The following is a 109,680-nucleotide window of genomic DNA, read 5'->3' on the forward strand; positions in this document are numbered from 1 at the left end:
TGCATAAATGACCCATCTTCTTCACTCCCATAATCCTCTCGAGCTTTTCTACTCACACCTATTCTTACAGATGGTTCCCCACTCATCCCCTTGACCCCTTGTTTCAACCGCTTCCAACCCTTCTTCGATCCTTTTACCACCAGCTCTTCCACTCGTTCCTTTTCCCCCATCCCCTGAGATTCGCTTTCCACTGCATCATTATGGGTAGGTACAGTAAAGCTTGCCGTTTGTGGTTCACTATGATAGTCAACCATATTATGTTGCATTACATCAAAATTTTCAGCATGGGACCCCTCTCTCTCCAGCATATTCTCCTCCAACCTACAAAAATTCAGCTTCCCCATCACCTCCGTAACTTGTTTGGCCACCTCCTTGTCTTCACTGACCTTCGGTTTCACAGTAAATAATCGCCTAGCACAGGATCCCTTTTCTTTTTCTTCCGTTCTATCATCCATACTATTCAGTTTTCGCCAGGGCGACGCCTTAATCCAAGCTCCATAGGCAAGAGGGGGGTTATCCATATCAAGGCAATCCACACAATCCTTAACACCATGGCCAAACTTGCCACAAAAATAACACACCAGGGGAGGACGTTCATATTTGACGTCGAAAAAATCCTCTACTCCACCACGCATCTTGACTTTTATCTTTGTGATCAAGGCTTTTCGGACGTCTATTTTTACCCTCATTCGGATTGACTTATCAATCCCCACTGACCCCGAGTTATCAAGACGTAGGAAAGTGCCTACTTTTTTCCCCACAGCCTCCAAATTTGATTTATTTAAGCGACCCTTAAAGGGAAGATTATAAACCCTAATCCAAACAGGTAATTCAAAAAGCTCTATGTTGAGAGGGTTACCTTTGCCTTTAATGTCATCAAGCAAGATAGCATGATTGTCGAAATGCCACGGTTGGCCCTCCATAACACGGTGTTTGTCCCGCCAATGATAAAATTGAAACACATAGGTATTCGTTCCAATATTACTAATGTCAAGACCCTGCGTGGGATTCCACACCGCTTTGATTGTCGCCATAAAAGCTTTGATATTTATGGTTCTATTGGTCCAGATTTTCCCTACAACTCCAAGCTCCACCCTCGCCTCTCCGTCCTCTTCACCATCATCAACCCATTCAATTCCTTCATCCTCACCATCGACCGCCTTCTCTGCCACTTCCTTCCCATGTAAACTCTTCCCCTCGCTTCTACTTTTTTCACAAATAATGTTATCATAATCACCCTCCTCTCCTACAGGACGAGAAGAGGAAGCCATCGCTACCAAAATCTCGATAAAAACCGAGATTTTACCCCTAAAAGAGGAAGAAACTAGCAAACCCTAGAACCACCCTCCCAAGGAAAAAAACCTAGAGGGAACTTTTTATTGGACTTTTGGTAGTTGGAACTTGCGGTTTTGGCCGTTGGGTACTTGGGTGTAGTTGAAAATGTAAGCTCAAGACTTGGCTCGAGTTCGAGTGTACACATCTTTGTATGATAAGTAAAGTCGAGTAATTTTAAATTTAGATATATTTGGCTTGTTAATGCATTTATGTAGAGTTGTAAAAATTGCATGTTTGAAAGACTTATTTTTACTGTAAATATTATGTTAGTTATGCTCTTAATCAAAAAGATTGAAAATAAATACCTTGTTATAAAGAAATTCCTTTAAACTAGTCTAAGAAATTGGAAAATTCTACATAATGCCATTTTATTTATGTCATTTGCATTTGATATGCAATTATTAAATATTGTACAACTAGATTGCATGGGAGCGAATACGGACACGAATATGATATGAGCACGTAAAGAGGCAATCTTGAAAATTTAGAACATGAACACGACAAAGAATAATATTAGAAAACTATATAGATTTTTTATTAAATTATCGAAAAACAAAGGTAACAACTAACACTTACTTCCTAGTATTTATCACATTTCTATTTTGTTATTACTACGAAATTTATTTTATATGAAAACAAAATATGCCAGGGACGGATCCAGGACATTAATCCTAATAATCAACCCACTAATATACAAGAATTTAAAAAAATACAAAAATGCATGATATTACTCACAAAAAATTATTTTATATAAATCACAGCCTAATTTTTTTGAAAAAATAAATTATTATAATTGTTATGGTCGGCTTGATTTGGAGTAGAGGAATCTGCATATTCTTTGTTTATTCTTTTTGAAAAGCAACTCATAATATCCATTTGATTTGTTATCATTCTAAATTTTATTTTAAAATTTCAATTAGATCATAGTTTTATCAACCATTTCTTATAATCTAATAAGAAGGTAATCTAATTTAGAATTCCTATTAATTGGTACTATAACTCATGATCAAATAAACATCTTGTGTAAAACAATATCAATTTAAGCAATAAAAATGTTAATAATAAGAAAGCAACAAAAAATTGCACCAAAAATCTAAAAACAATTAAGCAAATAGAAAAAATTGCAAAAGGTGAAAACTGAAAACATTGAATATAAAAATTAAATTAACTGACTTGAGTACAATAAAGATTCTTACCTTTTTGAGTTATTCTATGTAGGGGTGTTCAATGTCGGATATCGGATCGGATCCGATCCGAAAATCCGGATATCCGAAAATTTCCGATTGGGGAAATTGCGATCCGAATCCGATCCGAACTTTTCGGATCGGATCACCGGGTTTTCGGATCGGGTCCCTTGAAATTTTTGAAAAATCCCGACCCGTATCCGATCCGAAAACCCGAAATTTTTTCTGGATACCCGATCCGAAATCTTAAAATCGGATCGGATATCCGAAATTTCGGATCGGATCGGCGGATTTTCGGATCGGATATTTTTGCACACCCCTAATTCTATGTTAAGCAATCAATTATACAAAAAATTTGATGGGTAAAAGAGTAAAGTAACTGCAAACTAGTGTGATCACATTTATGGCTCTTTGAATTACTCTATGTTAGACAGTCGATTAGCCAAAAGTTTGAGGGGTTAAAAGGTAAAAGAAATGACTAAATAGTGTGAGCACATTTACTCCAACATAACACTAATGAGAAATTTAATTCATAAATTATACTACCTCTGTTTTTTTAGTTGCAACATTTGCTTTTTCACATTTGCCGAGACGATTCTTTGAACATTAATATCTCTTATTGGGTGTAAGTAAAAATTATAAAAATTTAATATTTGGAGTTGTCGCATTGAGACGAATCTAACAAGACCCCACTTGACTATGTTTTTTCTCATATAATAATGCAAGATAGTTCATCAAAGTTGGTTGATGAATAGTGCCACAAACCAAATGTTGCAACTAAAAAAATACGGAGGTAGTATTGTTTAGAGAAAGATTCAAAATAGGAACAAGATATTGAAATTTTCCAAAGGGAAATATATGAACAACAAAAGAGAACGGAAAGAGTAATAGACTAACGGTTGTAAATTGGTGATGACGAGTAAGAGTATGTTCAATGGTTAGACCCTTTAAGGGGTTTATCAAATACTATATTAATTTATCTCTCCTCCACATCCCTCATACCCAATCTACTCAAAAACCTCTATTTTCTTACTCCCCATGGTTAGATCAACTTTTGGGGTCATTAAATTCTCTCTCCTACTATTTACCCTACCTCACTATATTTTCTCTCTCCTTATTAATTTGATTCATCTCAATTTTTTACCATATTTATCATTTTGGAGTAATTAAGATACATTAATGATGAACTGTTATAATATTTATAATTTTTTTTATTTGTATCATAACTAATTATTTATGTTAATCGAAGTTATTCTAAAACCTTCTTCAAATTATATGAATGAAAAATTAAGTACAAGAGGATTATTTTGGGGTTGTGGAGTGTTTTTCGATTTTTGTTAGTTTTATTTCCTCCCATTTTTTGGATCCTTATCTTAAATAAGTGTTTAATGAAAAAGAGTTGTATGAAAAATGTATGGAAATACCTCAATATTTGGGCTCTATTTATAGAGAAGAGAAAAATAGAGTTGTTGGTAAAGTTTTCTTTTATTTATTTAATTTTTAATTATTAAATATGACCATTATTTTAAAAAGGGTAAAAAAAGCATGAACAATTTATTCACAATCTCAATTGTTCACCACAATCAATTACCAGCCATTAGATCCAAAGAAACAATTCCCATGAACCAATAATACTTTGCCACTTGTCACACCCAAGTGATACTTTTCAGTTTTTTTTTTTGTAAACGGTCCATCTCCATAAACTGGACAAACCTCTCCCTCCTTCCTTTTTTTCTCTCTCTTCATTATTCATTATTTTTTTAGCCTTCTCTCTCCTCCTGAATTGTCAATGGACTAACCACCGGTAATACTCTAACTGTCTAACATGTTGTTGCTTTCAAGTTTCACACTTTTCCTCTCTCTCCACCTGTCACTTCCCCTTTTCGGCCTTTTCTTTGTTCTTAGGTTTGGGATTTAAGAATTGGATTGTTATTTACGCGATTTCGCCCTCTTCTATGCACTACTTTTTATTTTTCTAACGTTTTTTTTTATAAAACTAAGTTTTTTAGAAAAAAAAATATTTGGGTTGGCACGTGCCACCGAAGATCTCCCGTGGATCTGCCCCTAAATATAGTTGTATAAAACTCCCTCTCTTTTTTTTTATCATTGTTACTTTATTGTGCACGTCTCTCAATGCATGTCTTTGAATTTAAATATATTTCATTATATGAGTAAAAATCATCATGATTGAATATTAATAAAGTATTAATTGAAACGAATCAAACAAGCCCCTCACATGACTATATTTTTTCTTATAAATTAAGAAAATTGAAAAAATTATCTCAAAATTTAAATAGTATCAAAATTACAAGTGAGAAAGATAAAAAAAAAAAGAGTATAGGAAAATATTAATATCTATTTTGAAGGAAAAAAATATTAATATCTTTACTTTTTAAAAGTTAGAGGTATTTAATCACACTCAATGACTTTTTTTTACAGGGGCACTTGTGACTTTTTTTTCACTCATTTGACTAGTTATATCAAAGCTGTGCATTTTTAGAAAATGACCTTGATTAAAAAAATATATATAATCAAGTGTTTAAAAGTATTCCAAGATCGCGTCTATAAAATATTTTGAAAAGCACATGTTACATGAAATGTTCGGGATGTATCATCGTATATCATATTTTGAAAAGCACATGTTACATGAAATGTTCGGGATGTATCATCGTATATCAAGCTTGCACCCTCTTGTTAGTATCATATACGAGACATTTTTGTTATTAGGAAAGATAACTAGTTCGAAAATCAATCCCTACTAAACTACTAGCCTACAGGGCACACTAGCTCAGAGGTTGGGTACAAAAGCAATGCGCTGAATTTCGAAATTATACTCCACTAAGCTACCACCTCTCCCTCATATACAAGATATGTTATTTAAATGCTTTTTTTATCCAAACAAGTTGAAAAGTGGTAATGGAAAATGAAAAAGGAAAGAGGATATTTGTTTTTCTAATCCTTCTAGCTTACTATAATTTAGTTTATTCTAGGACTCAGGAATCAGCCCGAACCCATTTTGAGCAAATTTGGCAAGTTTTTCCTTCTGAATTTTTCTTTTTTTGGCTTTCAACCCTCCGAGCTCGATTTTGCAAGTTTGGGCAGAAATCCAACTGGAAATAGGCCAGACATTTCGGCCTTGGCTCTAATTGGTTCATGATGAACTCTACTCCAAAAGGGAAGGAAATTTGATCCCTCACATTTCTTTCCTTCCCTTTGCCAACCTAACATCCAAACAAGGGGATTGCCTTTAATAGTCTGTGAATAACATTTGAACTCAATTAAACCATCACACCCGTTGACTAGAAGACACAGTCAACTTGTTTCAAAAATTGCAGCAGCAAGCCTCATGGCCTCCTATTACCAAGTAACAACTTGCCACTAAAGGCGTGTCCGGGAAGTAACAACAATACCTGGTTACAAGTCATAAAAAAGACATTTTTTGCGGGGCGAGGGGAGGAAGGTGCTAAAAATATATTTCAAGCAGTATGACAATATATACTTCTCATATAGCTAGAGTCTGCCTCAATCACAGAAAGGTTCTGTTGCTGTCACTAGATGCAGCTGCTTAAAACTCGGCTTCTTCAGTTGACTAAAGATGTGATGCGCACAACAATAGTTCTATAAGCTCCAAATTTCTCGGCTGCTACACAAAACCCAAGAAGCTTCCATGTATTTCAGAGATAGTCTGCCAAATCATGGCTTCCTAAATCCCAGATAACCACTTTACCATCAAGTCCTAGAAATAGAAGTACAAAATATATGAGTCAGCTTCATCTACCTCAAACTTTTGTATAGAGACGGAAATCTCAAGATGGCAAAACTTGCGTACCTGAAGTACTGAAGCGTGTCACTTTTGTATCTCTTCCCTTTCTCAATGGCACGATGCAACTAAATTTTAAGTCAACTGTATTAGCTAATATACATATAACTTGAGCAAATCACACTAGAAGCTAGTATAAATGAATTGCAGAGCTGTGACATACGTAATGCACTTTTCGTGAGCACGTCCACTGGAATTAGAGTCATTGGAGTTATCATTGGCGTTGTTGAATTGCGTAATGTACCTTGATTGACCATATAGTTTTCCAAATGCTCCTGAAATCTGGAAAAGAGATTGTTTTTGCATCAGTTTAGTGCTTAAAGAACTATCATCAGCAATTTGAGCTGTATAAATATTGGGACAATTGCTAGTTTGCTACTCTTTAATTTCAGATGTTAACAGGAATACACAATTACCATGTTAAAAAGAATCGACTAAAAGAAATATAAACCGAACCATGTGGGTTCAGGAAAATGCTACTCAGTGTGCCAAAATGACCCACATGACAAAATCTATCCCTACAGCCTATAGGTCTCCCCTCTTTTCCTTGGTTGATTCAAGAAAGATTTCCATTCATTTAATGAGAACCCATGACTTGTCAATATAATAGCAATTATGTTTTTCTGAGCTGAAAATATGATTTGAGATGATTAGAAGGATTCTCAGAATTAACCACCTTCCATCTGTCATGTGGGCACCTCATACCTTGTGCCTAAGATTCAAAACCCTTGGTGTTTCAATGCTCCTTGTGATTTTTCAACATAAGTAGGCCAATCACTACGACTCAGTTCGAGATAAAATATGAGCTTTCTTCCATGTAACCTCAAAGGGGGAATGTTGTCTAGGAACCATAATTGTAAAGCAAACACTGCTTATTCATGCTCAACAGCCAACAATCAGCAGTCTCACCATAAAGCATAGATTTTTCCTAATCCATTCTCTTGAGATTTGATTTCCTGGAACAGGTAATGTAGACACCAACCAGGTGGGCAAGGCTTGGTAGCATGCTCAACAAAACCTACCATCTGGAAAGACGTCCATATTTTTTCCCACAAGGGTCTGTTCTCTTCAATTTACTTTTACTTAATTCCAGAAGAGGTCAGACAAAAAAGAGAGTAGAAGTTCACAGAAAACAGAGAGTAGTTTTGAGAAGTCCAGAAATAATAAAAAAAGTTCAGAAAGTCCAAAAAATTATGAAAAGTTCAGAAAAAATAAGATAAATTCAGGAAAAATAAGTTGAAGAAAAGAGTTACTGTGGAATGTGGCATATGCAAGATATCTCTTGCCAAACTATATAATTCATCAATAGTCAAGAATCTAAAACTTGAACTGTGTAGAAATTAGAAACTGTGCAGCTAATTTCTAGCACATACAGACTCTGGACATTAATCTGCTCTTAGTACATAAGGACTCTGTTTCGCAACAAGAAAAGATCACCCCAAACTCTGAATCACCCATTCTGGAAATACTTGTACTGCAACCCATGGTATCGCTTTCTAATAGATAGTGAACTGCTAATTCAGTTCTATGACTAGCCAGACTTATATTCACCCTCTAAGCTGGGACCTACTTTAAATTTCGTCATCCTTATAGCACATTGCTGGGTTTAATTGCCGTTTATGTACAGCTGCGCACACCAAATTGGCTATACAGTAATTTCATAATATAAATCAGAACTTGATAGTGAGCGAGGACTTTGGAAGGCCAAAATCCTCCTGTTTGACATACTTGAGTAATGTCTCAACTCCTACCTCTCCTCCCCCATACAATGTGAGAAAAGGAGGCAGAACCCAGTTAGAGCAAAATCTTGCAACATGTTAGCAACTTAACATGCCAAGTGACTAAGTATCGCACTAGTATATACCTGAGAACCAGCCCTTGCATTTGTTGGAGTTGTCTGGCTTTGACCAAGAAATTTAATAAAGGTCCTGCAAGAGAGAAAATTACGAAAATTTCCTCAATAGAACTCTACGAAAGCAAGAACGAAAATTATCCCTAAGTGACCTTGTAAATAAAAAACAGACTAAAATTTCTAACCCACTCATGAATCAGAAACTTAAAGGGCCTACGACAGATTCTGCTTACGACAAAGAATTTATGTACGCAGTACGCTGATGCAAGACAATCCATAACACGAACTAAGCACTTGTATTCTCTAGACTGGGACATAATCCTAACACATCTGATGAATTTTGTCACAACAGAAAAGTAGGCAATTTTTATTACCACAATCCACTTTCATCTGCCGCAAATACCATGGGATTGCAGTCATATCCCACACCTATGACCATCTTCTCAGACACGAAAAAGACCTGCAAGATAATTGCACATAAAGTTAGCTATGCATTTGAAGATAAAGAATCAAAGCAGCAATTTCCAAGTGAATTAGATGAGAGAGGATGCTGACCCACATCACGGAGGGGCAAATCGCGGAATGCGACACTTTGTGCCAAAGGTGATGGACCAACGTCATCAACAAAATATATCATCGAGTTATGACCTGAAGATCGACAGAATTACAGTTTTCAGAGTAAAGAATTCCAAACAATTAGGGTTCAAGAGATTTAACATAAACAGAGGACCAAGTCGTAAAAATTGTGGCTAGAATGAACACAAATTGTCACAATCAAAAAAATATTCTGACCTACATAAGCCAAGGTGTTGCCACTAGGAGACCAATTTACACCAAATGCCCATGAATATGAGAGATCAAGCTGTATAATTTGCTGCAAGGACATATGGAAGATCGGTCGTCAGCACTATCGTAGAAACTCAAAACTTCTTTTCGAAATTCAAAAAAGATGACAATCACAGTCTAAAAACAACCAAGCAAGAGGAAGCAAAAAGGTTCTGGCTCAAACTCGAAGGAACAAAGTTCTGGCAAGATGATATTATTCGAAAGCAAAGTCGCTAATATAATAGCTTCAAGGTATTTGAACTAAAAAGTTCAGATTCCAATGGTCGATGGAGGAAAGGGCAAGTCAAAACTCTGAGGAAATACAGGTACAAACTGCTTAGCTGCATCTCATCCCTAGTTGACTAGATTGGAGCATTATTCTCAAATAGTTTTTGCAAGCACCTTCAGAAAAAACTTATGCAGTACATCCTTCAACTCAAAATCTTTTGAAACTAGGCTAGAACACTTCAATATCGTCTTTCAACCTTCAAAATGATCCTTTCCACTCACTTTTAATTTCTTGTGGCTTGGAAAAGAGAGGGGATTGTCACAAACAAGAAAAACCTCAAAATTGAAACTAGGTTAGCTACTTCCACTTCTAATTAAAGGAAGGCTACAAGTACACAATTCGGAGGTCCCTCACCATATTATATTACTCCCTGCGTTTCAGCCAATGAGTTATAGTTGACTTTTTGCAGTCACTGATGCATCGCAGCCAATAAGTTCTTTCCAAAAATATGATTATAATAAAGTTCAAAAGTATATTTAATACTTGGATGGAGTCACAAATTCTATTAGTTTATAGTTTCTCATATTTCATATAGAAATTATGTCAAAGACTTGAAAATTTAACCCTAAAAGTCAGACTATGACAATTTCTCTGCAAGAGAAGGGGGAGTGCGAGAAAAGAGACAGTCTACTGGTATAATAATATTCAAAAGTCTTTTTTTTCCGGTCCCAAACTTATTCTTTTTCCTTTTTTTTTTTCTTTTCTGGTGTTCCTCGGCCTAAAAATGGGTCTAAATGCCACCTGTGTTTCAGTATTCCTCATAAATTTGAGCTCACAAGTTTCCCGAATCTCAAGATGTTCCCAACTCGGGCTGGCGTCTTGGCTTCCCTACATTCCCATTTCCATGCACCAAGCTTTCCCCCCCTGCTTAAGCAAAAAGAAATGCAAATCCATGACTATCAATTATCATGCTTATGTTATCCTGAAGGAATTTCCTTTCATGACGACCAATACCAGAATCCAGAGTCAACAAGAAATTTCTTTGATTGCAGACGGAACTAGCAGAGCTTTGAAAGAAATAAATAAAGCATAAAAGGAAATGCTAAAAGAAATACAGATCATGAACCTCTCCAAATTTTGCATCAGATGAAGAGCCAGCTTCAGAATCCCTGACCACAATGCAGCAAGAAATAAGGGAAGGTACAGGCAGATAGAAATACAAGACAGCCAGTCAGAAAAAGTGACGAAATCCCCTGTGCTTTGGGGATGCTTTTCAAAAGTCTAGAAGCTCTAAAGGTGATACCTTGTGTCAACTCCCTTTATAAAAGTGGAAAAAACTCTGCATTTTCCATCTGTTGACGTAGTTGCCAAAAGAATCTAATAAAAAAAAAAGAGAGAAAAACACATTTTAAAAGAGTACAAACAGTAAATGAATCTAATAAATTTAACAAACTACATGATTAACATGAAATCCAACAATTCAGTTACCAATGATCAGAATAAAGGATGAAGAAATATAAGGTCCAACTTCAGAAAAATTGAAGAAAATCCTCATATTTCACCTTTCTGTAGTATAATGACTGCAAGGCTAAGGTAATATTTAGCTTCATATTCTATAAAGAACTATATTAAAAAGAACCGTGTTGCCCTTGCCCCTACTTTAAGGATCTTGTCTATCATTTCCCCCCTCCAATACTGCCAACTTTTTTCTTATTTCCTTTAGATCCTCTAATTCCGCCAAGTCTCTTTTTGCTCTATGTTCCGCTGCCTTTTAGTACAAAAACAGCATTTTTCCTGTTGTCACCACGCATCTCCATCACCAAATCCATTGAGAAGGCAGTAATCATTCATGAAAGTAAATATGAAGCTCTGCAGCTCTAAAAATTCTAAATTAGTCAAGGGAAGAACTAGGCTAACTTGCACGCAGACTAATAGAATAAGAAATGCTCATATAGAAAATCGGAGAGATGGCGGCAGTAGATAATCAGTAGACGAGTTTGGCTATAAGCTACAGCTCGGGATGTTATATAGAACTTGGCACTGTTCTCATATTGAGACAGGGAGTTCGGATATGGCATTTCCTAAATCACTTCTGTCAATCAATGACAACAAAAATAATAAATTTTTTTAAATTACTTCATGATATACCAGAACACTAAATCACATATCTCATGCAGAAGTCGAGTAGGTGAGTTTCAACTTTCAAGCACATCATGATCAAGTCAGTTTGCTTACTGCAGTAAAATTTAGGAAAGTGCAATAAAAGATGCAGTAATAGTCACTAACATACACATGAAGCATAATAAACTTGGTGAATGCCTCACATTGTTGGGATGCCAGGCAACACTTGTCACAGAGGAGTTGTGCTTTTTCCTTATAAGTTTACTGACCCACCTGAAGTAATATCATAGACAACACTGATCATTAACAGACCCAGCAAAGGTCACACAAAAGATCAAATTACTAGCATTCAACAGATAGACCAAGTATCTAATCATTCAAATCCTTACCATCATAAAAGATCTCAATAATTTGGACAGAATAGGATTTGGTGACCAACTATTCTTGAATATTGTCAAAATGAGAAAACTAAGCAGCTCTCCTTGTTTGGCAAGCAAAATCTTTAAGGAAACATGATCAGTGTTACTCCGACACCTTCATTTACCTCAAAAACGGTGTGTCGTGTCGTGTCCAACACGACACTTTACTGAGATACTTCATTTTTAAACTAAAAACTTGAGTTTTTTCTACAAAATAGCCGAGTCGGACACTTGGATACCCGTATCCGAGTAGACACTCAATTTGTGTCTGAGTAACATAGAACATGATTAATCCCTACCACCCCCACGATTAAAGGGGTTACGCAAAAAAAAAAAAAGAACCTTCCACACATTATCAAGTTCTATCAAATGCCATTCTATTTCAGATACAATTATAGAGTAACATTTGAAGAAGCAAAAATACCAAAAAGGAGTACCAATTTAACAATCATGTAAAAGAATAATAGAAAAGGCCAAAATTTTAAAGGTTATCATGTTCTGCAGGTTAATTTAGTTAATCGAATTTAACATTAGTATAATACTATCTACTACTATCTTCCAATACTATATTCCTACTCTTGTTATAGTTTTTTATCTTTATCTTTATCTCTTCAACACATGGGCTTAGAATGACGAACTTGTTATGCTATTGTTTCACTTAAAATATTATTAAATTTTCCTAAATTGTACGATTAAATTGAAAATGAATCCTATTAAAAATGAATCTTATTTCAAAGGATATATTGAGTGATTTTCAATTATATAGCAAAATTTATACTCAATTCACAAATTCTACTAAAAATGAGATTGGCTGCTTCCTTTGCCTCCAAGCTCTTCTATCAAGTACTATGTATTCTTCCGTCAAAAAAAAAAAAAAAAGTACTATGTATTCTTGGAAACCTAATTTGCTCATATTGTTTCTAATTCCTTTTTCCAAGTCATCCTCAACCTCTCCTTTGACTTCTCTTAAAATCTCCCATATCCCAACCTGCCACTAGGTGCATCCTTTAGCAGGAGGCTTCAAAAGCCCAAACCCCCATGACCAGTTCTTATCTTACCCTCAATGTCAGCAACTCCAAGCCTCATTCGAATATCCTCGTTCCCAATTCTAATTCCTAATGCATCCCCATAAATTATCTCAACATGCGCGCATTTGTGCTACCCATATCTTCTTAATATGATCTTTCCTAAAAGCCCAACACTCATACCCATTTATAATAAAGTTGGTACACTTATTTTGCAAAATATTGCAAAATATAACAAATTTCAAAAAAAAAAAAAAAATTCTTTATCCAGCATCTATTAAGCCAAATATTGCCATAAACACTTAATTTCATAAACCCCTTTCTTTTATAACTCCAACTAAGGCCAATCTACATTACCGATGACTATAATTATAAGAAACTTCTAAGGCAAGAAATCAAGAGATAAAGACATCTAACAGGAGAACCAGGCTCATCAGCCATCACATCCACAAAGGAATTAAGAGTAAAAGTTCAACGAGGTGGTAATGAATATCAAAGGGCAGCTTATTTACCAGTTGTTTTCTTGTTCATAGTAGCATATACAAACCGTCTTAGCTCCACTACCAACGGCGAACTTGTTTTCTGAAACAAGATTAGGTGAATGAATCAGAAAAAAGAGTTGGTCAAAAACACAAACCAAGGAGGCAAGAATACTACAGACAGAAAAAATTGGGGAGAAGCCCATCGCATGCAACTATATGATAAAAGGTCATTCAAATAGATGCTAACTTGTTTCCTTGTTCTACTCATTGAGATACATGTTCTGATGTCTATCTGTTCAAAGAAATATAGGAATTTGACAAATTACCCACAAAGCCAACTAATGGTGCTATGTTCATCTTATTGTTACTTAGTAAAATGTTAAGAAAAAGTCTCAAATTTGGAAAAGTCAAGACGAGTTCAAAAAAGCTGTCTTTTTACTTTTAAAAAAAAGATAAAAAACCAGGACAAGTTACGATAAATTCAAAAAGGTTCAATTAAGAATAAGCATATATCTAGATGATGTGAATAGACTCTTAGAACTTTAGAAGGGATTGAAGAGCAAACTTCTTGTCTAAGATAGCAGTAATGAAAATTTTTGCTTCTATCCAAGGAATGATAACTAATTTCAAATGGATGAAGAAATTAGAAAACAAATCAATAGCGAAAGCAGTAAAAGGATAGCTTGAAATATACAAGTTATAGTGCGTTACTTCCTCTGTCCCTAGAGGCAATTATTCTAAATTGGTTCATCCATCATGCCAAAAATATAAACTACTTTCTCAATTTAGTAACTTAAACACAGCTATCCATGACCCTCAATGATATCTATAACAAAGATTCTAATAAATGACTTTGGTAGGCTGGACATGTAAAAGTTTGTATAGGAAGGATACTTATGGTACTTTAATCAATTCCTTAAAAAAAAACTTAATCAAATTTAGTTTATAATTCAGAGTAGAGGGAGCTAATTTGCAAACAAGAGATAAGGTGCTTAAATCACTTACCTTTTGGACTCCATTGTACACAGAGGGCAGCACGGTTTAGTCTAAGAATTACTAGTGTTGGCACCCATTCTCCTCCTTCTCGGTTCCAAACATACCTAAAATGATGGGAAATTAACATAAATAAGCCAAATGTATCAACTATTCCATCAGAGCACTCAGAAAACTAAACAATAGAAAATTACGTTATAGACCAAAAAGCTACTCACGAATTTCGATCATGAGAAACGGTAACTATCTTGTTAGTCTTTGAGCTCCAGTCTATACCACATACAATTTGATCATGCTGCAGTCAAAGAGAACATGACAAAATCAAGATTATGTCAGAAAAAACACTACAAGCAATTTAGAGAAGAGCAAGAAATACAGAAATATATGAGTCATTTGTAAGATCATCAGCCATATCAATGAATGACATGCAATAAAATTTCCAGGCTCATTTCAGTTGTACATTTATAAATTTTATTCCATTCTCAAAGGACAACGTAACAATTTCTTTCCTGTATCATCCACCATTTTCAGCAAAATTAAAGAGGAATAACTTCTAGATTATTCTTCAATATTTCAGTGCGACTAAAGGATTATCAAAGAAGCATCAGCTCACACTAAAAGAGAAAGGAACGAAATCATAGACAAAAATAGCCATCAATCAATAAGAAAACTATATATGAAGTCCTCAAAATCCACACGAAAACATTATTGGTAATGGTTTCATATATATTTTGCCTGTCCCCAATCAAAATCTTAACAAACAAGTAGAAAGTATGATCCCCACTAAACCTATTAATGCTGCAAGACAGAATATAACATAATATGAGACTGAAATTTTTTCAAGGAACACTACAAACTTCTACATCATCATACCTTTTGAAGAACATGTACTTTTTCCCACTTCTCTGACAATAACTGATATATGTGGACTTCTTCAGTATTTGGGCATACAGCAACCACTAAGAGAAAACAGCAAGTCATGCTCAGAAGCTTGAGTTGTATGAAAGATTATATAGTAGTAGGAGACAGCAACAATATTGAACCAAAATGCAATAAGGAATTCTACGGAATAATAAACAATGCACAAGCCTATGTGGTTGTATCCATTCTGTTCCTAAAATTAATGTTAAGCTCTCACTCCCAAGACATTCAAATGTGAAGGTCACATTCACATACACAAATACTGTAAGAAGTAAACTTACTACACTAATCCACTGTTCTTATTGATATTATTAATAAACCAAAAAAAAAAAAATTCAAATGTCAAGTACAGTCAAAAACTTTCTGCGAGATGATTGCGTAGAATATTCACTCTTCCTATAAAGTTCATAACCCTAGTAATCTGCTTAGAAGAAGGAGAAAATGACTGATTTTCTTCATGCAACTTCTGTTTCCTTTGAAACCTTCCTAATTCCTGAAACAATTATTCAAGGAGCTAAATGACAGTATTTGTAAGGAAGGATTTTTTGTCTACACGAAGACCTAAGACCCCATTACACGTCTAAGCTAAAGTACCACAGCAAAAGCATCGATTGCAGCCATCAGTGAAACAAGGATGAAATGTTCTTAAACTCTAAAACAAATGATTTAACATAATATAATGCTTGATTGATTGATTGATTGATTGATTGATTAATAGGACACAAAATCCATACAATCACAAGGTTGTTTGGGCTTTCCAAGCTGAACCTAACTCTCCTAATTAGAGAGGCCTATGCTAAACAGGAACCCAAGAGTTCGGAGAAAACAGCTTACCAGCTCAAATTTCTACTTCGCACTAAGAATTCCCAACAACACAACAAAAAAAATCAGTCCTAATGGCTTTAATTCAATATACATAGTATTTGACTAGCTAGCAAATTCCTCGATAAGAAGTGCAAAAGACCCTTACTGCAGCTGTCTATCCAATATGCTATTATACTATCATAACGATAAGCAATAACAAACTACAATGATGGACCTTCCTCTTTTTAATATCATAAGCCGTAGAATTACCGGTGGAAGAATTGCTCGAGCAATCAATGGAACTCTCAAGAGTAATCACAAGCAAAACAGCTCAGGACAAAACATATATAATTAATGTTATTCGGCTAAAACCTTTCATCAACCGTGTTGGACAATTATCTCCAGAAATCCAGGTAACGCGGCCACTTTCATAAAGGACCCTCTACCCGAAAAATTTAGAACAAATGTAACAAATCTCTACTGTGCCATCCAACGTTTCAGTCTCTCTAGTCTCTAGAACAGTCTGAAAACTTGTACCTCGGGATGAAATTAAGCGTGTCAAACATTTTGATTCCCTTTTTTAGGGACATTATAAATGTTTCGTTCAATCTCATCAACACAATGTGATCTCTTATGTAAATGTAATTACTCATTCAAATTATATGGTCACGCAATATTATCAAATTTAATACAGTACCTAACTAAATTGCAAGAATTCCAAGGTAACAATGAATCTTAACAAACAAATTAATCACAGCACGATCTATAATCAATGAAAACTGTTACAATATCGATAACATTGGAAATTAAAAACCCAGAAAAGAGAGAGAGATAGAGAGTACTTGAATGATCGGGGCTCCAAGCATGGCAAGTGATGCACTGCGCAAATTTATGAGCTGAAACAAACGTCATTCTTACGGTGTTATTTGGAAGAAATGGGATCTTGGATTTTTCAAGTGTAAAAGAAATGAAATCGAGAAGATCCGAGGGAATATGTGATTTAGGGTGTACTAGCTCCAACCAAATTTGATTGCTTCCCAACAAAGAGAAAGGAGAAATTGGAACTAGGAGTCTAGGACAGGTGGTGTACTTTAATTTTTGGTGCAAACTGCAAATAGGTGGTGTACTTTCTTTGTGCAAATTCTAGGTAAAAAAATCGTCGGTTGTACCAGCTACTATAGTGAAAACGAAAAATAGGTTTGGTTCTTGCTAAGAAATTTCTGAAATTTTATAATTTTGAGGTAAAAAGGTAAAAAGAAAAATACTAAATATGTATAAAAATACGGATGGTATTTAGTAAATAAGGAAAGTAAATAGCAAGATTCATGATTTAGGTTAAAAAATAGGTAAGATGAACTACCCTACCAGATTAGGACTTCGCACAAGTCAACCCTAATCAAGTTAGCGGGCTAGACAAGCAAGGGGAAAAGATAAGGGAAATTTCTACCTTAAAAGTATCCTTGATGGGGATTTAACCCCCAATCTCAAGGTTGGAAGGTATAATCCCAACTAATAGAGGGTCTAACCCTACTAGATCATAATATTGCACAGGTCAACCCGACCCAGGTTGGCGGGCTAGACAAGCAAGGGGGAAGGGTAAGAAAATCTTTACCCTAAAAGTTCCCCTAGTGGGGATTAAACCGGCAACCTCAAGGTTGGAAGGTACAGTCCCAACTATTAGAGGGTAGTAAATCCATAAAAGCCTAAAAGAAATGAGATTTAGCTCTAGACTAATGAACATATCAGACTTAAAAATGAAAAAACATTAGTATGATGTATGAGTATGTCAGGGCGTATATTAGTTTTTGTAGATAATTTAAGTGTCGAAGGAGTATTAGCTAATAATTCCTCCATCTATTTTTTGTTCTACATTTCTTTAGGACTTTTGAATTATTTACTGTCAGAAATATTTCTAGATTCGCCCTAAATGCTAGGAGGTCCCATAACATATTCCATGAATACATGGCGGGATTTAGTCGTTTACTCTTAACTGTTTTTTCACTAGCATATGAGAGAGTATAATGATGTTAGATTTGTATCAATGATTGTTTTCAAGATATTAACAATTTCTAAGTTTTGATAAAAGAAAAAAATAACTAAAATAATTCCAACTATTAGTGATCCGCTTTCAATATTTTCAACTATAAATTATTTCAAAATAATCTCAAATATTGAGTCATACTTTCAAAAATGTATCTGTGACTAGTGAAGTAATTTATTGTTGTTAAAACTAGGGGTGTTCAACAAAAACCATAAACGTAAAACTGTAACATGGAAACAAAAGAATGGAACTAAAATTAGGTAACCGATCGCAAACATTAAACAAAAATGATTTGGTCCAAATCGATAAAACTCGAAAAACTACCGGTTTAAAATTTTGAAACTTTTAAGGCAAAATGATATAATTTTTTTTAGGAAAAATTCATAAGAGAGAGCTCAACTATTACCCATTTTCTTTTATAACTCCCAACTATGGATTATTCCCTACAGGTCCCAAGTTTACTATCTTGTTATTTTCATAGGTCCTGAATTACTTATAATCGGTTTAAAAGGTAAGATTTTTAAATGTTTACCATCTTCGAACACTTTCAGCAAATGACAAAGTTTTATAAAACGGGGCGAACATTTAAAAATATTACCTTTAAAACCGTTTATAATTAATTCAGGACCTATAAAAATCACAATATGGTAAACTTGGGACCTGTAAAGAATATTCATAGTTGGGACCTATAAAAGAAAATGGGTAATAGTTGGACCTTCTATTGTGAATTTCTCCTTTTTTTAATATATAAATGTTCTTAATTTGCAACGTGGGAGATAAGGATAACTTAATGACATACTGAGTTACCGTAAATCTCCCAAATTTTTTTAGGTAGGTTAAAAGGCCTCTCCGAGACTTGAACCTCTTATAGGTCAACCCGACACAGGTTAACGGGCTAGACACGTTAGGAATGAAGAGAAAGCGTAAGAAGTTCCCCTCTTCCAAAAGCATCTAATAGAGATTGAACCCTTAACTTTGAAATTAGGAGGATTCCTTCTTTCTAATAGGCCAAACTTAACTTGATCCGTCGGTCTACGATTCCCTTCCATTATAATTCACTAGATACTATAGTAGGCTAATGCTGTTGTTGGCTCATAGCTGGGGAGTTTGGACTGTGGATTAATAATTTAACCTCCCCAACTCTCCCCCCCCCCCCCCAAGAAGCAAGCATAAAGAAACTCAACTTCCATTTTCTAATTACAGTACCATCTTTGGATAACATATCAAGTTTTGTTTGAATCAGTAATTTAAGTTTATAGTGATGTAAACTTTTCTAACCTTTTGGTTGGTTTAATAGTTACCATTACCAACTTGCAGCTATAGTTGATGTGATTTGATTTTTTTTTCTTTTTACTTGCTTATTGATTCGATATTTGATGTATGTGCTTTTTTCTTTTCATACATACTTGACATAATTATTGTTTCACTTGTCATAACCACCCTTTCGTAACAACCCTTAGTTTCATGTTTAAATCCCTAATCCAATATCAACTTTAAACTGATCAATATTTAAAAATACAGAAACTTCATCATGTCAATAACTATGATGAGAATAATGCATTGTTGAATTTCCTCTCAAGTATTAGCTATATCATTCCTCCTTTTGCGTATGATCATTTTTTTGTACTCCAGGGTAAAGAAATGTATGGGACAAAAAGTGAAGTAATAAAGTACAAACCCAGAAAACCAGAGGACATATACAGAGCAAAGGTTAACATGTCCCTATACACGTCTAACAAACTCCGGTTACTGCTGTTATTCGCAGGCTGCAGCTCTATGCGCAGAGAACTGGATACACACAGTCGCTCTTTCTCCCAGGCCCACGACACCATTTCCAGTTAGAATAGCAGATGTCCAAAAAAAAGTATGCCAGCTCCAAATTCAATGTTTCTTCTTCGGGCTAAGGCTCACACACAACATACTTCATGATTATACATTAACTTGTCAGCATACAAACAGGGCATAATTGCCATAACTTAAGCAGCAATCTGTCTTTTGGAAGTTGCGAATGACCAGATATTACCAGTTACACAAAGTCACTTTTGGTTGATTCCATGGTTTTCAGCACCTGGAAGAGGAATCATAAAAACAAATTAAATTTGAGAATAGATTGGAAAAAGATACGAAACCAAGTAAATAATGCAATCTTACCTTCAATGTGAAATCCAGGTGGTGAATGCTACCAAGGGAAGCATAATCATCAATCCGTGATTCACAAAAGTTTCAATATCATCAATGCTATCGAGCGTCTTTTGCAGAGTACCCCATAAACGATGAACAGGGCAAACCTGATCCTGCAAAGTACCAATAATTTTCCTCAGCAAACTTGCAACTTTCAAAGGGTCATTTGAGTTCACTAAAAATCATTAAAATTGCTTTACCAAAGACTTAGAGGTATTTTCTAAACCACTATCAGCTAGCTCTCTATGTTTCTGCAAGTCAGCTGGCTGTTGCAGCGGCGTCCGGAGTATATCCTTCCTATAATCCTTGCTTGAGAACGCTTTATAAGCTGACTCAGTATGAATTGTTTCCATGACTGAACCAAAGAAGTTTGTTACAGGAACCTGAAGATGGCAGGAGAGTAAGTCAGTGAGCCGAGTGATAGTGGCACCAAGAAATGTACAGAGGTTCTCATTTCAACAAAATGTTCTGAACAGTAAAAAAAATTAAATCAAAACAACAAATTTTTTACTAGATGGGGAATTAAAGATCTACACTCTGTCTTCTCCTCCCCTCCCATAAGGAGAAGGGAAAATGGGAATCTTTAACTTGCAGTAGCCAGGATCTGAAGCTGAATCTTCCATGGCTAATAAGTCGTTGGTAAAAATGATCAAGCAAAGAGATCTTTTGTGCAGCGCCAATATGTGACTATAAGTATATAACCAAGTTCTGGCTAGAAGGTGGAAACCATGAGCATCTAATCAAACAAAACCTCAGGCAGAAAGTGGTATGTTCTACCACCACTATTGAGTATTTAAGTAAAATAAACCTCAGGGAGAAAGTGGTATGTCGTCCTACCGTTACTAGCTTCACAAGCATACCATAGAAAAAATATATCCAATAGGTGCAGATAGCATACCTCTTCTAACTTGCGCTTGTATAGATCAGTTCGGTAGTATGCAGTGGACATCAGCAAATTTGGGTTGTAAGAACCAAATAAACTGCCAAAGAAGAAATTGCATAATGTTATAATCAATAGTAAGTATATGTTAGCCCGTGCATTGTTAGTCGTGTAATATTTAGAACTTGTAAAGATATATTCATTAAGATAAAGTTCTTGCGTATTTGTTGTTGATGACATGACTTGCCATAAATCGACAAGAATACTGAATAGATAAAGTTGAAAACAAGAAGCAATGCTACTTAAAAAAAAGTTCAGGATCATGCATAGTTTGAACATCCAAACGGATCTTTTGATACGTGGGCTATTATTCAACCATTGAAGTTTTTATTTTTGGAAAATCTACACCAGCTTCTAAATTTTGTCCTTGTACAACAATTGATGTTCTTTTAGATGCCTCAATTCGGTTGAGGTTCTTAAGTGTTTTTATAATGAAGGGAATGCTGAAATGTGTACTTAAAATCGAGCAGGTTTTTAAAAAAAAATGAAAGCAGGAACCTATGAGAAATTTAATGAAGTAAACCCATAAATTTGAGTGTCCCTTGTGTTCATATTTTAATTTAAAAAGGATTCCGAAAGAGGGAGAAGAAAGCAAGCTAATGCTTAAAAAAAGGAGCAGATGGGGAAGAGGGGGAGGGATATAGGAAGAGATTATATGGGAGAGAGACTAAATATGTTAAACGTCATGCATTTGACAAGCAAACATCAGGCCAGGCTCTTGTGGCATCTTGGATGGAATATCTACCAGTCACTTGTTAGGCTACACTTAGTTAACCGCTAAACCTCATAAATAAAGGAACCCAATGAGAAAGAGCTTCATTTGAGTGAAAAACTAAAATGTCGATGCCGAACTAGGAGGTCAAAAGAAAAGTGACATGAAGGTTACAGCTTACAAACTTAAAATTATATAAACACATCCTTTCATTCTAGGCTATAACATATCACACCCTTATAGCTAGTTTTCTTCTTCATAGTTACAAATTAAACAAAAAGTTCAAAATCTACTCCTTCCATGTCTTTAGTTTTTCCACTTTGAATTTAGTTTGCACTATTCACATATGACATACGTCACTTTGACCATATTTTTTTTACAAATATATAAAAGTAAATGTATGTTCTTTTCTATTGCATTGCAGAGGATTTCATACTCGCCAATGCACCTTTGATGAAAAAAAATTGAATAGTTGATAACTTGAAAATGGATATACATTGAGATAAATCCCACATATTAAGTACTAAATACTAATATATTTTTATATACTTCCTACGTTTTTTTTTAAATTGTATCATTTGGAGTTCTACGCTTGTCAATGCACAACTTTGAGTCGTTGACCATTAATATCTCTGATGATATTTTACTAACAAAATATAATAAGTGGTACTTTGAAAGTACATGTCGAGCCGAATATAACAGACCAGCATGAGTACAATTTTCCTTGCGTTTAAATCACAAAACAAAGGAGAGTGTGTGAATTGTGTTAAAGTCCAAATGATGCAATAATAACAACACAGAGGGGTCCTTGGTTCCTATAGTATGGCTTTCTATCTTCCACATGTGAGACCAAGGTTCAAATCTTGGTGGAAACAAAAATTACAATATTGTTCTGGGCTAGGGGGGAGGGGGGGAGTTTGGGGCTCTGCGCGAGGACAGCCCAAAGGAAATTCATCTTACCACGGGGTCCCCGAAAGGGGGCCCTCCAAAAAAAAAAGCAATCAACAAGGAGGATAGCCAAACACTTCTAGTCAAAGCTCGTACGTTTATAATATAAAAGTCAAAAAGATGTAACAAGAATAAATAAATAATAACAGCGATAGTAATTCCTTTGTTTTTCTTTAGTAAGTGACGTTTTCCTTTCAGGGGAATGTCACAATAAGTGACACATAGCTCAAAGTAGTAAAAAATACTTCTCATTTATTACATCTTTGCCATCATTTTAATGTTTCACCTACTAATTTATCCAATACTCAAATTTGGTTGGTTAAATAAGTGGTCCCAACTTTCTCTCTCTAGGCTCCTTGACATTCCCCACTTTCTCTTTGTGTCACTTATTAAAGAACGGAGGAAGTATTATGTAAGATATAAAATTTGTCTCTTATGTATAGTTTTACAATCTTAACTTTTTCTTTTTTTTACTAATAGGTAACTAGCGGTTTTGTTTATTGGCAAGCATCATAGCTCATAAGTCAAAGTGGAACAGCTAAGCGAGGGTATATGTGGCTAGTTGTACAACAAAAAAGGAAGATACACCATAATATAAAAATACAGTCTATAGAAGATTACTTTCCACATACCTGTTCAAAGAGGCATTGTCATACATATTTAGCCTCTCGAAGAAAGAAAGCGTATAATATGTAAAGCGATCTACAACAGAAACACCAACCTGAAACAGAGGAATTGTTAGTAAATATGCATCTTTACATGCTCCCTTACAACTAAGCACGTAATCAAGGGTAAGTATACATTGCCGCAGCTCCATGTATAGTAAGCTTTGATAAATGCCAGAAACAGAAAGCAACATGAAATGCTCAAATTCTGCACTTACATCAGAATCCAAGTGGTGAGAATAAGAATTTTCCCCTTTCCTACTGCTGCCAATTGCCAAAACACCAGGTGACTGAAGCTGCAAGATGAAAAACTACGTTATGCTCCAAAAATGTGGAATGAGTCATCGAAGGTTTAATACACTTTCCATGAGCTCTTCCCCAACAATACAAAGGGAGGTGAGGAGGAACGGAATAAAAAGGAGAAGGGGGACAAGACACAATACAGAGAGAAAAATCAGATTCTGAACTTTTTATGTTCAATGTCTTTGTCATCTCGTAACTTCTTTTAATCAGGATACTAGTTTATTGATTCCTACTGTTGCAGATATTTTAGGGTAGAGAGTTTGTTTCCTTGAAAGATGTATAGTTCTATATAACAGTAGATTTAGAATACTCCTAGGTTAGGTAGTAGGATTACATAGCTCATATAAAGACGTCATGGATCATTGCTTTTTGTCACCAATGAGATCTGCCAAGGATTTGTGATTTGCAACACAAGGCAAGAATACAGAGACCAAAGTCAATGAGATGACATGCACAGACATAGACTAATTGCAAACCTGATTAAAAAGAGTGGCAGCTTGGCAAGTGTCAACCATTATCAAAAGCTCCTTGAATCTGCAAGAAATCAAAACCTGGTTACTTTAGAATCTTAAATTCCAAAATTCACATCTAATCATACTTACAAGAAACAGCATCTTCAGATCTAATAAGTTAATCTCAGCTTCAGAAATCATATTCCAAGTAAGAAACAGAGCTCAAAGCATTCACAATGTTTTCCAAGTCCATGTATGTCATCTAGATAATAGTCAAACATAGCATACAGTTCCTATGCCTAGTTTCACATAGTTTGTAGTATGTCCACTTCTCAAACATAGTTGGGGTACACAATACTTGCTTCATGGAGAATTTCCTGTAAGGGGTTACAGCTTTATAGGTCAACATTATACAACTCCCTCGGTCCCTCTAAAGCTGCACCCAGTTCCCTTTTTTGTTTGTCCTTTTGAGTTTGCCCATACCATATATACAATAAGGGACCACCACTTTACTCTCATATACACTACTTTTGGGTCCAGCAATTCTCTCCTTCCAATGGGTCAACCTTAAAGGAATAGAGGGAGAGGTTCCTAGGAAGTAATTTGCCTAGATATTAAACTATAAGTATTAAAATCATGTTATAACTAATGGGTTGGCAACAAGTTCAATACTCCCTCCAATTTCCTTTCGTTCTTTTTCATGGTTGGAATGTCTTGATCTTAGAGCCAAAAGTTTAACCATTCATTCTCACAAATGTATAAGGAAAAACATTAATCTTGTTAAATTTGTTTCAATGTGGTTTTTCAGAATATCAACAATTCCTAAATTTTACTAATACATAATTTAACGGTTATTTCACCAAATACCCCTGACAACAAAATTTGTTCACCAAATACCCCAGCTTTATTCAAAATTCACCAGATACCCCTAACTTTTAAAAAAATTCACCCGATACCCCAAATTTGTAAAAAAATGACAAATAATGCCCTTAATGGCTAACGGAGTTAACCGCCGTTAGTCATTAGTGTTAATTAACCCTAAAAACCCTAAAAAAACTCTAATTAACCTATAAAACCCTAAAAAAAACCTAACTAACCTAACCCCCTCTCTTTCTCTCTTAACCCACCACCCCCCCCCCCAAACAACCCCAGCCCCACCACCCAGCCCCCCCTCCCCTTCCCCGCCAATCGCACCGCCCCCGTCCCCTTCCCCGCCAGTCGCGCCGCTTCCCTCCCCTCCCCTCCCTTCGCCTCGCTCGCTCGCGCCTCCCCTTCCCCGTCCACGGACCACAGTCGCACCGCAGCTTGGGCTCGGGCTCGGCTCGAGACTTAAACGAGCCGAAAGCTCGGCTCGTAAAGCTCGTGAATAGCTCAATTATTATTTTATACTAAAAAAATATTTCATATTAAAAAAATATTTTATATTAAAAAATATTTCATATTAAAAAACTATTTTATATTAAAAAATATTTTATATTAAAAAATTATTTATATATTAAAAAATTATTTATATATATTAAAAATTATATTAAGTATTTCTTTTAAGATATTAACTAAAGTATATAATAGAGGAAAGATAAAAAGAAAAGGTAAAAACAACTAAAAAGAGCCTGAGCCTAATCGAGCTCACGAGCTGAGCCTAAACGAGCTCACAAGCCGAGCTCGAGCCGCAAATTCTAATCACGAGCTCGAGCCGAGCTGAGCCCATGAATAGTTAAACGAGCTCGAGCTGAGCCCAGTGCTACTCGGGCTAGCACTGGGCTCGGCTCGCTCGATAAGCACCCCTAGTCACATTCCACAAGATAAAGAGTTCAAAAAGGATTTCAAGTGATTGAAGTATTAAGCGCAGTACAATACACACAAAGAAAAATGCTAAAAGGAAATAATAATATAACTACCACTTGAACACAACAAAATTTGAAACCCTAGCTTTTGTCATCATAAAATAAAGCTTACACAGGAAACATCTATTTTCAGGAAGTATTATACAAATTTATTCTAGTGGAACAGCTGAACAGGTAAAAAGACAGAATCCAGATCATCTAATTTCATCAATTAGCATTTACACTGCTCCTTCATCAAACATGACAAGGGCCAAGACATGTTCTCTTTGCTAAATTTCTTTCCACTTCTTCCTCCATCACCAGACTTTAAACATGTTTCGGTTAAAATAGGTACTAGTATTGACTCTACATAACCAGCTTCATATATTTTGATCAATGGTATTTATAATCATAACACATGCATACTTGTAATTACTAACATCTAGATAAGTAAAAGTTATATAAGCAGATCATAATTTACCTACGCTTTTCTTTCATTTGTTTTACTGCATCTGCTAAATCATGGCTTTGAAGTTCCTCTGAATCCTGAAACTTTAAAAATTCATCGCCTCCATGACCAGTCATATACAAAAGTATGTGACTTCCTTCGTCACTTAACAGCCGCTTTGATCTTGGAACTGCATTTTCATGTCGTCCCGTTAAAACCCTCATGAAGTTTTCTACAGTCACCTCATACCCTCTATAATCAACCTGCAGATTAAACAGATTGTCTTTAATTTCTGATTAGTTAAAGGTGTACCTGTATCTTATTGATTATAGCATTCTCGTAACATTAAAAGTTCAGATGCAGTCAGAGACCATCGCATTCAAAGGCCTCAAAACCTTCAGAGAGCTTCTTGATATAGCAGAAAATACAGCCAGAATAGCCAATCGCTATGTCAGAAGGCTAAAAGCAAGATATTGATATGCATGCGAGGGCTGCAGAAGTTTTATAACAAAGCAAAATCTAGACATTGACCTGACCCTTGACCCCAAATAAAATAGGAAACAGCCAAAGAAAGAAATGCACACTTTATAATTGTACAAAATAACTATGTCAGCATTCAGCACGCATTATGATTATAAAAGGGTGATTATTATTTTTGGAAGAGTAAGTCTAAGTGATATGATGAGCTCTCCTAGTGTGTGATAGTCCTTGTGGGATTTACAACCTACACTAGAACAAGTATGCTGGCAGCAACAGATAGCAACTAAACAGTAGAACTTAACAAAGCATCAAAAGATGAATTAAAAAAAAAAAAAATGCACCTCAACATTGTCTCCATACAAGTTAAGTCGATGATTCTCATTGTTGAAAACTTGTGCAGGATACTTGTTTCTAGCATTGCAAGCCATATCATCAGCGAGCATAAGTATTATCCTTTCATCTGGTATCCCCAGTCTCTTCACAGTCCTAGATAAAGGGAGAACATAAACATTTCTCAAACAAATTGGGATTTGAGAGACACAACACAACAGAATAAAAAATAAGATGATTAATCTGCTGTAAATTTTACCTATACAAAGATAAAGTATTGGCCATGTGCCGATAGTTGAACCTACAGATAGAAAGAAACCAGTGATGTTTGCCCATAATCAAAGCATAAGAGGTTTCACATACAGGAAAACATGATAAATTAATTCTAATTTCAAAAATATAATATCACAACAAGAGAACAACGAGCACTTCTAAGATGAAGGTTCACGTTCTCTACATCTTTTCCCTCATATATCAACAATGACAAGTCATCTAGACATCTAGGTGATAAAAAGCACTCCATGGAGGTAGATACACCACCTATTGCAAGGCATGTAGACATATGGAGAGTAGAGAAACATGGAACCACACATATGCTCTACATTAATAATAAACATGACCGAAAACTAAAAGTGCCACATATCGATACATCAACCTCCTTTATAAGGCACCACTTCGTACCCAGTACAACATTTTACTCCATAAGCAATATTATCCGATTGAGGTAGGTTGCTTATATGGATGTTTAGCAAGATAAGTTCAACTAGAAAGCCTATCCCAGATTGAGAATGAAATTGACTTCCTCCCAACAAAATAAGGATAACATTTCTCCATAAATTGAAAACCTCATAGCTTAGCGCCTTAGCACCAGTACTTCAAAACACACCCTAGCCAGAAGATTGGCATTCCATTGCTGTTCTTTTATATATATATGGTTACAATTATTTACGTTCTCAATGTGCTTATGATGTAGCACCAGGCGGGCTCTTAGCTAGTGTGTATCATCTTACGAGAATTCGAGAATAGACTGCAATGTGGATCAACCGGAAGAGGTATGCATAAAAGTATTTGTTCCAAGGGGGAATCTCTCAACCTCAGAAGAACAATATTCCAAACTTTAAGCCGCTAAACAAAGTCCTCCTCCCTCATCAACAAACTCCCTCTAAAATCTTCGAACGGAATTGTTTTGATAATTATAAAATACATCCAAAAATGTAATTGTTCATAATAATTGCACCCCCACCCCCCCCCCCCCAAAAAAAGAAAGAAACCCCACTAATATTGAGCTTTCAAATACAAATATGATCTACAGAAAAGTAATACTTCCCTTTATTAATTGCAATGTTTCCTTTATTTGGAAAATTCATATTAATTGCAACATTTCTTATTTGATAATATTCTCTCTTATCACATGGGTTCTACCTTTTATTTGGTAATCCACATTCAATGAAAAAAGATTAGAAAATGCATTGTATAAGATTCGATCGACTTAAAGCTCATCTACTAACGTCTTAACTACTAAACCAAGTGATAGTGAGTGTCACTGTCATCACAAGTAAATTATTAATAAATAAAAAATATAACTAACTGAGGCATAGCACAGGCCTAACAACTAGTGACTTTCCTAAAAAATGTGCCAAAGGCTAATGTTGCAATAATAATAGAATGGAAGAAGTATAACAGCAAAAGATGGACCTTCTAAACAAGATAACACACACAAATTGACAAATTATACCAACAACTGTAATTAGTAATTCAACCAAATATTTAGGGTGATTTGGAGATCAACAGCACATAAACAGAACAAAAAAAAATCTAATTGGGTGACATCAAATGCAAATTCAAAGGAAAATAGAAATTGGGAAACATCAAATTGAAAAGAAATAAGATGAAATTTGAAGAATTTACCAAAAACGAGAGGTGCAGACTAAGACAGCCCAATTGTTGGTGTGCATTGTGGTGGAAGAGGAAGAGCTCGATTCAGCAGCAACATTATGATGGTACGTCGAAATTAATAATAAAAATAGAAGTGATAAAATGGGTATGAATTTAATCATCTTCATATTTGTAGCTTAGATTTTGCTCGGCCTTAAATTTGCATTAGGATGCAAATTTTAGGGGACAGACAGAAATTCGAATGTTGAAGTTTCTGGAGATCGCAAACGCCCAACAGCACCACCTTCCCGATTATCTAATGTTCTTTTTCAAGTTCCGAAACGTAGTGCAGATTATTTGCAAAACAAGAAAGGGCAAAACTACCCTTGTTAAACTTCTCCAGTGGTGAAAAAGGAAAGTACTCCCTCCACCCAAATAAGTGGTGCACCCTTTTCTAAACTACATCATTTTATCATTTTTAGAGTCTATAATTTTAAAAAATTATTGTTATTTGTTTCTTTAAATTTTGCAAGTAAAGATTCTTTTTTCAAATTTAAATTTAAAGGGTATATGTTCTTTTACCTTAAGTATAAATGTTCATTTACTATATGTTCTTTTTATTATAATATTTGTTCTTTTATAAATATAGATTTACACGTTCTTTAATTTTAAGCCGTGTGTTCTTTTTTAACGTAGAAAAGTTGTTGAAAAAAAAATCGTGTTCTTTTATATTAATTGTATGTTCTTTTTGGGTGCACAATGAGCATTGTGCACCCTAGTCCATAATCCACGCTTTGCTCCCTCCATTCTTCGTCAATTAGATCCTACATACGCTTTTTTTTTTTTTGCCGACAAGAACAAACAGAACCACTAGGAAACTAATTTACCTTGCCTAGCTGCTAAGGCCAACCTGTGGGCCGGGGTAACATCCATTCTACTTACTTTCTTAATCTCACAGTAGTTAAACTCCCTACGAATGGCTTTAATATCAAGTACTAGGGTGGTTATTTCAAAAGCTTGATCCAGACCATCGCAAGCACGAACGACTTCCTTGGAATTTGAATGGATTTGAAGGTGTCTGATTCCTCTCGATTGAGCTTCATAGAGACCTCTATGAATTGCAAAGGCTTCTGCTTGAAGAGCTGACGAAGCCATTATCGTTGAATTTCCTTCAAAAATTTTCACTTCATTGACAAAAGCTGTCCAGCCAATACCTGCTCGTGGATGCTTATTTTTGTGTCTTTTCCAAGCTCCGTCCACTAGCATAACACAGATTCCTTGCTGGCTAGTATTGTCTGGGGAGTCGGGGATTCTCTGCTGGGCTTCGGTTGAAGAAGGGCTTTTGTTACGATAGGAATCCTTTATTTTGTTGCTCTCAATACACTCTCTCAGCAGGTCGTCCTTTCTTTTTAAAATAATTGACAGATCTTCCTATAGGTCTCTAAAAACAATATTATTTCTGTGGATCCAGATAGACCAGAGTGTGGCTACGAATTCCTTGGCTCTCTCTGAATTCACTCCTTCTTCCTTCCAATACAGTCGAAGAAAATTTTTTGCCCATTCACCGAAGGGTATGCTTTGGCTTGAGTACGTTTGGATGCCTAGATTAGAGCTCGTCCAGATACGATACGCAAAGTCACAATCCCGAAACAAGTGGTTTTCATCCTCCATATGCCGGTGGCAAAAATAACTATCCTTCCGTAGCAGAATATTCCTTTTGATCAGATTGGAGTTGGTGGCTAGGGCCTTGTGTAGTAGTCTCCACATGAAAAATTTCCATTTGGGAATGAGGTCAGAGGCCCAGAGCTTACTCCAAAATCGTCTATTGCCTTGATCCGCTCCTAAGTTGCCCTTATTTAACAAGAGATGGGCGTAAACGTCTTTCACTCTCAAGGTCCCCGACTTGGATCCTATCCATTTGAATTGATCCTGGAAAGTCTCCTTAGGAATATAAGTGGATAGAATCCTGATAGAGGTATCCGACGAGAAGATATTCCATATGAGAGAAGGATTCCATGATTTTTGAGTTGTGTTCATCAGGTCCTTTACTTTTCGAAGTCCAAGGGCTTCCAAATCGATGCCCGGCTTTGTTTTGATACTATCACCCTTCAACCACTTGTCATGGAGGATGCTTGTGTTCGGATCATCTCCAATTAACTTAACAAATCCTTCCGAACAGCCTTGAATTGCTCTGCAGAGTCCCCGGAAACCCCAAGAAGCTTTGCCTAATTTGTTTTTCTGCAAGACCAAGTTGACCGGAGAGTTTTTATATTTGGCGCAGTAGATCTGGGAAATCAAGGAATGATTGGAATTATGAATCCTGACAGCTTGTTTTGCAAGGAGAGCTTGGTTGAAGAGGTTGACGTTCCTGATTCCTAACCCTCCTCCCCCTTTGGAAAGCTCCAGAGTTGACTTACTTTTCCACTAAATTGGCTTTGAGTCTCGGGAGCCCGCCCACAAGAACCGTGCAAAAATTGAGTTCAACTTATCTGCCGTCGCCTTTGGAATGAGGAAAATGCTAAGAATATGCAAGCTGAGCATGGAAAGTACGCTATTTATTAACATGACTCGTCCTGCCATTGAGAGAGAAAGATGATGCCAGCTTGAGAGTCGTTGCTCCACCTTCTCTATTAGAGGAAGGAACTGTCTGGAATTTCTTCCATTTACCTCGATGTTACAGCCTAAATATTTTCCTATTGACTCTGCAGAAGGAGTGTCAACTATGTTTCTCATTTGCTGGCGACATTCCAGTGGTGTGTTTGGGCTGAACATAATGAGCGATTTGTGGAAATTGATAACTTCTCCCGATAGTCTGCTGAACTTTGCCAAAATATTTTTTACTCCTTCACAAGATTCAGGCGTGGCCTTGAAAAAAATCAAGGAGTCATCTGCAAAGAACAAGTGAGAAACAGCTGGACCTGTTCTATTGAGTTTAATACCTTGAAAAATATTATCATCAGCCCCTTTCACTAGCAGTCTAGACAGAATATCCATAACAAGAATAAATAGGTATATGAAGAGAGAGGATCTCCCTATCTGAGGCCGCATGTGGGTTTGAATCTTTTTGTTGGTTCACCATTTATGAGAATGAAGTAAGAAACTGTTAAGTGGAAATTGATAACTTCTCCCGATAGTCTGCTGAACTTTGCCAAAATATTTTTTACTCCTTCACAAGATTCAGGCGTGGCCTTGAAAAAAATCAAGGAGTCATCTGCAAAGAACAAGTGAGAAACGGCTGGACCTGTTCTATTGAGTTTAATACCTTGAAAAATATTATCATCAGCTCCTTTCACTAGCAGTCTAGATAGAATATCCATAACAAGAATAAATAGGTATATGAAGAGAAAGGATCTCCCTATCTGAGGCCGCATGAGGGTTTGAATCTTTTTGTTGGTTCACCATTTATGAGAATGGAGTAAGAAACCGTTGTGACGCACTGCAAGATCCAATGTCTACATATGGCTGGAATCCTCATTTGGGAAAGTAACCATCCTAGGAAATCCCAATCAACCTTATCATAAGCTTTGGACATATCAATTTTCAGTGCTGCAAAGTAAAGCTTTCCTTTTGTGCGTTGCTTAATTCCTCCCACCAACTCATGTGCTATTAGACAATTATCCGACATGAGTCTCCCGGGAACAAACGCATTTTGATAAGGGGAAACGATGCTCTGCAATATTGGTTTGAGTCTATTCGAGATGATTTTGGAAATGATTTTATAGATCACATTGCAGAGACTTATGGGACGGAATTGACTTGCTTCGTCAGGCCCGGATGGAATACCAGCTTTGTTTTATCAAAAATACTGGCCAGTGGTGGGCAAAATCTGGCAAGCAGTTTCCCACTTCTTCTCTACATGATATATTCTGCAGGAGTGGAATCAAACAAATATCTGTCTTATACCCAACTTCTATTAAAAGCTTATTTGGTTCGTTTTACCCCCCGAATTATTTACCAACGTGGATTTAAAGTATTCAAAAATAGAAATCGTATATTTTGTCTTTAAATGATTTTTTCCCTCACAAACACCAACATGAGTTTTGTAGCGTAATTGGTTAGTACATTAGCATCATCAAATGAGAAGTCATGGGTTCGAGTCTACAAACACACATTTTTATTGTTGTTTAATGTCTCACTTGATTGTGTGGGGTAGGGGAGACACTAGTACAGAAAAGGCAATTTGAGTCGGATGTGAGGCGCCTATTTGCGTCGGACTTTGGTGCGACGCCAAAGCCCTCGACGCAAATGACTCAGAAACGATCTGCATCGTATACAGGTGCGACGCAAATGGTTCACCTATTTGCGTCGCACCTGTATACGGTGTGACGCAAGTGAATCTTGCCAGCCTAATTCACCAAGCTCAAAGGGTAATGTGCGTCGCACATCGCCTAGGATGCGACGCAGATGAATCATTTGCGTCGCACCTTGGGCCACGTGCGAGCAAATTGTAATTTTTTTTAAAAAAAAAAATTTATTATAAAAAAACTAGAAAACGTAGAAAGTGGAGTTGGTAGTGGTACAGAAACAGCGAAAACTAGAAGTTACATGGGGTGCAGTAATTGAAAAGGAAATGAAGAACATCATATCTAAAATACAACTTGATGATAATAAACAATTGAAACAATCAAAAAACCCGAATACAACTGTTTTATAAATCATCAGATCTAAATTTAAAAACAGCAAAAAATACTAGAAGTTACATGGTTTTATATAATTTTAATTGAAAAAAATACAGCTGAGTTATGAGGAAGAGAGGAGTGCAGAGTTAATCTTTACAAGCAGTAAATCCCTTTCTGTAAAGATTTAGATGATTTCTATATCCCACTTCAAACCCATCTTTGAGCGCATTCTCCTTCCAAAGCTCGAGTTCTTGAAGGGTACCCAACACAAGTTTATCCTGTCCATGAACGATGATTGTCGATCCTCATCAGATCTAAAAATAATCCTCATCAGATCTAAAAATAGCCCACCCACTATGGGACTTATCGTAACTATTAATCCTCATCAGATCTAAAAATAAAACGAACAATCAAGAAACTAAATCAAAAATAGAAAAAAGAAATTCTAACCCTAATCAGAAGATGAAGGGGAGATAAAATTAAAAATAAAAATACAAAACTCAAACGCAATCTTCATAGCAATCCAGTCGAAATTTCAGATCTTCGAGAATTTCATATAATTTCATAGCAATCCAGATCTTCACCTCAAACGCAACTACAAGACTTCGAGAAGATCTGAAAACGAAAAAAGGTCAAAATAAACAAAAAAATCAGACATAAAGAAAAATAAAGAATAAGAAAGAATACCTTCACAAAACGAATTTGAAAGTCACTTGCGTCGAAGGTAAGGTGCGATTCACTTGCGTTGTTGAGATTTCGTTGTTGAGATTCACGAAACTAAGAAGATGAATGATTTCGTTGTTGAGATTCACTTGCGTCGAAGGTAAGGTGCGATTCACTTGCGTTGTTGAGATTTCGTTGTTGAGATTCACGAAATTAAGAAGATGAATGATTTCGTTGTTGAGATTCACTTGCGTCGAAGGTAAGGTGCGTCGTTGTTGAGTTCTGTATAAGGTGGGTGAGAGAGAGACGATGGTAAGGTGAGAGAGAGACGATGGTAAGGTGAGAGAGAGAGAGAGACGATGGTAAGGTGAGAGAGAGAGAGATGACGGTAGTTGAGAGAGAGAGAGATGAAGTTAGGGTTTGAGAGAAGTTAGGAGAGAGGAGTGTTTAAAAGTCGCGCATTGTGGATTTTGGGCCGATCTGCGTCGGATGGGCCAAGGGTCCGACGCAGATTACTTTGTTATGTGCGTCGCACTATGGGCTTCATGCGACGCACATAGATGATTTGCATCGCACGTTAGTTACATACGACGCACATCGTTCGTCTTGTGCGTCGATTCATTGTTGCATGCGACACAAATAGTATTTTTGCGTCGTTTCCGTGTTTGTGCGACGCAAATGGGGCGACGCGAATTGACCTTTTTCTACTAGTGAGATTACATATGGAAGCATGACGTTTGTTTGTCTTAGGTTTTTGATATATGTATAGAAGAAATGGAAGAGAATAGAATGAAAGACAAAATTTTAGGACGTGTTTATTATAGTTCTTTTTTTTAAAAGGAAAGAAAAACTAAGGAGATCCAAGAGTAATGTCATCCTAAAGCAGTTCCCCTCCTTTCTCTTGCACAAGTACCGACAAAGGTTAAGCATTTTGGATGGTGAGCTTTGCATAATGGTGTGGCAGTTAGAGAAAATTTGTTTAGGAGAGGTTGCACGGAAGATCGAATTTGTAACACCCCCAGAATCCATACACGTCTACGACTATGTCGCATCGACTTTGGGAATGTTACCGTCGCGATGAAACACAAGGCATAATAAGAAAGCACGTTAACTCAAATCATTGTCTCGAAAACTGAAATGCAACGGAAATAAAACTGTAACTACAACTCGGGAATCATCAACGACCCCTTTTATTCAAACCACAAACCAATACGTAAATTATAGTAATCTTTTAGTACTTAATTAAAATGCTTTAAATTCAAATACTAATGACTATCCCCCGTATGCTCGATATCATGCACCAGCACCACTATAGCATCAATGGTTCATCACAGGTCAACAAACACATAATAACACACAATCAGCTATGCTGAGTACATAATGAACCATTGAATGCATATAAATATAAACAAGGCAATAATGAACAATCCTAAGCATGATACTACAATACGTTGCATCTTTTACTCTTTACTTAGTTGGCATCGAACGAGCATCGTCATCTTACTAGAATCATACGGGCTACTTAATCCTTAATAGACAACTTGGTCTATTAGATGAAATGCAAATACGGTTTCGTTCCGTCTCACACCCATCACCTTAGTATGCATACCCCCAAGATCGTACGGAACCTTCCGCCTACTTGAGTTATCAAAATTTATAAGGACACTACTGTTGTCACAGTAGGCCTGCGTAGGAGTGTAGAACAAGTCCCACACTCACCCCGATTGTTCATCACTTGTAGGGAGTCCAACTACAAGTTTATTGCCATAATTCACTTTTTAATACTGTCCATTCATTTCACAAACAACATAGAATCATTTAACATGTTCTCTTAGTTGCAATACTCAAATCTTTTCTCTTGTAACACTCTTGTTACACTATGGATCATATTAATATGAATACAATGCTCATGTTCATAATACGATAGAATTACGCATTTCAATGCAACATATCGACTTCCAATCATAAACATGTTACCAAACAATCTCAACAATAAAAAACGTTCCCTATCACGATTCTAGGTTCTAATAGCATAAATCGCAACCTAATCATGATACTAGTACTTGCAACTAAACTGGTACGCGTACGTACCTTGTAATGGAGAATTTTCGCTATTTTTAGTCAAACGTTCCGCTTAGGAAATTGGAACCTAGACGGTTAAGTAAATACTTTAGTGCTACGTCCTTGATAATATTATCAACTAATACGTAACTAACTATAACGACCTAGCAATTCGAAATAAACGATAGCTAAACTCATTATTCATGAACTTCCTTTTCTTTTCTATTCTAATGAGTTTAGCGTCTTTTAGGAGTCAATGTTAGTGAGCAAACTGATTTTAGTTCGTGTAATTGTCCACTACCTTTACCAAATCCAATCAAGTCATACGTACAACCTAGTCTTATGTCCAACCATGTCTTATGTCCAACCAGGTCTTATGTCCAACCCAGTCTTATGTCCAACCAAGTCTTATGTCCAAAAATCAGGTTCGCATAATAAGATTATACTTCCAACTAATAACAATAATATAATTTCTCTACTTCCCACCTTACTTAATTACAATCCTAAAACCAGATTCACAACTTAAATCAGATTAATAATTTAAACTAATTATACAGCTTAATTAGTTACTAATTAACTCAAATTATAAATTAATTAATTACAACTTAAATTAATTATTAAAAACAGAATATAATATTAAACTAATATAATATTATATACATATTAGGTTTTATACCACTAACTTTCGTCGGCAACCGAACTCCGGCGGCCAACTTCTGGCAAGGACGCACACCACCACACTTCACCCGGCTCGCACGCACGCACGGACGCACCTCTTGCACGCACGCACCATGACCCTCGACCTTTGCGCGACTCGCACACCACACTCGCTCGTCGCACAACACGTCGAACTTCTGCTCGCCCTTCGCATGCACAGCACTTGACTCGCACACCGTCGCTCGCCCTCGCACAAGACCACACTCAAGCGCGACCCTCGTCGCTAGCACAAACCCTTCGAGCGCGACCTCGTCGCAGCACTCGAACCACGGAACTCCGCACAAAACCCTCGTCACCAATTGCCCGTATAAAGTGCTCGAGCACGACTCGCACAGCGCGCGCACCGCAGCACCCTCGTCGCACCGCTCGCACACAACCCTCGCTGCTCGTCGTAACGCTCGCACAATGTCGACGAGACTCAGGTGAAAGAGAGAGAGAGAGAGAGAGAGAGAGAGAGAGAGAGAGAAAATCTGAGAGAGAGAGTTTGAGAGAGGGGGTTTGAGAGAATGACGGATGAGGGAGGAAAGAGAGTGTGTTAGGGTTTTTTTTTCTGATTTTTTTATTTTATTCTCTCTATTTATAGTGTCGCATATTTAGGTGTAACTAAACTCGGTTTAATCTTTTAAATTCCAAAATTAACTGAACCAAACCATAATATTATTCTATTATTATTGTTCTTTGTAAATAATACTAAAATAGCTTTTAATTATATTCTTTATATTTTCTTAATTATAAATAATTAACTCCAAAATACGGAGTATTACAGAATTTGTCGTCCAATGTGCGGGGAGAGGCTTGAAACTACTCTTCACACACTGGTGGAGTGTGAGGAGACTAGACGGTTGTGGTCCTCTCCGAATTGATATCAACCAAGGAAGTTTCTCGACTTTCAGAGAGTGGTGTGAGAGTCTCATCCACCGCGTCACATATGACCTTTGGTGGGATCTTTTTTGGAGCATGGTATGGGGTGTTTGGCTGCGAAGGAATGAATGGCTCTTCAGACAGAAAAGAATGGAGCTGGAAGATATGATGAGTAAGATAGTGAGTAGGGTGCATGAGTTCAAAGAGGCTCAAAGCGAAGTAGCGAGGTGTTCGAAGGATGCTAACAGGGCAACTCGGGGCTGGAAACCTCTAGAATGGAAGGTATAAGTTAAACACGGATGCCGCTGTGTTTTAATGATGGAAAAATTGGCTGCGGAGGTGTGTTGCGCAACAGTGAGGGAGATGTAATGTTGTCCACCTGCCACCTGTGGGAAGGTAGGTATGAGATAGATGTGTCAGAAGCGGTGGCAGCTAGGCAGGGACTGAGTCTAGCGATGGAAGCGGGTTTTTGAAGTCTGGTGCTGGAATCTGACTTCAGTAAACTTATTAACCATCTGAAGAAAAGCTTTGTAGAGAACTCGGGTTTTGGGAATATTGTTGAGGACATCTTGTTGTTGGGTAGAATTGGTGCTAATTTATCTTATTGTCATGCAGGCAGAGATAAGAACAAGCTAGCCCATAAGCTTTCCCACTTAAGTCGTAATTTTAGAGGTATGCGTGTGTGGATTGAAGAGGTGCCTAACTGCCTACAGAGGCTATTCCTCTTGTAACTGCAGATTTGGCCCAAAATGAATAAAGCAATTGAGTCTTCACATCAAAAAAAAATGTCATCCTAAAGCATCCTTGCGAATGATCATAAAAAAGGAAATATCGGGTGATACAACCAGTATGACATCGTTTTCGCCATATCACCTCGATGAGCCATCTGATCCATTCTAATTCTTGAGTAACACTAGCATATTGTGAAAATACCATGGTCAGTCGTCCAGGCCATGGGTTAGAGTCTTAAAGCACTAGTCTTATATGCACGTGATGCATGTGAAAACATGTAGAAAATTAATTAATAGCTAATTACATCTAATAAATCAGGGATTCTTAATTTTTTTTTTATAATCAGTTTATCCCACTAGATCAGGGATCTTTAAATTTTTCCAAAAATTTAGTTGAGAGGGATGTGTACGCCTACACGGCGTAAGCGCATATTTGATTTGACTTCCCCATTCTTAAGGTTTTATTGAAAATTGTGTTGAAAAAAGTCGCCAACAATTCTTTTTAGGAAGAATCATAAACCTAATTGGATATGGAAAACCGTAGGGACAAATAAGGGACTTATCCAATGTAGATTTCCCCGTGATGACTCCATAGATGGTCAAAGTGAACCAAAGATTGAGTTCGGCTGGTGAGAGTAGAATACAGTCAGTAACTATATTGCCCATTGCTGGCCTATACTAAATATCTATTCATTAGAGATTTTATGCGAAAGAATAATCAAATAATATTTTTATATACCTAAAAATATTTGGTCTAGATTGGTTTAGGAAATACATAAAACGACTATCTTTTTAGTGCCGAGTTATTATGCAATCAATATTACAGGGAACCTAACAGCTGAGTAACAGGTTGTCTAAATTAATCTGATTAATATTATAACAGTTCTCTAGAACTTGATTAGCAAATATAACATGCAGGATGATAAAAGCAATAAATCAGGACAATCATATAATATCCATAGAATGATCAGGCAGGGATATAATAATGTATGAAAATAAATAAAAAGAAGGATTAGAATATACAGTAGGAGGATTTTTTATTAAAGATCTACATCATGAAATAGACGGGTAGTTACTTCAATATAAAAATATAAATTTATTTAAGGATCCTCAGGATTATACCTATGCGGTTTTGATTGAAAAGCACACTGATCTTTAGGCGGAGCAACCATGGAATCAAGAACACATTGTGATTAGAAATAGATTGAAAAGTATTAAAAGTATTAGAATGTTTGAGTATTTTAGGAGTCTAAGTGTATTCGTAAGTATTCGAGAGAATTTTCTGTATATATTCGTAAAATAATGATGAAAAGTCGTCTCGTAATTCAGGAAATGACGAGTATTGATAGGGAGAACAACATTGCGCCTCACGCGCCTACTGCACCTGGCGCAGCTGACGTGTCAGGCGCATGACGAGGCATGCCTAGTAAAAAAACGTACACGTAGCACACATATTGAAAAAGATAAGAAAGAAACTTTGCGTCTCATGTAGAGACTTGCGCTTGACACAGGACTCTGAATGAGTCAGGAATCCACGTGTCAGTGGCAGATTACTGCACTTGACACAGGTGGACAGACCTACGCCTGATGCACGTGCACCAGGCGCATGTTGGTGCACTAGGCGCACCAGCCTAACTCCTCGCGAGCCTTTGCCAGCTTTATTTGAAACACGTTTTAAAAGATTTATTTTATCTTTTGACTACGGATATCTGATTTTACGTGATAAAATTTGATTTTAACTTATTAAAAAATATCTTTTGAAAATATTTATTTATTATATTAAATCAATTAATTATCAATTAATTGCGCTTTTTAAAGAACTGGACTCAAATACAATTAATTATCATGAATAATTAATTGGGCTTTAGAATATCATTTCGAAACACAATTTTGGAGTGGTTCTTTAGATTGCTCTTCCGTTGGGTTGTGCCAACTAATACCGCGATACATTTCATCGTTGGATTCATATGGGGAGACACGATCATGTGTCTACATAATGTAAACGGCTGTGCTATAAATCTTCATTGTTTTCTTTTTTGTTGTGCGTTTGTATCTTTTGATTTTTTTAATTAATTAAGTAGTTACATCACTTTTTTTTTGTCCTATTTATATTTTTTCGTGTCCTACCCTTGTTGCTATACAAAGGGTCACAACTCACTTCATTTTCATATACAATGATCGTGCCATTGTGGATTTACATTTTGCAATATACCAAGGTAAGTTTGACCTAGTGGTTGGCATTGACGTTCCAACCTTAAGGTTTGCGGTTCAATTTCCACTAAGCCCACTTTGCAGGTAAGGATTTCCCTTACCCTTTCCCTTACCTTCAAAGTGTCTAACCCGTTAACCCAGACCAGGTTGACCTATGCGAGACTCCAGACCAGTAGGACAATTCATCTTACCAATAAAAAAAATTGCGAGTTTCCAGTATGGTCAACATGGAATAATACCAGGAGAATTATATAAGACAAAAACTTGAGGACAAACATTAAAATCAGATAACAGAAGAATGATATAGAAGATAACAACTTGCTTTTAGGCTATGTTCAGTTCACCTTATTTTTGCTTATTTCAGATCTAATCAGATCAGATAAGATCAGATCAGAAAAAACAAGTTCAGAACAGATCAGATCAGATCTATCAGTTTTAAAAACTCATTTTTACTATTAAATTTCTTTCATTACATACTACCTCTGTTTTTATTTAGTTGCAACGTTTTGACTTTCACGCTTGCCAATGTACAATTTCAAATCGTTTTATCTCTAATTGTATGTAAGTAAAAATTATAAAAATTTGATATTATGAAAGCTTACATCGAAACGAATCAAACAAGACCCCACATGACTATATTTTGTTTAACATATAAATCAATAAATGTGGTCAAATAAGAGAACATGAATAGTGCAATTTGTCAAACGTTGCAACTAAAAGAGAACGGAGGTAGTATTAGTAAAAATTATAATAATTGAATATTAATAAAGTATTCATTGAGACGAATCAAACAAGACCCCACATGACTATATTTTTTCTTATATATTGAGAGAAATCTAAAAGATAAGATCTTGTAATCAGATCAGTTCAGAAAAAATAAGTTCAGATTAGATCAGAAAAAATAAGTTCAGATTAGATCAGATAAGTTCAGATCAGAAAATTTCAGGTGAACTAAACATAGCCTTATTCTGTAAGATAAAAACTTGCTTTTATTCTGTCTAATTGAAACTTATGATTACATTCTACACACAAACAGTGGATAGAAACGTTGCTCTGTATTCAGCACAGCAGGCAGGAATAGAGCCCCCTACTAACAGTATCCAATATTTACTTGATGTCTTCAATTCAACTTCTACATTCAAATTCTTCCAATATTTACAAGGCTAGTAGTCTTGGTAGGGGTTAGTCTTTGGGCTGACTTAATTTCCCAATAAAAAAAAAAAAAAAAAAATTCAAATTCTTCGAAAAGATCATACAATATAAATCCTTTTTATTTGATGGCGCGTATGCCCAACTCCAAGTAATTTTCACATAAAATAACTGTACACTCAATGGACATGAAGTTCGTATCACCCAGCTCTGACAAAAAGTATAAGAGAGCATGACAGTATAATGATGAAAAAAAATGTTATCTAAAAGTGGGTAAGAAAATATAATCTCAGGGACTGTTTTCATTTTGGGATATTTCCCACATACATACACAGAAATTATACGGAGGTATTTTTTGGTAAAAAGAACAAGAAACCCCCTTAGATTGGATGTTGCCCACCTTTGAGATAGGGTTATCACGACTCCACGACTGCACAGAGCAAAAATGTATGTATGATAAAGATGTATGTTCGGTATCATATCGTCTGCCACTCCAACGCAACATGTATACTTCCATTCTTGGAATTGATGAGATTGTATCTATCATTGATTCGTTCATTGTTCACAACATCAGCAAGAGTGATGTCCAAAAACCCAAGTGATTCCTACACAATATAGGCTCCAAAGTTAATTGACATAAAATAATATAGAGATGTTATTGATATGGGGTATGAATTAATGAGTAGTTACTTTTCTCATAAAACCAAAACTTCTACGCTTGCTGAGAATTTCTATACGCATTTTTTCATGCAGAGGTGGTTCGTCAAGCATATAACTGAACTGTTCATCCCATCGTGGTCTTCGAGTATTCTTGATGGTCTGCAGAACATCAACCATTCATGCATCAGAAAAAGAATGTTCTATGGTATGTATTAAAATTGTTCTAATCTTAATTCTTTATCTATGAGAAGTTACTAAGAGAGAGAAGCTCTAACGTTGAAGAATTTTAAAGGAACTTCACCTTTGTTTTCTTTTTTTCACCTCTGAATAAAATCTGAGCATAAGGATTGGTGTGATGCTCTCCCTCTACCTCCTTAGCTGATATGACAGAAACCAAAAGTGCTCCTCCTTCACAGCTGACTGAGGCATCATCTATTGCCTTTTCCATGCTGCTTTGTTTCCTCATCATTGGTTCATCCTCTGGCCCCTTAAAGCTGTCACTCTCCAACTTGAAAGGATCAAAAGTGAGCTCGACCATAAGCTGTCCCCTCGACTTGCCATCATGAGTATCTTTCATGTCAAAACTCTTAAGCAAATCAAGGGTGAAAAGCTTTGGCTCATGGGGAGTTAGTTGCTTCAGAGGTACTATTTGCATCCCCAGGTTATCATGTCCTCCAAACTGCATGCAAAAGCACCACAAAAGAGTATCGTATTAATGGCTGTAAGTTATGTAGTTATCTTGTTGAGATGGAGGAAAAGCCCTTCATGAAAATTGCCCTGTGTATGGTCAAGTAAACATTTGCAGAAACATAGATTGTGAACAAAGCTATGTAAATGTAATCCCACCTCCCAACTACATGGCTGGAAGTTCAAACCCTTAATTATGTTTTCCATGTCTAGGTGAACTTACTAGATTCGAGTTTGAATAAATAGAGTTTCCTTGTGAGTTGGCATCTCACCTTACAAGGATTGTGCCTTCTTTGGGCCAGTTTAACATAATTCCCTAATCTTCTTGCGAATTGCGATCCGAGAAAAGTGAATCATGGTCAGTTTCGGCCTATTTTTGGCATACTTTGAGCAAACCGCGAGCTAAAAAAGAGAATTACATAGCAAGTTATGTGACACTGCTTTGGGCTAGTAAATTTCGAGAAATTTTAGAATCATTTCAAATGATTCAGTGTCCTATATATATCTAGGATTATCCAATAAAGATTTTATTTTTGCCAAATTCTTTTATAAAGGTATCCACAAGTCCACAGATAGAATAGATTATGTCTATGATTATGTGTGGCACTCCTGTTGTTGAGATTCTTTCCTCGTAGTAAAGCCAAGGATAGATATTCAAAATCTGAAAGACCTAAAGTTAGGGATTTATCAATGGGGAATGTTGCTCCGATACCTAACCAAAGGACCACTGTGGTACCAACCAAAAAGACAGTTGTAGCTACTGGACGACGAAATGGATTTTAGATAGTACTATCATTAGGTAGCACTATTACAGTTAATAGCTGAAAATGAAAATTTAATAGTACCTTGTCCCAGTCATAAACTTGCAACTCAAGAACTTGGGTTTCAGGATCCTTGACGATTAGCTTAAAATCCTCATTCCACTCTGGATTCAGGTTCCTCATCTTGATAGTTGTTTTTTTCGTTGGCCTTGTTACGCCACTCAGTTTCAATTTCACGTAAGGATCAGATGTTCCTAAAATATCCATCTTCAGAAGCTTAACTGCCCGGACAACTTTGACATGTAATATGCCCACAGGCTTCTGTATAGCAGCTCTGCACAGAAATATAACAAGAATGAGATAAAGAATAGAGGTACAAGGAAGAAAAGAGAAAAATATGCTTTTTTTTTGGGGGGGGGGGGGGGGGGATGGCATACAAATAAGGTATGTGAATCCAATTAGTATGCAATTCTGGGGTAAATTTTCATTTCCAAGACCACCAGAAAGTTACTGATCCATATCATCGTTATTTGTAGATTTGCATCAACAAGCAATAAGGTAAAGTATAATTTTGTCACTACAACTGATTACGTTAAACAATAATAGAGTGTGTTTGATAAAGGGAAATGTTCAAAATTCAAATAACTAAGATAACTACAGTTGCCTATCTACAGTCTCACGCTTAGGAAAAAGGGAAAATAGTGCACCATCTCGTGTAAGTCTTACGTTGAAGTATCAAGAATGGGAATTTCGAGAGATTGGGGCCAATGGTAGAGGCTTGCAACTTGTTTCTTGATGGTTTCCTGCAGGCAGCTAAACTAGTAAGTCTACTAAAACCACAATATCTACAATTTGGACTACTAGACCAAAATGTATCTCCTACCCATGAAAGAATCCTATGATTGCACCTGAACAAAGCGATAAAGGCCAGGTACGGACATGATATCTCCTCCAAGAACTTTTAGTCCAAAATCCACATGCGGCTGCATAAAGTGTTGAAGATCAACAATGGGTGCGAACAATATTTGATGCACCATATGAAAGACAGATAACTAAATTGCTAAAATAGGATAGATACCTTTTCCATTAAAGAAACCACAACGTTAGCAAAACATGGAAATGTTGGAACAAGGGGTTTCAAGTGTATCCTTGGATCAGCGAATATTTGAACATCCACAAGCTGAAAGGAAGGAATCGATTTTCAGGAAGATTGCGTCTTAATACAAATTGGATACGAACAATACGAGCATCCAGATCAGTTCTTACCTGAATTCTTATTTTTGTAGACATCAACTTTACAGCCAACACAATATTAGGATTCCCAGCCCATCTAATAGCTGGCTCCATGACTAATTGCCTGTCATTCATTTCGTATGCTTTCATGCCTGCAAAAGCATCCAGTGACATGAGAGGTTCAGATGAAGCTGTACAATAAATAATTAAGCTAAACTTCAGCTTCACAAGCCACAACAGACATTGAAAGGATACCAATTTTAATTAAGCACGATTAAACAAGACATATTTCTTTGTCCAAACTGAGTACCCAACTTCCTCTACATAGAATTAGCCGTTGACTAAAGAGTTCGAAAAATATGAAATAATTACTAAATATTTCACAGACAGCAAAAAACTTTAAGAGAGATAGGACCCTTTACAATTAGTGTAATACAACCACTAATTAACTAAACTCTCAAACACCTTCAATAGCATCAGTATGCTCCACTTCCCCACCTTCTAGGATGGGTTAAAGATGGAACACTTACTTGCCTGGGTAAACACAAAGCTGAAATTACTCTAGAAAAGCAAAACCAAAACTACTAAACTTCTTCTAGATACACTTGCTTTTTGGCAACCTGATTGAATGCTGGGCAATACAACTGAGAGTCTGAGATCAACTCCAGAAGCAGAAGACCAAAATCACACAATTGTAGTAGCTTAGAAAAGTGTTAAATATGTTTGATCCACCATAATCTGGGTCAAAGCACTTGTGCAAACTAAGAGATCACGTATTACAGTATCCGGGAAGGACAGTGAATAACAAATCCAGGCTCACAAAGTTGAAACGAGGACGTGAGAAAGCTGGAAATCAGCTAAATCTGGCAGTCAGACACCAGCTGACATCATAATCTACAGCTCAACATGAAAGCTGAGAATTCAGATAGTACACCACTGAACTGGCAGTGATCAGAACGCCTGACTCTGCTCTGATGTCAGCATACCTTCAGATATCATCTACAGCTTTCTATAGCAGAAAATACATGCCTTTTCAACTGACATTGTAGGGATCAGATCATGTTATGAAGACTTGCCTCTGGTTCAGAAAGACTGCTAGATAATTGATCATAATATCCCTAAATAGGTATTAAAACTAGATAGACAAGAATAGTGAAACTATGTCTTTCCGCAACCCAATTCCATTGACAGTATCCGCTAGAAAACATAGCAGAAAGCTTAGCCAAATTTGACTTGTTTCTAACATGACTAATGAGTGAAAATTGAAAGTTTGTACTTTATTATCTCAAACAATTATAATGAAATTAGAAGAACATGGAGTCAAGATCAGAATTTTTTTTCAACTATAATGGCCACCGCCATCCCCTCCTTTCTGCTACTTTAATTTCTTAATATGGCGAGAAAGATTATCAGTTAACTAAAGCATATAATTCATATAAATATTTTTTTGGCCGAGCAGAATATATAAGCTATATATGTACCAATTACCATACTCACCATAGAAAATTGGTGGAAGGGTTCCAAGACTCAGATTCTCAAAATCAATATCTTTTATCTGATACTTTCCTATGTAATCTGCAAATATAGGTTTTGCCATGCTTCTTATTGTATTGCAAATTGCCTGTTCACATTATTGAATAAGTATCACTCATTCTAATCACTCGAAAAGTTTATTCAGTCAAAATGTTGTTTCGCCAAGAGAAACTCACCTTATCAAGATAAGGCCACATTTCTAACACAAACTTGTTCAGCCAATCTACCTGATCATACAGTGAAGACTTCTCAGGAAAACTGCATTTTATGGTAGTAGTCAAGAAATCTGAAAAGTGCTACTTACTCGCTCATAATCAGGACTTTTTACCCAATTCGGAATATCCGGTAATATACCCAGCAAAGTATCTGTATCCAAGTCCTGAAGTGGAGTAATATCTGGCTCCTGCATCCATATTTACCAAACTCATGAGTGATTTTTGTTTTTGGAGTGGAAGCTCATTATATATATATATATATATATATATATATAATATATATAATTATATATATATTAATATATTATATATATATATATATATATTTATTTATTTACGTGTATGTATGAACGGATTTCTGTCAGTACTTATTACTTAATGAAACGAAATCAATCCCTCTGTGCAATATATTTCCATTGCCAGTTAGTAACATATCAAGTATGAAACTAGATAATCCAAGGACATGGCAATTTGTTTTATAGGAGAAAAATCAATACTTAGAGACCATAAAATAACTCAAAATTGTCCCCATGAACCGCAGCCTATGGTTGGATATGGGAATTAATAAGATGCAACCTCACCTCTTAGTTGTTTCCATCAGACCCTTACTCAATTTACTCCACTATTTCGTAAAATTAAAAGTAAGGGCCCTTCACTGAGATTTTGAGTCGTGTATTATCATATTATAAAGCTGAAAGTCGATTTTCTATAGAATCACCACAGAGTTCAAGGAAATGCACCCTAAAAAAAAAGAGGACAATCTTTATTCTGCTCACATCACAGCTATACATATTGATTAACTAATGAACAGAATAAGATAAAATCAGCAAATTGATTAACTTAATGTCTCAAAATCATCTTTATAATATTAAAAGTGTTTGCAACAATTATTCTGATTCCTAGCAATCCAAAGGGAGAAACAGCATCTACCCATATCTTTTTTCCTTTAATCCTGATGGAAATGAAAAGGAGAAGAATCTTTCATTGACGGAATTTTATAACATAAATTATAATATCAGAGCTTCCAAAGACCCAGATATGGTCAAAAGAATACAAATATTAAGCATGGAGGTGGGAAGAGTAATCCCTCCTACTCAGCATGAACCATGACATCATTGACAACTATCAGACAATCGAGAACTTTAACAACCAATCATCAAAAGTGAACCAATGTACCATAAAATTCAGCTCGAAATCTGAATTTATCATCTACATAATGATCAAATCCTTGTACTTCAATAAGAAAAAAAAATCCCATTTCTTGGAAGTTAATTCTTGTCTCTTCACAGATATAGTAAAACAAAAAATTAAACCACAAAAGGCTTAAACTTCAACTTTCAATTTTATGCATTCAGATGATATTTTTTCACACAATACTAAAAATTAGCTGAAATAACTATAACCCAATACCAATATCATGACATCAAGCAAAAAATCAAGAAATAATGCGATGGAAATATTCATTGAAACAATTAATCAAACAGATAATATGCAATACCTCAACTTCTTTAGGCTTAGAATATATAAAGAAGAAAAAGCCAACAACAAGACCCATTGGAAGACCAATGCCAAAACCCAGAATTCCTACAAAAGTACTCAAAAATCCCATCTCTAAATTCTTCAAGATTCTGAGTTTTCACTTTTCATCAGTGAATGATCATTTATGTGAAAGCTGAGAGAAGAACATAAGAGAGGAGAGAGAGAAGACAACAAAAAAAAAAAAAAAAAAAAAACCAAAGAAAGAAATAAAATATTGATTAGAGATATTGGGTTTTCTGGGGTTTTGGTGGAATTAGCTAAGATTTTTGTTGTAAGAAATTCGGAATTCGGAAACGTTTACGACAACCTGTGTTTCGCTCTCATAAGGCATAAAGAGCGCCAGTTGGTTTGTTATTAGTTGATGACGATGTACCTTCTATTTCAAATACTGATTACTACCCCCCACAATAACGAAATTTCTCAATGTACATGTACCTCATCAAAGCTCAAATTCAATGATTTTTTTTTATTCCTATGATTCGAGACATATTTTTTTTTTTTATCCACATGAGACACAAAGGCGATACAAAGTACAAAGAAGGGGAAGGGGAATTCAAACCTGTGACCTATCGTTCACAGCACCTCAATTTTAACCACTAGGTCAAGACATCCTAGGTCGAGACATATTATTTATAGTACCTCAATCTTAATCATTGGGTCAAGAGTTCAAGACATTCTTGATTAATGATTCTTTACTTCCTCTTTTTTTTTTAGATGATTTCTCTCTATCTCTCTCCTATCACATGTTCACATGAGACCCTTTTGTTTTTCATTCTCTCTATCTCTCTTCTCTCCAAAAATTACCTAGAAGTCCATGATTTGAAAAGTATAACACCAAAAAAAACGAAAAAAGTATTTTATTTTAGTTCTTTGACTTGGTCAACCAAAAAGATTGTAATAACCTATTACTGGTATCACAAATTCTTGGAAAGATAGTGTCACATTATTCCAAGTCCTAGAGATATATGTTTTCGAAAACAGACTACGTTTCACAAATTCTCATGATAATATTTTTGGCGACTTAGTTAAGTATTTTAGCATAATAGTTTAGAGCTGGTAATTAATATGTAGCCTAATATTATTTTTTTAGTTAACATATCCAGTATATTAGTTAGTGTTGTTTAACAATTAGTTAAGATCTACTGAGCATTATTTATATAACAAAGAAATAACTTTTCTACAAATCTAAAATGTCAAATACAAAAAAAAAGAATTTGAAAAAAAGAACTTAAAATAACCTAGCATTCGGAGTAATTGTACCAATGTCAGTTTGGTTATTGGAATTTGTTTTCTAAGTCATCTCAAAATTATTTTTCTTCCTTGCACTTTTCCCCTTTGTTTTTTGCAAGATTGGAGTCTAATATGACCAATGTAGTTGTACTCAATGAGCATTGTTCTTCTATAATTGGTTTGTAGTTAAAACTTTGTTTATACTAGCAGTTGTATTTTTGTAGAATTCTTGCTGTACATTTCTTGCATCTTCATGATCTTGATTTTTGAGAATGAGATTATAGAACTTTCTTGCGGTTTCTTATCGTCATGGGGTTACGTTGTTTAATTTGTAATTTCTCAAGAGACTTCTCTATCCATTCTCTTTTCCGGTACCTATGTGGTATTGCCATGATTGAGCGCATGTGCATGATTGAATGATTGTGCATGATTCTCAAGGCATGAAAATCTAACAATTCTAACAGCATAACTTTTACATCATCTTAATCAACTATCACGAATAAATTAATAACTAATAACATTTAGATATTAATTATGTTTTTTCATATAAAAAGTTAAACTTTTAAATACAAAAATTAAGTTTTCAATACCAAAAGTGATCTAACATGTTTCTTACAAGTTTTTGCAAGTGCAAGTTATTGTCTAATCATGGGCGGTATATATTACCTCTACTATGAACTTGTGTCACTCTTCTTTCACTTCAAACATGATAGACATCTTGTCAGATGAAATAACAACAAAGTAAGTGTTATTTGTGGACATTGGCATTGCAAACTCGTGCTCAAATAATTTACTTACATTTAAAATTAAACAATGAATCCAGGTTGTTGGCAGATAAAGGAGGAGGAAACAATGCAGGTTTAGATCCCAGTCCAAAAAAAATCTCATATTTCAGTCCACCGGTATCACTAGTTCTGATACTAGACCAGTGCATACCCCTAATTAGAAGTAGTTTTTAACTGATTAAAACATACATTTTCTTATTAGAACTTACCTTTAGGCATGATAATGATGTGAACACTAACAACACACAAGAATAATGATAGTATGCTAATGGTATCATCTATGTGTAAAGATTAGATTAACAATGTCCATTTGTTGACTTTTGTTTTTCAAGGTAAGATAAAAGATTTTTTACAATTAGGGGAGAAGTTGAGGATCCCACTTTACAAAGGGAAAAAATCAAACCCTTATTACAAGAATGGAAAGAGGGCCACCAACCGAGTAGGTCAACTTGATTCTTATATCCATTTGCTGACTTGTTACATATAGACGTTCAAAGTATTCGTGAGTACATATTAAAAGGCAATATAAGTTAATCCATTAAACATATTCATTAACTCATACAAGTGTACGAGAGTGTGCATATAGGATTGAAGATGATGAATTTGATGGTCCCGATGTGGCTGGTCAATTATCTTCATAAAATGTTTGAGTAATTCTTAGGATTGCCAACCCTCTTAGACACATTAGAATAAAATATTGATATGTATGTAATAAATGAGGGGAAATAAAAATAATGTTTTAATATATTTCTGACCAATGAAAATTCAATAATAAGAGGGTTGGTAACCCTTAGGGTCACTCAATCAATCTCCACGTAAGCATGTTAATAAGATATAATTTAACTGAAAGTATAATTTTTGTAGGATTATATATGTAACTCAATAAATTTTGATAAATTGAGCTTTACCACAAGTATAAAGGTTATGCCCGCTTTCTCTCTCACCAAACCCTAACGAAATAAACTTATAGCAACTTTCCGCCGCCCTACCCACCTCCCCCTGCTGGCTCATTGACAGCCTGAGCATCTCCGGTCTATAAAGGTTGGCGGCGAGCCCAACCTCCCCCCCCCCCCCCACACCACAGTAGCCATAGTGCAGGTGTCGTAAATGGTGGTCTTCAGGAGCCGCGAAGAAGGCAGGACCTCGAAGCCGACCGCCAGAACGACGGAAAAACACCAACAGAGGCCCCAATTGGCTTTTCTTTTCTGGGCGCTGGCGATTCACCACCACCACCTATGATTTCAGTAATTACGATCTCCCGCTTCAGATTTGAAATCTTACTGTGAGGTTATCAATTAAGCTTTCCTATTTTCTTTGTTTCTTCAATTCCACTAGTTGTAGATATTCACAACCTTGCTTAGGCTGATTTAAGAGGCATTGGTGCCTCCCTATCTACTAGTTGGTATGATTGTTTTAGTATTTAGAGTTATCTCGTTATCTTAGCAATCATGAATAGTATTGACAAGTTAAAAAGGGATTTGTGCCTTTATCACTTTGACGATCGTGATTGCTAGCTCTTCTAATAGTTGGGTCCAGAGGATTGATTATCTCGTTAATCCTTTTGGTATCTTCGAGTATGCTCGAAGTTTGAAAGCTGAGGGTAATACTTTTTATAGAAACAATTTTATTAGGTTAGTCATTGCACACTATATTCTAGCCATCAAGTTCTTGTTTTTTGCTGGCATTAATAATGATCAGCATACGAACTCTAAATCCATCACAAAGGATGAATTGTAGCACGACTACATATTACCATACGCTCATGGAGATGAGACACTTCCCTATTGAAGAGTATGAGTAGTGTAAACAAGCTCCAAATTTAGGCCCCCAAGTTGAGGCTACAAGTATGGATTCTCAAAAGTCGTCACCAGCAAAGTCCACTTCACGGGTCAACAACCAGTCTACCAGCAAGATGAAAATCTCCTCTCGTTTGCACTCCAGAATCAAAAGACAACATAATATGGTAAAGTATCGAAGTCCCTCTTTTTCTAACCCTTTGTTTTGCAGGGTGCGTATTGGATCCAACAGAAGTCCATACTGCTTTAATGAGGACGTCTGTTATCCTTGTATGAAGAAACGTTATGCCCCATCCCCCCTGTTTTAGTAGCTAATCTTGTTCATGATGATTACTTATATATGGTTAGTATGCTCTCTAGGATATAATAATTCAAGTTCTATTAATGCAAGTTTTTCTGATGTAAAAAAAAGATAAATTGAGCTTTTTGTGTGGGCTACAATAATATTATAACTACTATAATTACTTAATCTTAACCCTTCATTTTCAGTGACTCATCTTGACTACTGATTTCATTAACTCTCTAAAACATTCAAATAAAAATTGTTGAAAACTATGTGAATTGTAATTTTTGAATTTGTTAATGTATAACTGTTTGTTTTAGTTGACTTTTGAAAGCTAATTAAATAAATGGTGTAAAATCTAGATCAAAAAGAATAATCTATTTTAGACAAGATATCATTGTTACAATAAATATTGTAGCCATTGTAAAATTATGATTGTGGTCAAATTCAATTTTTAAATTGCATTGGGTTATGTACTTCTACAAATATCTAAGGTTGATTTGACCCAATCCAATGAATTTATTATTATTATTATTATTATTATTATTATTATTATTATTATTATTATTACTTTTTTTTTTTTATTATTATTATTATTATTATTATTATTATTATTATTAACTATCTAACATAATTTGTCAAATTGAATAGATTAACTTGATATTTACTGTATTGTTTTTTTTTTTTTAATTATTACTACCCCCGTTCCTTTTTAATAGTTACACTTTAACTTTTGACACTACTTACAAATCTCCCTTTGAATATCATGTGTGATTTATGGTAAAGAGAAAATATATTTATGTGGGGTCTTGTTTGATTCATCTCGATATTTACATATTACTAGTACCCAAATTCAAGATTCGGGGCAATGAGGTGGGAGTTCTACGTACTATCTATTGATCACATTATAGATTTTCAAAGTATTCATTGGAATGGTAATCAATGAAAAACATTTCACTTACAAATTTGTCTTCTTGAAAATGACCTGATAAAATACGTACCTCTTTGATCCTAAATCCAATGGCTCCCTTTCTCTCGGTTGTTGGAGGATGATTAGTTGCACAAGTAACTTAACAAAGAAGAACTACATTCACATAAAATAATGCTAATTATCATGTTTTCTTCGTTTTTGGCCAGAAATGCCAATTCTATCACATGAATTATTTGTTTTCTTTGCCTTATTCTCTCTCTCAATTTAATCATTCAAATGGTCATATTATTCAATCCATCCACATCAATGCATTATCAATATCATGTACGTTGATAATTTCATTTGACATTTAGCCGATCATAACCAAGATATTGTTCCTTGACATACTTGTTTCAATCTTCTCTTATTTTTGGCACGTGTGATGTCATGCACATTGCACCTAGAGATAACACGGCTTGGACGCTTTGTTGGGAGTTTTGACTTTTGACTAGTGGTTTTTTTTTTTTGATTCATATGAGCCAAGAAGGCGGTACAAAGTACAAAGAAGGGGAGGGGAGGATTCGAACCTGTGACCTATCGTCCACAGCACCTCAATCTTAACCACTAGGCCAAGACATCCTTTGTGACTTTTGACTAGTGGTGATATAACCGAATTGTATAACTAGAGTCTAGAGTTGGTGAAACCAGCTTTAAATCCTGGACTGAATCCATAATATAGTTATTAGATATATTATATTTATTCTCGTTTTGAGAATCTAACTAATTATTACAAGTGCATTCATCATACATCCAGGTTATCATGTGCATAGTACACTTAAAAGTAGGTGTAACATGAACATGGTACACTTGGGAGGTTTGTGAGTGACTATAATTAAATTTTAACTACTATAATTGCTTAAATCTCATCCCTTTATTATTATTATTAATTTATTTATCTTGCCTAGTTAATCTAGTTAATATTTAAAACCTCAAATAAAAGAAAAAAAAAATACAAAAAGGTTGACTTGGATTTTTTTTTTATTTTTTTTTTGTCAAAGGTGCTCTTAGCTTATTCCAAGAGTTCATAATTAAAAGTACTTGTGATAAATTAGAAGGATAAGATATTATATTTTTCATACTATTGATATTTAATATTTGAAGAGCATCACCAATTTAATATTATAACATTAAATTATAATGCCCTTTTTTTCTACAAGACACTTATTTCCATAGTGTGCATCAAATAAGGTTGTTTTGAATTATTTTTTTATTTTTTAATGGCTAAGGGCCTGTTCTCCCCAGCTTATTTTCAGTTCAGTTCAGTTCAGTTCAGTTCAGTTCAGCTCTAATAAGTTCAGTTCAGTTCAGTTCAGCTCCAATAAGTTCAGTTCAGTTCAGTTCAGCTCCAATAAGTTCAGTTCAGTTCAGTTCAGTTCAATCAGTTCAGTTCAGTTCAGTTCAGTTCAGTTCAGCTCTATTCTTTTATAACCATTTTGTTAAATATTATTATTATTATGTTGGTATAATTTATTTTACTAATTACTATTATTATTATTATTATTATTATTATTTAAATATATATCATTACTATTAAGTATTATTATTATTATTATTATTATTATTATTGTTGTTTCTATATTTTTTTTTTATTGTAGCTTTACTAATTATTATTACTATTATTATTAGGAGGAACATGGTTTAGGTCAAAGCACACATAAACCCACTTTTTTTAGCCCATAAACCAATCAAATCGCGTCAAGACGGTTTATTGTATAATTTTCGCGGTCCAACCCAATCATTATTTTTATTACTAAATATTTTTAAGTTATTAAATATAATTATTAAAATAGTAATATTAATTTACTTCTTAGATATTATTGTTATTATATATCATCGTCAAGTATTAATATATTAATACAAATAATATAAAATAATTATTATTAATTATCATTAATTATTATTATTATTAATAATTTATGATTATTAATATTATTTATTTATAACTATCATTTAAAAATATTCAAAATACTACTATTATTATTATTCATTATTATTACTTATCATTATATTATTATTTAATATTCATATTATTATTGTTTAAAATATTATTTATATATTTATTACATTCAATTTATTTCAATGTAATATAATTCAATTCAATTCAATTCAATTCAATTCAATTCAGTTCAGTTCAGTTCAGTTCAGTTCAGTTCAGTTCAGTTCAGTTCAGCTCTGATAAGTTCAGTTCAGTTCAGTTCAGCTCCGATAAGTTCAGTTCAGTTCAGTTCAGCTTTGATAAGTTCAGTTCAGTTCAGTTCAGTTCAGTTCAGCTGTTTTATGCCGAAGAGAACAGGCCCTAAATATATTATCATATATACTAAATTTATATTATATGTAAAGTGTGAAAAGTATAGTAAAATGAGTGTTTATTTTGTAGAGATTGAAAATATATATGCTTTTGTGATTCTTTATTTCTTAAACAAAATATATTTTTCGAGTTATGATTATTGGAAATAATTACAATATAATTAAATGAACACATTATCTCATCATTGATGCGAACTTCATCAAGTTTCATCCACATCATAATGCGCATTCAAATATAACACGAAAGATAAATTAAAAGTTACCTATCTTTCTAGTATCAAAATTATTAGTTTGTAGGAAAAGTAATTTTATGATAGTAATTTTTAGTGAATATGTTTATTTATTACACATTAACTTTCTCAACTAGCTATTAGGCTTGGGTTAGGAAAATTTTCATTTATTAATACTATACATTAAAATGATAATACTAAATATCGAGGTTAAAACTTTAGTATATAAACTTGAAGTCACGGGATGAGACCCTCCGGTTTTTTGGGCACAACTTTACAAAACACGTCCAATTGTAGGTTATGCAATTTCTAATATTTTTATTTATGTAGATTATATGGTGTAAAATTCCCTTAGGGAGGTGCCACGTGGCACCGTTCCTTGTTTAGGAAGGCATTTTAATATATTAGTAAGATGCTCATTAACCCGCCAAAGTTTTTGTTTCCCACTTCTTGCATTTCTTCCCTCCAGTAACCAAAAGTTTAATTTCCCTACCAACAAAATTGATGTCCCTCTAGGAAATTTTTAAATATAATGTGTAACACCCTTGGATATCTCTCTTTTTGAAAAATATATTTTATTATAAAACTCCTTGAGAAACTTGAGAGTATTACCATCATATGATAACGTTAAAGGCTTTAATATTAACTACTAACTGAACTTTAAACTAATGCAGCGGAATAACTGAACTAACTTCTTTTTATTGACATAACTTTGTTGTACAACTACTTTATTTATTGTACAATGGATCCTTGACTATTGTACAATGGAAATAAAGAAAATAAAATAACAACTCCTTGACTAATTATGATTCCTCACTAGCTCACCCATATGAAGTTTGCATCCAATCAAGTTGTAAATTCTGCTCATCAAAATAGGGTCATCACAGGGACAAAGTCATAAAACAAAACAAAACAAAAGCGTGTCAGTTGAGTACATGTATATATGGAATATTAAAAACTTTGTTTAACTAATCATTTGAAATATTTAATTTCAAAAAACCTTCTTTGAATACTTGATAATACTTATATAATATAAAGTATATAACTTAATAAAAATCGTTTTTCCTTTCTTAGGTACCTTTCCTAAAGTGTGCACATCCCCTAAGGTTAGTATTTCTTATTTAGTCTATGATGAGGGGAACTACCTTGTCCACATGACTTATACAAAAAGTACATGAGTAAATAATATAATAGCTACTGTTCTTAATAATAAATAACAAGTCGTTGTCTGGGTAAATAATAATAATAATAATAATAATAATAATAATAATAATAATATATAATAGCTACCGTTCTTGCTAATAAATAACAAGTCGTTGCCTCTTTATAATTGTGATCGTAAAATATCATATCTAATAAAAAAGATCTTTTGAAAATAAGCCTCCTTTAAAAAGAATATAAAACTTTAGCCAAATAGTGGCGTAACTAAAATCTTGCTCTTTGAAAACTCTTAGGGGGCGTTTGGTTTGGGGTTTTTAGGAAAGGGTAAGAGAATCAACTAGCTCAATTCCCTTCCTTGTTGTTTGTTAAGACATATCAATCATTCCCTTTACCCTCTCCTTTTCCCCAAACTCCTCTACTTTCATTCCCCACCCTCCCCCAAGGTTTCACTTACCCTTTCTCTCTTCTATCTCATGCTGGCCTTGACCAATCATTGACCACTACCCCCAACCACCAACCTAGCCACACAACCACCACATCAACCACCAAACCCACAAGCCCAACAACTGAACCACCACTGCAAGCCCCCTAACCACCTTGACCGCCACTGAAACCACCAAGACCGCCACCTAAACCACCATTATCGCCAACGAAACCACCACGTTAACCACCACGCCAACTCCGCAAGCAGCCTAACCACCACCTAAAGCCACCGCACGCACCCTAGTTACCACATAAAGCTACCAACATGCACTAGCTAACCCACGAAACTCACCCACAAACAACACAAACCATGCACCTAACCCCACCACCTCAAAAACCTCGTCACCATTAGACAACAACCATAACCCCCTCCCCTCGAAAACCCTCATAACCCACTCGAAAAAAACCCCCCACCACCGTAAATATCCACCACTAAGGATGGGAAAACCTTTTCTTATCATAAACCATGGCTTTAAAAGGTCAAATTCGACCATGAAAACTTCATATTTGAAGATTTTATGGTCGAATTCGACCATTTAAACCTCGAATTTCACTTTTATGAAGGTGGTGAGATAATAGAGAAGAAATTGTGAGAAAGGGGCGACTACGACGACATAGGGGCTGGGGCGGGGGGGGATGGGAAGCAGCGGCAGTGTTGGAGTGATGGTGGCGGCGGCGGTGCCGGGGTGAGGAAGGGCAGCGGTAGCCGGCAACGCATCAGGGATGGCAGAAATGGTGGAGGAATGGTGAGAGGATGAAGAAAGGTGGAAGAAATATTATAGCAACCAAACAACCTTTTTACGTAAATATCCACCACTAAGGATGGGAAAACCTTTTCTTATCATAAACCATGGCTTTAAAAGGTCAAATTCGACCATGAAAACTTCATATTTGAAGATTTTATGGTCGAATTCGACCATTTAAACCTCGAATTTCACTTTTATGAAGGTGGTGAGATAATAGAGAAGAAATAGTGAGAAAGGGGCGACTACGACGACATAGGGGCTGGGGCGGGGCGGGGATAGGGAAGCAGCGGCAGTGTTGGAGTGATGGTGGCGGCGGCGGTGCCGGGGTGAGGAAGGGCAGCGGCAGCCGGCAACGCATCAGGGAAGGCAGAAATGGTGGAGGAATGGTGAGAGGATGAAGAAAGGTGGAAGAAATATTATAGCAACCAAACAACCTTTTTAATTACAGGGTTTTTGTTTCCTTTCCCCCTGTACCCCTTTCTTGATTCCATTCTCTTTACCCCGTTGAAACTAAACTCCCCCTTAATAATAACAAAAACACTATAACAATTATACTTGATAAAACAAGGTAGCAATAATATTAATAGTGAGTACACTAGAAATGATAATAATGAAGCAAATTTGTCATGCCCTTGCTACATAGTAGCTCATGAAGTTGACGCAAGTGGTATATTAACAGGCAATAATATAATTAGAGATAAGTTACCCTTTACTATGTCAGATCTAGTTATTATTAGGCGGTTGAAGTATAAAAATGTGAGAACTATGCATCATTAATCCCAGATATTGAGTAAAATATTTAATTTTAGATTAAATCATATGTCATAATTGATTCCTAAATTCAACATACTCCTGAATAAACTCATAATGTTCATAGTAAAACTCATAGCGTTCATAATAAAATTCATATAAAATACGTATTCAATCTAAAATAACAACTCTAAAACATGATACTACGCATGCAGAACAATATTTAAAAATCTACATATACACGCACTTTGAAAATAAAAGACTACTAATGAAGAAGGAAGTGTAAGCTAAAAGAGAGATTGTGTTTAAACTTGAGAAAATAGATGTATTTTTCAAATTTAGTGTGAAGAATATGAGAGATGGAGACCTCTATTTATACTAGTTGGATAGCAGCTAGAGTCATATTAGGACTAGGAAACTAAAAGATGTATTTAAGGAAAAAGATAAACCAAACTAGCTAGGATCTAACTAATATTTACAGTAAGATTAGGAAAAGATATAAAATTATCCCACAAACGAAATTCTAGAAGGTTAACTTAATCTAAGAACATAAGTAAAAGAATGAAAATACCAAAGTTGATAAATATGAAGGTAAAAGATTACAAACATACGACTCACTGCCAAATGCCGTGAGTAGAGCTGCAACTGATTTGTGTTTTTTCTCTTTTGCAAACCTTTTTGGAATCTGAACTTTTAATCTTCGCCCTAGAATTACTTAAAATCGCCCAAAAAATAAAATTGAAATTACATTTATAACCTTTCTCTTTTTTATTCTTAAATCACCACCACCACCACTCACCTCTTGTTGGTTGTCACCACCACCACCACTCACTGGCTACCACCATCACCCACCCACCCACCTCACTCCACCAACCTCACCTCCATTGAAATTACCCCTCTCTCTCCTTCTTCAACACCATATGCATACCACCACCCACCCACCTCACTCCACCACCCTCACCTCCACTTCCTTTGTCGCACACAACCACCACCACCTTCGTGTCACCATTGCAGACCCCACGCAAAACCTTCTGAATTATTTTTAAAACAGCGAACGTCCGGCCAGGACGTTCTGGCCATGGGACGAACGTCCTGGCCGGACGTTCGCTGTTTTTTTTTTAAATTTCAGAAGCTTTTGTGCGTGGTGGAGTGAGGTGGAGGGAGGTAGGTGATGGTGGTGGAGGATGTGGAAAAGAGGAGAGGTCGCAGGTGGTGGTGGTGGGGGTGGTGAATGGTGTGGAAAAGAGGAGAGGGAATGGTATTTGGAAGGTAGGTGGTGGTGGGGGTGGTGGGTGGTGTGGAAAAGAGGAGAAGGTGAAAGGGCAGTGGGGAGGTAGGTGGTGGGGGGTGGTGGGTGGTGGAAAAGAGGAAAGGGTAAAATAGTCTATAAAAATAAATTTGGGGCGATTTTAAGTAATTCCAAGGCGATGTTTAACAATCCCCAATTTGAATTTCTTCAAAACATTTTTATTATTATTTTTTGTTTTAAACAAAGTATCTGGATTTAAAAACTTAGGCCCAACATCTATTTGCCTAGTATTGATTTTAAATACCCAAAATCTTTATAAAAGCTTCTTTTAAAAGCCTTTTTGATAAGAAACAAAAATTTGCAATAGGTAATAATCTTTCTAATAACTAAAACCTTTATAAAAATATAAATATTAACTTACTAAAATTAGAGAGTATTAAACAATGAGCTAGCACAATATTATTAGTGGTGTATAGAGATTCTTTGTACATAAAGTATAAGTTTATCATCTTTCAATTATTATTGTACAATCCACAAGAAAATGAAAAGGCATTAATTCACGTTAGTTGGTGCCCTTTACAGAACACCGTGTGTTGAGAATTAAGTCATCCAATGATGGAAACATGATTTTGGGAATTGGTTTTTTTTTATTCCTTCCGGTGCATGAGAATTGAGGAAACAACTGCACAAAGCAAATGGAGGGCTTGGCTTTCAAAAGTTTAAATGTCAATATTCTCTTTAACCAGGCATGGAGGATCCATAATGGCAAGTCTTCTATTGTAAGCAGGGTCATCAAAGACTGGTATGGTGCTTCACCTATTGAGCTAGCTTCAACTGGGCAGACTCGTCGAAACATATCATGGGGTATGAGCAGTCGGATTCGTGCAGGACGTGTTCTTCACTCTAGGGTTGGGACTTTGATTGGGGATGGGAAAGCTACTAGTATTGATTCATGCTTCTGGGCTCGTTGTGAGTTGGCTCGTTGTAAGAATGGTGTTACTCAAAGTTGTTTCCCCACCACCGTTTCTACATTAATTTCTAATGGTGCGTGGAATGTCCCTTTGGTCTGGACTTGTTTTACTGCTTAAAAACTGCTAGAAAGATCTTATCTATGGATCTTGCTCAAACGGTTGTGCCAGATAGCCCATTCGGGCGTGGGTCAAGGGATAGAGCATATTCAATTAAGTCTGGCTATTGGTGGGTGCATGCTAATGGCGCTACTAAAGTGAATAAGTTTTGGAAAGAATTTCGGAAGTTATTACCATGCCTGCCGAAGTGGAAGATTTTCATGTTGAAGTTTATACATAATAGGTTATGGGTTGGCAAGACGTTCTATTCCCACGGATTCTAACTTTGTAGTTTGTGCCGGTCCTGTTGAAACTACGGAGCATCTTTTTAGAGACTGTGAGGTGGCACGACATGTGTGGAAAGCATATGTGCTAGGAATCAATGTTAGCTTCCAGGAGCAAATTCCCCTCACTGGTTAGACGCGTAATTTTCTTTGTCTGTTTTTTTTTTAGCTGCAGGTGGCATGGATCGTAAGGGGGCAATTATGTTCATCATGATCTTATGGAGTCATTGAAATGATGTTTTGTTTCAACATCAACAGGTTTGTCCGATGCAAATACTAAATAATATTCTGGAGAATAGCAATCATTGGAGTAAGGTGGAGTGCTCACAACTCACAAGGCATGTCATCATCAACATCTCCACGAGTAGCTATCATCAATAGTACCCACGCTGCACGATGGACTTAGGGCCATTTGTGTGTGGTACCAGCTATTGTCAAAGTTGATGGAACTTGGAAGCGGTATCAAAGGCGTGGCACATGGAGGGCTGCTATCGCGTGGCATATTTGGTGGCATTCAAGAGCTTACAACAATGGAAAGCGTGCTACCATGGGGGATCCCGCACAGACAGATTGGCAAGCGATTTAGAGGGGCATTCAGGAGGCATCCAAGTTCACAGCTAGTATTGTGGTGCTAACGGATTCTCTATTGGCGTTTACAGCTCTACAAAATCAACTGATAGTCTTCCAATGTATCGACATCTTGTGACAAACATTTCTAATTTTGTTACTGTACTTAAAGTCTTAAGGGACATGCTTCAGGAGGCTCACCAAATCGCCACTATGGTGAGATGTGAGCCATAGGTTTTTGTGTTTGTGGTTGTGTTTTCCATTCTCATGCTATCAAAAAAAAAAAAGAGGATCGAGGGACATGCATACTCTGAAAGTCTAAGCGAGACACCATTGTTGGATTAAGGCAAAGTAATAAGGTCAAAGATGAAGTTTTAACAAAGGTTTGTATGGTCAAGTATTTTATCAATTCGGCACATCCATGTCACACGGGATGGGGTAACTTTTTGAATCATTTATGTTTCAAAGGGTCCAGTTTTATGAGACATATCAATTATGATTTGCCTGATAGAGTTTTTTCAAACCACTAAGATTTTCATAGTTTTTCCCTGATATTTACTCCTATAGTGCTACTTATTGTTACAGATTTCCCATCTCAACATTTAGAGGTTATATACTACTACAATTTTTTATCAAAAAAATAAGGTGCTCAACTTCAAGATAAATATTGATTTTGTTTATATGTTTTTCTCTCTTCTTTTTTTATAATGCACAAAAAACTTCAAGCCAAGAAATTGTTATTTGCTCTAATTAGGAAGCTTTCTTTCAACTCCGCCCATCCATACATAAACATCTCATTATCTTCAAATTCCTTATCATTTTCGCATTGTCATCAAAATATTGCCCATTCTTTAAGAGGTATCATACTAATAGTATTTTCTAACGATCTTGAAATAGGGGACGAAAAATCATGTCGTTCTATAATTTTGAAAGAGATATCCAAACAGAACTTTTACCAAAAATCTAATTTGTAATTTGAAAGGGGGCCAAATATAAAAATTAACCTATTTCACTTAAAAATTTCATATTTTCAACTTTAATTTTTAAGAAGATTCAAAAGTTGGCCGTCATCGGAGCTCCCACCGACTCCAATGATATTCCGCCACATACCATCTCATAGACAGATAGACTTATACAGTTATACTAGTGGTGAACTTGGCCTGGGCCAAGCCAAAGTCGTATCGTGCTAGGCCGACCCATGCGCACATAAGGCCATGTTATATTATTTTTTTTACCAAAATCACCCCCTAAAATTTTGTTGTCTTCTCTACAGAAGTAACAAAAAAAAAAAAAAATGAAAAGTTGCAACATCATGTCTGTCCAAAAGTGGAGATTTGCATGGAAAAAGGAGGGAGTGTAGTGTATCTGTGTATGATCTCCATATTCTCATTCTCCTGCACACATCTCTGCAAACGTGGAACCTAACCAATGCAGTATTGCCATCTCAATTCTTAAACCACAACTTAACTCTAGTAAACAAATTCATTTTACCATGGTTTAATTTTCAATTCCTACTTGTTCAAATACTCCATCATTCTTCTAATCTCACATTCACTCTCCACTTTCTCTCATTACTACAGTCTACAGACTACAGTACAGTACTACTCCACTAGTAAGTAGTAAGAGAAAATATGGGTTACCGTTTTCTTCAAAGTCGGACCATTCTTACGAGTTTAACCCGTTTCTCTCTCCGTCGTAACAACCACCGCACTCCGCTACCATCCGTCGTTGGAAATCCTCGTCGCTTCGTCACTTACACCGGATTTCCTAACCGCTACTCTCTTCCCTGGTTCGTCCAAGGTGATTTTGGTAATTTCAAATCCTTTTTTATGCTCATTTTTTTTTACATCAACTAGTTTATGGGTTGCTGAAAAAATGGTTTGATGTTTTTCTGCATTTTTATTTGCTGTTTCTTTTACTTCTTTGAACTCTGTGTTTTCATTCTTATTTTTGTTTTTGTTTTTATTTGTTTTGGATAGTGTCAAGTGTGTTTTGTTTTCTGTAAGAATTATGGGTTGGTTTTTGCCACGGTTGATTTCTTGGTCGCGGGATAGATAGATGGAAGTTTCTATGTTAATTAAGTTTACTGAAATATGTTTTTAGCTTATGTTGTTTTTGGTTAGTAAAAATTTCAATTGGATTTTTGCGACTTGTGAGAGTTTGATCAACAGGATAGATGTGGCCTGAAGGTTTTTGTGCGTTTGATTTGTTTTCCTGAAATGCATTCTTAAAGTTTGTTGTATTAGTGATGTCTGCTTGTTAAGGTGATTTATGTAGCACGGAAACGTTTGTGGTTCTTTCCAATATGAGGAAATAATTAGCATGGAAACGGTTGGGGTGTTGGAATGGAAACATTTCGAAAGCGGAGGAATTTGTCAATTTGTGTTGTGGGAGGTTTATGTGTTGTAGTTGTGGAGAGTGTCCATACAATATGTTGCCCAACATGAGTACTTGAGGTAAAATGAAGAGTCGAAATAATGTAGGATATGGGTTGCTTGTGGAGTTTTGGGTACGGTGGAAGAAAACTTTTGGGTTTTTCTTATATGTTTGTGTTTTGTGCTCCATTTGTTAGCTTTTGTTTATGCTATTCAACCAACACATATTTGTATTTTGATTTCAGCGGACATTTTGTTGTTGATATTTGAGGTGTTTCCACATAGTACTCCTAGTGGTTACTGGTTAGTGTATAACTGTATATGTATTTGAAAAAGTAGTAAGATTATAACACTACTGTTACTCTATCATTGGAGGTGAACACTCTTTTTCTGCTCCTTAATATCCTATTTTACATTTTCAGAATACCTCTGTGTTTGAATCTAGGGCCTTATTGAATGTATCATATCTGATTACTGATACATCAAGAGGAATTTTGTTTTCCATGTTCAGAACGGAAATGAAATATTTGTCAATCTGTTATTACTCTATAGAAGCACATTAGACATTTGCTTGTTGAAGTTCATTATAGGTTTTAAGGAATTAGGGAAGAAAATAGTCTAGGGAGCTGTTGATCATACTTGTCAAATTAAGTATATTTACAACATGACAAGACTAATAAAGGTTTAAAGCTATTGTATACTACTTCTTTTAACTTGTCAAATTAAGTATATTTACAACATGACAAGTACTATATTCATGTTGTAACTTACTTCTTTTAAGCCGAAGTAGTAAGTAATAAGACTAATAAGAATATAAGATGAGAAATAACCTTGTTGTATACATGTATATTATCCAATCCTGATCTTTGGCAGTTTTATCTAATCTTGTTTATGTAGTAGACAAGCATGGAACCTCATCCATCCCACCTGTTGTAAGAATGATGGAGGAAGCGGAGCAGCAGCCACTCTTTGATACCTCTGCCTCATACAATGGCAGGGTACCTGATGCACAGCGGAAGCCAGCAGGACACCTCAAGCAAGATAAAGATGCATTGTACTTCAAGATGGATATGCCTGGTGTGGGCAAAGAAGATGCAAGGGTCTATTTGGAGGGAAGCACTTTGATAGTGAAGGGAGTCAGGAAGCTCGACACAGAATTTGAGGATGAGGATGAGGATGAAGATGATGAGACAATTCTAAAATCTACTCTACTGGGATTAGTTTGACGCCAACGCGCAAATACAACGTTGCTGCTATTAAGGCTGAGATGAAGAATGGAGTACTCAAGATTATAGTCCCGAAACTCAAGGATGAGGAGAGGCAGGATGTCTTGCACGTTCAGATCGACTGAGTAGTTGCTTTGTTGGGGTGTTCATAAGGATTTACAGGGTTCATGGTAAAATTTATGATTTTGGTAATAGGACTAATATCTAATTCTAATATTGCAGTGGTGTTTACCTTCTGCTACTGCTGGTAGAACTTGCATAGCTCTTTTCACTGTGGTGGAAGTGGAAATGGTGCTTCTTTTGAATTGCTAGCTTCTTTCATGAAATTGGATGACTTTTGAGACCCCCTTTTGTCCCCTGTTAGTCCCATTTGCTCTTGAGTTTGTGCTTAGTTTTTAAAATAAAAAGAAAACATATGGCTAGTACATTTAAGTTTGCTAGAGCTTATTTATTTGCTATCGTCTTTTGCTAAAAGTAAATCATAAGTCATTTTCATTGCGCTTAATTTTAGATATACAACTAGTTTGTTGGCAAGGGCGTTGTCCCCGGGTGTTACCTTTTTTCTTCTTCACAATTGATATGTCTTTTTTTTATTCTATGAAAATTAATTTTAAAAAGTTCTAACATTTAATTTACTTTATGTCTTTAATGAATATCTAACATTGTGTGGATTTATGAAGTACTAGAAAAGTTGGTTAAGATGGTCAGGACAAACTTCTCTATGCAAGAGTTTGTATGTTCAAATCTTGTGGCAAACAATATTCATTTTGTAATATAACGTAACGATTTACATGGCACATAAGAATATAAGATGATATGGTGAGGCTATGTGACGCATATATAGCGAATAGTGTCACGTGAGACTGTTACTTTGATAGAAACATCTTTTAATGTATAGCATAGATTGTAGAACTAATGATAGTGGTATATGCATGACATACATTTCTTTGCATGTTTTTATTTTTGCTTAAGTATTAATTAAGGATGGTATGGGCGGGATATCCTACTCCGATATGCATGAATGTGTTGTCCTATTTTAAGGTCAAGAGTTTAATATTATACCTTGTGAGTTATGAGTTGGGGTGTTGGTCTGATTCTGGTTGAATATTTTTAGATTCCGACTCTATTTAGTTTAGACTCGCTTAAGCTTATATCCTTTTGTAAGAAAGGTAATAGTTTGTGAATAGAAATGTTTTGTTGTATCATGAAACTAATCACCTCATCTATTTTTTTCCATTGCAACAATGAAATTTTTACATGATTCACTCAACACTCTTTCACTATCAATTGTTATTTTTACGTTAGGAAAATATAGTCATGTGAAGTTGTTTCGATATTGAACAAGAGGATACCTGATATTACGAGGCCACCATGTATAATAATCCTTAAACCTCGCCAGTAGGATGTGCCTGCAAGATGAACTCCACGCACGGGGTGGGTCCCCGTGGCGGAGCCTCCGACGCTCAAGTCAGTACCCAAAGATGGATCAATATCATAGAGAAAGTAGTGTGATTTATAGAGAGGGGAGATATCCCTTTACCTTGACCGTTACTCACCTATTTATAATAGTGACTTATTAGGTTAAAATAGAGTAAATAAGCCTCTTAAGGCCTACGGGCCATATAACGAGTTATTTCCAATAGAGGAATGAATATACTCGTATTGGGCCTATATGTTATTATTAAGGTAATAGGGAATAAAGACCGCTTTAGGTGGAGTCATTAATATTCCCATACAACTAGCCCCCCAGGTCTAAGTTCAATTGAAGATGGAACTTGAGCTGGACACTTTATAATTTAGCTATGGAATGTGACTTGAGGCTTTATAATATATTACCATCTTTGTGGTCAGTGTTATAAAGATAATATTGAGTTTGTACCATACCGTTGCACTTGGTTCCTTTTCGAGCCACAAGTTGCTAATCGGTCAATTGACAGTACATGGTGTCGAGCTTGTACCGTTGCACTTGCTACTTTTTAAAATAACAAGTTGCTAATCAGTCAGCTGACAATACATGGATCCTTGTCGGAAGTTGCTAGGTTCCTTTTAGCTTGAATGAAAAGAATGTAGTTTAGCAATTAACAATAAAGTCACTTTGTTAACTTTACATTTCTATGATCATTTTGAGCAATTAATACTCAAACGTCTTTCTGACGATTTGTACTAGTTAGCCCCCACTCTTGAGTTGTGTCAGGTTAAGAGTGACATCAATATTTTTTTTTTTTTTTTCATGAGGTAACATTTGTATGACTTTATCCAGCTATTATGATATACTTACTAGCCCCCCACTCTTAAGTTGAGTTGGAGTCGGCTTAAGAGTATTATAGTCTAATAATATTTACAACGTATGCTATGAATATGAGTACGTACGCTCCTTTATTTGCACCATAAAGATATGCTATGGCGTAGTCATTATTCTTCACATAAGCATAATTGAAACAAAGCTAATAAACACTTGTTGTGAGGTGGACTTAGTCACACTCTTGTGGTATGTTCTTGCAAGTGAGCATATCATGTTTATTGAGTAGTTTGTGTCAGTTCAGACCTCTACTTATACTCAATTTAGATTTGGCCACTTTAATGCAGAGAACATTAGTTTATAGGACACATATTGAGAAATGTATGCAATTTCATAATGAGACATAATTTACGATCACAAAGATGATATAGGAAGAAATACTTAGCTCTGCTCCTCTAATGGGAGAAGTTGAGTCTGTGACCTGCCTTATTGAAATATATAGACCATACTCAAGCTCAAATAAAGAGCACAACTTCAAGAAATCATGAGCTTAATCATATCTCCTCTTCTGCATTCGGAGGTCTGCATATATAGAAGACAAGTGTGCTCGGCTAAGGTTTGCGTGCACCATCCTCTGTGAATGTCTGTGGAATTTTAGGAGCAACAATTGTATATTATGCTTCTCACTCAACGGCGGATTAATATATCACTGACCGCTAGGTTTTGCTTCTCCTTAACAGCAGATCCACTAAGGTCGTAGACTGTTAACAAAGATAGTCAATTTGAATTTTGCTTCTCTTTTAGCGGCAGATCCACTTAGGTCGTTGACCGCTAATAGAGATAGTCAATTTGAGGCATGCTTCTCTCTAACGGCAGATCCACTTAGGTCGTTGATCGCTAATAGAGATAGTCAATTTGAGGTTTTCTTCTTTTTTAGCGGCAAATCCACTTAGGTCGTAGACCGCTAATAAAGATAGTCAATTTTGAAGTTTGCTTCTCTCTAACGGCAGATCCACTTAGGTCGTAGACCGATAGAAAGATAGTCAATTTTGAAGTTTGCTTCTCTCTAACGGCAGATCCACTTAGGTCGTAGACCGATAGAGAGATAGTCAATTTGAGACTTGCTTCTTTTTTAGCGGCAGATCCACTTAGGTCGTAGACCGCTAATAAAGATAGTCAATTTTGAGGCCTCATTCTTCATTCAGAGTAGTGTGGAGACATGACTCGATTGCTTGATGATACATCTGCTCAAATAAAGAGCTTTACTTGTTTGAAAAATGGAAGCTTTAAGTCCAACCTCCTTGTCCAATGACTAACTCTTGATCTTGCAACGATGACTCTGTTGTTAGATGTCCCCAATATATTTAGTTCATGCCCAAATAAAGAGCATTATAGTATATGAGCTGGAGTATATGTACCAATAGTAAAGTTGCTCATATTCGATGAGAGTGTTGTCAGCAACTTATTTTTCATTTCATAGGGTGAGAAAATCATATTTGGTCCCCTATGACCTTGATGTAAGAGATCTCCAGATTCATGAAATATGCATGTTTGCCTTTATTATGTAAACGTGTAGATATATCTCAAATAATGATGATCACTCGATGATATATAGGTCTGCTCAAATAAAGAGCTTCATGAGTGTGCAAAAGGAAGCTTCCAAGTTCAGCCTTGTTGGTGAATAACTCTTGATCTTGCAACGTCGACTCTGTTGATGGATGTCCCCGATAATATACTCACTTCAGCATGATTTGCCCAAATAAAGAGCATTATAGCATGTGAGCTAGAGTTTCTATACCAATAGTGAGGCATATTTGATGACGGAGTTGTCATTAGTAACTCTACTAAGTATATCCGTGAGTCAGCTCTTTAATTGTTGTCGGCAATAAGGTATGCAAACCATAGTATGAAAATACTTTCATCCCCTTGATTCTTGTCCACACACAAGGTTTCATTTAGAGAGAAGTTGTGTAGATGACCCAATTAATCAAGGTTTCCGCCTCAGCAAGAGTAATACGAAAGTGTGTATTTGCTTGTGAGAGTACACCACTTATGATCACAGAATGATAGCATTGTACAGCTGTAAAAACTCAATTAAACAGTCTGTAAAGCAGTCAGAGTGCACAACATTAGCTCAATAAGAGGAAAAAAGGAGCATACAACATTATGACTTTAATAAGGCATTTTGTCAAATACTTTGAGTGCATTACTAATACGTCTTCTGTACATCACATTGGTAAACTTAAGCCCAAGCTTAGATGATGATTACAACCAAAGCATATAATAGACAATATTTATCAATTTACGGTAGCACCCAATAATTTCAGGCACATAGATAGAATGTGATAATTTGTTGACTTGTAGGGATAAGAAAATACTTAGCTTATTGTTGAAGATGACGAGATGTTTGGCGACACTGAGTTGCTTTCATTTTGTGACGGCAACCTCAGCTGTACTTATTTGCTTCCCACTGCCGTAATCAGCTTTCTCCTCTATTTCTTATAACTTTTAGCAATAAGTTTGTCTAAGAGAGAGTGGGACAATATAAAGCTCGATGGTGCTTCTTAGGGATTGGTTTGATGCTTCTTAGGAATCAGTTTTGATGCTTCTTCACATCTTATTCCTGAAATTGGTCTTATGCTAGTGGAGACTTTTGAACCACCATTATCCTTGCTTGAACTTGCAGTAGCTTTTTGCTTAAAAGGAGAATTAGAGATGGTCCACATTTGGCCGATCAAAAGGGGTGGTTCTACCTCTGTTCATATGTTGGATGGATGCATCTTTAACTGTCTTGCCCAAAATTATCAAATACAATGGTTATTCTATAGTATAGTAGATGAACTTGATTTCTAAATCATCCTATCGTACATTAGCACGCATAATCACTAGCATATAGAAGATAGAAAGAGCATATAATGTTCTGATTTTATTGACGCATATTGTCGGACACTTTGTGAGCGTTATTAAGGTGTCCTTTCCTATATCACATTGAATGATAAATTTCACCCTAGATTGATAAGGTATATTTATTTGATTTAGACATACAATGATCTCACCATAGCAGACCAATAAGTCATTGTACACAATTTCAGTTTCCTAGATATATTCATATATACAACAATAAGGGAAGATAGAAAAACTTATCTTTTCATTAAATTTTGTGCCCTCTGTTTGTGAAGGTTCTTTACTTGCTTCTGTTGGAAGATTGTGATTCTTTATCTCAACATATCCGGCACAACTTGCGAAGGTCATGGCAGAAAATATCGGAGTCATACTACTCAAACGAAGTGTGCTGTTGCTATCCCTCTCTTCCCTTTTTTTTTTATTTGAAGCAATAAATCACCTTGACACCATGTATAAATCATCGGGTATTTTGATTACATCATGACCCATCTTGAAATCCTGATGAAGTAGCAGTGATACTCATTGTTTTTGTAGTAGGTGAAAAGCTCCACCTTTGTCAAGTTTGATATTTCCCATGGATCTCTATAGTTTTAATTGTAGCACCATTGTTAATTGGGAATTTTGATAAAGAATCAACGCAATACCTGATGCATATTTCTGAGGCTTGCCGCCATAAAAACTAGAGATTTTCACCAATATGCAGATGATAATAGATCGTTCATGATTTTTCAATCTTTGAGACTAGCTAATTTTGAGTGGTAAACCCGATAATTAATCACTAGTTCTGCCGTAGATTAACATCTAACAAGTTCGTCATCCAGTGATCTCTCCACTCTACACTGTTCTTCCCCGTGAGGTTCTAGGGCAATAGTTAATTATTGCCCCTCCTTCTAGCGCCAATTGTTTCGATATTGAACAAGAGGATACCTGATATTACGAGGCCACCATGTATAATAATCCTTAACCTCGCCAGTAGGATGTGCCTGCAAGATGAACTCCACGCACGGGGTGGGTCCCCGTGGCGGAGCCTCCGACGCTCAAGTCAGTACCCAAAGATGGTCAATATCATAGAGAAAGTAGTGTGATTTATAGAGAGGGGAGATATCCTTTACCTTGACCGTTACTCACCTATTTATAATAGTGACTTATAGGTTAAAATAGAGTAAATAAGCCTCTTAAGGCCTACGGGCCATATAACGAGTTATTTCCAATAGAGGAATGAATATACTCGTATTGGGCCTATATGTTATTATTAAGGTAATAGGGAATAAAGACCGCTTTAGGTGGAGTCATTAATATTCCCATACAGAAGTCTTGTTAGTTTTGTCTTAATATATACTTTTAAAATATTAATTTTTTATAATTTTTATTAGAAATTAATGAAAGATATTACTTCATCCGTCCCATAATATAGTGCTTACATTCTTTTTTTGGTGTCCCAAAATATTGTGCCTATTTTCTTTTTTGTCAATTTATTTGGACTAAATTATCCTTAATTTCTACACAAACTTTTCAAAATACCCCTACTTTTCTCTCAAAACATGTAACTTCATTTATTGCTTTACACCATTCCAAGGAATATTTATTGCCTTTTGATTTTGTATAAAGAAAAAAGAAAATAAATAACTAGTTTTAATACAAAAGTATCAAAAAAGAACTTTATTAAATATATTTTTTTTGGAAATCCTACCACTCATTCCATTTTCCTTAATTCCCGTGAAAAATGAGAAGTAAGCACTATATTATGGGACGGAGGAAGTAATAGCTAAAGTTATGTATTGGTAAGGATAAAAATTTAATTTGCAATAGAAAAAAACGAATGTAGTAATATACTAGCACTTAATACAATTAACAATTTTAGAATATAATTTTCCGTTCCACCCTCCAAAATTCTTAGTAGATAAATCTTTGAGGATCCGAGCGAGTAGAAAGGGAGGAAGCTAGAAGTTCATAGAGAAAGATACAACCTAACTTCTTGAAAGAAGCCACATATCTACTCCATTCTGGCTCACATCATTATTCTACTCTTTAGTTGTGGCTAAAAGTCTTCCCTTGTACCTAATGGACATTTAGTTTAGCCCAAACCTTCCATGGTCCAACAAGCTTGGTATTTTTGTGTGTGCTAGAATATTACATTATGGTTTCTTCTTTGCTATTCAATAATCAATATAAATACTACTTGCAACTTGCAACTTGCAACATCCATTCACAGTCAGTTCAATAAACATATCTTTCACAGAAAATCCGGAGCTTTCCCATACCTCTAATTAAGACTTTAAAATATAAACTTAAAATTACGGAATCAAACTCTATAATATGTAATTTTTAATTTTTTTATTGTATATAGATATGGAGTAAAATGCTCTTAGGGATTGCGTCACGTTGTATCGTTCCTTGTTTAGGAAGGCCTTTAATATATTAGTACTAGCCTTCATATGCACGCGATGCGTGCGTTAATTTCAAAATTTGTTATTCTATTAGAAACTCCATTCGTACTTTATTTATGATTAAACTTAAATGTGAAAAATTCAACAGTTAGATGAATTTAGATATATTAATTTGCTAATGTAAAAAAATAAAAAAGTTGTGAGTGATTGTTAACATTAATTTTTTTGTGAATGAATATTGAACAGAAAGAACAAAAATAATGAGTTGGTTTAACTGAATTAAAGAGTATCAAAGGTAGTGAATGTTCAGACTTTTCATGTGCACGTTATGTATGCCATCTTTTTTTATAAGGTATAAATATTTTGTCCATTTAATTTTTGATTGAAGTATTTGATGCATATACCATTTTAAAGTTGTTTTAAATGGCAAGTTGGAATGAGAATTTTTAAATGATTTGCTTTTGTAATTTTTTTCATTTCATTAATTAGATCATTAAGGGTATTTTAGTCACTTCAAAAGAGGACACCACACCTCCTCCCTTGGCTTATATAATAGAGATAAATACCAGCTACTAGTCAGCTTGACCAGTATGAAGAATAATCTTGTAATTTCAACATATTAACACATACAAATAACAATTGATTCATAAATAACAAATGTCTCAAACACATAAATAACAGTTGATTTATAAACAACCAATGTACAAATAGGGGTCTGTATCAATATCCAATTGCACTTTTTTATGAAATTAACTGATAAAACACGATAACTGATACAACTTTTATTTTTTGTCAGATGTCACAATTTTATATTTTGACAAAAAATACGATTTAACACACACACAAACAGGGGTTCATTTATAAATATTAAATAACAAATGTCTACATTAAACACATAAACAGGGATTAATTTATACTTTCTCCGTTTCATATTTCTTGCAAAAGTTTGACCCAAAAACTCTCACATTTTTGGTCAAAGTGTTGCAAGTAATTCAGATCATAGAAATTAAATAACAAGTGTCTTCAAAACACAAACATGGGTTAATAAATTACAAGATTATCCCTAATAGTGATCAGGCTAACCACTAGCTAATAGTGTTTTATCACTGCTCTACTTGTTACAAGGTGTTCCTCTCACTAGTGAGGAAGGGAGCAAGAGGTTCCATAAGCATAAAACTACAACCCCACAAACAAGTTCGAAATAAAAGGTAAGATAAATTACAATAAAGTCCTTTATAAAACACCTAAGTACAACCCATTTTAAAAGTTATAAACCCCAAACCTCCTTTTATGAGAATCGAACCCACAACCCGTGGGTGAAAAATAGAAGGATTTACCAAACTCCCACTTCCTCATCCTCACAACCCCACAACACAAGTGCATGCAATATACACTTACTTAGATACACTTTGAGTATGGTACATTCAATACTTTTTATTTTGTTTATTTGCTAATTTAAACGTTATTTGAAAAGCATGTGATAAATGTATATAAATTCTATGCTTTTCGTCTCATATGCCATGTAAAACTATTTTCAAGTTTCTAGTACAAATATTTTATGTCCATGTGAACTCATCAATTTAGAAAAATAAATATTGTGTAATTATAAGGTATAGAATACATGATTTTTGAAATGAAAAGTGAGCTTAATATGATTAGGTATTATAATTAACTAAAAAGACTTAAATAAGTATGTAGAAATCAACACTCTTATTACATTACTAGAGACTATTGAGGACATTTTTTCTTACCCCAATTTATTTAAAACTATTATATTTCAAACTCAAACCGTTAAGGTTTTTTACTTATCATGTCATGGCGGCCACTTCACCATATTGTGACAATTCCAGTTTTGGACTACCACAAACTTGTTTCATACTTTCATAGCTTTCAACTGAGCGACAGACCCGACGCGACTGAAGTCAAATTTCCAACTTCTCACTGGGCAAAAAAATAAATAACAAAATGTAATATGAATCCAGTAATAATATATTTATTCTCTGTAATTGATCGAAGCATCCCCGACTTAAATTAAAGTACTAATTTGACATTATCATATACTCCATCCATCCCAAAATATAGTTCCCATTTCTATTTTGGGAGTCAAAATTTAAAATCTTTGACCAAATATTCTCATTAATGTATACAAGAAAACATATTCATGTGGGGGTCTTGTTGGATTCGTTTCAACGTGTACATTCATAATATCAATTTTATATATTTTTTACTAATATGAAATAGAAGATATAATAGGTCAAAGATACGTCTCGGATACTGTGCAAAAAGAAATGAGAACTATATTTTGGGACGGAGAGAGTATATTTTTTCCTTATTTCCATATCGTTTGTTGGAATTTGGTTTAACTTTATTTAATTATTAACTGACGTCTCACGAGGGAAGCACCGCGCTATGACACATGATTGTTGCAACTTCGTGGAAGAAGACATAATTACTTTTGTGGCCAAAAAATTTCCAACGTACTTAATGCGCGTTTAATGGAGCCCACACGTTCCGTGAATCCGTGGCCCAACAAGATTGGTTTTGTTGAGTGGTGCTGGATTCTGTCATTACTCATTAGGGTTTTGCTCTTTGCTATTTGGTATAAATACTACTTGCATCATCCATTCACAGCCACATTAATACTCGTAGTACATCTTTCACAGAGAAACCTAAATATTGTCCATCACTTTTTTTTTTTTTTTTTTGGTTTAGCTAACCGAACTCAAAACACCACTATCAAAGCTGTTCTTTACTGTCCAGGGGCAAACAAGAGCATACAGGAGTTGTTCCGATGTATGTTCGAGGCTTGTTTGATGGATGCTCGTGGCATCTATTTGAAAGGACAACTTTCAAATCAGAGTGTCTCATGATGTAGTTAGTTGGTGAAGATTGGAAAAGAGATCGTTAAAAAATATGATGTGTCCCTATCCTTCTATGAATGGTAGGAAGTCTTCTATTTGGTCATGACAGAAGAATATGACTATAAATTTGAGAGACCAAATTAGTCCTGACGACATCATGCCTGTGCTGAAACTAAGTTATCATGATCTTGAGTCTCCATTGCAGAGTTGCTTCAGTTATTGTGCAACAGGGGAAGAGATGTTGATAAGCCTTTGGATGGCACAAGGCTACATCGTTCCGTTAGATGAAGGTCAAAGCATAGAAGATGCTGATGAGAAACAATTGTGGAGTACTGCAAAGATGTTTCTTTCAAGACATTAGATTAAATCGTCTAAAATGCATGACCTCATCCATGATACGAAACTCAATAGGTGGTGAGAAACATTTTTTTTATTAATTGCAAAGATGTTTCTTCCAAGACGTATTAAAATATAAAATGTATGAACTCATCCATGATATGAATTCGATAACTGAATTTAAAGGTATTTAAATTCATTATCTTGTATAAATGATTTTTCTAAATTAGTTACAATATTATGTAATCTATAAAATTTTGAATTAGGGAGTTAGCATCCTGTATTCAGTCGTGGTAGCCGGTAGTTCTTCTAATAGCGGGTAGCTGTTAGCTATCAACTAATAGCTATTAGCTATCACAATAATAGATGTTAGCTATTAGCGTTTAGAGTACTTAAAATAATAAGTGTTTGACGAAACTAGTGGTTAGAATTGAGAAAATAAAATATATGACATATATGTTAATTTAGTTTCGAACTTAATTACAACATTTTTATTAATCAGCTTCATAAATAAATTCAATGCTTACACGGTTACACCCCCTAAAAAAATTAATGCTTACACATATTGATCTACGTTGTCTAAGTTTCCATAAACAATCGACTATGTGGTCACGAATTACTTTCATTTCTGTATAATTTTCTACTCCAGTTTCACCTTGTGCCATAGGCTAACATCAGGAAGCTCAAATGATGGTATAAAATAAGGATAATGCTCTACACTCGAAAAAGATGATCATTCGGTGCATTTATTTTAATGTAATTATGCAATGCAAATGTAGCAGCAACAAATTTGAATTTGTGTCTCAACACTAAATTATGGCATTTTGGAAAGTATCCTCCATATCTGCTTGAGAACTCCAAAGCATCTTTCAATACAGCTTTGAAGAGATGAGTGCTAACAATTAAAGATTTCTTGATCATTTTTTGGAGGCACATTTTGAAATTGAGGTTTATGATACCTCAATTTCGGATGTGGTACTAGATAACCTTTTATTATAATTTAGCACTATAATGATACCCAACCAGAATGCAAATTAAATGGTAAATTTATTATAATTTAGCACTATAAAGATACCTATAATTCATAAATATTGATATCGAGAAAAGAAAAATAGAATAACACATAAATTATAAACACACCTTCAGGTGGTTTAGGAAACTTTATTTCTGGAGTTTCAATTGCATGAAGGAAAACACGAGTATCACGTGCTGAACCTTTCCATCATGCTGATCTAAATGTAAAGCACATATCAAAATCACAAGCAGCCAACAAAATAAAAATTGGAAATTCCTTTTCTCCCTCTATATAGCATATGTAAGGCCTCTGGTATGCATGCTTCTATATGGGTACCATCAATATATCCAATATAATCCTATATAAAAAAACACATCATAAACCAACTTTAAGTATATATATTATAACTAAATTATATACTAAAGCAGCAATAATACTACATACCCTTAAAAAGGCATGCATCAAGAATCACTAGCTAATTTAGCTATTTTTATCATATGAGTAACCCAATTAATTCATACTAGTAATGTCATTCAATCTACGAGTAACCTCATTTAATCTTATAAGTAACTCAATTAAATCATACTAGTAACCTCATTTATTTATACAAGTAACTTCAATAAATCATATGAGTAACCTCATTCAATCATACGAGTAACCCCAAAGGTTTACAAAAGTAATCGCATTTGCTTATAAGAGTTTCCAATTTTCTTTACAAGAGTGACACCCTTTTATTATTAAAAGTAATCATATACTCATACAAGTAACTCCATTTGGACATACGAGTAACTCCATTTGTTCATAAAAGTAACTCCATTTGTTTATAAGTGTTTGTGCATAAGGGTCAACTTCAAAAGGTCATATCTCACAGCATACTTAATATTTTGGGAATATTCAAGTTGGATATGAATTTTTGGCTCGATAGCTTTCCAAATTCCTGGTCAAAAGCTCGATTTTGATGAGAAACGAGTGAGATATGACCATTCGAACACTAGTAGAATAAATGCTACTTGCTGCAGTTAAAAAGTGCTCTATTGCTGCGATTTTGGGCGCGCAGCAATTAAGGGCGCAGCAATAGGTATTAATAATGTTGCTGCGGTTTTAAACCGCAGCAATATCTCAATATATTGCTGCGGTTTCTAGCACAAAACCGCAGCAATATTATCATTTTATATCATAAAAAATCCAGTATATTGCTGCAGTTTTCTGGCCAAAACCGCAGCAATATGACCTAGTACAAATTTTTTTTTTTTTTTTTTTTTTTTTTGCATTTGCCAATTAAAGTTGAAATATTAAAACCAAACAGTTAACATATTCACTATCCATTACATTTGCACATAAACTGAAGATAAAATGTTTATTAATATATAAAGATGAAAAATCTAATTACATCAATATTACAAAAGAATAAAATGTAAATAGAAAAGCAAAATTAAAAAAACAATTACCTGTAAATGACTAATAAGAACAACTAATACTAAAAAATAAAAAACTGTAAATAAAAAAAAATCTAACTACCAACCACACTTAAGAAACGAAAAAACAATGAAAATAAAAACAAACAAAAAAACAGAAAATTCTAAAACAAAAAACGACGTTGACAGAAGTGAACAGATCTTGAAACTAAAGTGAAACTAAAGTGAAACTACAAACCAAACTTAAAGAAACGAAAAAACAATGAAAATAAAAACGAAAAAAAAAAGAAAATTCTAAAAAAATAACGACGTTGACAGAAGACGAACGTTGACGACCGCGAGAGGACTGACCACGAACAACCGCGAGAGGACCGACGACCACGAACGACGACAGACGACCGACGGTTGGTGAATGATGACGAAGACGACGCTGGTGAGAGGGTTTGAAGGAGACGGCGTCGGTGAGAGGTGAATACGACGACGACGTTGTGAGTGCTTGGGAGGTGAACGACGAAGACTTGTGAGTGCTTGGGAGGTGAACGACGACGACGTCGGTGGAATGTGAACGACGACGACGACGTCGGTGGAAGGTGGACGACGACGATGTCAGTGGGAGGTGGATGACGTTGGTGTCGAACGAAGAGGGAAGATGTGAGAGGATGAGAGGAGAGAGGAGAGAGGATGAGAGGAGAGAGGAGAGAGGAGAAGTTTGAAAAAACGGCTGAGGATTTGTAGGGTTTGCAGCGTGAAGTAGTAATATATGGTGAGGTTTTCACGCCTAATATTACGATGAAGTATATAGCAGCCTAATATTGCTGCGTTTTCCACGTGGAAACCGCAACAATATATTAAAAAAATATTTTTTTAATATATTGCTGCGATCCCACGTGGAAACCGCAACAATATTAGCTGTTCAAGGTGCCACTTTATTTTAAAAAGTATTCGTTAGATAATATTGCTGCGGTTTTGGTCGGGAAACCGCAACAATATTGTTAATTTGTATTTTTTTTTTTGCATGTTATATTGCTGCGTATAGGTAAAACCGCAGCAATATCACCGCAGGAAATAACATTTATTCTACTAGTGGAAAATGAGCTGATAGGCTGACAGCGTGTCGCGCACGGCCACACCTATAATTTCGCGTGTGGCAGCCCACAGGCAAGACACAGTGATATATATATATATATTATATATATGTATATATATATATATATATATGTATATATATATATATATATATGTATATATATATATATATATATGTATATATATATATATATATATGTATATATATATATATATATATTATATATATATATATATATATATGTATATATATATATATATATATATATATATATATTGTACTAATTATAAAGTTGTGAACAAAGAGAGAGAGTTGAGAAAAAATTGTGTGTTGCTTTCCATTGATGTTCAATGATAAAGTAGTTAGTTACAACATAGGAGAGCCACGTATTGCATGATAAGAGGAAGTTACAGCTGAGATATTTTTTTTGATGCTTAAGAAGAGGAAAACCTCGCGAAAAAACAACTACACTACTAAAACAAACTAAAGCTAACTAGAGAGGAATGAAGCGGGGTACATCGACACCCACGACATCCTCAAACAAAATACGACCTAAATTTAACGATGGACTTGAATCAACTATGTCTTGTTGTTCTAATAAACTTCTTGATTGCCTAGCCAATCTACAGCTTTGTTCCCTTCTTTGTAACAATGCTTGATCTCCACGATCCAACTTGGGTCTTCTATCATTTTCATGCATCTATGAATGATGTGTGTACATGCTCCTTCGTAAGCTTCAGTTCCTTGCAATACTTGGACAACCACTTGATTATCCATCTGCACCTGCAGTTTACTAGTTCTCATCAGCTTCACTAATGCCAACCCAAACTCCACAACTTTGAGTTCAGCCATAAACGCATGACAAGCTCCAAAGGTGAGTGAGTAGGCATATTGAAGGTCTCCACCACTGTTTCTAATAACACCACCTCCTCCAGCTGGTCCCCAGGATCGTTTGGCAGCACCATCCGAGTTTAACACCAACCAACCATTAGGTGGTCCTCAATGAAAGTATATGTATATTTCGGTTTAGTTTGGTTTTTTTTTTTTCGATTTTTCAAAATCAAAATCGAACCAAACTGAAAAACAATTTTTTAAAAAAAATCCAAACTAAATCGATTTCTAAAAAAAACAAATCAAATTACTAATTTGGTTTGGATCGGTTTTCAGTTTCTAACCAAATAACTTACATCCCTAGTAGGAATTGAACTCTAAACTTTGTTACGGAAGATGGGAAAACTCACCACTTGTGTTAATCTCAATTTCTAACGAGTTCTGCATGCAGGAAGAAAAAATAAGCAATTTCGTAAAAAAAAAGACTCATTGTTCTTTGTTTGGTTGGTAAGAAGTGGAATTTAGTTTTTTATGAGGAAATGCTACATCTTCCGATAGATGAAAATGGTGTTCCTTTCTTTGTGAGGAAATGCTATATTTTCCGATAGATGAAAACGGTATTCCTTTCTTTATGAGGAAATGCTACATTTCTCTTGATATCTTACCTTACTCTTTTCTTCTTCCATCATTCTCTTCCCTCCAAAGCTCCAACTCCTATGCCTTTTGTTATAAGAAACCAAACAAAGGGGAAACAATCTGAAATTATATTTTATCTTTAAACTGTTTTTTTTCAATTGAAAATGTTTCCGGTCAATTGTATTAAATATTTTTTTTGGGAAATTCCTACTACTCCCTCCATCTCCTTAATTCTCGTGAAAGAAGAAAAACAATCTCTACTATATAAGGCAACACATGGGGACACCAAAAAAGAAGGAAAAAAGAAGAAGAGGATAACTAACTATTCATCTATACAAATATATTAAAAGGCGTGCGAAAGAACGTCTATGTTGAACTAATTCATGTACATTAAAAAAATTTAGAAATTGCATAGTATAAGATTTGATCTCAAGACCTCAAGTACATATACTAAAGTCTTAACCACTAGACTAAGTTGTATTTAGTGTTATTATCATAAAGTGTTATATTAATAAATGAATTTTTTTCTTACTCGAGGCATAACCCGGGCCTAATAACTAGTTTGAATGAAAAAAGGGGAGAAAGTAGGACATTTAGGCTATGTTTGACAACACTAGCTGAAATGAAGCTGAAACTAATAAGGTGGCTAAAACTGATTAGGTAGCAGCTGAAATTGTTAAGGTGCTGAAACTGATAAGCTAGCTGATTGCATAACCTGTTTGGTAATATTATTTATGACGATAGCTGAAAAATCTTTTTAGGTTTAAAAAATAAAAAGAAAATATATTTTTAAGCTTAGAAAGATAAAAAGAAAATAATTAAAAAGAACAATTTCAACACCTGATCTCAGAAGCTATATTTTACTCCAACTTAATTTCAGTCCAATTTTGGACTTAAATTTTATTTAAATTCCTCCACCATACATCACTAATCATATAAGGTGACTTAAAATTATAGCACCTTATCATTTAAGTTACCTGAATTGCTTCCCCAAATAGAGCCTTAAACTGAACATCAGTTTTTTGAAAAAATAAAATGTAAGACAGTTTTTCTACCCAATTAATTTTATTTTCTACCTCATTTGTTATTACACGTTATCGCACGCAATGCGTGCATATAAGACTAGTATAATATAAAATGAAGGAGGTATTTTAAAATACAAACTTAAACAAAACGCAATCTCCTTTATGCTTAAGTTTTTTCTTTATATATTACTGACAAGTTAAGGTCAAAGCTCAAAAGTATTCTCTCAAAAAAATAATTCAAAAGTATGGCTCTACATAAAAAAGGAACGGAGCTTGTACGAGTAACTCTGTTATTGTAGCAATTGTTCAATGTTCATGGTTGAATTTGGGTCTCTTTTCTCTGGTGGAACTGTTATCTACTTGTCTCTATTAAGAATATTGGTTATGGTCTTATGGATCTGCATTGCCAACGTTATTTTTACTTTTACTAAACCTAAATTTACATTTAAAAAGTACAGTGATAGCTGACAACGAACTTACTTTCTCTGCTACAATAGAGAAATGCAAAAGAAGCAATAAATTTAACAAAAAAAAGTCGTTGTAGTATAGTGGTAAGTATTCCCGCCTGTCACGCGGGTGACCCGGGTTCGATCCCCGGCAACGGCGTTTTTGCATATTTCTTTTTGTCCTCCTGATCTAACTGTACTACTGTAGACTGTAGTACTAAAATGATCTGATGATGAGCCCGCTACATATCTTAGTGCGTTTTTCCTACGTTATTATACTAGTTTAAGATCTTAGACTTAGCTTAGCTTAGCTTAGCTCAGCTCAGCTTCATTCTTTTATAATCATTTTATTAAATATTATTATTATTTTGGTCTAATTTATTTTACTAATTACTCTTATTATTATTATTATTTAATTTATATCATTATTATTAAGTATTATTCTTATTATTATAATTATTATTATCATTTTTATTATTATTGTTATTATTATTTCTATATATATTATTTCTATATATATTATTTTGTTTATTATAGCTTTATTCATTATTATTATTATTATTATTATTATTAGAAGGAACATGGTTTAGGTCAAAAACACAAATAAGCCCACGTTTTTTTAGCTCATAAACCAATCAAATAGCGTCAAAACGGTTTATAATTACAATTTTGCGCGGTCCGACCCAATCATTAATTTTATTATTAAATATTACTACCTCCGTTTCTTTTTAATTGTTACACTTTGACATTTTACACTATTCACAAATTGCACTTTGACCATCGTTTGTGATTTATACGTGAATAAAAACATAGTCATGTGGGATCTTGTTAGATTCGTACTAGTACATATTTTATTAATATGTAGTTTTTATATTTTTTACAAATACAAAATTAGAGATATAAAGGCTCAAAGTAGTGCATCGGCATGCGTGAAAAGTGTAAGTGTAACAATTAAAAAGAAACAGAGGTAGTATTATATTATTAAATCTAATTATTAAAATAGTAATATTAATTTACTTTTTACTCCCTCCGTTTCCTAAAGATCTTCCTTGTTACTGTTCCTACAGATATCAAGGAGGATCCACTTGTGTGGGGTGTGGGGCGGGTAAAGTAGGAGAGAGAAAGGGGTTAAAATAAATAAACAAATAAAAAGGGGTTAAAGTAGGAGAGAGAAAGGGAGTAGAATTGAATTAATAATGTAATGATGGACCATATGACAGGGACATGAGAGGGTAAAAAGCGGAAAAAGTTTTCCAAATAAGAAATAAAGTAAAAGAGGGAAGATCATTTAGAAACGCACTTAAACGGAGGGAGGGAAAATCTTTAGGAAACGGAGGGAGTATATATTATTGTTATTATATAATCATCATCAAGTATTAATATATTAATACAAATAGTATAAAATAATTATTATTAATTATCATTATTATCATTAATAATTATTATTATTAATAATAATTTATGATTATTATTATTTATTCATAACTATCATTTAAAAATATCAAAAATACTATTAATATTCATGATCTAACTGTAGTACTAAAATGATCCGATGATGAGCCTGCTACATATCTTAGTGCGTTTTTCCTACGTTATTATACTAGTTTAAGATCTTACTTAGAGCAACTCAATTCAGTTCAGCTCCATTCTTTTATAATCATTTTGTTAAATATTATTATTATGTTGGTCTAATTTATTTTACTAATTACTCTTATTATTATTATTATTATTATTATTATTATTATTATTATTATTATTATTACTATTATTATTATTATTATTATTATTATTATTTATTTTATATCATTATTATTATTATTATTATTTCTATATATTATTTTGTTTATTATAGCTTTATTCATTATTATTACTATTATTATTAGAAGGAACATAGTTCAGGTCAAAAACACAAATAAGCCCACGTTTTTTTTAGCCTATAAACCAATCAAATTGCGTCAAAACGGTTTATAATTGTAATTTTGCGTGGTCCGACCCAATCATTAATTTTATTATTAAATATTATTATATTATTAAATCTAATTATTAAAATAGTAATATTAATTTACTTTTTACTCCCTACGTTTCCTAAAGATCTTCCTTGTTAGAGCACCTCCAATGGGTAAAAATACCCTCCCCATATGGAGTCTCTCTCCTCAATTGGATCTCCACATGAGTGGGGTTGGTTCCCCATTTAATGAGCATGCTCAAGTTCTAGGGGAGGTGCCCAAATGAAGAAGAAATCAGAGGCTTACACGTGGCAACAGGACCACTTGGGAGAGAGAAAAAAAAACTGAACAGGCTACCCCTGCCAGCCTGACGCGCGCCCAGCACCAACCAAATGCTGCCAAATGTCAATTTCCCCTTTAAAAGCAACGATTATTTTTTAAAATAGCCGTTGCATAATTTTGGCATTTAAAAAAAATCTGCTAATTAAAAAAAAAAAATACCAACGTTCATATTTTTTAATTGTCTATAAATAGAGGAGTTAAGTACATAGGAGGGTACTGAACTTTGATAAAAGTTTCAGTTAAGGTACTGAACTTTCAAAAGTTCCAGTTAGAGTACTCAAAATGGATGTCTGTTAACTTAAGGTACTAAACATTGGTTTGTACCGTTATCAGCCCCAAAAATAAAAGAAAAATGTGACATGGCATTAGTTAAAAGGAAAAAAGTGACATGACATTAATTATAAAATTCCACACTCTTTTCTCTCTCCTCTGATTCCTCACCTTCTTTTCTCTCTCCATCCCATAATCAAAAATCAAATTATCCGTACTCCCAAAAAAAATAAAATTCCAGAATTCCCCATAGAATATCAACAACAAAAAGGAAAAAAAAAAACATGTATAAATTTAAACAAAGAATCAAGATACAAAAATCAGCAAAGGTAAAATTGAAGAGATTTACTATAATTATATGGCATAGAATTGATTTCAGAAGGAATATGAACATGAATTACACAAATGGTCTCCCCTTCTGAAATCTTTAAAGCCCAATTTAGAATAAATTCTCTTTCTTCAATATCTTTTCCAACTGCTACATATATCTTGTTCTCCATAACTCTGTTTTTCACTAGAAAATTTTCAGGGTTTCTCAGATACAATGCAAACGAATCAAGGGTTAAAAATCAGAAGACAAAATCTTGGAACTTTTGAAGAAGATGAAGTTGCCAAATTAACGAAAGAAAAGTTGTTTTTATGATACTTAGTAACTCTGAATTGTTACAGTTGAAGTAGTAAAACAGAAGTTGAGATTAAGACATGAAAATTGATCGAGTCTATGATGGTGACACAGTGACCAAGATTTAGATTTAGAGTACAATTGTTGAGGAGAGAGAAAGTTAAAGATGGAGAATGAGAGGTTAGAGATGAAGTTTATGCATTGAGATTTTAGTTATGGAGGTGAAGTTGGGTTTTTTTTTTTTTTGTTTTTGAGGAGAGAGAAAATAGAAGGCGTAGGAAGACGACGAGACGACCCATGAAGAAGTAATTGATTACAGTACGTTCCCCAATTTTCTCATGGGGGAATTCTGGAATTTTATTTTTTTTGGGAGTACGGATAATTTGATTTTTGATTATGGGATGGAGAGAGAAAAGAAGGTGAGGAATCAAAGGAGAGAGAAAAGAGTGTGGAATTTTATAATTAATGTCATGTCACTTTTTTCCTTTTAACTAATGCCATTTCACATTTTTCTTTTATTTTTGGGGCTGATAACGGTACAAACCAAAGTTTAGTACCTTAAGTTAACAGACATCCATTTTGAGTACTCTAACTGGATCTTTTGAAAGTTCAGTACCCTAACTGAAACTTTTTCCAAAGTTCAGTACCCTCTTGTATACTTAACTCATAAATAGAGACCAATTATGCCATATTTTAGATACATTCAAATTTCTCTACCTTTTCCAATCTTTAATTTCTCTAATTTTTCTCATCTTAATTATATATTTTATTTCTCTACTCTTTAAATACTTCCAAATAAATTATCCACAATTATGAATCCTAATAATTCTAATTATGGAAATAGGCCTCAAAGAACCCCAAATTATCAATTTAATCTAACCACCCACAAAATCCAAATTCCCACAAAATTCTAACTCCCCACAAAATTCTAATTTCCAACGTAATCCAAATTTCCAACAAAATTCAAATTCCCACAAAATCCAAATTTCCATCAAAATTTCGAAGCAAAACCCAAATCGTCAAAATACTAATATTGCTTTTGATCCAAATATGCTCAATAACCCTCAAATCCAAGCCTTATTCCAAGCTTTGTACTCCAAAGTCAACAACCTTCTAATTTCGAAACCTCGCCCCATACTCCGGTGAATCTCTCATCTCCAATGTCTCAATATATGGATCAAAATCTACAACTCCAGGGGGAGACGGGAGCAATAAACCGAATACCGTTGGAGATTATTACCAAACTCAACAACTCGGAGACGATGATGATGCTTATGATGATGAGTGAAGATGAAGCGGACCAAGGTGGAAAAGGTAAAGATAAGATACTATAAGAAAGGTGGGGACATGATGAGGATATAGCATTGGTCTCCGGATACCTTAATTGTGGTGGTATCCATTAGTGGGAACAGATCAGTCAAAGGCAAAGCTTTGGAAAGAAATCAAGCGCATCTACGATGTTGAAGTGGTAAAAAAACCATCACTCATCCACCCAAGGACCATGAAGTCAATTAAAGCGCATTGGAGAACCATCAACCGACTCGTGACTTTGTGGGTATCGCAACTCGGTGAAGCCGAGCGAATGAAATCAAGTGGAATGGCTATTACGGATGTAGAGGCTAAAACTCATGAACTATACCAACAAAAACAAAATAATAAAGCTTTCAAATTGTACCATTGTTGGATGGGAATGAGACACCTTTCAAGATGGCAACCCGGATACGATTCAACTATTATGAGTCAATCAAGTTCAAAAAGGTCAAGTGATGAAGTTGTATCAGTTCGCCCTGATGGTGTGAAGAAGGCTAAGGCACAAAGAAATGAAAGAGTAGTAGCTACAAGTTTAGATGATTTCAACAACACTTTAAGTGAAATGCAAGGTGAACGAATTACAATAAGGAAAAATATAGAAGAAATGATGGATTACCAAAAGCAGCGAGATGAAAAGAAAATGAGGTTCAAGATGTATCAATTGTTGATGACCAAACCATCTCTTGATGCGGTTGAGTTCGAATACTATGAGAAGCTAAGAGAAGAGTTTATGAAGTAGTAGTTTAGTTATAAGGTTGTTTTATTTAGTATCCTTAATTCTTTCGTAATTCTAGTATTTACTATCCTAGTTTGTATTGTTTTATATTTTTATCTATTGAGAATCTTATTCTTCTGAAAAGTGGATTACAATCTTATCTTTTGAAAATCTTTTTTTTTGGGATTGTGTAGTCCTTTCTTATCTTCTGAGATTGCACTCTTATCATCAAATGTCTATAAAAGATGAATTGGTTGAATGATAACATCACACATAACACCATCCTTCTTTCTACAAAAAATTCATTCTTCTTCCTTCAAACCACTTCATTCTTCTTCTCTTCTTGCAACAAAAGGAAACATGAACTTGGATTACAATTCTTCAAGTTCAAGTGATGACCAGTTTGATGATATGGTCAATAACATGATTTTATACAACGCGTATCTTGAAGAACAAGAAGACTACGTAATTCAACAAGCTGTTCAAACAATTGTTGCTCCAATCATAGAAGCCACTCAAAGAAGATCTCCCAAAAAAAAAAAATTATTCCAAGAGACCGTGCTGATGCAAATCAAAGATTAATGAACGATTACTTTGTTGATCGTCCTCTATATACTGAAGACATGTTCCGACGTAGATTTCGTATGCATCGTCCTCTTTTCTTTCGAAATTGTGAACGCAGTCGCTGCGAAAGACAAATTTTTCAACAACTACCAGACGCAACTGGAAGCTAGGTGCCTCCACTCATCAGAAATGCACAGCAGCATTGAGGTGTCTAGCATATGGATCAGCATCTGACGCAGTCGACGAGTACATCAAAATTGCTGAATCAACAGCAAAGGAGTGCCTTGTGCACTTTGTGCAAGGAATTCGAAAAGCTTTTCCCGAGTACTTAAGGAGGCCTACAGTAACCGACTTGCAACGCCTCTTACGTGACGGGGAAAGGCGGGGTTTTCCTGGAATGATGGGCAGCATAGATTGCATGCATTGGCAATGGAAAAATTGCCCACGAGCATGGAAAGGGTTGTATCAAGGTAGGTCCAAATCTGCAACGGTAATTCTAGAAGCCGTGGCCTCCGGAGACTTGTGGATATGGCATGCATTTTTCGGAACACCGGGAACTTGCAATGATATCAATGTATTGGCACGCTCTCCGGTGTTTGATGATCTTTATCAAGGAAGAGCTCCTGAGGTCACATTTAATGTGAATGGTAATACCTATAATAGGGGATATTACCTAACAGATGGGATCTACCCTAAATGGGCAGTGTTCATGCCAGCAATTCGACTCCCACTATCTCCCGTCGATGAGTTGTTCACCAAACGTCAAGAATCAGTTCGGAAAGACGTCGAACGTGCGTTTGGGGTTTTACAAGCACGCTTTGCAATAATACAAAGGCCATCACTCATTTGGGATGAACACTTAATGTGGGAAATAATGCTGGCGTGTATCATTCTTTACAATATGATTGTCGATGAACGGGATACATATCTAAATTATCAAGACGCATCAGACTTCGAGCAAGAAAATGCCTCGATTGCTAGTACTTCGTCTAGCCATAGGCTTGAAACATTTCTGTTCAACCTGGTCGCTACAATGATATAGGGATGCAACAATATTTGCAAAGAAGAGCTGATGCGTGGGATAGAGATGTTCACAACTCCTTACAAAAGGACTTGGCTCAACACATTTGGCACAATTGTCGCCAATCAACCAATGATGAGTGAATTATTGTTTGTAATATTAAGTTAGCCATTGTTGTAAAAATCTCAATTAAGTAGCTTAATTAAAAGATGAGCATAAATTAACGATTTATCGTTTTAATAGCGTGATTAGCAATTTACATAGCGTAATTAGCAACTACCGAATTTAATTAGTGTGTCAATTATTTATTGATTAATTATGAAATTAATGAGGATAATTACGATTTTTTTATTTAATTACAAAGAAATCATGTTAAATATGGAATATATAATCAATAGATAAAATATTGTGGGGTATGGGAAAGTAGGAGAGAGAAAAGGTGGTGGGGTATAGGAAATAAGAGAGAGAAGATAAATGGGGAGGTAGATGAGTGGAGGTATGTGTTTCAAATTTGAGTAAGGTAAAATGGAGAGGTAGTGGAAAATGAGGTGGACAAATAAGGTGAGGAGAGAGAAGAAATGGGGTGCCCCATGAATGGAGATGCTCTTACTGTTCCTACAGATACCAAAGAGGATCCACTTGTGTGGGGTGTGGGGTGGGTAAAGTAGGAGAGAGAAAGGGGCTAAAATAAATAAACAAATAAAAAGGGGTTAAAGTAGGAAAAAGAAGGGAGTAAAATTGAATTAATAATGTAATGGTGGACCACATGATAGGGACATGAGAGGGTAAAAAGGGGAAATTATTTTTCCAAATAAGGAATAAACTAAGAGAGAGAAGATCTTTTAGAAACACACTTAAACGGAAAGAGGAAAGATTTTTAGAAAACGGAGGGAGTATATATTATTGTTATTATATAATCATCATCAAGTATTAATATATTAATACAAATAATATAAAATAATAATTATTAATTATCATTATTATCATTAATAATAATTATTATTATTATTAATTTATTATTATTATTATTATTTATTCATAATTATCATTTAAAAATATCCAAAATATTATTAATATTCATTATTATTACTTATCATTATAATTATTATTTAATATTCATTTTATTATTGTTTAAATATTATTTATATATTTATTAAATTCAATTTAATTCAATTCAGTTCAGTTCAGTTTTACTTAGTTCAGTTCAGTTCAGTTCAACTGGTTATGCCGAAGAGAACAATCCCTTAGTGAAGGAAAGAGGGGATCGCTTGTCCAACTTAAAAAGATACCATATCGCGTAGCGGAATCAAGATTTCAAAATCGGAGGGTTATAAAATAAGACAATAGACATTTCATATTAAAAATTATACAATGCAAAATACATTATTTTTTGATCTTCTATGATCTAGAAGTATCACTTATCGTTTACTATATTCATTATATTAATACAAATTAACATATATGAACTAACTATTAAACTATATGAAAATCAGTCAATAAATTACCATCATAAAGAAATTAATAAATCATCATATGAAATTATAAATTAATTAACACTATTCACACATTCACACATTCACACATTCACACACAAAAAAAAAAAACACAAGTGCATCAATCACAATTCACAAATTCGAAAATTCACACACGTACACAAATATTACATGTAATATCAACCAAATAAGATTTTAAATATACAATATAGGAATTAAGGAATTAATAATGTAAAGAAATTAAAATCTTTCAATACCTGACGGTTGTTGTGGAGGTCAGAGGAGAATGAGAGATGTGAGAACAACAATGCAGTGGTCACCTAGTAGGCGTGGCGGTGGACTGCACGTGTGCGGTGGTCATCGAACTCCGATTTCATGAGACGTGAAGCCTGAACCTCTGATTAGAAGGGCTTCACTTTTGAATAGCATGAGTGAGATGAGTATCGGGAAAGGAAGTAGAAACCAGAAAGTGATATGCTTAAGTTGTCCTAATTAAAAGATTTTTTTATTTTTTAGTTGATTTAATTAACTCTCATGTTATTTGCCATCGGTATTTAATGTATATTGTCCGTATTTGTATGGTTTTTTTTTTTCATTTTCTCCCTCCTCTACTTCTCTTCCCCCCATAACCACCACCCCTCATCCACCATTGCCGCCACCACCACCCCCACAACCTACCGCACTCCACCCTTCCCCTACAGCCCCAAGCCACCCCACAGCCCCACCAGAGCACCCCAACCCCACCCCTGCAAACCGTCCCCAGCAGCTCCTCACCCCATCCCTGTAGCACCCCCGCATCCCCCATCACACCCTTCGTCTTCCTCCTCTGCCTTCGTCCCAACTTCCATTCCCACCCTCACACCCCCTCAGCGCCCAACACCCCCTCCGTTTGCAGACCCCCGCGCGTTACCCCCCCTTCTTCTTCTTCCACTTTCTCATTTCCTCCTCCCTTGTTTTATGAGATTTCAAACTTTTATTTTTATTTTTTTCACTACTCCTCGTGGAATTGAAACGAAATTCAGTTTCCACTGTGGTGGAAACGAAAAATAATTTTGTTTCCACCATGGTGTTGGTGTACACGAAATTTTGTTTTGTTTCCACCATGGTAGAACCCAAACAAATTTTCGGTTCCACCATGGTGGAAACAAAAATAAATTATGTTTCCACCATGACAGAACCGAAAAATTGATTTAGTTCATACTAAAAAATTTGAAATTTTAATATTTTTGAAGTAAAGAAAAAAGTTAAAAAAATAAAAATAAAAAGTGCGTATGAAAATACGGACGATTTTGTAAATACGGACAGTAAATAGTAAACACCATTAATTAAAAATCTGATGGAAATTGGGCTCCACTCTCATTAATAACGATAAAGATAAATTTGTAAGTGGCAGACAAAAATACAACCAGAGGACCCATAGTTTTCTCTTTTTTGTTGCTGGACGTTTCTTGTGTCTGCGTAGCAACTTTGGCTTTTTTTTGAAACAAAAATCCTTAAAATTATTTTTTAATTCATGGGGTCACGTGACCCCCCATGCCCTATACTGGCTTTGCCAGTGACCGTACCCCTACTTCTCCTTAAAAAGCTTATTCTTATGAGTTGTTCATCTTCTTCCTTCCCCTTCTACAAAGGAATTTTTGAGCACTTTAATGTCCATAATATCTTAAGTATTTAGTAAGTGAAAGGGAAGGACTTGGTATCCAGAATTGTGGTAATGAGTATATTTTAGTAGCTACACTGGTAGAAGTAGTTAAACAATGCGAAAGATGATCTTATCTCAATGTTTTGAAAAAGAAATTTGAAATCTTCTCATAATTGGTATATTTAAGAATAAAATAGATAAATAAAAGGAGATAAAATTGCTAAATATTAACCAATTATAATTAGAAACAATGTGGTTTTATTTTAACTTGACAGTTAGCACGCATCGCGTGCTCATAAATCTAGTTAGTTAGGAACATCGCGTGCTTATAAATCTAGTTAGGAATAAAGAGAGGCGTAGAGAAGGTGATTCCAAGTATCGGGGACACCAGGGAGACACCAATGACTACAATCGGGAAGCCTATGTCTGCCTATGCCATAAATCCCAGGATGACCATCCCTTCTTAATTGGGAAAGTGGTGTTACTTTCAACAAATGTACTGGCCTTTCCATTTCTCTTACCACCTTCTCTACAATCCTTTCTGCTGGGTTATGTTCCACTATTGCATTGTTTGTGGCACCAACTAACGGTTGAGTTACTCCTATGCATGTTCTTGCATTTGGAGCTGTCCAGTTTAGTGCACTGCAACACACAATACACACAACTTATATAAACATCTACTTACTACCATAACACTATAATTTGTACTAAGTGGGGATTGAAAGTATTAGTTTTGGTAATGACTTGCATTATTCAAGATATTTTAAGACAACAATAACTTTATATGAGATAATTTCATGCTATGAGATGAAATATATCACCTAATATGACCCCGTTTTAATAAAAGTCACATCGTAGTTTTAAATTTTAATCAATTATAAAAGTCACCCTATTATATAAGGCCCTAAAGTTTACATGTACGATGCTTTAGTGTTGTACCATATAGCCGACTCATGCAAGAATTACTACTTTTGAAATGTAATTTGGGTTAAAACAGAGGTGAAATTATGATACATGTAGTTTTATCTAATAAGACTGAATGTGCCAAATCGGTTCACCGGGTTGGTTTTAGTTCCAAACTTCCAACAACGTTAAGGTTCATTTTAACCAATTTTTGGGTCAAATTACTTCTACTTTTATTTTTGTGGTTGTTTCAAGTTTGGGTGTTGCAATTGTATACAACAACCTAAATTTTAAGATGAGGTGAGTGGTGAGATCTAGGCTCCGTTTAGTAGGGCGTAATATATTTTCAGTGTAAAATGATTTTCATGGAAAACAATTTACAATGGAAAATACAATTCCAAAATTAGTTTTCCGTTGTTTGGTTCGATGTAAAAAAAATGATGAAATGAAAGGAAAATGAAAGGGAAAGTAAGGAGGTAGTGAGAGGAGTGTACAAGAGAGAGAAGGAAAATAGTTTTCCCTTCATTTTGAAAGAAAAATGGTTTTCCATCCTTGGGAGAGTAATTTTACCCCAAGGGAAAATGGTTTTACACTCTTTTGCCAACCAAACAATGTAAAACTAAAAATAGAGAAAAATAGTTTTCTGGGAAAACGTTTTACGCCCTACCAAACGGAGCCCTAGTGTTGGGAGTCACTTACTAGGTTAAGGTATCACTAAATTGTCATTTTATAAGAATTTAGATAAACTAGACCAAGTGACTAACTATCCCAAAACAATAACATTAATCTAACTAGTGAAAAGAACACTGAAGTGTTGCGTGGAACTTTGATGCATAAGGTTTAGGCTCCGTTTGGTAGGGTGTAAAATATTTTTTCGGAAAACTGTTTTCCTCTATTTTTCAGTATTACATTGTTTGGTTGACAAAAGAGTGTAAAATCATTTTCCCTTGGAGTAAAATTACTATCCCAATAATGGAAATCATTTTCCTTTCAAAATGATGGGAAAACTGTTTTCCTTATCTCTCTTGTACACTTTTCTCACTATCTCCTTACTTTTCCTTTCATTTCATCATTTTCCTTACATGAAACCAAACAACAGAAAACTAATTTTGAAATTGTATTTTCATTGTAAATTGTTTTCCATAAAAATCATTTTACACTGAAAATATTTTACGCCGTACCAAATGAAGTCTTAATGATGTAAGGTAAATTAGATTCTTACTTCATATGATCTGGGGAGACTCCTTGGAAAAACACCTTGGAATTTGTAGATTTCAAATGCAAGTCTACCCATCTGGCCCAAGTCTTCAGTCCTTTCTCATACGCAACGAGTCTGTCCATGTCTTTGTACATTTTATCTCCATCTTGAATATAATCCCACCTACAATTAATTAATTCCAAACAAACACAAGTATTTAACAAGCATCCTCTGACACAAGAACATCAAAATGCGAATAACATAGTTTCATAGTTAATAGGTTGGAGCACTAGTAGTACTCACGGCTGTTTCCTTCCGGTATGAAGCCACCAATGCCAAGTGTTGAAGATCAAGATGTCAAAATTCTTCCAAGATTTTCCTTGGCTTACTGAATTAAGAACTAGTACCCTCCCAACCTTCTTATTCACAATTTTTATAAGGAATCCATCTCTCAACAACATCAAAGAAGTATTGTAGGCCTGCATCAATAATGCATATCAGCATATATTTTTTGTAAGTAGGTAATGTATGGGAAATAATTGTGTTAATCTGTTATAGGTTAAACTGACATTCAATATATATCATGTTTACATTACAGACCTATGACTAGTAAAGTACCCACACTTATACAATATAATATTATCTCTTTACATATAATATTATCTAATAGGTAAGACGAAATTCTCTGAGGTGCCCTTGCATAGGGGCTCTACCCAGGGGCCAACTAGCATTTTTTGCACGCGATGCGTGCTTGGATTTTTTTCAAAATAGAAACTCGATTTTTTTCGACGTATGTAAAAGTCAAAATTTGAACATTAGACATACAAAGTATAATTGTTTTTATTTACAAAATTTAATTGATTTAGTCTCTATCACTTAAGTCTCTCACCAGTCTTTTTTTTTTTTTTTACTTTTCAAGGTCAAAATTCTATGAACAAAATAGAAATTTTATTGAATTTATCTCTGATTTCTAATAGTCTAATTTTTTAGTTGATTTTTGAATTAAGTACACTACTTCATATATTGTGAAGAAAGTGGACACTTGGATTTCAAGTCAAATTTTTGTGAGTATGTATTGACGTTGTAGTGTGTTGTTGTAGTTTGTAAGTTAATCTTTTGGTTTTTGTAAAGTTTCATCATTTGAGTGATTTGTATAATGTAAATTATACAATTCTATGATTTTAGTTGACTTGTGAGTGATTGTTATAATTTTATTTCCAGTATTTTTATTTGAATCTCCCTTTGGTTTGTAAGTGGATTTAATTTAGAAAGGGAAAGGGATAAAATAGTCTCTTCATTCGGGGACACCATAGCTTCCACTTCCCTTATATAATAGAGATATGTTGTACTTTAATTCTTGAATGATATTTTACATAAACCTTTTTACCTTGATAATTAATCGCTATAATATAATAGAAAGAGATAGGTCCAAATATATGTAAGAGTTTCATTATATATAGGAAACACTACGAAAAAGTAAATAATTTTTTTTCCTCGTCTAACTTCTAAATTATAATTCCACTACAAATACACCTCAATTTTTTTCCTTGTCTAACTTCTAAATTTTGTTTGCACACGTTGATATTTAAAAATTTCCATCATTTCAAATTTGGTCATTTTCTAAATTTTAACACATTTAGCTTCAATTATATTTGAAATGAAATTTTGATTTTTTCGTACACGATTTGATATTGGAAACTTTTTTTAGAAAAACAAAAATCGTTACTTTTTGCAAATTAATTTAGTTTTTTTTCTGAAAATGGATTTTTGCAAAAAATTGTTTGCGAAAAGTTTGATATTGCTTGTTTTTCAAAATTTATCTCTATACATGAATTTTTTGCAAAAATTTTGGGCAAAAATTTAAATATTGGCATTTTTTTTAGAAAAAACTAAATTTGTTTTATATGAAAATGAATTAAATTTAAGTCTGATTGTATAAAAGCCTTTTTGAACTCATTGTTGTCATCTCCATTTTTTTAACTACATAACAGTCAACTAATTTCCTATTGTTTATTTCAACTAATGTGAAATAATTTGGAAGTTCGCAAATTATGCTGATGGATCGGATGAATGTGTGATATCACCGTCAAAATCTTATGTTTTTCTCAAATTTGTGTTTATAGGTAACTTTTGTGAGTAATTGTGAATGGTTCTTGAGAACAATGATTTGTAAGTAAATTTTTGTAGTAAATGTTTTTTTATGTACTGATGTTTTAGATTATTAGTTTTACTTTGTATGTTAATTTTAAGTTTTAATAAAGTTTTTTGATTATTTGAATGATTTGCAACATGATTTTCTTAATTGTATGAGTGATTTGTAAAGTTTCTTCTTTTAAGTGATTTGTGAGTGAGTGTTGTAAATTAATTTTCGGTAGTTTTTTTTGAGTCTTGATTTTAATTTTGAGATTCCTTTTAATTTAGAAAGGTAAGGGGGGCAAAATAGTCAATTCAAAAGAGGACACCATAGCTCCCCCCTTCCCTTATATAATAGAGATTACCAGCCATACACCCCTCAATCCCACTTTCTCACCCTCTTAAATACCAAGCAAATGCTTGGGGCTGGGAATTGAACCTTAATATTGCTAGGAAGATGGAAAGCTCATCACTTGAGCCAATCCTAAATCTCCAATTCCTTGAAAGTGTTTACAAAAGGTCTCGAACTCTTGACCTCTTATATTATAAGTCATATCCAACCATCAAGCTATGACTTACTTTTAATATGTATTAATATTATGTTCTCTCAGATAAATTAAGTCTAATTTCTTTGGTATTCCCTTCTATTATACACTCTTATGAAAAACAATTATACCATTGCAATAAATCTCACTAGTAATAAAATTGTTATTTGCAGCGTGTTCGTGCACTATGTTAGTGAACATTTAGAAAAAGGCTCATTTTATAACGCACAAAAACACGTTACAAATTAATTAAAAAAAAATATTTGGCGTGAATTTAATTCTTAGAGCAAAACAAATAATGCTTCATTTGTTTTCAAGATGTCTAACAGAAGAGTTTCTATAGTTTGACTGCATTATACACCCAAGTGTACCATGTGCATAGTACACCCATGGCTATTTTAGAGCTCCAAATGAGAAGAAAAAAATAGTCTTTGATGTAAAATAAAGATTGTATCATATTTTTATGTAATCGTCAATCTAATTATTTACAATACAGACCTACGACTAGTAAAAGATCATATTATCCTTTTACATACCATATTACTCTAATAGTTTTTTTTCCAGACTGGTTTGATCGAATGAAGTATAATTTGAGAAAATCCAAAAAGAATGTGCATTTAATTCATTTTTCTTATTCAGATTCTAGATTTGCGCATTAAATGAATTTACGGACACTAAAATCTGAAAGAATCCAAAAAGAAAGTAAACTAACTGGGAAAGTGAACTCAGAGAGTCCTCCACTCCTAGCTAATTTGTAGTCAGCTTGTGGCACAGATGTATGAAGCATGCATGCAAGAGATTGCCATTGATTCAGGCTTATTGAGTCTCCCACGAACAACATTCTTTTCCCTCTTAATCTTGTCAAGAAATCACCACCATCAAACCTACAAAATCAGTAAAAAATAAAAAGAAAGGGTCATGATAGGTTAGGAGCTTATGATTATTTCAATTGCACCCAAGATATTCAACGTGTAGGGGAAAAAGCAATATGTATTATTTACAATGTGGACCATTTTTTCTTCTTTTCTATCAAAATATAATCCGGATGCTCACATTGTAACTCCTACCGTCCCTTTGGTAGTCGTTAATAAATTGCGGTAATGAGAATAAACTTTAAGCCTAATTTTTATTAGGAAAACACCTTGAAAATCTCCATAGGAATGTATTTTTTCCCCATGGGCAAGCAATCTCAATCCTAAACTTGTGTTTTTGTCTCCAAGAAGAAGCAATTTTCATTACCACCTACAAGGTGGTATTGGATGAGAATGAAAATTCAAAAAGGAAAGTGGACACTTTAGGATAAATTTACATTATCCTGGGAATGAACAATGATATTTTTCACAAATTTACATACAAATTCATTTCTATTACCACCATTTATAAGCAACTACCGCACGGGCAGCTAATATATATGGAAAATACGATCTCAAGGTCTGAATAGTGCTTCAAAATTAAACCAATGAAACTAGCTAATAATGCTGATAAATACTCATTTTCATATATAGTAGCATGTAGCTAGGAAAATATCATGTTTCAATATAAATACTCGATCATTATCTTTGCAATATTATTACCAAGTGTTATATATTGATAATATATGTTGTATGGGATTTATAGTTACCTTGGTAAAAGACAATGAGAAGGCTTCCATCTAAACTTGAGATAATTAGTGTCAGGTCTTCCATTCTTTTCACAACCAAATTGTTTCTCAAAAAAAGGACAATTGCTTGCTTCATAAAGAGGATATGAGCTATCATGTACCCATTTTCCTGTATATAAATCACATGATTTGCTACTATAATTATTCTCTTTCCTCCTCGTAATTTTTCCCTTGTAAACGTAGTTGTTCTTCAAACATTGCTCTCCACTCACCACCATTACAAGAAGGAGAAGCATAGCAAAAACAGAGTTTTCCATAGTTGGTTATGACTTACAAAGGGTGTGAATTTCGGGAATAATTCCCAAGTGGCTAATTATATTAGTGGGTGGTTACCTTTTTTTTTATTTTTATAAAAGGAGTTTAACATAATATAAAAAAAGTAAATTTTTTTTTGTAAGAGATAAAGTTAGTGGGTGGTTATATTAGGGGATTTTTTTTTGTTGTGAGTAGGGGAAGTTGTTAAAAAAAATTATAGTTTTATATGCACGTGATGCGTGTGAAAACAAATAAAAAGTCAATTGCGTAATAATATATACGAAAAATTATTCATAAAATTCATTGTATAATTTTTTTTCTGTTTTTTGAAAGCCAATAAATCAATGATGATGTAAATATTTTGTTAATTGAGGGCATAATGATGAAAAATGGTGAGTTTTGTATTTTATTACTTAAGGGTATAAAAGGAATTACCATTTTTGGTATCCCTTTCCTCTTCCCTTATATAATAGATAGATATAGATAAAAGAAGGAATTTTTATGGTATAACAAGAAGTTAACTTTCGTAAAAGAGTTATAGAAAGTATTTTGTTACATTACCAGAAAGAGGGTGTATATTGGGGTTAAGAAAGTATGTTGCCTAGCTACCATGCAAGTGAAGGGAGGAAGTGAAGCAAGCAACGGATGAAAAACTGAGTGGGAGAGAAAGAATGTGTGTTAACTAATTAGTTACTTAGATAGATAATAAAAATGGAAACTCTTACCTTTCTACCATTATAGTTATAAGAACAAGATTAGTTAACTCAAAATTAAAGTGCATGTGTCTTTTTTCTTTTTATTTTTTTTGGGGGAGAGGGGGTTATGAGAAGATGTTAATTTGAGTAGGCTTCGTTCAAGTTGCATGTATGAGAGGTTCTAAGGGCCTATTCACCCCAACTTATTTTCAGTTCAATTAATCAGCTCAGCTCAGCTCAGCTCAGTTCAATTCAATTCAATTCAATTCAATTCAATTCAATTCAGTTCAGCTCTGAACAATACTTTTACTCTCAAATATCACTATTCAATTCAGTTTAGTTATTTTATGTCGAAGAGAACAAGTCCTAATAGAGCTAGCAATCTCAAGTAACACAAAGTATTGAGAGTTTAACCTGTCATGAAGAATATAAATACGAAGTTATTGAATTAGATCCAGTTTAATTTATTTGGCCGATTACTTGGATATCTTATGCTTTATATAATTTTTGATACTTTAATTGACACATACACATGTCATTTGTTTAACTTCTATTCTATTTCATGGAGCTCTAATATGATTATATGTAGCATATGGTATTGATAGCCTACTGTTGATGTTAGTGATGCAATATAAAAACCCAAAAAAGATGGCAGCAATATATAATGCATATTGAGCTGGTGAAAAGTTTATGCATAATCATGCTGGTTCCACAGCATCATTCCAGCCAGTCTATCAGCACCCTAGCAAGCTCATTGGCAAATAATGAACTCAAAGTCAAGACGACATCCGACATCGTCAGATTTCCCAATTATCAGGCTCTAATGCACACAATTATTCAAGCACATGCACAAAAATCAGCCAGGAGATTTTTCTTTAGTATCGAAATCAAAGTATAACTAAAAACTGGAAAATATGCAACCCTACACGCTTCAACAGGAGAAGATGTAACAAAGGGTAGATAACACAAGATTGTACATCTTTCTGAATTCTGATATATACTCACACACACAGGAGAATGTATAAGAAAGGGTACATATTTTTATACTTAACATTCTCTGCATCTTCTGATATATCTACTTACACACACAGGAGAATGTATAAGAAAGGGTACATATTTTCATACTTAAACATTCTCTGCATCTTCTGATATGTATGTAGAATCATCTGTTCTCTTATGTGAATAAATCCAGTCATATATAATATCTTCATTTCTAAATCATCGGTCTCAAAGTTTTGGGATTGTGATATGAAGTATTCCCTCCCTGCATCAAATTCAAGTTCAGTTTTTTAAACGGATGAGAATAAAACTGATAAAACTGTAATATGAAAACTGAAGAGTATGCAGTTCATTTGAGTTCCCTGAATTCATGATTAAACTTACACAAGCTCAGCAGACACGGAGTTCTTGTCTGCACCAGGTGGAAGCGGCCATATGATCTTGTATGGTCCCTGCGCAATCTCCCTCCTATGGTAAGTGGCTAAAGAATCATTTGGACAACCTGCTATCTTCCACCACTTCATCGAGCGTATACCTCGCACAATTAAGCTATGAGCACGCAAAAGAATGAAGATTTAATACTTTGTCCATTGAGAAAAAAATTTGATAACAAACAAAGAGATGACAAGTTAATGCCCGTCAAAACAAAAAGTGACAACAAGTTGAGAAGTTATTTGACCATGTCATACTTTTTATCATCCATCTCCACTCTAATATCATTGATCTCCACACCAGGAAGTTCTACTGTGATGACATGACTGCTTTTGGATTCGATAACGTTTATCCTTGGTGACCATCCTGTTCCTACAACATATTATTATATAAACCAAATTAGCTAAGTAACATATGAGAAGAACGCTCAATGAGTAAACCATGATATATACTATTTCTCAAAACACATAAGAAAACAGTCATATGCAATTAGCCTAATATTTTGAAGTGGACTTGTAAATTGTGATGCTTAAGAAATCCTATATATTTCCCTGCAAACTACATACCAATACCATTGATTTGAGAAGAAAACATCTGTCTCCTAGAAACCTGCTTCTCTTGCGGCAGGACAGATGTGGGGCACTTTGATGCAGGTAATGTCTTATCCTGTTTGAAGGTTTCGGCCTCACAAATGTTATTGCAGTTAAAATCCTCCTGAACTGGTCTAGAAAAGAGTGGTTCTGAGGAGGCAGGACGCGCATATGATGGTCGCTCAGGGGCAGTAGTCTTTGCTTCATTTACGCACTTAGCTGAACAAACACCAGATCTGGCAACTAGATTTCCCTGGATTAAAAGATATCGCTGAAGAAGTTAGGTTCCACGTAATAAAAGTAGTTGCTCAGTGTAAGAAACATAGGCAATACAACACACACGCGCACACACATAGATATCTTGAAGCAACATACCTTGTCTGTAGAACTCATAGCCTGTCTCATAAAATAGCCTTGAGAGGCAGATGCTTGACGTCCATATAGCATTCTGCTATCAAGCCTTCTAAATGAAGTGTTCAAATCGCTGCTGCAATTCTGCAACATCACGGAAAATCACAATATTCATTATTTAGTCAATGATAGTAAAGAATCAGCATATGACATTAAGGAAAGAAAATTGAGGTACTTGGGACTTTGGAAAGTCTTCAAATGCGAGTTTACTGCATCATGCCAAATCTTCCAAATTACTCATTTCGAATTCTTAGGCTGCAGTTAATGTACTACTCTATGTTTTGGTTTTACATCCAATGATTCACATTTACTGAAACATTGGCAACACATCACTTCGTCATGCTTATTCTTTAGTTTCTCAAGTTATGGCTTAGCATTGTTTCCCTTATTAAAGTAGTAAGGATATTCTAATTTAGGTTGTTATAAAACTTAGCATAAATAGTAATTTTCCGAGGTTATTATTTTATAGTTTCCATAGAGAAATTCTTGATTAATCAAGCATAATCAAAAGAGGCAAATCAAGTGGCACTTTCGTAACAAAAACGAAAATATATGTAGTCGAAATGATTGAATATGTAATTTGCCTTCCTATTTGTTCGAAAACTTCAATTTTCAACAGCTCATATGTATATATACAGTCATCGGTCCTCAATAGTTCATACACATTGATGAATGTTGAAAAATACAATAGCAGATTCGAGATATGTTTAGCTTGATTAGTCTAGGATGATCAATAACTCGAAATCCTCGTCTTCACAACCACTAAAGTAATAGAAAATAACGGTCAAAATTGATCTTAACACAAAGATCAATATGGTCTGGCAGTCATTCTCTGTAGTGACGTTATCATTATTCATTAGAAGGGACTCAAATTAGTGACCATCGATGGCACTAATACAACAATTAAGTTTGAACTGAGCTAGTAGATCATTAATGACACTCATAGTTCATTGAGATATCAATATCACCCATAAAGTTACAAGCCACATTAAAGATCATAAAACTATGAACTAAGGTATATAAACAATCAAGAATCAACATGTTTTAGGTGATTCGGCCTTACAAATATCATATTGTAAGACGTCAGAAGTTCTCCAAAAATATTAAGTACTTATGGGCTTTTTTGTTTGTTTGTTTGGTGTTTGCACCTGGTTCACTCTTCGGGTTACATCCGAATCGAAGCCAAGTTCGGGGTGGTTAGGTTCCATTCCTCTCCCAAGGGTGTTACGAGAATTTGAACACGGGTCCGTCCTACCAAAGCCAGTCCCATCACCACTGGGCCAACACTTACCTGGAAAGTACTTATGGGCTTATGGCTTTCCTAGTCTTACAATAAGTTATTGTAAGTATGCACCTATAAGATAGATTTTGTGTTGAACAATAACAACAAAAAGAACAACCCATCAAAAAGCTAAACAGTAAATTTCTGATCTTTGAAATAAACAGCAAGATATGAGATCATATCAATCACTTTACTAAAGGAAGAAAAAAATAAGAAGAATTACCAAAGGAAATAAGTGAGTATTGGGTGCATTGACATCCTCAGTGACAATTCGAGCAGCCAAATGACCAGAAATGGTGTTGATTCTACGCTTTACTACTTGACTCTCCATTATTCTTCTCACTCTTTGCAGTTACACACACCTGGAAGAGACTAGAGAGTGAGTCTCAAGTTTTTAATTTGCAAGTTGTGTTAATTGGGTTTATGTGATGATTGATGAGGGATATTTTAATTGTGTGATCAATTATTTTTTTCTTTTCTAGTGGAGTTGGGTGGATAGGGAAGATCACTCTTTTCTTTATTTCATGGTCCTACTACCTCTCTTGAGTTTATTTCATGGTCCTACTACCTCTCTTGAGTCTTGAGTATTGAGTATTGAGTAATACAAATATCATCCAACTTGAGGATGATAATATCAAAGGGAAACTTTGACTTGATGGTGCAAATGAAGCCACAAGAAAACAAAATCATAAGTGTTTGTGGATAATGTTGCACATTATTTGGATGAAGCTACGTAGTCTTGGTTTGATCCTTTCAAATTTGTTTTCAACTTAATTTAGATATTTTCGTTTTGGTTTGGTAGCTTGAATTTTCTAATTTGATTTAGGCGTTGAGTTCAACATTAAAAAAAGTAAGTTTAATTGAAGATAGATTCCTTTTTATCATAATTAGTTTTTATATGCATGCGATGCATACGAAAATACGTTGAAAATGAATTTTTTTAAGAGATGTAGAAAATTAAATTAATCGTTAATTATATTTAATAAATTAGGGATTTTTGAATTGTTGACTGTTTTGTTTTTGTAATGCCTTTTTTTTTTAATTCTTTTTTACCTTTTTTAATTAATTAGGCAGTTCTCTTTTCTATTTTTACTTTTTTTTTAAATTAAAGTAAGTAATTACTCCTTTTTTTTCTATTTTTTGGTGTCTTACGGTCCTATCCCTGTTGAGATAAATAGAGATAGTTATATTAAGTTAATTACATTTTGAAGAGTACTAGAAACTAGTTTTATTCTATAAAAGAGTAATTTAGTAAAAATCTGTTTCTTTCACAATTTTTGTATAACTTACATCACTACATTGTTATTATTGTTACTGTAGTCTGCTGTTAAGTATAAAGATTCATGTAACAAGAATAAATAGGAAAAACTTTTGGAGGTTGGAGAAAGTAATACTCATAGAAACACACTCAAAAAAAAAATTATATATTTGAAAGAGATAGGATATGTTAGATTTTTAGGTAACAGAGAAAGTAATAATCATAAAAATACATTTAAAATATAATTAAACTACAAATTTGAAAGAGAGAATTTACTTAAAGAATGTTTTTTTTTTACAGAATGTGAGTTGATTACCAACATATGGGAAATAAAATAAACTCCGTTTACCGTATATAAAACTGCAAAATTGACACGAGACAAATCGAATACAAAAAATAGGTTAGTGTGAGCATTGTCAACCCATATGATCAAACGGGTGAACCCGACACGATTAGTCTTATCAAATGGTCGAGTTATGTTTTGTTTTCCAACACGAAAATGATATGATAAAGCCCATTTAGGGTACGTTCTTTTCACCTTATTAGACCTGAACTTATCTGAACTGAACTTATTGGACTTGAACTGAACTTATTAGACCTGATTGGACCTGATTGAACCTTATTGGAACTTATTGGACCTGATTGAACCTTATTGGAACTTATTGGACCTGATTGGAACTTATTGGACCTGATTGAAACTTATTGACCTGATTGGAACTTATTAGACCTTATTGGACCTGATTGAAACTTATTAGACCTTATTAACTTTTAGCAATTGGAACTTATTGGACCTTATTGCACCTGATTGGAACTTATTGGACCTTATTGGACCTTATTAGACCTAATTGAAACTTATTGCCCTGATTGGACCTGATTGAAACTATCTGAACTTATTGGACTTGAAACTTAATTTATTAAGGTGAAGAGAACGCACCCTTAATACAATTGCTAAAAAAAGTTGAACTTTATTGTACAAAACTGCTTTGGAATTACCAAAAATTTTGCCTAATACGATACAAATCTATACAAATATATTAAAAGGCGTGCGAAAACAAGAAACTGTGCCATGTGGCGCTCTCCCTAGGGAGTTTTAGTTCATGTAATCCATTTACACTAAAAAAATTAAGAAATTGCATAGTATAGGATTTGATCCCGAGACCTCAAGTACACATACTAAAGTTCTAACCACTAGGCTAAGTTATATTTAGTGTTATTATCGTAAAGTAATATATTAATAAATGAAATTTTTTCTTACCCAGGGCATAGCCCGGGCCTAATAACTAGTTGAATATGAAAAAAGTGGGTTAGTGTGGAAATATTTCAACATATTTGATTAAACGGAATAACACAAAAGAGTATTAAAAAACTATTAGAGTTGATGAGTTGGATCCCACCGTTTATTTATTTCTATTAGTAGTGGGTTGTTGACCCATTATGTAGATAAAGTTTTTTCCGCTTGAACACTAGTAGTAATAACAATAATGATGATAATAAATGTAATTAACCATCCAATTGGATTTTCCTCCTTGTTTGTGCGTAGGAATCACACACATCTGTACAAATATATTAAAAAGTGTGCGTAACCATGTATACACACCACGTGACACATCTTTTACTCCACTAGAATTGTCGGATGTGTACATAAGTCATGTCAATTAACAAAAGTGAAATTAGCTTGCAAAAAGATTTGAACCAATGACATCTTGCTATTATACATGACACAATTACCATGTCAACCAACTTTTGATCATGCTTTAAGTGTCCACATTATTATATTTGTATCTTTTAAATGTTGAGTTTTCCTTGATATATTTTAATGGGAATGTAAAAAAAATGCATATCAAGTTCGGAAAACAATACCAATCCGGGGCAACATCCGGGCCCACATACTAGTTTACAACAAAATTTAGATATAATACGATGCAAAATGGGTGAGGAAAAAAGAGAGGGTCAATAACCAAAATTTTTATTATATGGCTAAAATCCAAGGACATAGTGTATATTTTCATAAAAAGTCTCATAAGTGTTTCCAAACAAACAACGTATATAAGATGTTATTTCGCAGAAATTGTAACAATAAGGTCATTTCTCATCAATTTTTGATATTATTATTGTTGTTGTTATTGTAATACTATAATACCCCTAGAGAGAAGGATCGCGTAAAAAAAAAATTATACCTCCCACAAAAAGTAATACTTTAATACACAATATATCTCTATTATATAAGTGAAGGGGGAAGAAGATGGTGTTCACCTTACAATAAGTCTGATATACCCTTAATAGATTTAAATTGCCATATATATTAAATAATTTTTTCTTCGTCCTACTTTAAATATATATTGAACAATCTAACAATAAGTTTGAATTTAAATTTCAATCAAATATCAAATTAAGAAGAATGATTTCCTCTTCTTACATATGTGTGAAGAACTCTGATTAAAAATTAAATCGACAATATAATTAACTTGATTGACACAATTTTAAGAAAAAATAAAAACTTTAACTTCATATTAATAATTATAATGATAATATTTTGAAACCTTAATATTTCATTTTATTCGGTAATCTCTATTATATAAATCAAACTCTTCCACTTTATTAGTATTCAACGATTGAACCTGGTACACAAATTATTCCACTTTATTTGAGGACAAGCTTTCTTTAGGTTTATATTTTCTTCTCTCAATACTATATTTGACTAATAATGATGAACAAATAACTAAAAAACCAATGAAATATTGATTTAAGAAAAACATATTAATTTTTTTAAAAAAAAATTACAAATGTCTGTTCAGATCAATTTTAATTTTTTGTACAATGAGTAAATAATTGAGAAAAAATGTTAATACACCAGGTACACATAGCGTGCAAAAAACACTAACATTTTTTTCATTCGCATCAAAATATAATAAAGAAAACTCAACATTTAAAAGGCACAAATGTAATAATGTGGACATTCAAAACGTAATTTAATGTTGGTTGATATGGTAATTGTGCTATGTATAATAGCAGAATATATATCACGAGTTCAAATCTTAGTAAACTTACTTTTGTTAGTTGACATGACATATCTACTCATAGGATCATGCCACATAAAAATATTGCGGAACAATAAACCCTAACTTCCAACTCTCTCTAGTTTGCTTCCCTTCGCTGTCACTCATCCATAAACTCTTAATCTGGTCGGTGGCCAGTCCACAAGCGCCACCCTCATGGTTCGCCGACGAGCTTTAGGCTCTTCAGGTTCTTTTTAAAAGTTGTGCGCATCGACCCTAAGTTGTACCTCTACCAACATTAAGACTCATACTACTTTTCTTAAGCTCAACGGTCACTGGTCGATTGTAATCTTCCGTAATTTTATGAATTTTATAAATGCATTTTAATGTATATTTATATATATTCTAATGTTTAAATGATTTAATTCTTAAAAGGTTGACTATATCAAAGTCAAAAAAATTATTTAATGATTTTAAGTAATCAAATATTTTGTTTAGTCATACTTTGAAAATTATTTAAATAGTTTAAACATCTTTGAGTTTAGTAAAAAGGATTCTTTTTTTTATATAATTATTAGTAAAAAGGATTTTGAAATGGATTAGAGGAACCCAACTATGCTAGTGCCCAATTATTAATTAATTATTGAAAACCCAAACACAATTTCCTAATCTCACAAGGGTTAACTAAATAAACCAAAAAATCCCAATATTTTCCCCCACACTTATTTTTTCTCTCTTCCTCCTCCCTCTCTTTTGTTTCGGCCCTCACCCCTCTTTTCTCTCTCCCGCTTTTTTCTCCTCCTCCTTCGATTTTCTTCGGCAGCCACCAGCCGGACCACCGTCATCGAGTACCTGCAG

At 34.5% G+C, this 109,680-nt stretch overlaps 7 protein-coding genes, 1 long non-coding RNA gene and 1 other non-coding gene across 14 annotated transcripts; 3 read left to right on the forward strand and 6 right to left on the reverse strand.

Moving 5' to 3' along the window:
• Positions 1–5,836: 5,836 nt before the first annotated feature.
• On the reverse strand, positions 5,837–17,148 carry LOC104903586 (actin-related protein 2/3 complex subunit 1B). The gene is made up of 15 exons (XM_010691647.4): positions 16,853–17,148; positions 15,159–15,244; positions 14,504–14,580; positions 14,298–14,392; positions 13,323–13,392; positions 11,570–11,639; positions 10,549–10,622; positions 10,372–10,414; positions 8,984–9,065; positions 8,751–8,839; positions 8,566–8,651; positions 8,204–8,267; positions 6,503–6,621; positions 6,349–6,407; positions 5,837–6,255 (listed from the first exon to the last, which is right to left on the reverse strand). Exons 1-15 carry the CDS (start codon positions 16,920–16,922, stop codon positions 6,194–6,196), a joined length of 1,146 nt encoding a protein of 381 aa, XP_010689949.1. The 5' UTR covers positions 16,923–17,148; the 3' UTR covers positions 5,837–6,193.
• Positions 17,149–19,538: 2,390 nt separating this feature from the next.
• On the reverse strand, positions 19,539–29,576 carry LOC104903588 (uncharacterized). Its single transcript, XM_010691649.4, has 11 exons — positions 29,242–29,576; positions 27,593–27,634; positions 27,345–27,489; positions 26,557–26,786; positions 24,277–24,334; positions 23,716–23,793; positions 23,465–23,553; positions 21,131–21,212; positions 20,433–20,615; positions 20,203–20,345; positions 19,539–20,119 (listed from the first exon to the last, which is right to left on the reverse strand). The coding sequence occupies exons 1-10, from the start codon at positions 29,394–29,396 to the stop codon at positions 20,205–20,207; spliced, it is 1,203 nt and encodes a 400-aa protein (XP_010689951.2). The 5' UTR covers positions 29,397–29,576; the 3' UTR covers positions 19,539–20,119; positions 20,203–20,204.
• A 4,219-nt stretch (positions 29,577–33,795) lies between these two features.
• LOC125493187 (uncharacterized) lies at positions 33,796–34,837 on the reverse strand. Its single transcript, XR_007269703.2, has 2 exons — positions 34,515–34,837; positions 33,796–34,442 (listed from the first exon to the last, which is right to left on the reverse strand). It is a non-coding gene; the product is annotated as an uncharacterized LOC125493187 (long non-coding RNA).
• Positions 34,838–42,321: 7,484 nt separating this feature from the next.
• Positions 42,322–49,261, reverse strand: LOC104903589 (synaptotagmin-3). 2 transcript variants are annotated; one of them, XM_048636274.1, is made up of 13 exons: positions 48,808–49,258; positions 47,891–48,050; positions 47,399–47,497; positions 47,271–47,321; positions 47,059–47,182; positions 45,595–45,713; positions 45,407–45,508; positions 45,237–45,311; positions 45,055–45,131; positions 44,413–44,662; positions 43,182–43,559; positions 42,911–43,039; positions 42,322–42,825 (listed from the first exon to the last, which is right to left on the reverse strand). In XM_048636274.1, exons 4-13 carry the CDS (start codon positions 47,289–47,291, stop codon positions 42,697–42,699), a joined length of 1,404 nt encoding a protein of 467 aa, XP_048492231.1. In that variant the 5' UTR covers positions 47,292–47,321; positions 47,399–47,497; positions 47,891–48,050; positions 48,808–49,258; the 3' UTR covers positions 42,322–42,696. The 2 variants fall into 2 exon arrangements, with proteins under 2 accessions (XP_048492231.1, XP_010689952.2); XM_010691650.4 differs by lacking the exon at positions 47,891–48,050 and having other exon boundaries at positions 48,808–49,261.
• A 14,773-nt stretch (positions 49,262–64,034) lies between these two features.
• LOC104903590 (23.6 kDa heat shock protein, mitochondrial) lies at positions 64,035–66,700 on the forward strand. 4 transcript variants are annotated; one of them, XM_010691655.3, is made up of 2 exons: positions 64,035–64,556; positions 66,032–66,700. In XM_010691655.3, exons 1-2 carry the CDS (start codon positions 64,388–64,390, stop codon positions 66,355–66,357), a joined length of 495 nt encoding a protein of 164 aa, XP_010689957.2. In that variant the 5' UTR covers positions 64,035–64,387; the 3' UTR covers positions 66,358–66,700. The 4 variants fall into 4 exon arrangements, with proteins under 4 accessions (XP_010689957.2, XP_010689956.2, XP_048492750.1 ...); XM_010691654.3 differs by having other exon boundaries at positions 64,037–64,565; XM_048636793.2 differs by having other exon boundaries at positions 64,037–64,556; positions 66,029–66,700.
• Positions 66,701–83,627: 16,927 nt separating this feature from the next.
• TRNAD-GUC (transfer RNA aspartic acid (anticodon GUC)) lies at positions 83,628–83,699 on the forward strand. The gene has a single exon. It is a non-coding gene; the product is annotated as a tRNA-Asp (tRNA).
• A 5,406-nt stretch (positions 83,700–89,105) lies between these two features.
• Positions 89,106–90,351, forward strand: LOC125493616 (uncharacterized). Its single transcript, XM_057392243.1, has 2 exons — positions 89,106–89,210; positions 89,428–90,351. Exons 1-2 carry the CDS (start codon positions 89,106–89,108, stop codon positions 90,349–90,351), a joined length of 1,029 nt encoding a protein of 342 aa, XP_057248226.1.
• A 3,441-nt stretch (positions 90,352–93,792) lies between these two features.
• Positions 93,793–101,584, reverse strand: LOC104903591 (protein trichome birefringence-like 43). Its single transcript, XM_010691656.4, has 5 exons — positions 99,866–101,584; positions 98,957–99,128; positions 95,870–96,045; positions 95,591–95,749; positions 93,793–94,107 (listed from the first exon to the last, which is right to left on the reverse strand). The coding sequence occupies exons 1-5, from the start codon at positions 100,159–100,161 to the stop codon at positions 93,804–93,806; spliced, it is 1,107 nt and encodes a 368-aa protein (XP_010689958.2). The 5' UTR covers positions 100,162–101,584; the 3' UTR covers positions 93,793–93,803.
• A 126-nt stretch (positions 101,585–101,710) lies between these two features.
• On the reverse strand, positions 101,711–105,104 carry LOC104903592 (hypothetical protein). 2 transcript variants are annotated; one of them, XM_010691659.4, is made up of 6 exons: positions 104,792–105,104; positions 103,251–103,370; positions 102,852–103,128; positions 102,543–102,651; positions 102,238–102,402; positions 101,711–102,118 (listed from the first exon to the last, which is right to left on the reverse strand). In XM_010691659.4, the coding sequence occupies exons 1-6, from the start codon at positions 104,897–104,899 to the stop codon at positions 102,082–102,084; spliced, it is 816 nt and encodes a 271-aa protein (XP_010689961.2). In that variant the 5' UTR covers positions 104,900–105,104; the 3' UTR covers positions 101,711–102,081. The 2 variants fall into 2 exon arrangements, with proteins under 2 accessions (XP_010689961.2, XP_010689960.2); XM_010691658.4 differs by having other exon boundaries at positions 102,543–102,657; positions 104,792–105,100.
• Between the last annotated feature and the right edge of the window lie 4,576 nt (positions 105,105–109,680).

Source organism: Beta vulgaris, chromosome 9 (genome assembly GCF_026745355.1).
Source record: "Beta vulgaris subsp. vulgaris cultivar EL10 chromosome 9, EL10.2, whole genome shotgun sequence".
Taxonomy (NCBI): Eukaryota; Viridiplantae; Streptophyta; class Magnoliopsida; order Caryophyllales; family Amaranthaceae; genus Beta; species Beta vulgaris.

Coding starts and splice junctions, on each gene's coding strand:
- LOC104903592 (XM_010691658.4), bottom strand. CDS start 104,899: ATGGAGAGTCAAGTAGTAAAGCGTAGAATCAACACCATTTCTGGTCAT. Junction 103,129..103,250: donor CTATGAGTTCTACAGACAAG/GTATGTTGCTTC, acceptor CTTTTAATCCAG/GGAAATCTAGTTGCCAGATC. Junction 102,658..102,851: donor TTCTCAAATCAATGGTATTG/GTATGTAGTTTG, acceptor AATATGTTGTAG/GAACAGGATGGTCACCAAGG.
- LOC104903589 (XM_010691650.4), bottom strand. CDS start 48,918: ATGGGATTTTTGAGTACTTTTGTAGGAATTCTGGGTTTTGGCATTGGT. Junction 45,312..45,406: donor TGGTTTCTTTAATGGAAAAG/GTATCTATCCTA, acceptor CACTTTATGCAG/CCGCATGTGGATTTTGGACT. Junction 45,132..45,236: donor GCCTTTATCGCTTTGTTCAG/GTGCAATCATAG, acceptor AGCTGCCTGCAG/GAAACCATCAAGAAACAAGT.
- LOC104903586 (XM_010691647.4), bottom strand. CDS start 16,922: ATGACGTTTGTTTCAGCTCATAAATTTGCGCAGTGCATCACTTGCCAT. Junction 10,415..10,548: donor ATAAAGGGAGTTGACACAAG/GTATCACCTTTA, acceptor CATTGTGGTCAG/GGATTCTGAAGCTGGCTCTT. Junction 9,066..10,371: donor CTGATGCAAAATTTGGAGAG/GTTCATGATCTG, acceptor ATGTCCTTGCAG/CAAATTATACAGCTTGATCT.
- LOC104903590 (XM_010691653.3), top strand. CDS start 64,388: ATGGGTTACCGTTTTCTTCAAAGTCGGACCATTCTTACGAGTTTAACC. Junction 64,566..66,028: donor GTTCGTCCAAGGTGATTTTG/GTAATTTCAAAT, acceptor TTGTTTATGTAG/TAGACAAGCATGGAACCTCA.
- LOC104903588 (XM_010691649.4), bottom strand. CDS start 29,396: ATGAAGATGATTAAATTCATACCCATTTTATCACTTCTATTTTTATTA. Junction 24,335..26,556: donor CAAATGAAAGAAAAGCGTAG/GTAAATTATGAT, acceptor GATTTCTTGCAG/ATTCAAGGAGCTTTTGATAA. Junction 21,213..23,464: donor GACAATGCCTCTTTGAACAG/GTATGTGGAAAG, acceptor CTTCTTTGGCAG/TTTATTTGGTTCTTACAACC.
- LOC104903591 (XM_010691656.4), bottom strand. CDS start 100,161: ATGGAAAACTCTGTTTTTGCTATGCTTCTCCTTCTTGTAATGGTGGTG. Junction 95,750..95,869: donor CATACCGGAAGGAAACAGCC/GTGAGTACTACT, acceptor AATTAATTGTAG/GTGGGATTATATTCAAGATG. Junction 94,108..95,590: donor GTCTCCCCAGATCATATGAA/GTAAGAATCTAA, acceptor TGTGTGTTGCAG/TGCACTAAACTGGACAGCTC.
- LOC125493616 (XM_057392243.1), top strand. CDS start 89,106: ATGAACTTGGATTACAATTCTTCAAGTTCAAGTGATGACCAGTTTGAT. Junction 89,211..89,427: donor TTGAAGAACAAGAAGACTAC/GTAATTCAACAA, acceptor TTGTGAACGCAG/TCGCTGCGAAAGACAAATTT.